The sequence below is a fragment of the Hydractinia symbiolongicarpus genome, chromosome 6, assembly GCF_029227915.1.
Source record: "Hydractinia symbiolongicarpus strain clone_291-10 chromosome 6, HSymV2.1, whole genome shotgun sequence".
Classification (NCBI taxonomy): Eukaryota; Metazoa; Cnidaria; class Hydrozoa; order Anthoathecata; family Hydractiniidae; genus Hydractinia; species Hydractinia symbiolongicarpus.
Window position 1 is genome coordinate 29,046,649 of NC_079880.1, and position 144,179 is coordinate 29,190,827.

Here is a 144,179-nt window from a genome sequence, read left to right on the forward strand (position 1 = left end):
TTTATTCAGCGTCTCATCAAAAATGAAAACATTTTTGAAAACTACAAGACTCATTCGTTCTAGTGGTGCAGAAATAATTTGAAAAATCGTCCGGGAAATCAGTTTACTCCCTGGGTACTTTCTTTATATACATTCAACTATACGGACCAAGCCCGGGATTTACGGGAAATCGCGGGTTTTTGTTTGCCCGCGATTAAACTTCTTTTATTCAGCTTCTCATCAAAAATGAAAACAAGTTTGCAGACTACAAGTCTCATGCGTTTTAGTGGTGAAAAAATAATTTGAAAAATCGTTTGGGAAATGAGTTTACTCCCTGGGTACTTTTTTGTATACTTTTCACTATACGGGCCAACCCGGGATTTACGGGAAATCGCGGGTTTTCGTTTGCCGGCGATTAAACTTCTTTTATTCAGCGTCTCATCAAAAATGAAAACATTTTTGAAAACTACAAGTCTCATGCGTTTTAGTGGTGAAAAAATAATTTGAAAAATCGTTTGGGAAATGAGTTTACTTCCTGGGTACTTTTTTGTATACTTTTGACTATACGGGCCAAGCCCGGGATTTACGGGAAATCGCGGGTTTTCATTTGCCGGCGATTAAACTTCTTTTATTCAGCGTCTCATCAAAAATGAAAACATTTGTAAAAACTACAAGTCTTATGCGTTTTAGTGATAAAAAAATAATTTAAGAAATCGTTCTGGAAATGAGTTTACTCACAGGGTACTTTCTTTGTATACATTCGACTATACGGGCCAAGCCCGGGATTTGCGGGAAATCGCGGGTTTTCGTTTGCCGGCGATTAAACCACTTTCATTAAACGTCTCATCAAAAATGAAAACATTTTTGAAAACTACAAGTCTCATGAGTTTTAGTGGTGAAAAAAAAATTTAAAAAGTCGTTCGGGAAGTGAGTTTACTTCCTGGGTTCTTTCTTTGTATACATTCCACTACACGGGCCAAGCCCGGGATTTAGGGGAAATCGCTGGTTTTCGTTTGCCGGCGATTAAACCTCTCTCATTAAGCGTCTCATCAAAAATGAAAACATTTTTGAAAACTACAAGTCTCATGCGTTTTAGTGGTGAAAAAATAACTTAAAAAATCGTTCGGGAAATGAGTTTACTCTCTGGGTACTTTCTTTGTATACTTTTGACTATACGGGCCGTGTCCGGGATTTACGGGAAATCGCAGGTTTTCGTTTGCCGGCGATTAACCTTCTTTTATTCAGCGTGCCATTAAAAATGAAAACATTTTTGAAAACTACAAGTCTCATGGGCTTTAGTGGTTAAATAATAATTTAAAAAATCGTTCGGGAAATGAGTTTACTCCCTGGGTACTTTTTTTGTATACTTTTGACTTTACAGGCCGAGTCCGGGATTTACGGGAAATCGCAGGTTTTCATTTGCCGACGATTAAACTTCTTTTATTCAGCGTCTTATCAAAAATGAAAACATTTTTGAAAACTACAAGTCTCATTCGTTCTAGTGGTGCAGAAATAATTTGAAAAATCGTCCGGGAAATCAGTTTACTCCCTAGGTACTTTCTTTATATACATTCAACTATACGGACCAAGCCCGGGATTTACGGGAAATCGCTGGTTTTCGTTTGCCCGCGATTAAACTTCTTTTATTCAGCGTCTCATCAAAAATGAAAACAAGTTTGAAGACTACAAGTCTCATGCGTTTTAGTGGTGAAAAAATAATTTGAAAAATCGTTTGGGAAATGAGTTTACTCCCTGGGTACTTTTTTGTATACTTTTAAATATACGGGCCAAGCCCGGGATTTACGGGAAATCGCGGGTTTTCGTTTGCCGGCGATTAAACTTCCTTTATTCAGCGTCTCATCAAAAATGAAAACATTTTTGAAAACTACAAGTCTCATGCGTTTTAGTGATCAAAAAATAATTTAAAAAATCGTTCTGGAAATGAGTTTACTCACAGGGTACTTTCTTTGTGTACATTCGACTATACGGGCCAAGCCCGGGATTTGCGGGAAATCGCGGGTTTTCGTTTGCCGGCGATTAAACCTCTTTCATTAAACGTCTCATCAAAAATGAAAACATTTTTGAAAACTACAAGTCTCATGAGTTTTAGTGATCAAAAAATAATTTAAAAAATCGTTCTGGAAATGAGTTTACTCACAGGGTACTTTCTTTGTGTACATTCGACTATACGGGCCAAGCCCGGGATTTGCGGGAAATCGCGGGTTTTCGTTTGCCGGCGATTAAACCTCTTTCATTAAACGTCTCATCAAAAATGAAAACATTTTTGAAAACTACAAGTCTCATGCGTTTTAGTGGTGAAAAAATAATTTAAAAAATCGTTCGGGAAATGAGTTTACTCTCTGGGTACTTTCTTTGTATACTTTTGACTATACGGGCCGTGTCCGGGATTTACGGGAAATCGCAGGTTTTCGTTTGCCGGCGATTAACCTTCTTTTATTCAGCGTGCCATTAAAAATGAAAACATTTTTGAAAACTACAAGTCTCATGCGTTTTAGTGGTGAAAAAATAATATAAAAAATCGTTCGGGAAATGAGTTTACTCCCTGAGTACTTTCTTTGTATACTTTTGACTATACGGGCCAAGCCCGGGAGTTACGGAAAATGGCGGGTTTTCGTTTGCCGGCATTAAACTTCTTTTAATCAGCGTCTCATCAAAAATGAAAACATTTTTGAAAACTACAAGTCTCATGGGCTTTAGTGGTTAAATAATAATTTAAAAACTCGCTCGGGAAATGAGTTTACTCCCTGGGTACTTTTTTTGTATACTTTTGACTTTACAGGCCGAGTCCGGGATTTACGGGAAATCGCAGGTTTTCGTTTGCCGACGATTAAACTTCTTTCATTCAGCGTCTCATCAAAAATGAAAACATTTTTGAAAACTACAAGTCTCATGCGTTTTAGTGGTGAAAAAATAATTTAGAAAATCGTGCGGGAAATGAGTTTACTCCCTGGGTACTTTCTTTGTATACTTTTGACTATACGGGCCGAGTCCGGGGTTTACGGGAAATGGCGGGTTTTCGTTTGCCGGCGATTAAACTCCTTTTATTCAGCGTCTTATCAAAAATGAAAACTTTTCTAAAAACTACAAGTCTCATGGGCTTTAGTGGTGAAATAATAATTTAAAAAATCGTTCGGGAAATGAGTTTACTCCCTGGGTATTTTCTTTGTATACTTTTGACTATACGGGCCGAGTCTGGTATTTACGGGAAATCGCAGGTTTTCGTTTGCCGGCGATTAAACTTCCTTTATTCAGCGTCTCATCAAAAATGAAAACATTTTTGAAAACTGCAAGTCTCATGAGATTTAGTGGTGAAAAGATAATTTAAAAAATCGTTCTGGAAATGAGTTTACTCACAGGGTACTTTCTTTGTATACATTCGACTATACAGGACAAGCCCGGGATTTACGGAAAATCGCGGGTTTTCGTTTGCCGGCGATTAAACCTCTTTCATTAAGCGACTCATCAAAAATCAAAACATTTTTGAAAACTACAAGTCTCATGCGTTTTAGTGGTGAAAAAATAATTTAAAAAATCGTTTGGGAAATGAGTTTACTCCCTGGGTACTTTCTTTGTATACTTTTGACTATACGGGCCGAGTCCGGGATTTACGGGAAATCGCAGGTTTTCGTTTGCCGGCGATTAAACTTCTTTTATTCAGCGTCTCATCAAAAATGAAAACATTTTTGAAGACTACAAGTCTCATGCGTTTTAGTGGTGAAAAAATAATTTGAAAAATCGTTTGGGAAATGAGTTTACTCCCTGGGTACTTTTTTGTATACTTTTGACTATAGGGGCCAAGCCCGGGATTTACGGGAAATCGCGGGTTTTCGTTTGCCGGCGATTAAACTTCTTTTATTCAGCGTGCCATCAAAAATGAAAATATTTGTGAAAACTACAAGTCTCATGCGTTTTAGTGGTGAAAAAATAATATAAAAAATCGCTCGGGAAATGAGTTTACTCCCTGAGTACTTTCTTTGTATACTTTTGATTATACGGGCCAAGCCCGGGAGTTACGGAAAATGGCGGGTTTTCGTTTGCCGGCGATTAAACTTCTTTTAATCAGCGTCTCATCAAAAATGAAAACATTTTTGAAAACTGCAAGTCTCATGAGATTTAGTGGTGAAAAGATAATTTAAAAAATCGTTCTGGAAATGAGTTTACTCACAGGGTACTTTCTTTGTATACATTCGACTATACAGGACAAGCCCGGGATTTACGGAAAATCGCGGGTTTTCGTTTGCCGGCGATTAAACCTCTTTCATTAAGCGACTCATCAAAAATCAAAACATTTTTGAAAACTACAAGTCTCATGCGTTTTAGTGGTGAAAAAATAATTTAAAAAATCGTTTGGGAAATGAGTTTACTCCCTGGGTACTTTCTTTGTATACTTTTGACTATACGGGCCGAGTCCGGGATTTACGGGAAATCGCAGGTTTTCGTTTGCCGGCGATTAAACTTCTTTTATTCAGCGTCTCATCAAAAATGAAAACATTTTTGAAGACTACAAGTCTCATGCGTTTTAGTGGTGAAAAAATAATTTGAAAAATCGTTTGGGAAATGAGTTTACTCCCTGGGTACTTTTTTGTATACTTTTGACTATAGGGGCCAAGCCCGGGATTTACGGGAAATCGCGGGTTTTCGTTTGCCGGCGATTAAACTTCTTTTATTCAGCGTGCCATCAAAAATGAAAATATTTGTGAAAACTACAAGTCTCATGCGTTTTAGTGGTGAAAAAATAATATAAAAAATCGTTCGGGAAATGAGTTTACTCCCTGAGTACTTTCTTTGTATACTTTTGATTATACGGGCCAAGCCCGGGAGTTACGGAAAATGGCGGGTTTTCGTTTGCCGGCGATTAAACTTCTTTTAATCAGCGTCTCATCAAAAATGAAAACATTTTTGAAAACTACAAGTCTCATGGGCTTTACTGGTTAAATAATAATTTAAAAAATCGTTCGGGAAATGAGTTTACTCCCTGGGTACTTTTTTTGTGTACTTTTGACTTTACAGGCCGAGTCCGGGATTTACGGGAAATCGCAGGTTTTCGTTTGCCGACGATTAAACTTCTTTTATTCAGCGTTTCATCAAAAATGAAAACATTTTTGAAAACTACAAGTATCATGCGTTTTAGTGGTGAAAAAATAATTTAGAAAATCGTGCGGGAAATGAGTTTACTCCCTGGGTACTTTCTTTGTATACTTTTGACTATACGGGCCGAGTCCGGGGTTTACGGGAAATGGCGGGTTTTCGTTTGCCGGCGATTAAACTCCTTTTATTCAGCGTCTCATCAAAAATGAAAACTTTTTTAAAAACTACAAGTCTCATGGGCTTTAGTGGTGAAATAATAATTTAAAAAATCGTTCGTGAAATGAGTTTACTCCCTGGGTATTTTCTTTGCATACTTTTGACTATACGGGCCGAGTCTGGGATTTACGGGAAATCGCAGGTTTTCGTTTGCCGGCGATTAAACTTCCTTTATTCAGCGTCTCATCAAAAATAAAAACATTTTTGAAAACTGCAAGTCTCATGAGATTTAGTGGTGAAAAGAAAATTTAAAAAATCGTTCTGGAAATGAGTTTACTCACAGGGTACTTTCCTTGTATACATTTGACTATACGGGACAAGCCCGGGATTTACGGGAAATCGCGGGTTTTCCTTTGCCGACGATTAAACTTCTTTTATTCAGCGTCTCATCAAAAATGAAAACATTTTTGAAAACTACAAGTATCATGCGTTTTAGTGGTGAAAAAATAATTTAGAAAATCGTGCGGGAAATGAGTTTACTCCCTGGGTACTTTCTTTGTATACTTTTGACTATACGGGCCGAGTCCGGGGTTTACGGAAAATGGCGGGTTTTCGTTTGCCGGCGATTAAACTCCTTTTATTCAGCGTCTCATCAAAAATGAAAACTTTTTTAAAAACTACAAGTCTCATGGGCTTTAGTGGTGAAATAATAATTTAAAAAATCGTTCGTGAAATGAGTTTACTCCCTGGGTATTTTCTTTGTATACTTTTGACTATACGGGCCGAGTCTGGGATTTACGGGAAATTGCAGGTTTTCGTTTGCCGGCGATTAAACTTCCTTTATTCAGCGTCTCATCAAAAATAAAAACATTTTTGAAAACTGCAAGTCTCATGAGATTTAGTGGTGAAAAGATAATTTAAAAAATCGTTCTGGAAATGAGTTTACTCACAGGGTACTTTCTTTGTACACATTCGACTATACGGGACAAGCCCGGGATTTACGGGAAATCGCGGGTTTTCGTTTGCCGACGATTAAACTTCTTTTATTCAGCGTCTCATCAAAAATGAAAACAAGTTTGAAAACTACAAGTCTCATGCGTTTTAGTGGTGAAAAAATAATTTAAAAAATCGTTCGGGAAATGAGTTTACTCCCTGAGTACTTTCTTTGTATACTTTTGATTATACGGGCCAAGCCCGGGAGTTACGGAAAATGGCAGGTTTTCGTTTGCCGGCGATTAAACTTCTTTTAATCAGCGTCTCATCAAAAATGAAAACATTTTTGAAAACTACAAGTCTCATGGGCTTTACTGGTTAAATAATAATTTAAAAAATCGTTCGGGAAATGAGTTTACTCCCTGGGTACTTTTTTTGTGTACTTTTGACTTTACAGGCCGAGTCCGGGATTTACGGGAAATCGCAGGTTTTCGTTTGCCGACGATTAAACTTCTTTTATTCAGCGTTTCATCAAAAATGAAAACATTTTTGAAAACTACAAGTATCATGCGTTTTAGTGGTGAAAAAATAATTTAGAAAATCGTGCGGGAAATGAGTTTACTCCCTGGGTACTTTCTTTGTATACTTTTGACTATACGGGCCGAGTCCGGGGTTTACGGGAAATGGCGGGTTTTCGTTTGCCGGCGATTAAACTCCTTTTATTCAGCGTCTCATCAAAAATGAAAACTTTTTTAAAAACTACAAGTCTCATGGGCTTTAGTGGTGAAATAATAATTTAAAAAATCGTTCGTGAAATGAGTTTACTCCCTGGGTATTTTCTTTGCATACTTTTGACTATACGGGCCGAGTCTGGGATTTACGGGAAATCGCAGGTTTTCGTTTGCCGGCGATTAAACTTCCTTTATTCAGCGTCTCATCAAAAATAAAAACATTTTTGAAAACTGCAAGTCTCATGAGATTTAGTGGTGAAAAGAAAATTTAAAAAATCGTTCTGGAAATGAGTTTACTCACAGGGTACTTTCCTTGTATACATTTGACTATACGGGACAAGCCCGGGATTTACGGGAAATCGCGGGTTTTCGTTTGCCGACGATTAAACTTCTTTTATTCAGCGTTTCATCAAAAATTAAAACATTTTTGAAAACTACAAGTATCATGCGTTTTAGTGGTGAAAAAATAATTTAGAAAATCGTGCGGGAAATGAGTTTACTCCCTGGGTACTTTCTTTGTATACTTTTGACTATACGGGCCGAGTCCGGGGTTTACGGGAAATGGCGGGTTTTCGTTTGCCGGCGATTAAACTCCTTTTATTCAGCGTCTCATCAAAAATGAAAACTTTTTTAAAAACTACAAGTCTCATGGGCTTTAGTGGTGAAATAATAATTTAAAAAATCGTTCGTGAAATGAGTTTACTCCCTGGGTATTTTCTTTGCATACTTTTGACTATACGGGCCGAGTCTGGGATTTACGGGAAATCGCAGGTTTTCGTTTGCCGGCGATTAAACTTCCTTTATTCAGCGTCTCATCAAAAATAAAAACATTTTTGAAAACTGCAAGTCTCATGAGATTTAGTGGTGAAAAGAAAATTTAAAAAATCGTTCTGGAAATGAGTTTACTCACAGGGTACTTTCCTTGTATACATTTGACTATACGGGACAAGCCCGGGATTTACGGGAAATCGCGGGTTTTTGTTTGCCGACGATTAAACTTCTTTTATTCAGCGTCTCATCAAAAATGAAAACATTTTTGAAAACTACAAGTATCATGCGTTTTAGTGGTGAAAAAATAATTTAGAAAATCGTGCGGGAAATGAGTTTACTCCCTGGGTACTTTCTTTGTATACTTTTGACTATACGGGCCGAGTCCGGGGTTTACGGAAAATGGCGGGTTTTCGTTTGCCGGCGATTAAACTCCTTTTATTCAGCGTCTCATCAAAAGTGAAAACTTTTTTAAAAACTACAAGTCTCATGGGCTTTAGTGGTGAAATAATAATTTAAAAAATCGTTCGTGAAATGAGTTTACTCCCTGGGTATTTTCTTTGTATACTTTTGACTATACGGGCCGAGTCTGGGATTTACGGGAAATTGCAGGTTTTCGTTTGCCGGCGATTAAACTTCCTTTATTCAGCGTCTCATCAAAAATAAAAACATTTTTGAAAACTGCAAGTCTCATGAGATTTAGTGGTGAAAAGATAATTTAAAAAATCGTTCTGGAAATGAGTTTACTCACAGGGTACTTTCTTTGTACACATTCGACTATACGGGACAAGCCCGGGATTTACGGGAAATCGCGGGTTTTCGTTTGCCGACGATTAAACTTCTTTTATTCAGCGTCTCATCAAAAATGAAAACAAGTTTGAAAACTACAAGTCTCATGCGTTTTAGTGGTGAAAAAATAATTTAAAAAATCGTTCGGGAAATGAGTTTACTCCCTGAGTACTTTCTTTGTATACTTTTGATTATACGGGCCAAGCCCGGGAGTTACGGAAAATGGCAGGTTTTCGTTTGCCGGCGATTAAACTTCTTTTAATCAGCGTCTCATCAAAAATGAAAACATTTTTGAAAACTACAAGTCTCATGGGCTTTACTGGTTAAATAATAATTTAAAAAATCGTTCGGGAAATGAGTTTACTCCCTGGGTACTTTTTTTGTGTACTTTTGACTTTACAGGCCGAGTCCGGGATTTACGGGAAATCGCAGGTTTTCGTTTGCCGACGATTAAACTTCTTTTATTCAGCGTTTCATCAAAAATGAAAACATTTTTGAAAACTACAAGTATCATGCGTTTTAGTGGTGAAAAAATAATTTAGAAAATCGTGCGGGAAATGAGTTTACTCCCTGGGTACTTTCTTTGTATACTTTTGACTATACGGGCCTAGTCCGGGGTTTACGGGAAATGGCGGGTTTTCGTTTGCCGGCGATTAAACTCCTTTTATTCAGCGTCTCATCAAAAATGAAAACTTTTTTAAAAACTACAAGTCTCATGGGCTTTAGTGGTGAAATAATAATTTAAAAAATCGTTCGTGAAATGAATTTACTCCCTGGGTATTTTCTTTGCATACTTTTGACTATACGGGCCGAGTCTGGGATTTACGGGAAATCGCAGGTTTTCGTTTGCCGGCGATTAAACTTCCTTTATTCAGCGTCTCATCAAAAATAAAAACATTTTTGAAAACTGCAAGTCTCATGAGATTTAGTGGTGAAAAGAAAATTTAAAAAATCGTTCTGGAAATGAGTTTACTCACAGGGTACTTTCCTTGTATACATTTGACTATACGGGACAAGCCCGGGATTTACGGGAAATCGCGGGTTTTCGTTTGCCGACGATTAAACTTCTTTTATTCAGCGTCTCATCAAAAATGAAAACATTTTTGAAAACTACAAGTATCATGCGTTTTAGTGGTGAAAAAATAATTTAGAAAATCGTGCGGGAAATGAGTTTACTCCCTGGGTACTTTCTTTGTATACTTTTGACTATACGGGCCGAGTCCGGGGTTTACGGAAAATGGCGGGTTTTCGTTTGCCGGCGATTAAACTCCTTTTATTCAGCGTCTCATCAAAAATGAAAACTTTTTTAAAAACTACAAGTCTCATGGGCTTTAGTGGTGAAATAATAATTTAAAAAATCGTTCGTGAAATGAGTTTACTCCCTGGGTATTTTCTTTGTATACTTTTGACTATACGATCCGAGTCTGGGATTTACGGAAATTGCAGGTTTTCGTTTGCCGGCGATTAAACTTCCTTTATTCAGCGTCTCATCAAAAATAAAAACATTTTTGAAAACTGCAAGTCTCATGAGATTTAGTGGTGAAAAGATAATTTAAAAAATCGTTCTGGAAATGAGTTTACTCACAGGGTACTTTCTTTGTACACATTCGACTATACGGGACAAGCCCGGGATTTACGGGAAATCGCGGGTTTTCGTTTGCCGACGATTAAACTTCTTTTATTCAGCGTCTCATCAAAAATGAAAACAAGTTTGAAAACTACAAGTCTCATGCGTTTTAGTGGTGAAAAAATAATTTAAAAAATCGTTCGGGAAATGAGTTTACTCCCTTGGTACTTTCTTTGTATGCATTCGACTACACGGGCCAAGCCCGAGATTTAGGGGAAATCGCTGGTTTTCGTTTGCCGGCGATTAAACCTCTTTTATTAAGCGACTCATCAAAAATCAAAACATTTTTGAAAACTACAAGTCTCATGGGCTTTAGTGGTGAAATAATAATTTAAAAAATCGTTTGGGAAATGAGTTTACTCCCTGGGTACTTTCTTTGTATACTTTCGACTATACGGGCCGAGTCAGGGATTTACGGAAAATCGCGGGTTTTCGTTTGCCGGCGATTAAACCTCTTTCATTAAGCGTCTCATCAAAAATGAAAAATTTTTTGAAAACTGCAAGTCTCATGGGCTTTAGTGGTGAAAAAATAATTTAAAAAATCGTTCTGGAAATGAGTTTACTCACAGGGTACTTTCTTTGTATACATTCAACTATGCGGGCCAAGCCCGGGATTTACGGGAAATCGCGGGTTTTCGTTTGCCGGCAATTACACCTCTTTCATTAAGCGTCTCATCAAAAATGAAAACATTTTTGAAAACTGCAAGTCTCATGGGCTTTAGTGGTGAAATAATAATATAAAAAATCGTTCGGGAAATGGGTTTACTCCCTGGGTACTTTCTTTGTATACTTTTGAATATACGGGCCAAGCCCGGGAGTTACGGAAAATGGCGGGTTTTCGTTTGCCGGCGATTAAACTTCTTTTAATCAGCGTCTCATCAAAAATGAAAACATTTTTGAAAACTACAAGTCTCATGGGCTTTACTGGTTAAATAATAATTTAAAAAATCGTTCGGGAAATGAATTTACTCCCTGGGTACTTTTTTGTGTACTTTTGACTTTCCAGGCCGAGTCCGGGATTTACGGGAAATCGCAGGTTTTCGTTTGCCGACGATTAAACCTCTTTCATTAAGCGTCTCATTAAAAATGAAAACATTTTTGAAAACTACAAGTCTCATGCGTTTTAGTGGTGAAAAAATAATTTAAAAAATCGTTCGGGAAATGAGTTTACTTCCTGGGTACTTTCTTTGTATACATTCGACTACACGGGCCAAGCCCGGGATTTAGGGGAAATTGCTGGTTTTCGTTTGCCGGCAATTAAACCTCTTTCATTAAGCGTCTCATCAAAAATGAAAACATTTTTGAAAACTGCAAGTCTCATGGGCTTTAGTGGTGAAATAATAATATAAAAAATCGTTCGGGAAATGGGTTTACTCCCTGGGTACTTTCTTTGTATACTTTTGACTATACGGGCCGAGCCCGGGATTTACGGAAAATCGCGGGTTTTCGTTTGCCGGCGATTAAACTTCTTTTATTTAGCGTCTCATCAAAAATGAAAACATTTTTGAAAACTACAAGTCTTATGCGTTTTAGTGGTGAAAAAATAATTTAAAAAATCGTTCTGGAAATGAGTTTACTCACAGGGTACTTTCTTTGTATACATTCGACTATGCGGGCCAAGCCCGGGATTTACGGGAAATCGCGGGTTTTCGTTTGCCGGCGATTAAACCTCTTTCATTAAGCGTCTCATCAAAAATGAAAACATTTTTGAAAACTACAAGTCTCATGCGTTTTAGTGGTGAAAACATAATTTAAAAAATCGTTCGGGAAATGAGTTTACTCCCTGGGTACTTTCTTTGTATACTTTTGACTATACGGGCCAAGCCCGGGATTTACGGAAAATCGCGGGTTTTCGTTTGCCGGCGATTAAACTTCTTTTATTCAGCGTCTCATCAAAAATGAAAACATTTTTAAAAACTACAAGTCTTATGCGTTTTAGTGGTGAAAAAATAATTTAAAAAACCGTTCTGGAAATGAGTTTACTCACAGGGTACTTTCTTTGTATACATTCGACTATGCGGGCCAAGCCCGGGATTTACGGGAAATCGCGGGTTTTCGTTTGCCGGCGATTAAACCTCTTTCATTAAGCGTCTCATCAAAAATGAAAACATTTTTGAAAACTACAAGTCTCATGCGTTTTAGTGGTGAAAACATAATTTAAAAAATCGTTCGGGAAATGAGTTTACTCCCTGGGCACTTTCTTTGTATACATTCGACTACACGGGCCAAGCCCGGGATTTAGGGGAAATCGCTGGTTTTCGTTTGCCGGCGATAAAACCTCTTTCAGTAAGCGTCTCATCAAAAATGAAAACATTTCTGAAAACTACAAGTCTCATGCGTTTTAGTGGTGAAATAATAATTTAAAAATCCTTTGGGAAATGAATTTACACCCTGGGTACTTTCTTTGTATACTTTTGACTATACGGGTTGAGTACCGGATTTACGGGAAATCGGAGGTTTTCGTTTGCCGGCGATTAAACTTCTTTTATTCAGCGTCTCATCAAAAATGAAAACATTTTTGAAAACTGCAAGTCTCATGGGCTTTAGTGGTGAAATAATAATATAAAAAATCGTTCGGGAAATGGGTTTACTCCCTGGGTACTTTTTTTGTATACTTTTGACTATACGGGCCAAGCCCGGGATTTACGGAAAATGGCGGGTTTTCGTTTGCCGGCGATTAAACTTCTTTTAATCAGCGTCTCATCGAAAATGAAAACATTTTTGAAAACTACAAGTCTTATGCGTTTTAGTGGTGAAAAAATAATTTAAAAAATCGTTCTGGAAATGAGTTTACTCACAGGGTACTTTCTTTGTATACATTTGACTATGCGGGCCAAGCCCGGGATTTACGGGAAATCGCGGTTTTTCGTTTGCCGGCGATTAAACCTCTTTCATTAGGCGTCTCATCAAAAATGAAAACATTTTTGAAAACTACAAGTCTCATGCGTTTTAGTGGTGAAAAGATAGTTTAAAAATCGTTCGGGAAATGAGTTTACACCCTGGGTACTTTCTTTGTATACTTTTGATTTTACGGGCTGAGACCGGGGTTTACGGGAAATGGCGGGTTTTCGTTTGCCGGCGATTAAACCTCTTTCATTAAGCGTCTCATCAAAAATGAAAAAATTTTTGAAAACTGCAAGTCTCATGGGCTTTAGTGGTGAAATAATAATATAAAAAATCGTTCGGGAAATGGGTTTACTCCCTGGGTACTTTCTTTGTATACTTTTGACTATACGGGCCAAGCCCGGGATTTACGGGAAATCGCGGGTTTTCGTTTGCCGGCGATTAAACTTCTTTTAATCAGCGTCTCATCAAAAATGAAAACATTTTTGAAAACTTCAAGACTTATGCGTTTTAGTGGTAAAAAAATAATTTAAAAAATCGTTCTGGAAATGAGTTTACTCACAGGGTACTTTCTTTGTATACATTCAACTATGCGGGCCAAGCCCGGGATTTACGGGAAATCGCGGGTTTTCGTTTGCCGGCAATTAAACCTCTTTCATTAAGCGTCTCATCAAAAATGAAAACATTTTTGAAAACTGCAAGTCTCATCGGCTTTAGTGGTGAAATAATAATATAAAAAATCGTTCGGGAAATGGGTTTACTCCCTGGGTACTTTCTTTGTATACTTTTAAATATACGGGCCAAGCCCGGGAGTTACGGAAAATGGCGGGTTTTCGTTTGCCGGCGATTAAACTTCTTTTAATCAGCGTCTCATCAAAAATGAAAACATTTTTGAAAACTACAAGTCTCATGGGCTTTACTGGTTAAATAATAATTTAAAAAATCGTTCGGGAAATGAATTTACTCCCTGGGTACTTTTTTTGTGTACTTTTGACTTTCCAGGCCGAGTCCGGGATTTACGGGAAATCGCAGGTTTTCGTTTGCCGACGATTAAACCTCTTTCATTAAGCGTCTCATTAAAAATGAAAACATTTTTGAAAACTACAAGTCTCATGCGTTTTAGTGGTGAAAAAATAATTTAAAAAATCGTTCGGGAAATGAGTTTACTTCCTGGGTACTTTCTTTGTATACATTCGACTACACGGGCCAAGCCCGGGATTTAGGGGAAATTGCTGGTTTTCGTTTGCCGGCAATTAAACCTCTTTCATTAAGCGTCTCATCAAAAATGAAAACATTTTTGAAAACTGCAAGTCTCATGGGCTTTAGTGGTGAAATAATAATATAAAAAATCGTTCGGGAAATGGGTTTACTCCCTGGGTACTTTCTTTGTATACTTTTGACTATACGGGCCAAGCCCGGGATTTACGGAAAATCGCGGGTTTTCGTTTGCCGGCGATTAAACTTCTTTTATTTAGCGTCTCATCAAAAATGAAAACATTTTTGAAAACTACAAGTCTTATGCGTTTTAGTGGTGAAAAAATAATTTAAAAAATCGTTCTGGAAATGAGTTTACTCAGAGGGTACTTTCTTTGTATACATTCGACTATGCGGGCCAAGCCCGGGATTTACGGGAAATCGCGGGTTTTCGTTTGCCGGCGATTAAACCTCTTTCATTAAGCGTCTCATCAAAAATGAAAACATTTTTGAAAACTACAAGCCTCATGCGTTTTAGTGGTGAAAACATAATTTAAAAAATCGTTCGGGAAATGAGTTTACTCCCTGGGTACTTTCTTTGTATACTTTTGACTATACGGGCCAAGCCCGGGATTTACGGAAAATCGCGGGTTTTCGTTTGCCGGCGATTAAACTTCTTTTATTCAGCGTCTCATCAAAAATGAAAACATTTTTGAAAACTGCAAGTCTCATGGGCTTTAGTGGTGAAATAATAATATAAAAAATCGTTCGGGAAATGGGTTTACTCCCTGGGTACTTTCTTTGTATACTTTTGACTATACGGGCCAAGCCCGGGATTTACGGGAAATCGCGGGTTTTCGTTTGCCGGCGATTAAACTTCTTTTAATCAGCGTCTCATCAAAAATGAAAACATTTTTGAAAACTTCAAGACTTATGCGTTTTAGTGGTAAAAAAATAATTTAAAAAATCGTTCTGGAAATGAGTTTACTCACAGGGTACTTTCTTTGTATACATTCAACTATGCGGGCCAAGCCCGGGATTTACGGGAAATCGCGGGTTTTCGTTTGCCGGCAATTAAACCTCTTTCAATAAGCGTCTCATCAAAAATGAAAACATTTTTGAAAACTGCAAGTCTCATGGGCTTTAGTGGTGAAATAATAATATAAAAAATCGTTCGGGAAATGGGTTTACTCCCTGGGTACTTTCTTTGTATACTTTTAAATATACGGGCCAAGCCCGGGAGTTACGGAAAATGGCGGGTTTTCGTTTGCCGGCGATTAAACTTCTTTTAATCAGCGTCTCATCAAAAATGAAAACATTTTTGAAAACTACAAGTCTCATGGGCTTTACTGGTTAAATAATAATTTAAAAAATCGTTCGGGAAATGAATTTACTCCCTGGGTACTTTTTTTGTGTACTTTTGACTTTCCAGGCCGAGTCCGGGATTTACGGGAAATTGCAGGTTTTCGTTTGCCGACGATTAAACCTCTTTCATTAAGCGTCTCATTAAAAACGAAAACATTTTTGAAAACTACAAGTCTCATGCGTTTTAGTGGTGAAAAAATAATTTAAAAAATCGTTCGGTAAATGAGTTTACTTCCTGGGTACTTTCTTTGTATACATTCGACTACACGGGCCAAGCCCGGGATTTAGGGGAAATTGCTGGTTTTCGTTTGCCGGCAATTAAACCTCTTTCATTAAGCGTCTCATCAAAAATGAAAACATTTTTGAAAACTGCAAGTCTCATGGGCTTTAGTGGTGAAATAATAATATAAAAAATCGTTCGGGAAATGGGTTTACTCCCTGGGTACTTTCTTTGTATACTTTTGACTATACGGGCCAAGCCCGGGATTTACGGAAAATCGCGGGTTTTCGTTTGCCGGCGATTAAACTTCTTTTATTTAGCGTCTCATCAAAAATGAAAACATTTTTGAAAACTACAAGTCTTATGCGTTTTAGTGGTGAAAAAATAATTTAAAAAATCGTTCTGGAAATGAGTTTACTCAGAGGGTACTTTCTTTGTATACATTCGACTATGCGGGCCAAGCCCGGGATTTACGGGAAATCGCGGGTTTTCGTTTGCCGGCGATTAAACCTCTTTCATTAAGCGTCTCATCAAAAATGAAAACATTTTTGAAAACTACAAGTCTCATGCGTTTTAGTGGTGAAAACATAATTTAAAAAATCGTTCGGGAAATGAGTTTACTCCCTGGGTACTTTCTTTGTATACTTTTGACTATACGGGCCAAGCCCGGGATTTACGGAAAATCGCGGGTTTTCGTTTGCCGGCGATTAAACTTCTTTTATTCAGCGTCTCATCAAAAATGAAAACATTTTTGAAAACTACAAGTCTTATGCGTTTTAGTGGTGAAAAAATAATTTAAAAAACCGTTCTGGAAATGAGTTTACTCACAGGGTACTTTCTTTGTATACATTCGACTATGCGGGCCAAGCCCGGGATTTACGGGAAATCGCGGGTTTTCGTTTGCCGGCGATTAAACCTCTTTCATTAAGCGTCTCATCAAAAATGAAAACATTTTTGAAAACTACAAGTCTCATGCGTTTTAGTGGTGAAAACATAATTTAAAAAATCGTTCGGGAAATGAGTTTACTCCCTGGGCACTTTCTTTGTATACATTCGACTACACGGGCCAAGCCCGGGATTTAGGGGAAATCGCTGGTTTTCGTTTGCCGGCGATAAAACCTCTTTCATTAAGCGTCTCATCAAAAATGAAAACATTTCTGAAAACTACAAGTCTCATGCGTTTTAGTGGTGAAATAATAATTTAAAAATCCTTTGGGAAATGAATTTACACCCTGGGTACTTTCTTTGTATACTTTTGACTATACGGGTTGAGTACCGGATTTACGGGAAATCGGAGGTTTTCGTTTGCCGGCGATTAAACTTCTTTTATTCAGCGTCTCATCAAAAATGAAAACATTTTTGAAAACTGCAAGTCTCATGGGCTTTAGTGGTGAAATAATAATATAAAAAATCGTTCGGGAAATGGGTTTACTCCCTGGGTACTTTCTTTGTATACTTTTGACTATACGGGCCAAGCCCGGGATTTACGGAAAATCGCGGGTTTTCGTTTGCCGGCGATTAAACTTCTTTTATTCAGCGTCTCATCGAAAATGAAAACATTTTTGAAAACTACAAGTCTTATGCGTTTTAGTGTTGAAAAAATAATTTAAAAAATCGTTCTGGAAATGAGTTTACTCACAGGGTACTTTCTTTGTATACATTTGACTATGCGGGCCAAGCCCGGGATTTACGGGAAATCGCGGGTTTTCGTTAGCCGGCGATTAAACCTCTTTCATTAGGCGTCTCATCAAAAATGAAAACATTTTTGAAAACTACAAGTCTCATGCGTTTTAGTGGTGAAAAGATAGTTTAAAAATCGTTCGGGAAATGAGTTTACACCCTGGGTACTTTCTTTGTATACTTTTGATTTTACGGGCTGAGACCGGGGTTTACGGGAAATGGCGGGTTTTCGTTTGCCGGCGATTAAACTTCTTTTATTTAACGTCTCATCAAGAATGAAAACATTTTTGAAAACTACAAGTCTCATGCGTTTTAGTGGTGAAAAAATAATTTAAAAAATAGTTGGGGAAATGAGTTTACTCCCTGGGTACTTTCTTTGTATAATTTTGACTTTACAGGCCGAGTCCGGGATTTACAGGAAATCGCGGGTTTTTGTTTGCCGGCGATTAAACTTCTTTTGTTTAGCGTCTCATCAAAAATGAAAACATTTTTGAAAACTACAAGTCTTATGCGTTTTAGTGGTGAAAAAATAATTTAAAAAATCGTTCTGGAAATGAGTTTACTCACAGGGTACTTTCTTTGTATACATTCGACTATACGGCCCAAGCCCGGGATTTACGGGAAATCGCGGGTTGTCGTTTGCCGGCGATTAAACCTCTTTCATTAGGCGTCTCATAAAAAATGAAAACATTTTTGAAAACTACAAGTCTTATGCGTTTTAGTGGTGAAAAAAATATTTAAAAAATCGTTCGGTAAATGAGTTTACTCCCTGGGTACTTTCTTTGTGTAAATTCGACTACAAGGGCCAGGCCCGGCAATTACGGGAAATGGCGGGTTTTCGTTTGCCGGCGATTAAACTTCTCTTATTCAGTGTCTCATCAAAAATGAAAACATTTTTGAAAACTACAATTCTCATGCGTTTTAGTGGTGAAAAGATAATTTAAAAAATCGTTTTGGAAATGAGTTTACACACAGGGTACTTTCTTTGTATACATTCGACTATACGGGCCAAGCCCGGGATTTACGGGAAATCGCGGGTTTTCGTTTGCTGGCGATTAAACTTCTTTTATTCAGCGTCTCATCAAAAATGAAAACATTTTGGAAAACTGCAAGTCTCATGGGCTTTAGTGGTGAAATAATAATATAAAAAATCGTTCGGTAAATGAGTTTACTCCCTGGGTACTTTCTTTATGTAAATTCGACTACAAGGGCCAGGCCCGGCAATTACGGGAAATGGCGGGTTTTCGTTTGCCGGCGATTAAACTTCTCTTATTCAGTGTCTCATCAAAATTGAAAACATTTTTGAAAACTACAATTCTCATGCGTTTTAGTGGTGAAAAGATAATTTAAAAAATCGTTTTGGAAATGAGTTTACTCACAAGGTACTTTCTTTGTATACATTCGACTATACGTTTGCCGGCGATTAAACTTCTTTTATTCAGCGTCTCATCAAAAATGAAAACATTTTTGAAAACTGCAAGTCTCATGGGCTTTAGTGGTGAAATAATAATATAAAAAATCGTTCGGGAAATGGGTTTACTCCCTGGGTACTTTCTTTGTATACTTTTGACTATACGGGCCAAGCCCGGATTTACGGAAAATCGCGGGTTTTCGTTTGCCGGCGATTAAACCTCTTTCATTAGGCGTCTCATGAAAAATGAAAACATTTTTGAAAACTACAAGTCTTATGCGTTTTAGTGGTGAAAAATGTATTTAAAAAATCGTTCGGTAAATGAGTTTACTCCCTGGGTACTTTCTTTGTGTAAATTCGACTACAAAGGCCAGGCCCGGCAATTACGGGAAATGGCGGGTTTTCGTTTGCCGGCGATTAAACTTCTTTTATTCAGTGTCTCATCAAAAATGAAAACATTTTTGAAAACTACAATTCTCATGCGTTTTAGTGGTGAAAAGATAATTTAAAAAATCGTTTTGGAAATGAGTTTACTCACAGGGTACTTTCTTTGTATACATTCGACTATACGGGCCAAGCCCGGGATTTACGGGAAATTGCGGGTTTTCGTTTGCCGGCGATTAAACCACTTTCATCAAGCGTCTCATCAAAAATGAAAACATTTCTGAAAACTACAAGTCTCATGCGTTTTAGTGGTGAAAAAATAATTTAAAAAATCGTTCAGGAAATGAGTTTACTTCCTGGGTACTTTCTTTGTATACTATTGACTATACGGCCGAGTCCGGGATTTACGGGAAGTTGCGGGTTTCCGTTTGCCGGCGATTAAACTTCTTTTATTCTGCGTCTCATCAAAAATGAAAACATTTTTAAAAACTACAAGTCTCATGGGCTTTAGAGGTGAAATAATAATTTAAAAAATCGTTCGGGTAATGAGTTTACACCCTTGGTACTTTCTTTGTATACTTTTGACTATACCGGCAAAGCCCGGGATTTACAGGAAATCGCGGGTTCTTGTTTGCCGGCGATTAAACTTCTTTTGTTCAGCGTCTCATCAAAAATGAAAACATTTTTGAAAACTACAAGTCTCATGCGTTTTAGTGGTGAAAAGATAATTTAAAAATCGTTCGGGAAATGAGTTTACACCCTGGATACTTTCTTTGTATACTTTTGATTATACGGGCCGAGGCCGGGGTTTACGGGAAATGGCGGGTTTTCGTTTGTGGGCGATTATACTTCTTTTATTCAACGTCTCATCAAAAATGAAAACATTTTTGAAAACTACAAGTCTCATGCGTTTTAGTGGTGAAAAGATAATTTAAAAATCGTTCGGGAAATGAGTTTACACCCTGGGTACTTTCTTTGTATACTTTTGACTTTACAGGCCGAGTCCGGGATTTACGGGAAATCGCAGGTTTTCGTTTGCCGGCGTTTAAACTGCTTTTATTCAGCGTCTCATCAAAAATGAAAACAAGTTTGAGGACTACAAGTCTCATGCGTTTTAGTGGTGAAAAAATAATTTAAAAAATCGTTCGGGAAATGAGTTTACTCCCTGGGTACTTTCTTTGTATACTTTTGACTATACGGGCCAGGCCCGGCAATTACGGGAAATGGCGGGTTTTCGTTTGCCGGCGATTAAACTTCTCTTATTCAGTGTCTCATCAAAAATGAAAACATTTTTGAAAACTACAATTCTCATGCGTTTTAGTGGTGAAAAGATAATTTAAAAAATCGTTTTGGAAATGAGTTTACTCACAAGGTACTTTCTTTGTATACATTCGACTATACGTTTGCCGGCGATTAAACTTCTTTTATTCAGCGTCTCATCAAAAATGAAAACATTTTTGAAAACTGCAAGTCTCATGGGCTTTAGTGGTGAAATAATAATATAAAAAATCGTTCGGGAAATGGGTTTACTCCCTGGGTACTTTCTTTGTATACTTTTGACTATACGGGCCAAGCCCGGATTTACGGAAAATCGCGGGTTTTCGTTTGCCGGCGATTAAACCTCTTTCATTAGGCGTCTCATGAAAAATGAAAACATTTTTGAAAACTACAAGTCTTATGCGTTTTAGTGGTGAAAAATGTATTTAAAAAATCGTTCGGTAAATGAGTTTACTCCCTGGGTACTTTCTTTGTGTAAATTCGACTACAAGGGCCAGGCCCGGCAATTACGGGAAATGGCGGGTTTTCGTTTGCCGGCGATTAAACTTCTTTTATTCAGTGTCTCATCAAAAATGAAAACATTTTTGAAAACTACAATTCTCATGCGTTTTAGTGGTGAAAAGATAATTTAAAAAATCGTTTTGGAAATGAGTTTACTCACAGGGTACTTTCTTTGTATACATTCGACTATACGGGCCAAGCCCGGGATTTACGGGAAATTGCGGGTTTTCGTTTGCCGGCGATTAAACCACTTTCATCAAGCGTCTCATCAAAAATGAAAACATTTCTGAAAACTACAAGTCTCATGCGTTTTAGTGGTGAAAAAATAATTTAAAAAATCGTTCAGGAAATGAGTTTACTTCCTGGGTACTTTCTTTGTATACTATTGACTATACGGCCGAGTCCGGGATTTACGGGAAGTCGCGGGTTTCCGTTTGCCGGCGATTAAACTTCTTTTATTCTGCGTCTCATCAAAAATGAAAACATTTTTAAAAACTACAAGTCTCATGCGTTTTAGTGGTGAAAAGATAATTTAAAAATCGTTCGGGAAAGGAGTTTACACCCTGGGTACTTTCTTTGTATACTTTTGACTTTACAGGCCGAGTCCGGGATTTACGGGAAATCGCAGGTTTTCGTTTGCCGGCGTTTAAACTGCTTTTATTCAGCGTCTCATCAAAAATGAAAACAAGTTTGAGGACTACAAGTCTCATGCGTTTTAGTGGTGAAAAAATAATTTAAAAAATCGTTCGGGAAATGAGTTTACTCCCTGGGTACTTTCTTTGTATACTTTTGACTATACGGGCCAGGCCCGGCAATTACGGGAAATGGCGGGTTTTCGTTTGCCGGCGATTAAACTTCTTTTATTCAGTGTCTCATCAAAAATGAAAACATTTTTGAAAACTACAAGTCTCATGCGTTTTAGTGGTGAAAAATATATTTAAAAAATCGTTCGGTAAATGAGTTTACTCCCTGGGTACTTTCTTTGTGTAAATTCGACTACAAGGGCCAGGCCCGGCAATTACAGGAAATGGCGGGTTTTCGTTTGCCGGCGATTAAACTTCTTTTATTCAGTGTCTCATCAAAAATGAAAACATTTTTGAAAACTACAATTCTCATGCGTTTTAGTGGTGAAAAGATAATTTAAAAAATCGTTTTGGAAATGAGTTTACTCACAGGGTACTTTCTTTGTATACATTCGACTATACGGGCCAAGCCCGGGATTTACGGGAAATTGCGGGTTTTCGTTTGCCGGCGATTAAACCACTTTCATTAAGCGTCTCATCAAAAATGAAAACATTTCTGAAAACTACAAGCCTCATGCGTTTTAGTGGTGAAAAAATAATTTAAAAAATCGTTTAGGAAATGAGTTTACTTCCTGGGTACTTTCTTTGTATACTATTGACTATACGGCCGAGTCCGGGATTTACGTGAAGTCGCGGGTTTCCGTTTGCCGGCGATTAAACTTCTTTTATTCTGCGTCTCATCAAAAATGAAAACATTTTTAAAAACTACAAGTCTCATGGGTTTTAGAGGTGAAATAAGAATTTAAAAAATCGTTCAGGTAATGAGTTTACACCCTTGGTACTTTCTTTGTATACTTTTGACTATACCGGCAAAGCCCGGGATTTACAGGAAATCGCGGGTTTTTGTTTGGCGGCGATTAAACTTCTTTTGTTCAGCGTCTCATCAAAAATGAAAACATTTTTGAAAACTACAAGTCTCATGCGTTTTAGTGGTGAAAAGATAATTTAAAAATCGTTCGGGAAATGAGTTTACACCCTGGGTACTTTCTTTGTATACTTTTGATTATACGGGCCGAGGCCGGGGTTTACGGGAAATGGCGGGTTTTCGTTTGTTGGCGATTAAACTTCTTTTATTCAACGTCTCATCAAAAATGAAAACATTTTTGAAAACTACAAGTCTCATGCGTTTTAGTGGTGAAAAGATAATTTAAAAATCGTTCGGGAAATGAGTTTACACCCTGGGTACTTTCTTTGTATACTTTTGACTTTACAGGCCGAGTCCGGGATTTACGGGAAATCGCAGGTTTTCGTTTGCCGGCGTTTAAACTGCTTTTATTCAGCGTCTCATCAAAAATGAAAACAAGTTTGAGGACTACAAGTCTCATGCGTTTTGTGGTGAAAAAATAATTTAAAAAATCGTTCGGGAAATGAGTTTACTCCCTGGGTACTTTCTTTGTATACTTTTGACTATACGGGCCAAGCCCGGGATTTACAGGAAATTGCAGGTTTTCGTTTGCCGGCGATTAAACTTCTTTCGTTCAGCGGCTCATCAAAAATGAAAACATTTCTGAAAACTACAAGTCTCATGCGTTTTAGTGGTGAAAAAATAATTTAAAAAATCGTTCAGGAAATGAGTTTACTCCCTGGGTACTTTCTTTGTATACTTTTGACTATACGGCCGAGTCCGGGATTTACGGGAAGTCGCGGGTTTCCGTTTGCCGGCGATTAAACTTCTTTTACTCTGCGTCTCATCAAAAATGAAAACATTTTTAAAAACTACAAGTCTCATGGGCTTTAGAGGTGAAATAATAATTTAAAAAATCGTTCGGGTAATGAGTTTACACCCTGGGTACTTTCTTTGTATACTTTTGACTATACGGGCTGAGTCTGGGATTTCCGGGAAATCGCAGGTTTTCGTTTGCCGGCAATTAAACTTCTTTTATTCAGCTTCTCATCAAAAATGAAAACATTTTTGAAAACTACAAGTCTGATGCGTTTTAGTGGTGAAAAAATAATTTAAAAAATCGTTCGTGAAATGAGTTTACTCCCTTGGTACTTTCTTTGTATACTTTTGACTATACGGGCCAAGCCCAGGATTTACAGGAAATCGCGGGTTTTCGTTTGCCGGCGATTAAACTTCTTTTGTTCAGCGTCTCAATAAAAATGAAAACATTTTTAAAAACTACAAGTCTCATGCGTTTTAGTGGTGAAAAAAATATTTAAAAAATCGTTCGGGAAATGAGTTTACTCCCTGGGTACTTTTTTTGTATACATTCAACTACACGGGCCAAGCCCGGCAATTACGGGAAATGGCGGGTTTTCGTTTGCCGGCGATTAAACTTCTTTTATTCAGTGTCTCATCAAAAATGAAAACATTTTTGAAAACTACAATTCTCATGCGTTTTAGTGGTGAAAAGATAATTTAAAAAATCGTTTTGGAAATGAGTTTACTCACAGGGTACTTTCTTTGTATACATTCGACTATACGGGCCAAGCCCGGGATTTACGGGAAATTGCGGGTTTTCGTTTGCCGGCGATTAAACCACTTTCATCAAGCGTCTCATCAAAAATGAAAACATTTCTGAAAACTACAAGTCTCATGCGTTTTAGTGGTGAAAAAATAATTTAAAAAATCGTTCAGGAAATGAGTTTACTTCCTGGGTACTTTCTTTGTATACTATTGACTATACGGCCGAGTCCGGGATTTACGGGAAGTCGCGGGTTTCCGTTTGCCGGCGATTAAACTTCTTTTATTCTGCGTCTCATCAAAAATGAAAACATTTTTAAAAACTACAAGTCTCATGGGTTTTAGAGGTGAAATAATAATTTAAAAAATCGTTCGGGTAATGAGTTTACACCCTTGGTACTTTCTTTGTATACTTTTGACTATACCGGCAAAGCCCGGGATTTACAGGAAATCGCGGGTTTTTGTTTGCCGGCGATTAAACTTCTTTTGTTCAGCGTCTCATCAAAAATGAAAACATTTTTGAAAAGTACAAGTCTCATGCGTTTTAGTGGTGAAAAGATAATTTAAAAATCGTTCGGGAAATGAGTTTACTCCCTGGGTACTTTCTTTGTATACTTTTGATTATACGGGCCGAGGCCGGGGTTTACGGGAAATGGCGGGTTTTCGTTTGTTGGCGATTAAACTTCTTTTATTCAACGTCTCATCAAAAATGAAAACATTTTTGAAAACTACAAGTCTCATGCGTTTTAGTGGTGAAAAGATAATTTAAAAATCGTTCGGGAAATGAGTTTACACCCTGGGTACTTTCTTTGTATACTTTTGACTTTACAGGCCGAGTCCGGGATTTACGGGAAATCGCAGGTTTTCGTTTGCCGGCGTTTAAACTGCTTTTATTCAGCGTCTCATCAAAAATGGAAACAAGTTTGAGGACTACAAGTCTCATGCGTTTTAGTGGTGAAAAAATATATTAAAAAATCGTTCGGGAAATGAGTTTACTCCCTGGGTACTTTCTTTGTATACTTTTGACTATACGGGCCAAGCCCGGGATTTACAGGAAATTGCAGGTTTTCGTTTGCCGGCGATTAAACTTCTTTCGTTCAGCGGCTCATCAAAAATGAAAACATTTCTGAAAACTACAAGTCTCATGCGTTTTAGTGGTGAAAAAATAATTTAAAAAATCGTTCAGGAAATGAGTTTACTCCCTGGGTACTTTCTTTGTATACTTTTGACTATACGGGCCAAGCCCGGGATTTACAGGAAATTGCAGGTTTCCGTTTGCCGGCGATTAAACTTCTTTTACTCTGCGTCTCATCAAAAATGAAAACATTTTTAAAAACTACAAGTCTCATGGGCTTTAGAGGTGAAATAATAATTTAAAAAATCGTTCGGGTAATGAGTTTACACCCTGGGTACTTTCTTTGTATACTTTTGACTATACGGGCTGAGTCTGGGATTTCCGGGAAATCGCAGGTTTTCGTTTGCCGGCGATTAAACTTCTTTTATTCAGCTTCTCATCAAAAATGAAAACATTTTTGAAAACTACAAGTCTGATGCGTTTTAGTGGTGAAAAAATAATTTAAAAAATCGTTCGTGAAATGAGTTTACTCCCTTGGTACTTTCTTCGTATACTTTTGACTATACGGGCCAAGCCCAGGATTTACAGGAAATCGCGGGTTTTCGTTTGCCGGCGATTAAACTTCTTTTGTTCAGCGTCTCAATAAAAATGAAAACATTTTTGAAAACTACAATTCTCATGCGTTTTAGTGGTGAAAAGATAATTTAAAAAATCGTTTTGGAAATGAGTTTACTCACAGGGTACTTTCTTTGTATACATTCGACTATACGTTTGCCGGCGATTAAACTTCTTTTATTCAGCGTCTCATCAAAAATGAAAACATTTTTGAAAACTGCAAGTCTCATGGGCTTTAGTGGTGAAATAATAATATAAAAAATCGTTCGGGAAATGGGTTTACTCCCTGGGTACTTTCTTTGTATACTTTTGACTATACGGGCCAAGCCCGGATTTACGGAAAATCGCGGGTTTTCGTTTGCCGGCGATTAAACCTCTTTCATTAGGCGTCTCATGAAAAATGAAAACATTTTTGAAAACTACAAGTCTCATGCGTTTTAGTGGTGAAAAAATAATTTAAAAAATCGTTCGTGAAATGAGTTTACTCCCTTGGTACTTTCTTTGTATACTTTTGACTATACGGGCCAAGCCCAGGATTTACAGGAAATCGCGGGTTTTCGTTTGCCGGCGATTAAACTTCTTTTGTTCAGCGTCTCACCAAAAATGAAAACATTTTTGAAAACTACAAGTCTCATGCGTTTTAGTGGTGAAAAAAATATTTAAAAAATCGTTCGGGAAATGAGTTTACTCCCTGGGTACTTTTTTTGTATACATTCAACTACACGGGCCAAGCCCGGCAATTACGGGAAATGGCGGGTTTTCGTTTGCCGGCGATTAAACTTCTTTTATTCAGTGTCTCATCAAAAATGAAAACATTTTTGAAAACTACAATTCTCATGCGTTTTAGTGGTGAAAAGATAATTTAAAAAATCGTTTTGGAAATGAGTTTACTCACAGGGTACTTTCTTTGTATACATTCGACTATACGTTTGCCGGCGATTAAACTTCTTTTATTCAGCGTCTCATCAAAAATGAAAACATTTTTGAAAACTGCAAGTCTCATGGGCTTTAGTGGTGAAATAATAATATAAAAAATCGTTCGGGAAATGGGTTTACTCCCTGGGTACTTTCTTTGTATACTTTTGATTATACGGGCCGAGGCCGGGGTTTACGGGAAATGGCGGGTTTTCGTTTGTTGGCGATTAAACTTCTTTTATTCAACGTCTCATCAAAAATGAAAACATTTTTGAAAACTACAAGTCTCATGCGTTTTAGTGGTGAAAAGATAATTTAAAAATCGTTCGGGAAATGAGTTTACACCCTGGGTACTTTTTTTGTATACTTTTGACTTTACAGGCCGAGTCCGGGATTTACGGGAAATCGCAGGTTTTCGTTTGCCGGCGCTTAAACTTCTTTTATTCAACGTCTCATCAAAAATGAAAACATTTTTGAAAACTACATGTCTCATGCGTTTTAGTGGTGAAATAATAATTTAAAAAATCGTTCGGGTAATGAGTTTACACCCTTGGTACTTTCTTTGTATACTTTTGACTATACCGGCAAAGCCCGGGATTTACAGGAAATCGCTGGTTTTTGTTTGCCGGCGATTAAACTTCTTTTGTTCAGCGTCTCATCAAAAATGAAAACATTTTTGAAAACTACAAGTCTCATGCGTTTTAGTGGTGAAAAGATAATTTAAAAATCGTTCGGGAAATGAGTTTACACCCTGGGTACTTTCTTTGTATACTTTTGATTATACGGGCCGAGGCCGGGGTTTACGGGAAATGGCGGGTTTTCGTTTGTTGGCGATTAAACTTCTTTTATTCAACGTCTCCTCAAAAATGAAAACATTTTTGAAAACTACAAGTCTCATGCGTTTTAGTGGTGAAAAGATAATTTAAAAATCGTTCGGGAAATGAGTTTACACCCTGGGTACTTTCTTTGTATACTTTTGACTTTACAGGCCGAGTCCGGGATTTACGGGAAATCGCAGGTTTTCGTTTGCCGGCGTTTAAACTGCTTTTATTCAGCGTCTCATCAAAAATGAAAACAAGTTTGAGGACTACAAGTCTCATGCGTTTTAGTGGTGAAAAAATAATTTAAAAAATCGTTCGGGAAATGAGTTTACACCCTGGGTACTTTCTTTGTATACTTTTGACTATACGGGCCAAGCCCGGGATTTACAGGAAATTGCAGGTTTTCGTTTGCCGGCGATTAAACTTCTTTCGTTCAGCGGCTCATCAAAAATGAAAACATTTCTGAAAACTACAAGTCTCATGCGTTTTAGTGGTGAAAAAAAAATTTAAAAAATCGTTTAGGAAATGAGTTTACTCCCTGGGTACTTTCTTTGTATACTTTTGACTATACGGCCGAGTCCGGGATTTACGGGAAGTCGCGGGTTTCCGTTTGCCGGCGATTAAACTTCTTTTACTCTGCGTCTCATCAAAAATGAAAACATTTTTAAAAACTACAAGTCTCATGGGCTTTAGAGGTGAAATAATAATTTAAAAAATCGTTCGGGTAATGAGTTTACACCCTGGGTACTTTCTTTGTATACTTTTGACTATACGGGCTGAGTCTGGGATTTCCGGGAAATCGCAGGTTTTTGTTTGCCGGCGATTAAACTTCTTTTATTCAGCTTCTCATCAAAAGTGAAAACATTTTTAAAAACTACAAGTCTCATGCGTTTTAGTGGTGAAAAAATAATTTAAAAAATCGTTCGTGAAATGAGTTTACTCCCTTGGTACTTTTTTTGTATACATTCAACTACACGGGCCAAGCCCGGCAATTACGGGAAATGGCGGGTTTTCGTTTGCCGGCGATTAAACTTCTTTTATTCAGTGTCTCATCAAAAATGAAAACACTTCTGAAAACTACAAGTCTCATGCGTTTTAGTGGTGAAAAAATAATTTAAAAAATCGTTCAGGAAATGAGTTCACTCCCTGGGTACTTTCTTTGTATACTTTTGACTATACGGCCGAGTCCGGGATTTACGGGAAGTCGCGGGTTTCCGTTTGCCGGCGATTAAGCTTCTTTTATTCAGCGTCTCATCAAAAATGAAAACATTTTTAAAAACTACAGGTCTCATGCGTTTTAGTGTAGAAAAGATAATTTAAAAATCGTTCGGGAAATGAGTTTACACCTTGGGTACTTTCTTTGTATACTTTTGACTTTACAGGCCGAGACCGGGATTTACGGGAAATCGCAGGTTTTTGTTTGCCGGTGTTTAAACTGCTTTTATTCAGCGTCTCATCAAAAATGAAAACAAGTTTAAAGACTACAAGTCTCATGCGTTTTAGTGGTGAAAAAATAATTTAAAAAATCGTTCGGGAAATGAGTTTACTCCCTGGGTACTTTCTTTGTAAACTTTTGACTATACGGGCCAAGCCCGGGATTTACAGGAAATCGCGGGTTTTCGTTTGCCGGCGATTAAACTTCTTTTGTTCAGTGTCTCATCAAAAATGAAAACATTTTTGAAAACTACAAGTCTCATGCGTTTTAGTGGTGAAAAGATAATTTAAAAATCGTTCGGGAAATGAGTTTACACCCTGGGTACTTTCTTTGTATACTTTCGACTTTACAGGCCGAGTCCGGGATTTACGGGAAATCGCAGGTTTTCGTTTGCCGGCGTTTAAACTGCTTTTATTCAGCGTCTCATCAAAAATGAAAACAAGTTTGAGGACTACAAGTCTCATGCGTTTTAGTGGTGAAAAAATAATTTAAAAAATCGTTCGGGAAATGAGTTTACTCCCTGGGTACTTTCTTTGTATACTTTTGACTATACGGGCCAAGCCCGGGATTTACAGGAAATTGCAGGTTTTCGTTTGCCGGCGATTAAACTTCTTTCGTTCAGCGTCTCATCAAAAATGAAAACATTTCTAAAAACTACAAGTCTCATGCATTTTAGTGGTGAAAAAATAATTTAAAAAATCGTTCAGGAAATGAGTTTACTCCCTGGGTACTTTCTTTGTATACTTTTGACTATACGGCCGAGTCCGGGATTTACGGGAAGTCGCGGGTTTCCGTTTGCCGGCGATTAAACTTCTTTTACTCTGCCTATCATCAAAAATGAAAACATTTTTAAAAACTACAAGTCTCATGGGCTTTAGAGGTGAAATAATAATTTAAAAAATCGTTCGGGTAATGAGTTTACACCCTGGGTACTTTCTTTGCATACTTTTGACTATACGGGCTGAGTCTAGGATTTCCGGGAAATCGCAGGTTTTTGTTTGCCGGCGATTAAACTTCTTTTATTCAGCTTCTCATCAAAAATGAAAACATTTTTGAAAACTACAAGTCTCATGCGTTTTAGTGGTGAAAAAATAATTTAAAAAATCCTTCGTGAAATGAGTTTACTCCCTTGGTACTTTCTTTGTATACTTTTGACTATACGGGCCAAGCCCAGGATTTACAGGAAATCGCGGGTTTTCGTTTGCCGGCGATTAAACTTCTTTTGTTCAGCGTCTCACCAAAAATGAAAACATTTTTGAAAACTACAAGTCTCATGCGTTTTAGTGGTGAAAAAAATATTTAAAAAATCGTTCGGGAAATGAGTTTACTCCCTGGGTACTTTTTTTGTATACATTCAACTACACGGGCCAAGCCCGGCAATTACGGGAAATGGCGGGTTTTCGTTTGCCGGCGATTAAACTTCTTTTATTCAGTGTCTCATCAAAAATGAAAACACTTCTGAAAAGTACAAGTCTCATGCGTTTTAGTGGTGAAAAAATAATTTAAAAAATCGTTCAGGAAATGAGTTCACTCCCTGGGTACTTTCTTTGTATACTTTTGACTATACGGGCCAAGCCCGGGATTTACAGGAAATCGCGGGTTTTCGTTTGCCGGCGATTAAACTTCTTTTGTTCAGTGTCTCATCAAAAATGAAAACATTTTTGAAAGCTACAAGTCTTATGCGTTTTAGCGGTGAAAAAATAATTTAAAAAATCGTTCTGGAAATGAGTTTACTCACAGGGTACTTTCTTTGTATACATTCGACTATACGGGCCAAGCCCGGGATTTACGGGAAATGGCGGGTTTTCGTTTGCCGGCGATTAAACCTCTTTCATTAGGCGTCTCATCAAAAATGAAAACATTTTTGAAAACTACAAGTCTCATGCGTTTTAGTGGTGAAAAAAATATTTAAAAAATCGTTCGGGAAATGAGTTTACTCCGTGGGTACTCTCTTTGTATACATTCGACTACACGGGCCAAGCGCGGCAATTACGGGAAATGGCGGGTTTTCGTTTGCCGGCGATTAAACTTCTGTTATTCAGTGTCTCATCAAAAATGAAAACATTTTTGAAAACTACAAGTCTCATGCGTTTTAGTAGTGAAAAGATAATTTAAAAAATCGTTTTGGAAATGAGTTTACTCACAGGGTACTTTCTTTGTATACATTCGACTATACGGGCCAAGCCCGGGATTTACGGGAAATCGCGGGTTTTCGTTTGCCGGCGATTAAACCACTTTCATTAAGCGTCTCATCAAAAATGAAAACATTTCTGAAAACTACAAGTCGCATGCGTTTTAGTGGTGAAAAAATAATTTAAAAAATCGTTTTTGAAATGAGTTTACTCCCTGGGTACTTTCTTTGTATACTTTTGATTATACGGGCCAAGCCCCGGATTTACAGGAAATCGCGGGTTTTCGTTTGCCGGCGATTAAACTTCTTTTGTTCAGCGTCTCATCAAAAATGAAAACATTTTTGAAAACTACAAGTCTTATGCGTTTTAGCGGTGAAAAAATAATTTAAAAAATCGTTCTGGAAATGAGTTTACTCACAGGGTACTTTCTTTGTGTACATTCGACTATACGGGCCAAGCCCGGGATTTACGGGAAATCGCGGGTTTTCGTTTGCCGGCGATTAAACCTCTTTCATTAGGCGTCTCATCAAAAATGAAAACATTTTTGAAAACTACAAGTCTCATGCGTTTTAGTGGTGAAAAAAATATTTAAAAAATCGTTCGGGAAATGAGTTTACTCCCTGGGTACTTTCTTTGTATACATTCGACTACACGGGCCAAGCCCGGCAATTACGGGAAATGGCGGGTTTTCGTTTGCCGGCGATTAAACTTCTTTTGTTAAGCGTCTCACCAAAAATGAAAACATTTTTGAAAACTACAAGTCTCATGCGTTTTAGTGGTGAAAAAAATATTTAAAAAATCGTTCGGGAAATGAGTTTACTCCCTGGGTACTTTTTTTGTATACATTCAACTACACGGGCCAAGCCCGGCAATTACGGGAAATGGCGGGTTTTCGTTTGCCGGCGATTAAACTTCTTTTATTCAGTGTCTCATCAAAAATGAAAACACTTCTGAAAACTACAAGTCTCATGCGTTTTAGTGGTGAAAAAATAATTTAAAAAATCGTTCAGGAAATGAGTTCACTCCCTGGGTACTTTCTTTGTATACTTTTGACTATACGGCCGAGTCCGGGATTTACGGGAAGTCGCGGGTTTCCGTTTGCCGGCGATTAAGCTTCTTTTATTCAGCGTCTCATCAAAAATGAAAACATTTTTAAAAACTACAAGTCTCATGCGTTTTAGTGATGAAAAGACAATTTAAAAATCGTTCGGGAAATGAGTTTACACCCTGGGTACTTTCTTTGTATACTTTTGACTTTACAGGCCGAGACCGGGATTTACGGGAAATCGCAGGTTTTTGTTTGCCGGTGTTTAAACTGCTTTTATTCAGCGTCTCATCAAAAATGAAAACAAGTTTGAAGACTACAAGTCTCATGCGTTTTAGTGGTGAAAAAATAATTTAAAAAATCGTTCGGGAAATGAGTTTACTCCCTGGGTACTTTCTTTGTATACTTTTGACTATACGGGCCAAGCCCGGGATTTACAGAAAATCGCGGGTTTTCGTTTGCCGGCGATTAAACTTCTTTTGTTCAGTGTCTCATCAAAAATGAAAACAATTTTGAAAACTACAAGTCTCATGCGTTTTAGTGGTGAAAAGATAATTTAAAAATCGTTCGGGAAATGAGTTTACACCCTGGGTACTTTCTTTGTATACTTTCGACTTTACAGGCCGAGTCCGGGATTTACGGGAAATCGCAGGTTTTCGTTTGCCGGCGTTTAAACTGCTTTTATTCAGCGTCTCATCAAAAATGAAAACAAGTTTGAGGACTACAAGTCTCATGCGTTTTAGTGGTGAAAAAATAATTTAAAAAATCGTTCAGGAAATGAGTTTACTCCCTGGATACTTTCTTTGTATACTTTTGACTATACGGCCGAGTCCGGGATTTACGGGAAGTCGCGGGTTTCCGTTTGCCGGCGATTAAACTTCTTTTACTCTGCCTATCATCAAAAATGAAAACATTTTTAAAAACTACAAGTCTCATGGGCTTTAGAGGTGAAATAATAATTTAAAAAATCGTTCGGGTAATGAGTTTACACCCTGGGTACTTTCTTTGTATACTTTTGACTATACGGGCTGAGTCTGGGATTTCCGGGAAATCGCAGGTTTTCGTTTGCCGGCGATTAAACTTCTTTTATTCAGCTTCTCATCAAAAATGAAAACATTTTTGAAAACTACAAGTCTCATGCGTTTTAGTGCTGAAAAAATAATTTAAAAAATCGTTCGTGAAATGAGTTTACTCCCTGGGTACTTTCTTTGTATACTTTTGACTATACGGGCCAAGCCCGGGATTTACAGGAAATCGCGGGTTTTCGTTTGCCGGCGATTAAACTTCTTTTGTTCAGTGTCTCATCAAAAATGAAAACATTTTTGAAAACTACAAGTCTTATGCGTTTTAGCGGTGAAAAAATAATTTAAAAAATCGTTCTGGAAATGAGTTTACTCACAGGGTACTTTCTTTGTATACATTCGACTATACGGGCCAAGCCCGGGATTTACGGGAAATGGCGGGTTTTCGTTTGCCGGCGATTAAACCTCTTTCATTAGGCGTCTCATCAAAAATGAAAACATTTTTGAAAACTACAAGTCTCATGCGTTTTAGTGGTGAAAAAAATATTTAAAAAATCGTTCAGGAAATGAGTTTACTTCCTGGGTACTCTCTTTGTATACATTCGACTACACGGGCCAAGCCCGGCAATTACGGGAAATGGCGGGTTTTCGTTTGCCGGCGATTAAACTTCTTTTATTCAGTGTCTCATCAAAAATGAAAACATTTTTGAAAACTACAAGTCTCATGCGTTTTAGTAGTGAAAAGATAATTTAAAAAATCGTTTTGGAAATGAGTTTACTCACAGAGTACTTTCTTTGTATACATTCGACTATACGGGCCAAGCCCGGAATTTACGGGAAATCGCGGGTTTTCGTTTGCCGGCGATTAAACCACTTTCATTAAGCGTCTCATCAAAAATGAAAACATTTCTGAAAACTACAAGTCGCATGCGTTTTAGTGGTGAAAAAATAATTTAAAAAATCGATTTTGAAATGAGTTTACTCCCTGGGTACTTTCTTTGTATACTTTTGACTATACGGGCCAAGCCCCGGATTTACAGGAAATCGCGGGTTTTCGTTTGCCGGCGATTAAACTTCTTTTGTTCAGCGTCTCATCCAAAATGAAAACATTTTTGAAAACTACAAGTCTTATGCGTTTTAGCGGTGAAAAAATAATTTAAAAAATCGTTCTGGAAATGAGTTTACTCACAGGGTACTTTCTTTGTGTGCATTCGACTATACGGGCCAAGCCCGGGATTTACGGGAAATCGCGGGTTTTCGTTTGCCGGCGATTAAACCTCTTTCATTAGGCGTCTCATCAAAAATGAAAACATTTTTGAAAACTACAAGTCTCATGCGTTTTAGTGGTGAAAAAAATATTTAAAAAATCGTTCGGGAAATGAGTTTACTCCCTGGGTACTTTCTTTGTATACATTCGACTACACGGGCCAAGCCCGGCAATTACGGGAAATGGCGGGTTTTCGTTTGCCGGCGATTAAACTTCTTTTATTCAGTGTCTCATCAAAAATGAAAACATTTTTGAAAACTACAAGTCTCATGCGTTTTAGTAGTGAAAATATAATTTAAAAAATCGTTTTGGAAATGAGTTTACTCACAGGGTACTTTCTTTGTATACATTCGACTATACGGGCCAAGCCCGGGATTTACGGGAAATCGCGGGTTTTCGTTTGCCGGCGATTAAACCACTTTCATTAAGCGTCTCATCGAAAATGAAAACATTTCTGAAAACTACAAGTCTCATGCGTTTTAGTGGTGAAAAAATAATTTAAAAAATCGTTAAGGAAATGAGTTCACTCCCTGGGTACTTTCTTTGTATACTTTTGACTATACGGGCCGAGTCCGGGATTTACGGGAAGTCGCGGGTTTCCGTTTGCTGGCGATTAAACTTCTTTTATTCAGCGTCTCATCAAAAATGAAAACATTTTTAAAAACTACAAGTCTCATGGGCTTTAGAGGTGAAATAATAATTTAAAAAATCGTTCGGGTAATGAGTTTACACCCTGGGTACTTTCTTTATATACTTTTGACTATACGGGCTGAGTCCGGGATTTACGGGAAATCGCAGGTTTTCGTTTGCCAGCGATTAAACTTCTTTTATTAAGCGTCTCATCAAAAATGAAAACATTTTTGAAAACTACAAGTCTTATGCGTTTTAGCGGTGAAAAAATAATTTAAAAAATCGTTCTGGAAATGAGTTTACTCACAGGGTACTTTCTTTGTATACATTCGACTATACGGGCCAAGCCCGGGATTTACGGGAAATGGCGGGTTTTCGTTTGCCGGCGATTAAACCTCTTTCATTAGGCGTCTCATCAAAAATGAAAACATTTTTGAAAACTACAAGTCTCATGCGTTTTAGTGGTGAAAAAAATATTTAAAAAATCGTTCGGGAAATGAGTTTACTCCCTGGGTACTTTCTTTGTATACATTCGACTACACGGGCCAAGCCCGGCAATTACGGGAAATGGCGGGTTTTCGTTTGCCGGCGATTAAACTTCTTTTATTAAGTGTCTCATCAAAAATGAAAACATTTTTGAAAACTACAAGTCTCATGCGTTTTAGTAGTGAAAAGATAATTTAAAAAATCGTTTTGGAAATGAGTTTACTCACAGGGTACTTTCTTTGTATACATTCGACTATACGGGCCAAGCCCGGGATTTACGGGAAATCGCGGGTTTTCGTTTGCCGGCGATTAAACCACTTTCATTAAGCGTCTCATCAAAAATGAAAACATTTCTGAAAACTACAAGTCGCATGCGTTTTAGTGGTGAAAAAATAATTTAAAAAATCGTTTAGGAAATGAGTTCACTTCCTGGGTACTTTCTTTGTATACATTTGACTACACGGGCCAAGCCCGGCAATTACGGGAAATGGCGGGTTTTCGTTTGCCGGCGATTAAACTTCTTTTATTCAGTGTCTCATCAAAAATGAAAACATTTTTGAAAACTACAAGTCTCATGCGTTTTAGTAGTGAAAAGATAATTTAAAAAATCGTTTTGGAAATGAGTTTACTCCCTGGGTACTTTCTTTGTATACTTTTGACTATACGGGCCAAGCCCCGGATTTACAGGAAATCGCGGGTTTTCGTTTGCCGGCGATTAAACTTCTTTTGTTCAGCGTCTCATCAAAAATGAAAACATTTTTGAAAACTACAAGTCTTATGCGTTTTAGCGGTGAAAAAATAATTTAAAAAATCGTTCTGGAAATGAGTTTACTCACAGGGTACTTTCTTTGTATACATTCGACTATACGGGCCAAGCCCGGGATTTACGGGAAATCGCGGGTTTTCGTTTGCCGGCGATTAAACCTCTTTCATTAGGCGTCTCATCAAAAATGAAAACATTTTTGAAAACTACAAGTCTCATGCGTTTTAGTGGTGAAAAAAATATTTAAAAAATCGTTCGGGAAATGAGTTTACTCCCTGGGTACTTTTTTTGTATACATTCGACTACACGGGCCAAGCCCGGCAATTACGGGAAATGGCGGGTTTTGGTTTGCCGGCGATTAAACTTCTTTTATTCAGTGTCTCATCAAAAATGAAAACATTTTTGAAAACTACAAGTCTCATGCGTTTTAGTAGTGAAAATATAATTTAAAAAATCGTTTTGGAAATGAGTTTACTCACAGGGTGCTTTCTTTGTATACATTCGACTATACGGGCCAAGCCCGGGATTTACGGGAAATCGCGGGTTTTCGTTTGCCGGCGATTAAACCACTTTCATTAAGCGTCTCATCAAAAATGAAAACATTTCTGAAAACTACAAGTCTCATGCGTTTTAGTGGTGAAAAAATAATTTAAAAAATCGTTAAGGAAATGAGTTCACTCCCTGGGTACTTTCTTTGTATACTTTTGACTATACTGGCCGAGTCCGGGATTTACGGGAAATCGCGGGTTTTCGTTTGCCGGCGATTAAACTTCTTTTATTCAGCGTCTCATCAAAAATGAAAACATTTTTGAAAACTACAAGTCTCATGCGTTTAAGATGTGAAAAAATAATATAAAAAATCGTTCGGGAAATGAGTTTACTCCCTGGGTACTTTTTTGTATACTTTTGACTATACGGGCCAAGCCCGGAATTTACGGGAAATGGCGGGTTTACGTTTGCCGGCGATTAACCTTCTTTTAATCAGCGTCTCATCAGAAATGAAAACATTTTTGAAAACTACAAGTCTCATGCGTTTTAGTGGTGAAAAAATAATTTAAAAAATCGTTTGGGAAATGTGTTTACTCCCTGGGTACTTTCTTTGTATACTTTTGACTATACGGGCCGAGTCCGGGGTTTACAGGAAATCGCGGGTTTTCGTTTGCCGGCGATTAAACTTCTTTTGTTCAGCGTCTCATCAAAAATGAAAACATTTTTGAAAACTACAAGTCTTATGCGTTTTAGCGGTGAACAAAATATTTAAAAAATCGTTCGGGAAATGAGTTTACTCCCTGGGTACTTTCTTTGTATACATTTGACTACACGGGCCAAGCCCGGCAATTACGGGAAATGGCGGGTTTTCGTTTGCCGGCGATTAAACTTCTTTTATTCAGTGTCTCATCAAAAATGAAAACATTTTTGAAAACTACAAGTCTCATGCGTTTTAGTAGTGAAAAGATAATTTAAAAAATCGTTTTGGAAATGAGTTTACTCCCTGGGTACTTTCTTTGTATACTTTTGACTATACGGGCCAAGCCCCGGATTTACAGAAAATCGCGGGTTTTCGTTTGCCGGCGATTAAACTTCTTTTGTTCAGCGTCTCATCAAAAATGAAAACATTTTTGAAAACTACAAGTCTTATGCGTTTTAGCGGTGAAAAAATAATTTAAAAAATCGTTCTGGAAATGAGTTTACTCACAGGGTACTTTCTTTGTATACATTCGACTATACGGGCCAAGCCCGGGATTTACGGGAAATCGCGGGTTTTCGTTTGCCGGCGATTAAACCTCTTTTATTAGGCGTCTCATCAAAAATGAAAACATTTTTGAAAACTACAAGTCTCATGCGTTTTAGTGGTGAAAAAAATATTTAAAAAATCGTTCGGGAAATGAGTTTACTCCCTGGGTACTTTTTTTGTATACATTCGACTACACGGGCCAAGCCCGGCAATTACGGGAAATGGCGGGTTTTGGTTTGCCGGCGATTAAACTTCTTTTATTCAGTGTCTCATCAAAAATGAAAACATTTTTGAAAACTACAAGTCTCATGCGTTTTAGTAGTGAAAATATAATTTAAAAAATCGTTTTGGAAATGAGTTTACTCACAGGGTGCTTTCTTTGTATACATTCGACTATACGGGCCAAGCCCGGGATTTACGGGAAATCGCGGGTTTTCGTTTGCCGGCGATTAAACCACTTTCATTAAGCGTCTCATCAAAAATGAAAACATTTTTAAAAACTACAAGTCTCATGGGCTTTAGAGGTGAAAAAATAATTTAAAAAATCGTTTGTGAAATGAGTATACTCCCTTGGTACTTTCTTTGTATACTTTTGATTATACGGGCCCCAGTCCGTGGTTTACGGGAAATGGCGGGTTTTCGTTTGCCGGCGATTAAACTTCTTTTATTCAGCGTCTCATCAAAAATGAAAACATTTTTGAAAACTACAAGTCTCATGCGTTTTAGTGGTGAAAAGATAATTTGAAAAATCGTTTGGGAAATGAGTTTACACCCTGGGTACTTTCTTTGTATACTTTTGACTTTACAGGCCGAGTCCGGGATTTACGGGAAATCGCAGGTTTTCGTTTGCCGGCGTTTAAACTGCTTTTATTCAGCGTCTCATCAAAAATGAAAACAAGTTTGAAGACTACAAGTCTCATGCGTTTTAGTGGTGAAAAAATAATTTAAAAAATCGTTCGGGAAATGAGTTTACTCCCTGGGTACTTTTTTTGTATACTTTTAACTATACGGGCCAAGCCCGGGATTTACAGGAAATCGCGGGTTTTCGTTTGCCGGCGATTAAACTTCTTTTGTTCAGCGTCTCATCAAAAATGAAAACATTTTTGAAAACTACAAGTCTTATGCGTTTTAGTGGTGAAAAAATAATTTAAAAAATCGTTCTGGAAATGAGTTTACTCACAGGGTACTTTCTTTGTATACATTCGACTATACGGGCCAAGCCCGGGATTTACGGAAAATCGCGGGTTTTCGTTTGCCGGCGATTAAACCTCTTTCATTAGGCGTCTCATCAAAAATGAAAACATTTTTGAAAACTAAAAGTCTCATGCGTTTTAGTGGTGAAAAAAATATTTAAAAAATCGTTCGGGAAATGAGTTTACTCCCTGGGTACTTTCTTTGTATACATTCGACTACACGGGCCAAGCCCGGCAATTACGGAAAATTGCGGGTTTTCGTTTGCCGGCGATTAAACTTCTTTTATTCAGTGTCTCATCAAAAATGAAAACATTTTTGAAAACTACAAGTCTCATGCGTTTTAGTAGTGAAAATATAATTTAAAAAATCGTTTTGGAAATGAGTTTACTCACAGGGTACTTTCCTTGTATACATTCGACTATACGGGCCTAGCCCGGGATTTACGAGAAATCGCGGGTTTTCGTTTGCCGGCGATTAAACCACTTTTATTAAGCGTCTCATCAAAAATGAAAACATTTCTGAAAACTACAAGTCTCATGCGTTTTAGTGGTGAAAAAATAATTTAAAAAATCGTTAAGGAAATGAGTTCACTCCCTGGGTACTTTCTTTGTATACTTTTGACTATACGGCCGAGTCCGGGATTTACGGGAAGTCGCGGGTTTCCGTTTGCTGGCGATTAAACTTCTTTTATTCAGTGTCTCATCAAAAATGAAAACATTTTTGAAAACTACAAGTCTCATGCGTTTTAGTAGTGAAAAGATAATTTAAAAAATCGTTTTGGAAATGAGTTTACTCCCTGGGTACTTTCTTTGTATACTTTTGACTATACGGGCCAAGCCCCGGATTTACAGGAAATCGCGGGTTTTCGTTTGCCGGCGATTAAACTTCTTTTGTTCAGCGTCTCATCAAAAATGAAAACATTTTTGAAAACTACAAGTCTTATGCGTTTTAGCGGTGAAAAAATAATTTAAAAAATCGTTCTGGAAATGAGTTTACTCACAGGGTACTTTCTTTGTATACATTCGACTATACGGGCCAAGCCCGGGATTTACGGGAAATCGCGGGTTTTCGTTTGCCGGCGATTAAACCTCTTTCATTAGGCGTCTCATCAAAAATGAAAACATTTTTGAAAACTACAAGTCTCATGCGTTTTAGTGGTGAAAAAAATATTTAAAAAATCGTTCGGGAAATGAGTTTACTCCCTGGGTACTTTTTTTGTATACATTCGACTACACGGGCCAAGCCCGGCAATTACGGGAAATGGCGGGTTTTGGTTTGCCGGCGATTAAACTTCTTTTATTCAGTGTCTCATCAAAAATGAAAACATTTTTGAAAACTACAAGTCTCATGCGTTTTAGTAGTGAAAATATAATTTAAAAAATCGTTTTGGAAATGAGTTTACTCACAGGGTGCTTTCTTTGTATACATTCGACTATACGGGCCAAGCCCGGGATTTACGGGAAATCGCGGGTTTTCGTTTGCCGGCGATTAAACCACTTTCATTAAACGTCTCATCAAAAATGAAAACATTTTTGTAAACTACAAGTCTCATGCGTTTTAGTGGTGAAAAAATAATTTAAAAAATCGTTAAGGAAATGAGTTCACTCCCTGGGTACTTTCTTTGTATACTTTTGACTATACGGCCGAGTCCGGGATTTACGGGAAGTCGCGGGTTTCCGTTTGCTGGCGATTAAACTTCTTTTATTCAGCGTCTCATCAAAAATGAAAACATTTTTAAAAACTACAAGTCTCATGGGCTTTAGAGGTGAAAAAATAATTTAAAAAATCGTTTGTGAAATGAGTATACTCCCTTGGTACTTTCTTTGTATACTTTTGATTATACGGGCCCCAGTCCGTGGTTTACGGGAAATGGCGGGTTTTCCTTTGCCGGCGATTAAACTTCTTTTATTCAGCGTCTCATCAAAAATGAAAACATTTTTGAAAACTACAAGTCTCATGCGTTTTAGTGGTGAAAAGATAATTTGAAAAATCGTTTGGGAAATGAGTTTACACCCTGGGTACTTTCTTTGTATACTTTTGACTTTACAGGCCTAGTCCGGGATTTACGGGAAATCGCAGGTTTTCGTTTGCCGGCGTTTAAACTGCTTTTATTCAGCGTCTCATCAAAAATGAAAACAAGTTTGAAGACTACAAGTCTCATGCGTTTTAGTGGTGAAAAAATAATTTAAAAAATCGTTCGGGAAATGAGTTTACTCCCTGGGTACTTTTTTTGTATACTTTTAACTATACGGGCCAAGCCCGGGATTTACAGGAAATCGCGGGTTTTCGTTTGCCGGCGATTAAACTTCTTTTGTTCAGCGTCTCATCAAAAATGAAAACATTTTTGAAAACTACAAGTCTTATGCGTTTTAGTGGTGAAAAAATAATTTAAAAAATCGTTCTGGAAATGAGTTTACTCACAGGGTACTTTCTTTGTATACATTCGACTATACGGGCCAAGCCCGGGATTTACGGAAAATCGCGGGTTTTCGTTTGCCGGCGATTAAACCTCTTTCATTAGGCGTCTCATCAAAAATGAAAACATTTTTGAAAACTAAAAGTCTCATGCGTTTTAGTGGTGAAAAAAATATTTAAAAAATCGTTCGGGAAATGAGTTTACTCCCTGGGTACTTTCTTTGTATACATTCGACTACACGGGCCAAGCCCGGCAATTACGGAAAATTGCGGGTTTTCGTTTGCCGGCGATTAAACCTCTTTCATTAGGCGTCTCATCAAAAATGAAAACATTTTTGAAAACTAAAAGTCTCATGCGTTTTAGTGGTGAAAAAAATATTTAAAAAATCGTTCGGGAAATGAGTTTACTCCCTGGGTACTTTCTTTGTATACATTCGACTACACGGGCCAAGCCCGGCAATTACGGAAAATTGCGGGTTTTCGTTTGCCGGCGATTAAACTTCTTTTATTCAGTGTCTCATCAAAAATGAAAACATTTTTGAAAACTACAAGTCTCATGCGTTTTAGTAGTGAAAATATAATTTAAAAAATCGTTTTGGAAATGAGTTTACTCACAGGGTACTTTCCTTGTATACATTCGACTATACGGGCCAAGCCCGGGATTTACGAGAAATCGCGGGTTTTCGTTTGCCGGCGATTAAACCACTTTTATTAAGCGTCTCATCAAAAATGAAAACATTTCTGAAAACTACAAGTCTCATGCGTTTTAGTGGTGAAAAAATAATTTAAAAAATCGTTAAGGAAATGAGTTCACTCCCTGGGTACTTTCTTTGTATACTTTTGACTATACGGCCGAGTCCGGGATTTACGGGAAGTCGCGGGTTTCCGTTTGCTGGCGATTAAACTTCTTTTATTCAGCGTCTCATCAAAAATGAAAACATTTTTAAAAACTACAAGTCTCATGGGCTTTAGAGGTGAAAAAATATTTTAAAAAATCGTTCGTGAAATGAGTTTACTCCCTTGGTACTTTCTTTGTATACTTTTGATTATACGGGCCCCAGTCCGTGGTTTACGGGAAATGGCGGGTTTTCGTTTGCCGGCGATTAAACCACTTTTATTCAGCGTCTCATCAAAAATGAAAACATTTTTGAAAACTACAAGTCTCATGCGTTTTAGTGGTGAAAAGATAATTTAAAAAATCGTTCGGGAAATGAGTTTACTCCCTGGGTACTTTCTTTGTATACTTTTAACTATACGGGCCAAGCCCGGGATTTACAGGAAATCGCGGGTTTTCGTTTGCCGGCGATTAAACTTCTTTTGTTCAGCGTCTCATCAAAAATGAAAACATTTTTGAAAACTACAAGTCTTATGCGTTTTAGTGGTGAAAAAATAATTTAAAAAATCGTTCTGGAAATGAATTTACTCACAGGGTACTTTCTTTGTATACATTCGACTATAAGGGCCAAGCCCGGGATTTACGGGAAATCGCGGGTTTTCGTTTGCCGGCGATTAAACCTCTTTCATTAGGCGTCTCATCAAAAATGAAAACATTTTTGAAAACTACAAGTCTCATGCGTTTTAGTGGTGAAAAAAATATTTAAAAAATCGTTCGGGAAATGAGTTTACTCCCTGGGTACTTTCTTTGTATACATTCGACTACACGGGCCAAGCCCGGCAATTACGGAAAATGGCGGGTTTTCGTTTGCCGGCGATTAAACTTCTTTTATTCAGCGTCTCATCAAAAATGAAAACATTTTTGAAAACTACAAGTCTCATGCGTTTTAGTGGTGAAAAGATAATTTGAAAAATCGTTCGGGAAATGAGTTTACACCCTGGGTACTTTCTTTGTATACTTTTAACTATACGGGCCAAGCCCGGGATTTACAGGAAATCGCGGGTTTTCGTTTGCCGGCGATTAAACTTCCTTTGTTCAGCGTCTCATCAAAAATGAAAACATTTTTGAAAACTACAAGTCTTATGCGTTTTAGTGGTGAAAAAATAATTTAAAAAATCGTTCTGGAAATGAGTTTACTCACAGGGTAGGGAGGAATAGTGGGAGGGAAATCGCGGGTTTTCGTTTGCCGGCGATTAAACCACTTTTATTAAGCGTCCCATCAAAAATGAAAACATTTCTGAAAACTACAAGTCTCATGCGTTTTAGTGGTGAAAAAATAATTTAAAAAATCGTTAAGGAAATGAGTTCACTCCCTGGGTACTTTCTTTGTATACTTTTGACTATACGGCCGAGTCCGGGATTTACGGGAAGTCGCGGGTTTCCGTTTGCTGGCGATTAAACTTCTTTTATTCAGCGTCTCATCAAAAATGAAAACATTTTTAAAAACTACAAGTCTCATGGGCTTTAGAGGTGAAAAAATAATTTAAAAAATCGTTCGTGAAATGAGTTTACTCCCTTGGTACTTTCTTTGTATACTTTTGATTATTTGGGCCCCAGTCCGTGGTTTACGGGAAATGGCGGGTTTTCGTTTGCCGGCGATTAAACTTCTTTTATTCAGCGTCTCATCAAAAATGAAAACATTTTTGAAAACTACAAGTCTCATGCGTTTTAGTGGTGAAAAGATAATTTGAAAAATCGTTCGGGAAATGAGTTTACACCCTGGGTACTTTCTTTGTATACTTTTGACTTTACAGGCCGAGTCCGGGATTTACGGGAAATCGCAGGTTTTCGTTTGCCGGCGTTTAAACTGCTTTTATTCAGCGTCTCATCAAAAATGAAAACAAGTTTGAAGACTACAAGTCTCATGCGTTTTAGTGGTGAAAAAATAATTTAAAAAATCGTTCGGGAAATGAGTTTACTCCCTGGGTACTTTCTTTGTATACTTTTAACTATACGGGCCAAGCCCGGGATTTACAGGAAATCGCGGGTTTTCGTTTGCCGGCGATTAAACTTCTTTTGTTCAGCGTCTCATCAAAAATGAAAACATTTTTGAAAACTACAAGTCTTATGCGTTTTAGTGGTGAAAAAATAATTTAAAAAATCGTTCTGGAAATGAGTTTACTCACAGGGTACTTTCTTTGTATACATTCGACTATACGGGCCAAGCCCGGGATTTACGGGAAATCGCGGGTTTTCGTTTGCCGGCGATTAAACCTCTTTCATTAGGCGTCTCATCAAAAATGAAAACATTTTTGAAAACAACAAGTCTCATGCGTTTTAGTGGTGAAAAAAATATTTAAAAAATCGTTCGGGAAATGAGTTTACTCCCTGGGTACTTTCTTTGTATACATTCGACTACACTGGCCAAGCCCGGCAATTACGGGAAATGGCGGGTTTTCGTTTGCCGGCGATTAAACTTCTTTTATTCAGTGTCTCATCAAAAATGAAAACATTTTTGAAAACTACAAGTCTCATGCGTTTTTGTAGTGAAAAGATAATTTAAAAAATCGTTTTGGAAATGAGTTTACTCACAGGGTACTTTCTTTGTATACACTCGACTATACGGGCCAAGCCCGGGATTTACGGGAAATCGCGGGTTTTCGTTTGCCGGCGATTAAACCACTTTCATTAAGCGTCTCATCAAAAATGAAAACATTTCTGAAAATTACAAGTCTCATGCGTTTCATTGGTGAAAAAATAATTTAAAAAATCGTTCAGGAAATGAGTTCACTCCCTGGGTACTTTCTTTGTATACTTTTGACTATACGGCCGAGTCTGGGATTTACGGGAAGTTGCGGGTTTCCGTTTGCCGGCAATTAAACTTCTTTTATTCAGCGTCTCATCAAAAATGAAAACATTTCTAAAAACAACAAGTCTCATGCGTTTTAGTTGTGAAAAAATAATTTAAAAAATCGTTCGTGAAATGAGTTTACTCCCTTGGTACTTTCTTTGTATACTTTTGATTATACGGGCCCCAGTCCGTGGTTTACGGGAAATGGCGGATTTTCGTTTGCCGGCGATTAAACTTCTTTTATTCAGCGTCTCATCAAAAATGAAAACATTTTTGAAAACTACAAGTCTCATGCGTTTTAGTGGTGAAAAAATAATTTAAAAAATCGTTCTGGAAATGAGTTTACTCACAGGGTACTTTCTTTGTATACATTCGACTATACGGGCCAAGCCCGGGATTTACGGGAAATCGCGGGTTTTCGTTTGCCGGCGATTAAACCTCTTTCATTAGGCGTCTCATCAAAAATGAAAACATTTTTGAAAACAACAAGTCTCATGCGTTTTTGTAGTGAAAAGATAATTTAAAAAATCGTTTTTGAAATGAGTTTACTCACAGGGTACTTTCTTTGTATACACTCGACTATACGGGCCAAGCCCGGGATTTACGGGAAATCGCGGGTTTTCGTTTGCCGGCGATTAAACCACTTTCATTAAGCGTCTCATCAAAAATGAAAACATTTCTGAAAATTACAAGTCTCATGCGTTTCAGTGGTGAAAAAATAATTTAAAAAATCGTTCAGGAAATGAGTTCACTCCCTGGGTACTTTCTTTGTATATTTTTGACTATACGGCCGAGTCCGGGATTTACGGGAAGTTGCGGGTTTCCGTTTGCCGGCGATTAAACTTCTTTTATTCAGCGTCTCATCAAAAATGAAAACATTTTTGAAAACTACAAGTCTCATGCGTTTTAGTGGTGAAAAGATAATTTGAAAAATCGTTCGGGAAATGAGTTTACTCCCTGGGTACTTTCTTTGTATACATTCGACTACACGGGCCAAGCCCGGCAATTACGGGAAATGGCGGGTTTTCGTTTGCCGGCGATTAAACTTCTTTTATTCAGCGTCTCATCAAAAATGAAAACATTTTTAAAAACTTCAAGTCTCATGGGCTTTAGAGGTGAAATAATAATTTAAAAAATCGTTCGGGTAATGAGTTTACACCCTGGGTACTTTCTTTGTATACTTTTGACTATACGGGCCGAGTCCGGCAGTTACGGGAAATCGCAGGTTTTCGTTTGCCGGCGATTAAATTTCTTTTATTCAGCGTCTCATCAAAAATGAAAACATTTTTGAAAACTACAAGTCTCATGCGTTTTAGTGGTGAAAAAATAATTTAAAAAATCGTTCGTGAAATGAGTTTACTCCCTTGGTACTTTCTTTGTATACTTTTGATTATACGGGCCCCAGTCCGGGGTTTACGGGAAATGGCGGGTTTTCGTTATCCGGCGATTAAACTTCTTTTATTCAGCGTCTCATCAAAAATGAAAACATTTTTGAAAACTACAAGTCTCAAGCGTTATAGTGGTGAAAAAATAATTTAAAAAATCGTTCGGGAAATGAGTTTACTCCCTGTGTACTTTCTTTGTATACTTTTGACTATACGGGCCAAGCCCGGGATTTACGGGAAATCGCGGGTTTTCGTTTGCCGGCGATTAAACTTCTTTTATTCAGCGTCTCATCAAAAATGAAAACATTTTTGAAAACTACAAGTCTTATGCGTTTTAGTGGTGAAAAAAAAAATTTAAAAAATCGTTCGGGAAATGAGTTTACTCCCTGGGTACTTTCTTTGTATACATTCGACTACACGGGCGAAGCCCGGGATTTATGGGAAATCGCTGGTTTTCGCTTGCCGGCAATAAAAACCTCTTTTATTCAGCGTCTCATCAAAAATAAAAACATTTTTGAAAACTACAAGTCTCATGCGTTTTAGTGGTGAAAAAATAATTTAAAAAATCGTTCGGGAAATGAGTTTACTCCCTGGGTACTTTCTTTGTATACTTTTGACTATACGGGCCGAGTCCGGGATTTTCGGAAAGTCGCGGGTTTTCGTTTGCCGGCGATTAAACTTCTTTTATTCAGCGTCTCATCAAAAATGAAAACATTTTTGAAAACTACAAGTCTTATGCGTTTTAGTGGTGAAAAAAAAATTTAAAAAATCGTTCAGGAAATGAGTTCACTCCCTGGGTACTTTCTTTGTATACTTTTGACTATACGGCCGAGTCCGGGATTTACAGGAAGTTGCGGGTTTCCGTTTGCCGGCGATTAAACTTCTTTTATTCAGCGTCTCATCAAAAATGAAAACATTTCTAAAAACTACAAGTCTCATGCGTTTTAGTGGTGAAAAAATAATTTAAAAAATCGTTCGTGAAATGAGTTTACTCCCTTGGTACTTTCTTTGTATACTTTTGATTATACGGGCCCCAGTCCGTGGTTTACGGGAAATGGCGGGTTTTCGGTTGCCGGCGATTAAACTTCTTTTATTCAGCGTCTCATCAAAAATGAAAACATTTTTGAAAACTACAAGTCTCATGCGTTTTAGTGGTGAAAAGATAATTTGAAAAATCGTTCAGGAAATGAGTTTACTCCCTGGGTACTTTCTTTGTATACATTCGACTACACGGGCCAAGCCCGGCAATTACGGGAAATGGCGGGTTTTCGTTTGCCGGCGATTAAACTTCTTTTATTCAGTGTCTCATCAAAAATGAAAACATTTTTGAAAACTACAAGTCTCATGCGTTTTTGTAGTGAAAAGATAATTTAAAAAATCGTTTTGGAAATGAGTTTACTCACAGGGTACTTTCTTTGTATACATTCGACTATACGGGCCAAGCCCGGGATTTACGGGAAATCGCGGGTTTTCGTTTGCCGGCGATTAAACCACCTTCATTAAGCGTCTCATCAAAAATGAAAACATTTCTGAAAATTACAAGTCTCATGCGTTTCAGTGGTGAAAAAATAATTTAAAAAATCGTTCAGGAAATGAGTTCACTCCCTGGGTACTTTCTTTGTATACTTTTGACTATACGGCCGAGTCCGGGATTTACGGGAAGTTGCGGGTTTCTGTTTGCCGGCGATTAAACTTCTTTTATTTAGCGTCTCATCAAAAATGAAAACATTTCTAAAAACTACAAGTCTCATGCGTTTTAGTGGTGAAAAAATAATTTAAAAAATCGTTCGTGAAATGAGTTTACTCCCTTGGTACTTTCTTTGTATACTTTTGATTATACGGGCCCCAGTCCGTGGTTTACGGGAAATGGCGGGTTTTCGTTTGCCGGCGATTAAACTTCTTTTATTCAGCGTCTCATCAAAAATGAAAACATTTTTGAAAACTACAAGTCTCATGCGTTTTAGTGGTGAAAAGATAATTTGAAAAATCGTTCGGGAAATGAGTTTACACCCTGGGTACTTTCTTTGTATACTTTTGACTTTACAGGCCGAGTCTGGAGTTTACGGGAAATCGCAGGTTTTCGTTTGCCGGCGTTTAAACTTCTTTTATTTAGCGTCTGAGCAAAAATGAAAACAAGTTTGAAGACTACAAGTCTCAAGCGTTATAGTGGTGAAAAAATAATTTAAAAAATCGTTCGGGAAATGAGTTTACTCCCTGTGTACTTTCTTTGTATACTTTTGACTATACGGGCCAAGCCCGGGATTTACGGGAAATCGCGGGTTTTCGTTTGCCGGCGATTAAACTTCTTTTATTCAGCGTCTCATCAAAAATGAAAACATTTCTAAAAACAACAAGTCTCATGCGTTTTAGTGGTGAAAAAATAATTTAAAAAATCGTTCGTGAAATGAGTTTACTCCCTTGGTACTTTCTTTGTATACTTTTGATTATACGGGCCCCAGTCCGTGGTTTACGGGAAATGGCGGGTTTTCGTTTGTCGGCGATTAAACTTCTTTTATTCAGCGTCTCATCAAAAATGAAAACATTTTTGAAAACTACAAGTCTCATGCGTTTTAGTGGTGAAAAAATAATTTAAAAAATCGTTCTGGAAATGAGTTTACTCACAGGGTACTTTCTTTGTATACATTCGACTATACGGGCCAAGCCCGGGATTTACGGGAAATCGCGGGTTTTCGTTTGCCGGCGATTAAACCTCTTTCATTAGGCGTCTCATCAAAAATGAAAACATTTTTGAAAACAACAAGTCTCATGCGTTTTTGTAGTGAAAAGATAATTTAAAAAATCGTTTTTGAAATGAGTTTACTCACAGGGTACTTTCTTTGTATACACTCGACTATACGGGCCAAGCCCGGGATTTACGGGAAATCGCGGGTTTTCGTTTGCCGGCGATTAAACCACTTTCATTAAGCGTCTCATCAAAAATGAAAACATTTTTGAAAACAACAAGTCTCATGCGTTTTTGTAGTGAAAAGATAATTTAAAAAATCGTTTTTGAAATGAGTTTACTCACAGGGTACTTTCTTTGTATACACTCGACTATACGGGCCGAGTCCGGGATTTACAGGAAGTTGCGGGTTTCCGTTTGCCGGCGATTAAACTTCTTTTATTCAGCGTCTCATCAAAAATGAAAACATTTCTAAAAACTACAAGTCTCATGCGTTTTAGTGGTGAAAAAATAATTTAAAAAATCGTTCGTGAAATGAGTTTACTCCCTTGGTACTTTCTTTGTATACTTTTGATTATACGGGCCCCAGTCCGTGGTTTACGGGAAATGGCGGGTTTTCGTTTGCCGGCGATTAAACTTCTTTTATTCAGCGTCTCATCAAAAATGAAAACATTTTTGAAAACTACAAGTCTCATGCGTTTTAGTGGTGAAAAGATAATTTGAAAAATCGTTCAGGAAATGAGTTTACTCCCTGGGTACTTTCTTTGTATACATTCGACTACACGGGCCAAGCCCGGCAATTACGGGAAATGGCGGGTTTTCGTTTGCCGGCGATTAAACTTCTTTTATTCAGTGTCTCATCAAAAATGAAAACATTTTTGAAAACTACAAGTCTCATGCGTTTTTGTAGTGAAAAGATAATTTAAAAAATCGTTTTGGAAATGAGTTTACTCACAGGGTACTTTCTTTGTATACATTCGACTATACGGGCCAAGCCCGGGATTTACGGGAAATCGCGGGTTTTCGTTTGCCGGCGATTAAACCACCTTCATTAAGCGTCTCATCAAAAATGAAAACATTTCTGAAAATTACAAGTCTCATGCGTTTCAGTGGTGAAAAAATAATTTAAAAAATCGTTCAGGAAATGAGTTCACTCCCTGGGTACTTTCTTTGTATACTTTTGACTATACGGCCGAGTCCGGGATTTACGGGAAGTTGCGGGTTTCTGTTTGCCGGCGATTAAACTTCTTTTATTCAGCGTCTCATCAAAAATGAAAACATTTTTGAAAACTACAAGTCTCATGCGTTTTAGTGGTGAAAAGATAATTTAAAAAGTCGTTCGGGAAATGAGTTTACTCCCTGGGTACTTTCTTTGTATACATTCGACTACACGGGCCAAGCCCGGCAATTACGGGAAATGGCGGGTTTTCGTTTGCCGGCGATTAAACTTCTTTTATTCAGTGTCTCATCAAAAATGAAAACATTTTTGAAAACTACAAGTCTCATGCGTTTTAGTGGTGAAAAAATAATTTAAAAAATCGTTCGGGAAATGAGTTTACTCCCTGGGTACTTTCTTTGTATACTTTTGACTATACGGGCCGAGTCCGGGATTTACGGGAAGTCGCGGGTTTTCGTTTGCCGGCGATTAAACTTCTTTTATTCAGCGTCTCATCAAAAATGAAAACATTTTTAAAAACTTCAAGTCTCATGGGCTTTAGAGGTGAAATAATAATTTAAAAAATCGTTCGGGTAATGAGTTTACACCCTGGGTACTTTCTTTGTATACTTTTGACTATACGGGCCGAGTCCGGCATTTACGGGAAATCGCAGGTTTTCGTTTGCCGGCGATTAAATTTCTTTTATTCAGCGTCTCATCAAAAATGAAAACATTTTTGAAAACTACAAGTCTCATGCGTTTTAGTGGTGAAAAAATAATTTAAAAAATCGTTCGTGAAATGAGTTTACTCCCTTGGTACTTTCTTTGTATACTTTTGATTACACGGGCCCCAGTCCGGGGTTTACGGGAAATGGCGGGTTTTCGTTATCCGGCGATTAAACTTCTTTTATTCAGCGTCTCATCAAAAATGAAAACATTTTTGAAAACTACAAGTCTCAAGCGTTATAGTGGTGAAAAAATAATTTAAAAAATCGTTCGGCAAATGAGTTTACTCCCTGTGTACTTTCTTTGTATACTTTTGACTATACGGGCCAAGCCCGGGATTTACGGGAAATCGCGGGTTTTCGTTTGCCGGCGATTAAACTTCTTTTATTCAGTGTCTCATCAAAAATGAAAACATTTTTGAAAACCACAAGTCTTATGCGTTTTAGTGGTGAAAAAAAAAATTTAAAAAATCGTTCGGGAAATGAGTTTACTCCCTGGGTACTTTCTTTGTATACATTCGACTACACGGGCCAAGCCCGGGATTTAGGGGAAATCGCTGGTTTTCGCTTGCCGGCAATAAAAACCTCTTTTATTCAGCGTCTCATCAAAAATAAAAACATTTTTGAAAACTACAAGTCTCATGCGTTTTAGTGGTGAAAAAATAATTTAAAAAATCGTTCGGGAAATGAGTTTACTCCCTGGGTACTTTCTTTGTATACTTTTGACTATACGGGCCGAGTCCGGGATTTTCGGAAAGTCGCGGGTTTTCGTTTGCCGGCGATTAAACTTCTTTTATTCAGCGTCTCATCAAAAATGAAAACATTTTTGAAAACTACAAGTCTTATGCGTTTTAGTGGTGAAAAAAAAATTTAAAAAATCGTTCGGGAAATGAGTTTACTCCCTGGGTACTTTCCTTGTATACATCCGACTACACGGGCCAGGCCGGGATTTAGGGGAAATCGCTGGTTTTCGCTTGCCGGCAATAAAAACATCTTTTATTCAGCGTCTCATCAAAAATGAAAACATTTCTGAAAATTACAAGTCTCATGCGTTTCAGTGGTGAAAAAATAATTTAAAAAATCGTTCAGGAAATGAGTTCACTCCCTGGGTACTTTCTTTGTATACTTTTGACTATACGGCCGAGTCCGGGATTTACAGGAAGTTGCGGGTTTCCGTTTGCCGGCGATTAAACTTCTTTTATTCAGCGTCTCATCAAAAATGAAAACATTTCTAAAAACTACAAGTCTCATGCGTTTTAGTGGTGAAAAAATAATTTAAAAAATCGTTCGTGTAATGAGTTTACTCCCTTGGTACTTTCTTTGTATACTTTTGATTATACGGGTCCAGTCCGTGGTTTACGGGAAATGGCGGGTTTTCGTTTGCCGGCGATTAAACTTCTTTTATTCAGCGTCTCATCAAAAATGAAAACATTTTTGAAAACTACAAGTCTTATGCGTTTTAGTGGTGAAAAAAAAAATTTAAAAAATCGTTCGGGAAATGAGTTTACTCCCTGGGTACTTTCTTTGTATACATTCGACTACACGGGCCAAGCCCGGCAATTACGGGAAATGGCGGGTTTTCGTTTGCCGGCGATTAAACTTCTTTTATTCAGTGTCTCATCAAAAATGAAAACATTTTTGAAAACTACAAGTCTCATGTGTTTTTGTAGTGAAAAGATAATTTAAAAAATCGTTTTGGAAATGAGTTTACTCCCTGGGTACTTTCTTTGTATACTTTTGACTATACGGGCCGAGTCCGGGATTTTCGGAAAGTCGCGGGTTTTCGTTTGCCGGCGATTAAACTTCTTTTATTCAGCGTCTCATCAAAAATGAAAACATTTTTGAAAACTACAAGTCTTATGCGTTTTAGTGGTGAAAAAAAAATTTAAAAAATCGTTCGGGAAATGAGTTTACTCCCTGGGTACTTTCCTTGTATACATCCGACTACACGGGCCAGGCCGGGATTTAGGGGAAATCGCTGGTTTTCGCTTGCCGGCAATAAAAACATCTTTTATTCAGCGTCTCATCAAAAATGAAAACATTTCTGAAAATTACAAGTCTCATGCGTTTCAGTGGTGAAAAAATAATTTAAAAAATCGGTCAGGAAATGAGTTCACTCCCTGGGTACTTTCTTTGTATACTTTTGACTATACGGCCGAGTCCGGGATTTACAGGAAGTTGCGGGTTTCCGTTTGCCGGCGATTAAACTTCTTTTATTCAGCGTCTCATCAAAAATGAAAACATTTCTAAAAACTACAAGTCTCATGCGTTTTAGTGGTGAAAAAATAATTTAAAAAATCGTTCGTGTAATGAGTTTACTCCCTTGGTACTTTCTTTGTATACTTTTGATTATACGGGCCCCAGTCCGTGGTTTACGGGAAATGGCGGGTTTTCGTTTGCCGGCGATTAAACTTCTTTTATTCAGCGTCTCATCAAAAATGAAAACATTTTTGAAAACTACAAGTCTCATGCGTTTTAGTGGTGAAAAGATAATTTGAAAAATCGTTCAGGAAATGAGTTTACTCCCTGGGTACTTTCTTTGTATACATTCGACTACACGGGCCAAGCCCGGCAATTACGGGAAATGGCGGGTTTTCGTTTGCCGGCGATTAAACTTCTTTTATTCAGTGTCTCATCAAAAATGAAAACATTTTTGAAAACTACAAGTCTCATGTGTTTTTGTAGTGAAAAGATAATTTAAAAAATCGTTTTGGAAATGAGTTTACTCACAGGGTACTTTCTTTGTATACATTCGACTATACGGGCCAAGCCCGGGATTTACGGGAAATCGCGGGTTTTCGTTTGCCGGCGATTAAACCACCTTCATTAAGCGTCTCATCAAAAATGAAAACATTTCTGAAAATTACAAGTCTCATGCGTTTCAGTGGTGAAAAAATAATTTAAAAAATCGTTCAGGAAATGAGTTCACTCCCTGGGTACTTTCTTTGTATACTTTTGACTATACGGCCGAGTCCGGGATTTACGGGAAGTTGCGGGTTTCTGTTTGCCGGCGATTAAACTTCTTTTATTTAGCGTCTCATCAAAAATGAAAACATTTCTAAAAACTACAAGTCTCATGCGTTTTAGTGGTGAAAAAATAATTTAAAAAATCGTTCGTGAAATGAGTTTACTCCCTTGGTACTTTCTTTGTATACTTTTGATTATACGGGCCCCAGTCCGTGGTTTACGGGAAATGGCGGGTTTTCGTTTGCCGGCGATTAAACTTCTTTTATTCAGCGTCTCATCAAAAATGAAAACATTTTTGAAAACTACAAGTCTCATGCGTTTTAGTGGTGAAAAGATAATTTGAAAAATCGTTCGGGAAATGAGTTTACACCCTGGGTACTTTCTTTGTATACTTTTGACTTTACAGGCCGAGTCTGGAGTTTACGGGAAATCGCAGGTTTTCGTTTGCCGGCGTTTAAACTTCTTTTATTTAGCGTCTGAGCAAAAATGAAAACAAGTTTGAAGACTACAAGTCTCAAGCGTTATAGTGGTGAAAAAATAATTTAAAAAATCGTTCGGGAAATGAGTTTACTCCCTGTGTACTTTCTTTGTATACATTCGACTACACGGGCCAAGCCCGGGATTTAGGGGAAATCGCTGGTTTTCGCTTGCCGGCAATAAAAACCTCTTTTATTCAGGGTCTCATCAAAAATGAAAACATTTTTGAAAACTACAAGTCTCATGCGTTTTAGTGGTGAAAAAATAATTTAAAAAATCGTTCGGGAAATGAGTTTACTCCCTGGGTACTTTCTTTGCATACTTTTGACTATACGGGCCGAGTCCGGGATTTACGGGAAGTCGCGGGTTTTCGTTTGCCGGCGATTAAACTTCTTTTATTCAGCGTCTCATCAAAAATGAAAACATTTTTAAAAACTACAAGTCTCATGGGCTTTAGAGGTGAAATAATAATTTAAAAAATCGTTCGGGTAATGAGTTTACACCCTGGGTACTTTCTTTGTATACTTTTGACTATACGGGCCGAGTCCGGCATTTACGGGAAATCGCAGGTTTTCGTTTGCCGGCGATTAAATTTCTTTTATTCAGCGTCTCATCAAAAATGAAAACATTTTTGAAAACTACAAGTCTCATGCGTTTTAGTGGTGAAAAAATAATTTAAAAAATCGTTCGTGAAATGAGTTTACTCCCTTGGTACTTTCTTTGTATACTTTTGATTATACGGGCCCCAGTCCGGGGTTTACGGGAAATGGCGGGTTTTCGTTATCCGGCGATTAAACTTCTTTTATTCAGCGTCTCATCAAAAATGAAAACATTTTTGAAAACTACAAGTCTCAAGCGTTATAGTGGTGAAAAAATAATTTAAAAAATCGTTCGGGAAATGAGTTTACTCCCTGTGTACTTTCTTTGTATACTTTTGACTATACGGGCCAAGCCCGGGATTTACGGGAAATCGCGGGTTTTCGTTTGCCGGCGATTAAACTTCTTTTATTCAGCGTCTCATCAAAAATGAAAACATTTTTGAAAACTACAAGTCTTATGCGTTTTAGTGGTGAAAAAAAATTTTAAAAAATCGTTCGGGAAATGAGTTTACTCCCTGGGTACTTTCTTTGTATACATTCGACTACACGGACCAAGCCCGGGATTTAGGGGAAATCGCTGGTTTTCGCTTGCCGGCAATAAAAACCTCTTTTATTCAGCGTCTCATCAAAAATGAAAACATTTTTGAAAACTACAAGTCTCATGCGTTTTAGTGGTGAAAAAATAATTTAAAAAATCGTTCGGGAAATGAGTTTACTCCCTGGGTACTTTCTTTGTATACTTTTGACTATACGGGCCGAGTCCGGGATTTACGGGAAGTCGCGGGTTTTCGTTTGCCGGCGATTAAACTTCTTTTATTCAGCGTCTCATCAAAAATGAAAACATTTTTGAAAACTACAAGTCTTATGCGTTTTAGTGGTGAAAAAAAAAATTAAAAAATCGTTCGGGAAATGAGTTTACTCCCTGGGTACATTCCTTGTATACATTCGACTACACGGGCCAAGCCCGGAATTTAGGGGAAATCGCTGGTTTTCGCTTGCCGGCAATAAAAACATCTTTTATTCAGCGTCTCATCAAAAATGAAAACATTTTTGAAAACTACAAGTCTCATGCGTTTTAGTGGTGAAAAAATAATTTAAAAAATCGTTCGGGAAATGAGTTTACTCCCTGGGTACTTTCTTTGTATACTTTTGACTATACGGGCCGAGTCCGGGATTTACGGGAAGTCGCCGGTTTTCGTTTGCCGGCGATTAAACTTCTTTTATTCAGCGTCTCATCAAAAATGAAAACATTTTTAAAAACTACAAGTCTCATGGGCTTTAGAGGTGAAATAATAATTTAAAAATCGTTCGGGTAATGAGTTTACACCCTGGGTACTTTCTTTGTATTCTTTTGACTATACGGGCCGAGTCCGGCGTTTACGGGAAATCGCAGGTTTTCGTTTGCCGGCGATTAAATTTCTTTTATTCAGCGTCTCATCAAAAATGAAAACATTTTTGAAAACTACAAGTCTCATGCGTTTTAGTGGTGAAAAAATAATTTAAAAAATCGTTCGTGAAATGAGTTTACTCCCTTGGTACTTTCTTTGTATACTTTTGATTATACGGGCCCCAGTCCGGGGTTTACGGGAAATGGCGGGTTTTCGTTATCCGGCGATTAAACTTCTTTTATTCAGCGTCTCATCAAAAATGAAAACATTTTTGAAAACTACAAGTCTCATGCGTTTTAGTGGTGAAAAGATAATTTGAAAAATCGTTCGGAAATGAGTTTACACCCTGGGTACTTTCTTTGTATACTTTTGACTATACGGACCGAGTCCGGGATTTACGGGAAGTCGCGGGTTTTCGTTTGCCGGCGATTAAACTTCTTTTATTCAGAGTCTCATCAAAAATGAAAACATTTTTAAAAACTACAAGTCTCATGGGCTTTAGAGGTGAAATAATAATTTAAAAAATCGTTCGGGTAATGAGTTTACTCCCTGGGTACTTTCTTTGTATACTTTTGACTATACGGGCCGAGTGCGGGATTTACGGGAAGTCGCGGGTTTTCGTTTGCCGGCGATTAAACTTCTTTTATTCAGCGTGTCATCAAAAATGAAAACATTTTTGAAAACTACAAGTCTCATGCGTTTTAGTGGTGAAAAGATAATTTGAAAAATCGTTCGGGAAATGAGTTTACACCCTGGGTACTTTCTTTGTATACTTTTGACTATACGGGCCGAGTCCGGGATTTACGGGAAATCGCAGGTTTTCGTTTGCCGGCGATTAAATTTCTTTTATTCAGCGTATCATCAAAAATGAAAACATTTTTGAAAACTACAAGTCTCATGCGTTTTAGTGGTGAAAAAATAATTTAAAAAGTCGTTTGTGAAATGAGTTTATTCCATTGGTACTTTCTTTGTATACTTTTGACTATACGGGCCAAGCCCGGGATTTACGGGAAATCGCGGGTTTTCGTTTGCCGGCGATTAAACTTCTTTTATTCAGCGTCTCATCAAAAATGAAAACATTTTTGAAACCTACAAGTCTTATGCCTTTTAGTGGTGAAAAAATAATTTAAAAAATCGTTCTGGAAATGAGTTTACTCACAGGGTACTTTCTTTGTATACATTGGACTATACGGGCCAATCCCGGGATTTACGGGAAATCGCGGGTTTTCGTTTGCCGGCGATTAAACCTCTTTCATTAAGCGTCTCATCAAAAAAGAAAACATTTTTGAAAACTACAAGTCTCATGCGTTTTAGTGGTGAAAAAAAAATTTAAAAAATCGTTCGGGAAATGAGTTTACTCCCTGGGTACTTTCTTTGTATACATTCGACTACACGGGCCAAGCCCGGGATTTAGGCGAAATCGCTGGTTTTCGTTTGCCGGCGATTAAACCTCTTTTATTAAGCGTCTCAACAAAAATGAAAACATTTTTGAAAACTACATGTCTCATGCGTTTTAGTGGTGAAAAAATAATTTAAAAAATCGTTCGGAAAATGAGTTTACTCCCTGGGTACTTTCTTTGCATACTTTTGACTTTACGGGCCGAGTCCGGGATTTACAGGAAATCGCGGGTTTTCGTTTCATTTAAAAAATCGTTTAAAAAAACGTTGGGAAAATGAGTTTACTCCCTGGGTACTTTCTTTGTATACTTTTGACTATACGAGCCGAGTCCGGGATTTACGAGAAATCGCGGTTTTTCGTTTGCCGGCGATTAAACTTCTTTTATTCAGCGTCCCATCAAAAATGAAAACATTTTTGAAAACTACAAGTCTCATGCGTTTTAGTGGTGAAAAAATAATATAAAAAATCGCTCGGGAAATGAGTTTACTTCCTGGGTACTTTCTTTGTATACTTTTAATTATACGGGCCAAGCCCGGGATTTACGGGGCATGCCGGGTTTTCGTTTGCCGGCGATTAACCTTCTTTTATTCGGTGTCTCATCAAAAATGAAAACATTTTTGAAAACTACAAGTCTCATGCGTTTTAATGGTCAAAAGATAATTTAAAAAATCGTTCGGGAAGTGAGTTTACTTCCTGGGTGCTTTCTTTGTATACATTGGACTATACGGGCCAATCCCGGGATTTACGGGAAATCGCGGGTTTTCGTTTGCCGGCGATTAAACCTCTTTCATTAAGCGTCTCATCAAAAATGAAAACATTTTTGAAAACTACAAGTCTCATGCGTTTTAGTGGTGAAAAAAAAATTTAAAAAATCGTTCGGGAAATGAGTTTACTCCCTGGGTACTTTCTTTGTATACATTCGACTACACGGGCCAAGCCCGGGATTTAGGGGAAATCGCTGGTTTTCGTTTGCCGGCGATTAAACCTCTTTTATTAAGCGTCTCATCAAAAATGAAAACATTTTTGAAAACTACATGTCTCATGCGTTTTAGTGGTGAAAAAATAATTTAAAAAATCGTTCGGAAAATGAGTTTACTCCCTGGGTACTTTCTTTGCATACTTTTGACTTTACGGGCCGAGTCCGGGATTTACAGGAAATCGCGGGTTTTCGTTTCATTTAAAAAATCGTTTAAAAAAACGTTGGGAAAATGAGTTTACTCCCTGGGTACTTTCTTTGTATACTTTTGACTATACGAGCCGAGTCCGGGATTTACGAGAAATCGCGGTTTTTCGTTTGCCGGCGATTAAACTTCTTTTATTCAGCGTCCCATCAAAAATGAAAACATTTTTGAAAACTACAAGTCTCATGCGTTTTAGTGGTGAAAAAATAATATAAAAAATCGCTCGGGAAATGAGTTTACTTCCTGGGTACTTTCTTTGTATACTTTTAATTATACGGGCCAAACCCGGGATTTACGGGGCATGCCGGGTTTTCGTTTGCCGGCGATTAAACTTCTTTTATTCGGTGTCTCATCAAAAATGAAAACATTTTTGAAAACTACAAGTCTCATGCGTTTTAATGGTCAAAAGATAATTTAAAAAATCGTTCGGGAAGTGAGTTTACTTCCTGGGTGCTTTCTTTGTATAATTTTGACTATACGGGTCGAGTCCGGGATTTACGGGAAGTCGCGGGTTTTCGTTTGTCGGCGATTAAACTTCTTTTATTCAGCGTCTCATCAAAAATGAAAACATTTTTGAAAACTACAAGTCTCATGCGTTTTAGTGGTGAAAAAATAATTTAAAAAATCGTTCGGAAAATGAGTTTACTCCCTGGGTACTTTCTTTGCATACTTTTGACTTTACGGCCGAGTCCGGGATTTACGGGAAATCGCGGGTTTTCGTTTGATTTAAAAAATCGTTTAAAAAAACGTTGGGAAAATGAGTTTACTCCCTGGGTACTTTCTTTGTATACTTTTGACTATACGGGCCGAGTCCGGGATTTACGGGAAATCGCGGGTTTTCGTTTGCCGGCGATTAAACTTCTTTTATTCAGCGTCCCATCAAAAATGAAAACATTTTTAAAAACTACAAGTCTCATGCGTTTTAGTGGTGAAAAAATAATATAAAAAATCGTTCGGGAAAAGAGTTTACTCCCTGGGTACTTTCTTTGTATACTTTTAATTATACGGGCCAAGCCCGGGATTTACGAGAAATGCCGGGTTTTCGTTTGCCGGCGATTAAACTTCTTTTATTCGGTGTCTCATCAAAAATGAAAACATTTTTGAAAACTACATGTCTCATGCGTTTTAATGGTGAAAAAATAATTTAAAAAATCGTTCGGGAAGTGAGTTTACTCCCTGGGTGTTTTCTTTGTATAATTTTGACTATACGGGCCGAGTCCGGGATTTACGGGAAGTCGCGGGTTTTCGTTTGCCGGCGATTAAACTTCTTTTATTCAGCGTCTCATCAAAAATGAAAACATTTTCAAAAACTGCAAGTCTCATGGGCTTTAGTGGTGAAATAATAATATAAAAAATCGTTCGGGAAATGGGTTTACTCCCTGGGTACTTTCTTTGTACACTTTTGACTATACGGGCCAAGCCCGGGATTTACGGGAAATCGCGGGTTTTCGTTTGCCGGCGATTAAACTTCTTTTATTCAGTGTCTCATCAAAAATGAAAACATTTTTGAAAACTACAAGTCTCATGCAATTTACTGGTGAAAAAATAATTTAAAAAATCGTTCGGGAAATGAGTTTACTCCCTAGGTACTTTCTTTGTATACATTCGACTACACGGGCCAAGCCCGGGATTTAGGTGAAATCGCTGGTTTTCGTTTGCCGGCGATTAAACCTCTTTCATTAAGCGTCTCATCAAAAATGAAAACATTTCTGAAAACTACAAGTCTCATGCGTTATAGTGGTGAAATAATAATTTAAAAAATCGTTCCGGAAATGAATTTACACCCTGGGTACTTTCTTTTTATACTTTTGACTATACGGGTTGAGTCCCGGATTTACGGGAAATCGCAGGTTTTCGTTTGCCGGCGATTAAACTTCTTTTATTCAGCGTCTCATCAAAAATGAAAACATTTTTGAAAACTACAAGTCTCATGCGTTTTAGTGGTGAAGAAATAATTTAAAAAATCGTTCGGGAAATGAATTTACACCCTGGGTACTTTCTTTTTATACTTTTGACTATACGGGTTGAGTCCCGGATTTACGGGAAATCGCAGGTTTTCGTTTGCCGGCGATTAAACTTTTTTTATTCAGCGTCTCATCAAAAATGAAAACATTTTTGGAAACTACAAGTCTCATGCGTTTTAGTGGTGAAAAAATAATTTAAAAAATCGTTGGGGAAATGAGTTTACTCCCTGGGTACTTTTTTTGTATACTTTTGATTATACGGGCCGAGACCGGGGTTTACGGGAAATGTCGGGTTTTCGTTCGCCGGCGATTAAACTTCTTTTATTCAACGTCTCATCAAAAATGAAAACATTTTTGAAAACTACAAGTCTCATGCGTTTTAGTGGTGAAAAGATAATTTAAAAATCGTTCGGGAAATGAGTTTACACCCTGGGTACTTTCTTTGTATACTTTTGACTTTATAGGCCGAGTCCGGGATTTACGGGAAATCGCAGGTTTTCGTTTGCCAGCGTTTAAACTGCTTTTATTCAGCGTCTCATCAAAAATGAAAACAAGTTTGAAGACTACAAGTCTCATGCAATTTACTGGTGAAAAAATAATTTAAAAAATCGTTCGGGAAATGAGTTTACTCCCTAGGTACTTTCTTTGTATACATTCGACTACACGGGCCAAGCCCGGGATTTAGGTGAAATCGCTGGTTTTCGTTTGCCGGCGATTAAACCTCTTTCATTAAGCGTCTCATCAAAAATGAAAACATTTCTGAAAACTACAAGTCTCATGCGTTATAGTGGTGAAATAATAATTTAAAAAATCGTTCCGGAAATGAATTTACACCCTGGGTACTTTCTTTTTATACTTTTGACTATACGGGTTGAGTCCCGGATTTACGGGAAATCGCAGGTTTTCGTTTGCCGGCGATTAAACTTCTTTTATTCAGCGTCTCATCAAAAATGAAAACATTTTTGAAAACTACAAGTCTCATGCGTTTTAGTGGTGAAGAAATAATTTAAAAAATCGTTCGGGAAATGAATTTACACCCTGGGTACTTTCTTTTTATACTTTTGACTATACGGGTTGAGTCCCGGATTTACGGGAAATCGCAGGTTTTCGTTTGCCGGCGATTAAACTTTTTTTATTCAGCGTCTCATCAAAAATGAAAACATTTTTGGAAACTACAAGTCTCATGCGTTTTAGTGGTGAAAAAATAATTTAAAAAATCGTTGGGGAAATGAGTTTACTCCCTGGGTACTTTTTTTGTATACTTTTGATTATACGGGCCGAGACCGGGGTTTACGGGAAATGTCGGGTTTTCGTTCGCCGGCGATTAAACTTCTTTTATTCAACGTCTCATCAAAAATGAAAACATTTTTGAAAACTACAAGTCTCATGCGTTTTAGTGGTGAAAAGATAATTTAAAAATCGTTCGGGAAATGAGTTTACACCCTGGGTACTTTCTTTGTATACTTTTGACTTTATAGGCCGAGTCCGGGATTTACGGGAAATCGCAGGTTTTCGTTTGCCAGCGTTTAAACTGCTTTTATTCAGCGTCTCATCAAAAATGAAAACAAGTTTGAAGACTACAAGTCTCATGCGTTTTAGTGGTGAAAAGATAATTTGAAAAATCGTTCGGGAAATGAGTTTACACCCTGGGTACTTTCTTTGTATACTTTTGACTATACGGGCCGAGTCCGGGATTTACGGGAAATCGCAGGTTTTCGTTTGCCGGCGATTAAATTTCTTTTATTCAGCGTCTCATCAAAAATGAAAACATTTTTGAAAACTACAAGTCTCATGCGTTTTAGTGGTGAAAAAATAATTTAAAAAGTCGTTCGTGAAATGAGTTTATTCCATTGGTACTTTCTTTGTTTACTTTTGACTATACGGGCCAAGCCTGGGATTTACGGGAAATCGCGGGTTTTCGTTTGCCGGCGATTAAACTTCTTTTATTCAGCGTCTCATCAAAAATGAAAACATTTTTGAAAACTACAAGTCCTATGCCTTTTAGTGGTGAAAAAATAATTTAAAAAATCGTTCTGGAAATGAGTTTACTCACAGGGTACTTTCTTTGTATACATTGGACTATACGGGTCAAGCCCGGGATTTACGGGAAATCGCTGGTTTTCGTTTGCCGGCGATTAAACCTCTTTCATTAAGCGTCTCATCAAAAATGAAAACATTTTTGAAAACTACAAGTCTCATGCGTTTTAGTGGTGAAAAAATAATTTAAAAAATCGTTCGGAAAATGAGTTTACTCCCTGGGTACTTTCTTTGCATACTTTTGACTTTACGGGCCGAGTCCGGGATTTACAGGAAATCGCGGGTATTCGTTTCATTTAAAAAATCGTTTAAAAAAACGTTGGGAAAATGAGTTTACTCCCTGGGTACTTTCTTTGTATATTTTTGACTATACGGGCCGAGTCCGGGATTTACGAGAAATCGCGGTTTTTCGTTTGCCGGCGATTAAACTTCTTTTATTCAGCGTCCCATCAAAAATGAAAACATTTTTGAAAACTTTAAGTCTCATGCGTTTTATTGGTGAAAAACTAATATAAAAAATCGCTCGGGAAATGAGTTTACTTCCTGGGTACTTTCTTTGTATACTTTTAATTATACGGGCCAAGCCCGGGATTTACGGGACATGCCGGGTTTTCGTTTGCCGGCGATTAAACTTCTTTTATTCGGTGTCTCATCAAAAATGAAAACATTTTTGAAAACTACAAGTCTCATGCGTTTTAATGGTCAAAAGATAATTTAAAAAATCGTTCGAGAAGTGAGTTTACTCCCTGGGTGCTTTCTTTGTATAATTTTGACTATACGGGCCGAGTCCGGGATTTACGGGAAGTCGCGGGTTTTCGTTTGCCGGCGATTAAACTTCTTTTATTCGGTGTCTCATCAAAAATGAAAACATTTTTGAAAACTACAAGTCTCATGCGTTTTAATGGTCAAAAGATAATTTAAAAAATCGTTCGGGAATTGAGTTTACTCCCTGGGTGCTTTCTTTGTATAATTTTGACTATTCGGGCCGAGTCCGGGATTTACGGGAAGTCGCGGGTTTTCGTTTGCCGGCGATTAAACTTCTTTTATTCAGCGTCTCATCAAAAATGAAAACATTTTTGAAAACTACAAGTCTCATGCGTTTTAGTGGTGAAAAAATAATTTAAAAAATCGTTTGGAAAATGAGTTTACTCCCTGGGTACTTTCTTTGCATACTTTTGACTTTACGGCCGAATCCGGGATTTACGGGAAATCGCGGGTTTTCGTTTGATTTAAAAAATCGTTTAAAAAAACGTTGGGAAAATGAGTTTACTCCCTGGGTACTTTCTTTGTATACTTTTGACTATACGGGCCGAGTCCGGGATTTACGGGAAATCGCGGGTTTTCGTTTGCCGGCGATTAAACTTCTTTTATTCAGCGTCCCATCAAAAATGAAAACATTTTTAAAAACTACAAGTCTCATGCGTTTTAGTGGTGAAAAAATAATATAAAAAATCGTTCGGGAAATGAGTTTACTCCCTGGGTACTTTCTTTGTATACTTTTAATTATACGGGCCAAGCCCGGGATTTACGGGAAGTCGCGGGTTTTCGTTTGCCGGCGATTAAACTTCTTTTATTCAGCGTCTCATCAAAAATGAAAACATTTTTGAAAACTACAAGTCTCATGCGTTTTAGTGGTGAAAAAATAATTTAAAAAATCGTTTGGAAAATGAGTTTACTCCCTGGGTACTTTCTTTGCATACTTTTGACTTTACGGCCGAATCCGGGATTTACGGGAAATCGCGGGTTTTCGTTTGATTTAAAAAATCGTTTAAAAAAACGTTGGGAAAATGAGTTTACTCCCTGGGTACTTTCTTTGTATACTTTTGACTATACGGGCCGAGTCCGGGATTTACGGGAAATCGCGGGTTTTCGTTTGCCGGCGATTAAACTTCTTTTATTCAGCGTCCCATCAAAAATGAAAACATTTTTAAAAACTACAAGTCTCATGCGTTTTAGTGGTGAAAAAATAATATAAAAAATCGTTCGGGAAATGAGTTTACTCCCTGGGTACTTTCTTTGTATACTTTTAATTATACGGGCCAAGCCCGGGATTTACGAGAAATGCCGGGTTTTCGTTTGCCGGCGATTAAACTTCTTTTATTCGGTGTCTCATCAAAAATGAAAACATTTTTGAAAACTACATGTCTCATGCGTTTTAATGGTGAAAAAATAATTTAAAAAATCGTTCGGGAAGTGAGTTTACTCCCTGGGTGCTTTCTTTGTATAATTTTGACTATACGGGCCGAGTCCGGGATTTACGGGAAGTCGCGGGTTTTCGTTTGCCGGCCATTAAACTTCTTTTATTCAGCGTCTCATCAAAAATGAAAACATTTTCAAAAACTGCAAGTCTCATGGGCTTTAGTGGTGAAATAATAATATAAAAAATCGTTCGGGAAATGGGTTTACTCCCTGGGTACTTTCTTTGTACACTTTTGACTATACGGGCCAAGCCCGGGATTTACGGGAAATCGCGGGTTTTCGTTTGCCGGCGATTAAACTTCTTTTATTCAGTGTCTCATCAAAAATGAAAACATTTTTGAAAACTACAAGTCTTATGCGTTTTAGTGGTGACAAAATAATTTAAAAAATTGTTCTGGAAATGAGTTTACTCACAGGGTACTTTCTTTGTATACATTCGACTATGCGGGCCAAGCGCGGGATTTACGGGAAATCGCGGGTTTTCGTTTGCCAGCCATTAAACCTCTTTCATTAAGCGTCTCATCAAAAATGAAAACATTTTTGAAAACTACAAGTCTCATGCAATTTACTGGTGAAAAAATAATTTACAAAATCGTTCGGGAAATGAATTTACTCCCTGGGTACTTTCTTTGTATACATTCGACTACACGGGCCAAGCCCGGGATTTAGGTGAAATCGCTGGTTTTCGTTTGCCGGCGATTAAACCTCTTTCATTAGGCGTCTCATCAAAAATGAAATCATTTCTGAAAACTACAAGTCTCATGCGTTATAGTGGTGAAATAATAATTTAAAAAATCGTTCCGGAAATGAATTTACACCCTGGCTACTTTCTTTTTATACTTTTGACTATACGGGTTGAGTCCCGGATTTACGGGAAATCGCAGGTTTTCGTTTGCCGGCGATTAAACTTCTTTTATTCAGCGTCTCATCAAAAATGAAAACATTTTTGAAAACTACAAGTCTCATGCGTTTTAGTGGTGAAGAAATAATTTAAAAAATCGTTCGGGAAATGAATTTACACCCTGGGTACTTTCTTTTTATACTTTTGACTATACGGGTTGAGTCCCGGATTTACGGGAAATCGCAGGTTTTAGTTTGCCGGCGATTAAACTTTTTTTATTCAGCGTCTCATCAAAAATGAAAACATTTTTGGAAACTACAAGTCTCATGCGTTTTAGTGGTGAAAAAATAGTTTAAAAAATCGTTGGGGAAATGAGTTTACTCCCTGGGTACTTTCTTTGTATACTTTTGATTATACGGGCCGAGACCGGGGTTTACGGGAAATGTCGGGTTTTCGTTCGCCGGCGATTAAACTTCTTTTTTTCAACGTCTCATCAAAAATGAAAACATTTTTGAAAACTAAAAGTCTCATGCGTTTTAGTGGTGAAAAGATAATTTAAAAATCGTTCGGGAAATGAGTTTACACCCTGGGTACTTTCTTTGTATACTTTTGACTTTACAGGCCGAGTCCGGGATTTACGGGAAATCGCAGGTTTTCGTTTGCCGGCGTTTAAACTGCTTTTATTCAGCGTCTCATCAAAAATGAAAACAAGTTTGAAGACTACAAGTCTCATGCGTTTTAGTGGTGAAAAGATAATTTGAAAAATCGTTCGGGAAATGAGTTTACACCCTGGGTACTTTCTTTGTATACTTTTGACTATACGGGCCGAGTCCGGGATTTACGGGAAATCGCAGGTTTTCGTTTGCCGGCGATTAAATTTCTTTTATTCAGCGTCTCATCAAAAATGAAAACATTTTTGAAAACTACAAGTCTCATGCGTTTTAGTGGTGAAAAAATAATTTAAAAAGTCGTTCGTGAAATGAGTTTATTCCATTGGTACTTTCTTTGTTTACTTTTGACTATACGGGCCAAGCCCGGGATTTACGGGAAATCGCGGGTTTTCGTTTGCCGGCGATTAAACTTCTTTTATTCAGCGTCTCATCAAAAATGAAAACATTTTTGAAAACTACAAGTCCTATGCCTTTTAGTGGTGAAAAAATAATTTAAAAAATCGTTCTGGAAATGAGTTTACTCACAGGGTACTTTCTTTGTATACATTGGACTATACGGGCCAAGCCCGGGATTTACGGGAAATCGCTGGTTTTCGTTTGCCGGCGATTAAACCTCTTTCATTAAGCGTCTCATCAAAAATGAAAACATTTTTGAAAACTACAAGTCTCATGCGTTTTAGTAGTGAAAAAAAATTTAAAAAATCGTTCGGGAAATGAGTTTACTCCCTGGGTACTTTCTTTGTATACATTCGACTACACGGGCCAAGCCCGGGATTTAGGGGAAATCGCTGGTTTTCGTTTGCCGGCGATTAAACCTCTTTTATTAAGCGTCTCATCAAAAATGAAAACATTTTTGAAAACTACAAGTCTCATGCGTTTTAGTGGTAAAAAAATAATTTAAAAAATCGTTCGGAAAATGAGTTTACTCCCTGGGTACTTTCTTTGCATACTTTTGACTTTACGGGCCGAGTCCGGGATTTACAGGAAATCGCGGGTTTTCGTTTCATTTAAAAAATCGTTTAAAAAAACGTTGGGAAAATGAGTTTACTCCCTGGGTACTTTCTTTGTATATTTTTGACTATACGAGCCGAGTCCGGGATTTACGAGAAATCGCGGTTTTTCGTTTGCCGGCGATTAAACTTCTTTTATTCAGCGTCCCATCAAAAATGAAAACATTTTTGAAAACTTTAAGTCTCATGCGTTTTATTGGTGAAAAACTAATATAAAAAATCGCTCGGGAAATGAGTTTACTTCCTGGGTACCTTCTTTGTATACTTTTAATTATACGGGCCAAGCCCGGGATTTACGGGACATGCCGGGTTTTCGTTTGCCGGCGATTAAACTTCTTTTATTCGGTGTCTCATCAAAAATGAAAACATTTTTGAAAACTACAAGTCTCATGCGTTTTAATGGTCAAAAGATAATTTAAAAAATCGTTCGGGAAGTGAGTTTACTCCCTGGGTGCTTTCTTTGTATAATTTTGACTATACGGGCCGAGTCCGGGATTTACGGGAAGTCGCGGGTTTTCGTTTGCCATCGATTTAACTTCTTTTATTCGGTGTCTCATCAAAAATGAAAACATTTTTGAAAACTACAAGTCTCATGCGTTTTAATGGTCAAAAGATAATTTAAAAAATCGTTCGGGAATTGAGTTTACTCCCTGGGTGCTTTTTTTGTATAATTTTGGCTATTCGGGCCGAGTCCGGGATTTACGGGAAGTTGCGGGTTTTCGTTTGCCGGCGATTAAACTTCTTTTATTCAGCGTCTCATCAAAAATGAAAACATTTTTGAAAACTACAAGTCTCATGCGTTTTAGTGGTGAAAAAATAATTTAAAAAATCGTTCGGAAAATGAGTTTACTCCCTGGGTACTTTCTTTGCATACTTTTGACTTTACGGCCGAGTCCGGGATTTACGGGAAATCGCGGGTTTTCGTTTGATTTAAAAAATCGTTTAAAAAAACGTGGGGAAAATGAGTTTACTCCCTGGGTACTTTCTTTGTATACTTTTGACTATACGGGCCGAGTCCGGGATTTACGGGAAATCGCGGGTTTTCGTTTGCCGGCGATTAAACTTCTTTTATTCAGCGTCCCATCAAAAATGAAAACATTTTTGAAAACTACAAGTCTCATGCGTTTTAGTGGTGAAAAAATAATATAAAAAATCGTTCGAGAAATGAGTTTACTCCCTGGGTACTTTCTTTGTATACTTTTAATTATACGGGCCAAGCCCGGGATTAACGAGAAATGCCGGGTTTTCGTTTGCCGGCGATTAAACTTCTTTTATTCGGTGTCTCATCAAAAATGAAAACATTTTTGAAAACTACATGTCTCATGCGTTTTAATGGTGAAAAAATAATTTAAAAAATCGTTCGGGAAGAGAGTTTACTCCCTGGGTGCTTTCTTTGTATAATTTTGACTATACGGGCCGAGTCCGGGATTTACGGGAAGTCGCGGGTTGTTGTTTGCCGGCGATTAAACTTCTTTTATTCAGCGTCTCATCAAAAATGAAAACATTTTCAAAAACTAAAAGTCTCATGGGCTTTAGTGGTGAATTAATAATATAAAAATCGTTCGGGAAATGGGTTTACTCCCTGGGTACTTTCTTTGTACACTTTTGACTATACGGGCCAAGCCCGGGATTTACGGGAAATCGCGGGTTTTCGTTTGCCGGCGATTAAACTTCTTTTATTCAGTGTCTCATCAAAAATGAAAACATTTTTGAAAACTACAAGTCTTATGCGTTTTAGTGGTGACAAAATAATTTAAAAAATCGTTCTGGAAATGAGTTTACTCACAGGGTACTTTCTTTGTATACATTCGACTATGCGGGCCAAGCCCGGGATTTACGGGAAATCGCGGGTTTTCGTTTGCCAGCGATTAAACCTCTTTCATTAAGCGTCTCATCAAAAATGAAAACATTTTTGAAAACTACAACTCTCATGCGTTTTACTGGTGAAAAAATAATTTAAAAAATCGTTCGGGAAATGAGTTTACTCCCTGGGTACTTTCTTTGTATACATTCGACTACACGGGCCAAGCCCGGGATTTAGGTGAAATCGCTGGGTTTTTTTTGCCGGCGATTAAACCTCTTTCATTAAGCGTCTCATCAAAAATGAAAACATTTCTGAAAACTACAAGTCTCATGCATTTTAGTGGTGAAATAATAATTTAAAAAATCGTTCCGGAAATGAATTTACACCCTGGGTACTTTTTTTTTATACTTTTGACTATACGGGTTGAGTCCCGGATTTACGGGAAATCGCAGGTTTTCGTTTGCCGGCGATTAAACTTCTTTTATTCAGCGTCTCATCAAAAATGAAAACATTTTTGAAAACTACAAGTCTCATGCGTTTTAGTGGTGAAAAAATAATTTAAAAAATCGTTCGGGAAATGAATTTACACCCTGGGTACTTTCTTTTTATACTTTTGACTATACGGGTTGAGTCCCGGATTTACGGGAAATCGCAGGTTTTCGTTTGCCGGCGATTAAACTTCTTTTATTCACCGTCTCATCAAAAATGAAAACATTTTTGGTAACTACAAGTCTCATGCGTTTTAGTGGTGAAAAAATAATTTAAAAAATCGTTCGGGAAATGAGTTTACTCCCTGGGTACTTTCTTTGTATACTTTTGATTATACGGGCCGAGACCGGGGTTTACGGGAAGTCGCGGGTTTTCGTTTGCCGGCGATTAAACTTCTTTTATTCAGCGTCTCATCAAAAATGAAAACATTTTTAAAAACTACAAGTCTCATGCGTTTTAGTGGTGAAAAAATAATTTAAAAAATCGTTCGGAAAATGAGTTTACTCCCTGGGTACTTTCTTTGCATACTTTTGACTTTACGGCCGAGTCCGGGATTTACGGGAAATCGCGGGTTTTCGTTTGATTTAAAAAATCGTTTAAAAAAACGTGGGGAAAATGAGTTTACTCCCTGGGTACTTTCTTTGTATACTTTTGACTATACGGGCCGAGTCCGGGATTTACGGGAAATCGCGGGTTTTCGTTTGCCGGCGATTAAACTTCTTTTATTCAGCGTCCCATCAAAAATGAAAACATTTTTGAAAACTACAAGTCTCATGCGTTTTAGTGGTGAAAAAATAATATAAAAAATCGTTCGAGAAATGAGTTTACTCCCTGGGTACTTTCTTTGTATACTTTTAATTATACGGGCCAAGCCCGGGATTAACGAGAAATGCCGGGTTTTCGTTTGCCGGCGATTAAACTTCTTTTATTCGGTGTCTCATCAAAAATGAAAACATTTTTGAAAACTACATGTCTCATGCGTTTTAATGGTGAAAAAATAATTTAAAAAATCGTTTTGGGAAGAGAGTTTACTCCCTGGGTGCTTTCTTTGTATAATTTTGACTATACGGGCCGAGTCGGGGATTTACGGGAAGTCGCGGGTTTTCGTTTGCCGGCGATTAAACTTCTTTTATTCAGCGTCTCATCAAAAATGAAAACATTTTTAAAAACTAAAAGTCTCATGGGCTTTAGTGGTGAATTAATAATATAAAAATCGTTCGGGAAATGTGTTTACTCCCTGGTTACTTTCTTTGTACACTTTTGACTATACGGGCCAAGCCCGGGATTTACGGGAAATCGCGGGTTTTCGTTTGCCGGCGATTAAACTTCTTTTATTCAGTGTCTCATCAAAAATGAAAACATTTTTAAAAACTACAAGTCTTATGCGTTTTAGTGGTGACAAAATAATTTAAAAAATCGTTCTGGAAATGAGTTTACTCACAGGGTACTTTCTTTGTATACATTCGACTACACGGGCCAAGCCCGGGATTTAGGTGAAATCGCTGGTTTTCTTTTGCCGGCGATTAAACCTCTTTCATTAAGCGTCTCATCAAAAATGAAAACATTTCTGAAAACTACAAGTCTCATGCATTTTAGTGGTGAAATAATAATTTAAAAAATCGTTCGGGAAATGAATTTACACCCTGGGTACTTTCTTTTTATACTTTTGACTATACGGGTTGAGTCCCGGATTTACGGGAAATCGCAGGTTTTCGTTTGCCGGCGATTAAACTTCTTTTATTCACCGTCTCATCAAAAATGGAAACATTTTTGGTAACTACAAGTCTCATGCGTTTTAGTGGTGAAAAAATAATTTAAAAAATCGTTCGGGAAATGAGTTTACTCCCTGGGTACTTTCTTTGTATACTTTTGATTATACGGGCCGAGACCGGGGTTTACGGGAAATGTCGGGTTTTCGTTCGCCGGCGATTAAACTTCTTTTATTCAACGTCTCATCAAAAATGAAAACAATTTTAAAAACTACAAGTCTCATGCGTTTTAGTGGTGAAAAGATAATTTAAAAATCGTTCGGGAAATGAGTTTACACCCTGGGTACTTTCTTTGTATTCTTTTGATTATACGGGCCGAGACCGGGGTTTACGGGAAATAACGGGTTTTCGTTTGGCGGCGATTAAACTTCTTTTATTCAACGTCTCATCAAAAATGAAAACATTTTTGAAAACTACAAGTCTCATGCGTTTTAGTGGTGAAAAGATAATTTCAAAATCGTTCGGGAAATCAGTTTACACCCTGGGTACTTTCTTTGTATACATTCGACTACACGGGCCAAGGCCGGGATTTAGGTGAAATCGCTGGTTTTCTTTTGCCGGCGATTAAACCTCTTTCATTAAGCGTCTCATCAAAAATGAAAACATTTCTGAAAACTACAAGTCTCATGCATTTTAGTGGTGAAATAATAATTTAAAAAATCGTTCCGGAAATGAATTTACACCCTGGGTACTTTCTTTTTATACTTTTGACTATACGGGTTGAGTCCCGGATTTACGGGAAATCGCAGGTTTTCGTTTGCCGGCGATTAAACTTCTTTTATTCACCGTCTCATCAAAAATGAAAACATTTTTGGAAACTACAAGTCTCATGCGTTTTAGTGGTGAAAAAATAATTTAAAAAATCGTTCGGGAAATGAGTTTACTCCCTGGGTACTTTCTTTGTATACTTTTGATTATACGGGCCGAGACCGGGGTTTACGGGAAATGTCGGGTTTTCGTTCGCCGGCGATTAAACTTCTTTTATTCAACGTCTCATCAAAAATGAAAACATTTTTAAAAACTACAAGTCTCATGCGTTTTAGTGGTGAAAAGATAATTTAAAAATCGTTCGGGAAATGAGTTTACACCCTGGGTACTTTCTTTGTATTCTTTTGATTATACGGGCCGAGACCGGGGTTTACGGGAAATAACGGGTTTTCGTTTGGCGGCGATTAAACTTCTTTTATTCAACGTCTCATCAAAAATGAAAACATTTCTGAAAACTACAAGTCTCATGCATTTTAGTGGTGAAATAATAATTTAAAAAATCGTTCGGGAAATGAATTTACACCCTGGGTACTTTCTTTTTATACTTTTGACTATACGGGTTGAGTCCCGGATTTACGGGAAATCGCAGGTTTTCGTTTGCCGGCGATTAAACTTCTTTTATTCACCGTCTCATCAAAAATGAAAACATTTTTGGTAACTACAAGTCTCATGCGTTTTAGTGGTGAAAAAATAATTTAAAAAATCGTTCGGGAAATGAGTTTACTCCCTGGGTACTTTCTTTGTATACTTTTGATTATACGGGCCGAGACCGGGGTTTACGGGAAATGTCGGGTTTTCGTTCGCCGGCGATTAAACTTCTTTTATTCAACGTCTCATCAAAAATGAAAACAATTTTAAAAACTACAAGTCTCATGCGTTTTAGTGGTGAAAAGATAATTTAAAAATCGTTCGGGAAATGAGTTTACACCCTGGGTACTTTCTTTGTATTCTTTTGATTATACGGGCCGAGACCGGGGTTTACGGGAAATAACGGGTTTTCGTTTGGCGGCGATTAAACTTCTTTTATTCAACGTCTCATCAAAAATGAAAACATTTTTGAAAACTACAAGTCTCATGCGTTTTAGTGGTGAAAAGATAATTTCAAAATCGTTCGGGAAATCAGTTTACACCCTGGGTACTTTCTTTGTATACATTCGACTACACGGGCCAAGCCCGGGATTTAGGTGAAATCGCTGGTTTTCTTTTGCCGGCGATTAAACCTCTTTCATTAAGCGTCTCATCAAAAATGAAAACATTTCTGAAAACTACAAGTCTCATGCATTTTAGTGGTGAAATAATAATTTAAAAAATCGTTCCGGAAATGAATTTACACCCTGGGTACTTTCTTTTTATACTTTTGACTATACGGGTTGAGTCCCGGATTTACGGGAAATCGCAGGTTTTCGTTTGCCGGCGATTAAACTTCTTTTATTCACCGTCTCATCAAAAATGAAAACATTTTTGGAAACTACAAGTCTCATGCGTTTTAGTGGTGAAAAAATAATTTAAAAAATCGTTCGGGAAATGAGTTTACTCCCTGGGTACTTTCTTTGTATACTTTTGATTATACGGGCCGAGACCGGGGTTTACGGGAAATGTCGGGTTTTCGTTCGCCGGCGATTAAACTTCTTTTATTCAACGTCTCATCAAAAATGAAAACATTTTTAAAAACTACAAGTCTCATGCGTTTTAGTGGTGAAAAGATAATTTAAAAATCGTTCGGGAAATGAGTTTACACCCTGGGTACTTTCTTTGTATTCTTTTGATTATACGGGCCGAGACCGGGGTTTACGGGAAATAACGGGTTTTCGTTTGGCGGCGATTAAACTTCTTTTATTCAACGTCTCATCAAAAATGAAAACATTTTTGAAAACTACAAGTCTCATGCGTTTTAGTGGTGAAAAGAGAATTTAAAAATCGTTCGGGAAATGAGTTTACACCCTGGGTACTCTCTTTGTATACTTTTGACTTTACAGGCCGAGTCCGGATTTACGGGAAATCGCAGGTTTTCGTTTGCCGGCGTTTAAACTGCTTTTATTCAGCGTCTAATCAAAAATGAAAACAAGTTTGAAGACTACAAGTCTCATGCGTTTTAGTGGTGAAAAGATAATTTGAAAAATCGTTCGGGAAATGAGTTTACACCCTGGGTACTTTCTTTGTATACTTTTGACTATACGGGCCGAGTCCGGGATTTACGGGAAATCGCAGGTTTTCGTTTGCCGGCGATTAAATTTCTTTTATTCAGCGTCTCATCAAAAATGAAAACATTTTTGAAAACTACAAGTCTCATGCGTTTTAGTGGTGAAAAAATAATTTAAAAAGTCGTTCGTAAAATGAGTTTATTCCATTGGTACTTTCTTTGTATACTTTTGACTATACGGGCCAAGCCCGGGACTTACGGGAAATCGCGGGTTTTCGTTTGCCGGCGATTAAACTTCTTTTATTCAGCGTCTCATCAAAAATGAAAACATTTTTGAAAACTACAAGTCTTATGCCTTTTAGTGGTGAAAAAATAATTTAAAAAATCGTTCTGGAAATGAGTTTACTCACAGGGTACTTTCTTTGTATACATTGGACTATACGGGCCAAGCCCGGGATTTACGGGAAATCGCGGGTTTTCGTTTGCCGGCGATTAAACCTCTTTCATTAAGCGTCTCATCAAAAATGAAAACATTTTTGAAAACTACAAGTCTCATGCGTTTAAGTGGTGAAAAAAAAATTTAAAAAATCGTTCGGGAAATGAGTTTACTCCCTGGGTACTTTCTTTGTATACATTCGACTACACGGGCCAAGCCCGGGATTTAGGGGAAATCGCTGGTTTTCGTTTGCCGGCGATTAAACCTCTTTTCTTAAGCGTCTCATCAAAAATGAAAACATTTTTGAAAACTACATGTCTCATGCGTTCTAGTGGTGAAAAAATAATTTAAAAAATCGTTCGGAAAATGAGTTTACTCCCTGGGTACTTTCTTTGCATACTTTTGACTTTACGGGCCGAGTCCGGGATTTACAGGAAATCGCGGGTTTTCGTTTCATTTAAAAAATCGTTTAAAAAAACGTTGGGAAAATGAGTTTACTCCCTGGGTACTTTCTTTGTATACTTTTGACTATACGGGCCGAGTCCGGGATTTACGGGAAATCGCAGGTTTTCGTTTGCCGGCGATTAAATTTCTTTTATTCAGCGTCTCATCAAAAATGAAAACATTTTTGAAAACTACAAGTCTCATGCGTTTTAGTGGTGAAAAAATAATTTAAAAAGTCGTTCGTAAAATGAGTTTATTCCATTGGTACTTTCTTTGTATACTTTTGACTATACGGGCCAAGCCCGGGACTTACGGGAAATCGCGGGTTTTCGTTTGCCGGCGATTAAACTTCTTTTATTCAGCGTCTCATCAAAAATGAAAACATTTTTGAAAACTACAAGTCTTATGCCTTTTAGTGGTGAAAAAAAAATTTAAAAAATCGTTCGGGAAATGAGTTTACTCCCTGGGTACTTTCTTTGTATACATTCGACTACACGGGCCAAGCCCGGGATTTAGGGGAAATCGCTGGTTTTCGTTTGCCGGCGATTAAACCTCTTTTCTTAAGCGTCTCATCAAAAATGAAAACATTTTTGAAAACTACATGTCTCATGCGTTTTAGTGGTGAAAAAATAATTTAAAAAATCGTTCGGAAAATGAGTTTACTCCCTGGGTACTTTCTTTGCACACTTTTGACTTTACGGGCCGAGTCCGGGATTTACAGGAAATCGCGGGTTTTCGTTTCATTTAAAAAATCGTTTAAAAAAACGTTGGGAAAATGAGTTTACTCCCTGGGTACTTTCTTTGTATACTTTTGACTATACGGGTCGAGTCCGGGATTTACGAGAAATCGCGGTTTTTCGTTTGCCGGCGATTAAACTTCTTTTATTCAGCGTCCCATCAAAAATGAAAACATTTTTGAAAACTACAAGTCTCATGCGTTTTAGTGGTGAAAAAATAATATAAAAAATCGCTCGGGAAATGAGTTTACTTCCTGGGTACTTTCTTTGTATACTTTTAATTATACGGGCCAAGCCCGGGATTTACGGGACATGCCGGGTTTTCGTTTGCCGGCGATTAAACTTCTTTTATTCGGTGTCTCATCAAAAATGAAAACATTTTTGAAAACTACAAGTCTCATGCGTTTTAATGGTCAAAAGATAATTTAAAAAATCGTTCGGGAAGTGAGTTTACTCCCTGGGTGCTTTCTTTGTATAATTTTGACTATACGGGCCGAGTCCGGGATTTACGGGAAGTCGCGGGTTTTTGTTTGCCGGCGATTAAGCTTCTTTTATTCAGCGTCTCATCAAAAGTGAAAACATTTTCAAAAACTGCAAGTCTCATGGGCTTTAGTGGTGAAATAATAATATAAAAAATCGTTCGGGAAATGGGTTTACTCCCTGGGTACTTTCTTTGTACACTTTTGACTATACGGGCCAAGCCCGGGATTTACGGGAAATCGCGGGTTTTTGTTTGCCGGCGATTAAACTTCTTTTATTCAGTGTCTCATCAAAAATGAAAACATTTTTGAAAACTACAAGTCTCATGCGTTTTAGTGGTGAGAAAATAATTTAAAAAATCGTTCTGGAAAATGAGTTTACTCCCTGGGTACTTTCTTTGTATACATTCGACTACACGGGCCAAGCCCGGGATTTAGGGGAAGTCGCTGGTTTTCGTTTGCCTGCGATTAAACCTCTTTTATTAAGCGTCTCATCAAAAATGAAAACATTTTTGAAAACTACAAGTCTCATGCGTTTTAGTGGTGAAAAAATAATTTAAAAAATCGTTCTGGAAAATGAGTTTACTCCCTGGGTACTTTCTTTGTATACATTCGACTACACGGGCCAAGCCCGGGATTTAGGGGAAGTCGCTGGTTTTCGTTTGCCGGCGATTAAACCTCTTTTATTAAGCGTCTCATCAAAAATGAAAACATTTTTGAAAACTACAAGTCTCATGCGTTTTAGTGGTGAGAAAATAATTTAAAAAATCGTTCTGGAAAATGAGTTTACTCCCTGGGTACTTTCTTTGCACACTTTTGACTTTACGGCCGAGTCCGGGATTTACGGGAAATCGCGGGCTTTCGTTTGATTTAAAAAATCGTTTAAAAAAACGTTGGGAAAATGAGTTTACTCCCTGGGTACTTTCTTTGTATACTTTTGACTATACGGGCCGAGTCCAGGATTTACGGGAAATCGCGGGTTTTCGTTTGCTGGCGATTAAACTTCTTTTATTCAGCGTCCCATCAAAAATGAAAACATTTTTGAAAAATACAAGTCTCATGCGTTTTAGTGGTGAAAAAATAATATAAAAAATCGTTCGGGAAATGAGTTTACTCCCTGGGTACTTTCTTTGTATACTTTTAATTTTACGGGCCAAGCCCGGGATTTACGAGAAATGCCGGGTTTTCGTTTGCCGGCGATTAAACTTCTTTTATTCGGTGTCTCATCAAAAATGAAAACATTTTTGAAAACTACATGTCTCATGCGTTTTAATGGTGAAAAAATACTTTAAAAAATCGTTCGGGAAGTGAGTTTGCTCCCTGGGTCCTTTCTTTGTATAATTTTGACTATACGGGCCGAGTCCGGGATTTACGGGAAGTCGCGGGTTTTCGTTTGCCGGCGATTAAGCTTCTTTTATTCAGCGTCTCATCAAAAATGAAAACATTTTCAAAAACTGCAAGTCTCATGGGCTTTAGTGGTGAAATAATAATATAAAAAATCGTTCGGGAAATGGGTTTACTCCCTGGGTACTTTCTTTGTACACTTTTGACTATACGGGCCAAGCCCGGGATTTACGAGAAATCGCGGGTTTTTGTTTGCCGGCGATTAAACTTCTTTTATTCAGTGTCTCATCAAAAATGAAAACATTTTTGAAAACTACAAGTCTTATGCGTTTTAGTGGTGACAAAATAATTTAAAAAATCGTTCTGGAAATGAGTTTACTCACAGGGTACTTTCTTTGTATACATTCGACTATGCGGGCCAAGCCCAGGATTTACGGGAAATCGCGGGTTTTCGTTTGCCAGCGATTAAACCTCTTTCATTAGGCGTCTCATCAAAAATTAAAACATTTTTGAAAACTACAAGTCTCATACGTTTTACTGGTGAAAAAATAATTTAAAAAATCGTTCGGGAAATGAGTTAACTCCCTGGGTACTTTCTTTGTATACATTCGACTACACGGGCCAAGCCCAGGATTTAGGTGAAATCGCTGGTTTTCGTTTGCCGGCGATTAAACCTCCTTCATTAAGCGTCTCATCAAAAATGAAAACATTTCTGAAAACTACAAGTCTCATGCGTTTTAGTGGTGAAATAATAATTTAAAAAATCGTTCCGGAAATGAATTTACACCCTGGGTACTTTCTTTTTATACTTTTGACTATACGGGTTGAGTCCCGGATTTACGGGAAATCGCAGGTTTTCGTTTGCCGGCGATTAAACTTCTTTTATTCAGCGTCTCATCAAAAATGAAAACATTTTTGAAAACTACAAGTCTCATGCGTTTTAGTGGTGAAAAAATAATATAAAAAATCGTTCGGGAAATGAATTTACACCCTGGGTACTTTCTTTTTATACTTTTGACTATACGGGTTGAGTCCCGGATTTACGGGAAATCGCAGGTTTTCGTTTGCCGGCGATTAAACTTCTTTTATTCAGCGTCTCATCAAAAATGAAAACATTTTTGGAAACTACAAGTCTCATGCGTTTTAGTGGTGAAAAAATAATTTAAAAAATCGTTCGGGAAATGAGTTTACTCCCTGGGTACTTTCTTTGCATACTTTTGATTATACGGGCCGAGACCGGGGTTTACGGGAAATGTCGGGTTTTCGTTCGCCGGCGATTAAACTTCTTTTATTCAACGTCTCATCAAAAATGAAAACATTTTTGAAAACTACAAGTCTCATGCGTTTTAGTGGTGAAAAAAATATTTAAAAAATCGTTCGGGAAATGAGTTTACTCACAGGGTACTTTCTTTGTATTCTTTTGATTATACGGGCCGAGACCGAGGTTTACGGGAAATAACGGGTTTTCGTTTGGCGGCGATTAAACTTCTTTTATTCAACGTCTCATCAAAAATGAAAACATTTTTGAAAACTACAAGTCTCATGCGTTTTAGTGGTGAGAAGATAATTTAAAAATCATTCGGGAAATGAGTTTACACCCTGGGTACTTTCTTTGTATACTTTTGACTTTACAGGCCGAGTCCGGGATTTACGGGAAATCGCAGGTTTTCGTTTGCCGGCGTTTAAACTGCTTTTATTCAGCGTCTCATCAAAAATGAAAACAAGTTTGAAGATTACAAGTCTCATGCGATTTAGTGGTGAAAAAATAATTTAAAAAATCGTTCGGGAAATGAGTTTACTCCCTGGGTACTTTCTTTGTATACTTTTGACTATACGGGCCAAGCCCGGGATTTACAGGAAATCGCGGGTTTTCGTTTGCCGGCGATTAAACTTCTTTTGTTCAGCGTCTCATCAAAAATGAAAACATTTTTGAAAACTACAAGTCTTATGCGTTTTAGTGGTGAAAAAATATATTAAAAAATCGTTCTGGAAATGAGTTTACTCACAGGGTACTTTCTTTGTATACATTCGACTATACGGGCCAAGCCCAGGATTTACGGGAAATAGCGGGTTTTCGTTTGCCGGCGATTAAACCTCTTTCACTAGGCGTCTCATCAAAAATGAAAACATTTTTGAAAACTACAAGTCTCATGCGTTTTAGTGGTGAAAAAAATATTTAAAAAATCGTTCGGGAAATGAGTTTACTCCCTGGGTACTTTCTTTGGATACATTCGACTATACGGGCCAAGCCCGGGATTTACGGGTAATCGCGGGTTTTCATTTGCCGGCAATTAAACATCTTTTATTCAGCGTCTCATCAAAAATGAAAACATTTTTGAAAACTGCAAGTCTCATGCGTTTTAGTGGTGAAAAAATAATTTAAAAAATCGTTCGGGAAATGAGTTTACTCCCTGGGTACTTTCTTTGTATACTTTTGATTATACGGGCCGAGACCGGGGTTTACGGGAAATGTCGGGTTTTCGTTCGCCGGCGATTAAACTTCTTTTATTCAACGTCTCATCAAAAATGAAAACATTTTTGAAAACTACAAGTCTCATGCGTTTTAGTGGTGACAAGATAATTTAAAAATCGTTTGGGAAATGAGTTTACACCCTGGGTACTTTCTTTGTATTCTTTTGATTATACGGGCCGAGACCGGGGTTTACGGGAAATAACGGGTTTTCGTTTGGCGGCGATTAAACTTCTTTTGTTCAGCGTCTCATCAAAAATGAAAACATTTTTGAAAACTACAAGTCTTATGCGTTTTAGTGGTGAAAAAATATATTAAAAAATCGTTCTGGAAATGAGTTTACTCACAGGGTACTTTCTTTGTATACATTCGACTATACGGGTCGAGTCCGGGATTTACGAGAAATCGCGGTTTTTCGTTTGCCGGCGATTAAACTTCTTTTATTCAGCGTCCCATCAAAAATGAAAACATTTTTGAAAACTACAAGTCCCATGCGTTTTAGTGGTGAAAAAATAATATAAAAAATCGCTCGGGAAATGAGTTTACTTCCTGGGTACTTTCTTTGTATACTTTTAATTATACGGGCCAAGCCCGGGATTTACGGGACATGCCGGGTTTTCGTTTGCCGGCGATTAAACTTCTTTTATTCGGTGTCTCATCAAAAATGAAAACATTTTTGAAAACTACAAGTCTCATGCGTTTTAATGGTCAAAAGATAATTTAAAAAATCGTTCGGGAAGTGAGTTTACTCCCTGGGTGCTTTCTTTGTATAATTTTAACTATACGGGCCGAGTCCGGGATTTACGGGAAGTCGCGGGTTTTTGTTTGCCGGCGATTAAGCTTCTTTTATTCAGCGTCTCATCAAAAGTGAAAACATTTTCAAAAACTGCAAGTCTCATGGGCTTTAGTGGTGAAATAATAATATAAAAAATCGTTCGGGAAATGGGTTTACTCCCTGGGTACTTTCTTTGTACACTTTTGACTATACGGGCCAAGCCCGGGATTTACGGGAAATCGCGGGTTTTTGTTTGCCGGCGATTAAACTTCTTTTATTCAGTGTCTCATCAAAAATGAAAACATTTTTGAAAACTACAAGTCTCATGCGTTTTAGTGGTGAGAAAATAATTTAAAAAATCGTTCTGGAAAATGAGTTTACTCCCTGGGTACTTTCTTTGTATACATTCGACTACACGGGCCAAGCCCGGGATTTAGGGGAAGTCGCTGGTTTTCGTTTGCCTGCGATTAAACCTCTTTTATTAAGCGTCTCATCAAAAATGAAAACATTTTTGAAAACTACAAGTCTCATGCGTTTTAGTGGTGAAAAAATAATTTAAAAAATCGTTCTGGAAAATGAGTTTACTCCCTGGGTACTTTCTTTGTATACATTCGACTACACGGGCCAAGCCCGGGATTTAGGGGAAGTCGCTGGTTTTCGTTTGCCGGCGATTAAACCTCTTTTATTAAGCGTCTCATCAAAAATGAAAACATTTTTGAAAACTACAAGTCTCATGCGTTTTAGTGGTGAGAAAATAATTTAAAAAATCGTTCTGGAAAATGAGTTTACTCCCTGGGTACTTTCTTTGCACACTTTTGACTTTACGGCCGAGTCCGGGATTTACGGGAAATCGCGGGCTTTCGTTTGATTTAAAAAATCGTTTAAAAAAACGTTGGGAAAATGAGTTTACTCCCTGGGTACTTTCTTTGTATACTTTTGACTATACGGGCCGAGTCCAGGATTTACGGGAAATCGCGGGTTTTCGTTTGCTGGCGATTAAACTTCTTTTATTCAGCGTCCCATCAAAAATGAAAACATTTTTGAAAAATACAAGTCTCATGCGTTTTAGTGGTGAAAAAATAATATAAAAAATCGTTCGGGAAATGAGTTTACTCCCTGGGTACTTTCTTTGTATACTTTTAATTTTACGGGCCAAGCCCGGGATTTACGAGAAATGCCGGGTTTTCGTTTGCCGGCGATTAAACTTCTTTTATTCGGTGTCTCATCAAAAATGAAAACATTTTTGAAAACTACATGTCTCATGCGTTTTAATGGTGAAAAAATACTTTAAAAAATCGTTCGGGAAGTGAGTTTGCTCCCTGGGTCCTTTCTTTGTATAATTTTGACTATACGGGCCGAGTCCGGGATTTACGGGAAGTCGCGGGTTTTCGTTTGCCGGCGATTAAGCTTCTTTTATTCAGCGTCTCATCAAAAATGAAAACATTTTCAAAAACTGCAAGTCTCATGGGCTTTAGTGGTGAAATAATAATATAAAAAATCGTTCGGGAAATGGGTTTACTCCCTGGGTACTTTCTTTGTACACTTTTGACTATACGGGCCAAGCCCGGGATTTACGAGAAATCGCGGGTTTTTGTTTGCCGGCGATTAAACTTCTTTTATTCAGTGTCTCATCAAAAATTAAAACATTTTTGAAAACTACAAGTCTCATACGTTTTACTGGTGAAAAAATAATTTAAAAAATCGTTCGGGAAATGAGTTAACTCCCTGGGTACTTTCTTTGTATACATTCGACTACACGGGCCAAGCCCAGGATTTAGGTGAAATCGCTGGTTTTCGTTTGCCGGCGATTAAACCTCCTTCATTAAGCGTCTCATCAAAAATGAAAACATTTCTGAAAACTACAAGACTCATGCGTTTTAGTGGTGAAATAATAATTTAAAAAATCGTTCCGGAAATGAATTTACACCCTGGGTACTTTCTTTTTATACTTTTGACTATACGGGTTGAGTCCCGGATTTACGGGAAATCGCAGGTTTTCGTTTGCCGGCGATTAAACTTCTTTTATTCAGCGTCTCATCAAAAATGAAAACATTTTTGAAAACTACAAGTCTCATGCGTTTTAGTGGTGAAAAAATAATATAAAAAATCGTTCGGGAAATGAATTTACACCCTGGGTACTTTCTTTTTATACTTTTGACTATACGGGTTGAGTCCCGGATTTACGGGAAATCGCAGGTTTTCGTTTGCCGGCGATTAAACTTCTTTTATTCAGCGTCTCATCAAAAATGAAAACATTTTTGGAAACTACAAGTCTCATGCGTTTTAGTGGTGAAAAAATAATTTAAAAAATCGTTCGGGAAATGAGTTTACTCCCTGGGTACTTTCTTTGTATACTTTTGATTATACGGGCCGAGACCGGGGTTTACGGGAAATGTCGGGTTTTCGTTCGCCGGCGATTAAACTTCTTTTATTCAACGTCTCATCAAAAATGAAAACATTTTTGAAAACTACAAGTCTCATGCGTTTTAGTGGTGAAAAAAATATTTAAAAAATCGTTCGGGAAATGAGTTTACTCACAGGGTACTTTCTTTGTATTCTTTTGATTATACGGGCCGAGACCGAGGTTTACGGGAAATAACGGGTTTTCGTTTGGCGGGGATTAAACTTCTTTTATTCAACGTCTCATCAAAAATGAAAACATTTTTGAAAACTACAAGTCTCATGCGTTTTAGTGGTGAGAAGATAATTTAAAAATCATTCGGGAAATGAGTTTACACCCTGGGTACTTTCTTTGTATACTTTTGACTTTACAGGCCGAGTCCGGGATTTACGGGAAATCGCAGGTTTTCGTTTGCCGGCGTTTAAACTGCTTTTATTCAGCGTCTCATCAAAAATGAAAACAAGTTTGAAGATTACAAGTCTCATGCGATTTAGTGGTGAAAAAATAATTTAAAAAATCGTTCGGGAAATGAGTTTACTCCCTGGGTACTTTCTTTGTATACTTTTGACTATACGGGCCAAGCCCGGGATTTACAGGAAATCGCGGGTTTTCGTTTGCCGGCGATTAAACTTCTTTTGTTCAGCGTCTCATCAAAAATGAAAACATTTTTGAAAACTACAAGTCTTATGCGTTTTAGTGGTGAAAAAATATATTAAAAAATCGTTCTGGAAATGAGTTTACTCACAGGGTACTTTCTTTGTATACATTCGACTATACGGGCCAAGCCCAGGATTTACGGGAAATAGCGGGTTTTCGTTTGCCGGCGATTAAACCTCTTTCACTAGGCGTCTCATCAAAAATGAAAACATTTTTGAAAACTACAAGTCTCATGCGTTTTAGTGGTGAAAAAAATATTTAAAAAATCGTTCGGGAAATGAGTTTACTCCCTGGGTACTTTCTTTGGATACATTCGACTATACGGGCCAAGCCCGGGATTTACGGGGAATCGCGGGTTTTCATTTGCCGGCAATTAAACCTCTTTTATTCAGCGTCTCATCAAAAATGAAAACATTTTTGAAAACTGCAAGTCTCATGCGTTTTAGTGGTGAAAAAATAATTTAAAAAATCGTTCGGGAAATGAGTTTACTCCCTGGGTACTTTCTTTGTATACTTTTGATTATACGGGCCGAGACCGGGGTTTACGGGAAATGTCGGGTTTTCGTTCGCCGGCGATTAAACTTCTTTTATTCAACGTCTCATCAAAAATGAAAACATTTTTGAAAACTACAAGTCTCATGCGTTTTAGTGGTGACAAGATAATTTAAAAATCGTTTGGGAAATGAGTTTACACCCTGGGTACTTTCTTTGTATTCTTTTGATTATACGGGCCGAGACCGGGGTTTACGGGAAATAACGGGTTTTCGTTTGGCGGCGATTAAACTTCTTTTGTTCAGCGTCTCATCAAAAATGAAAACATTTTTGAAAACTACAAGTCTTATGCGTTTTAGTGGTGAAAAAATATATTAAAAAATCGTTCTGGAAATGAGTTTACTCACAGGGTACTTTCTTTGTATACATTCGACTATACGGGCCAAGCCCGGGATTTACGGGAAATAGCGGGTTTTCGTTTGCCGGCGATTAAACCTCTTTCATTAGGCGTCTCATCAAAAATGAAAACATTTTTGAAAACTACAAGTCTCATGCGTTTTAGTGGTGAAAAAAATATTTAAAAAATCGTTCGGGAAATGAGTTTACTCCCTGGGTACTTTCTTTGGATACATTCGACTATACGGGCCAAGCCCGGGATTTACGGGAAATCGCGGGTTTTCATTTGCCGGCAATTAAACCTCTTTTATTCAGCGTCTCATCAAAAATGAAAACATTTTTGAAAACTGCAAGTCTCATGCGTTTTAGTGGTGAAAAAATAATTTAAAAAATCGTTCGGGAAATGAGTTTACTCCCTGGGTACTTTCTTTGTATACTTTTGATTATACGGGCCGAGACCGGGGTTTACGGGAAATGTCGGGTTTTCGTTCGCCGGCGATTAAACTTCTTTTATTCAACGTCTCATCAAAAATGAAAACATTTTTAAAAACTACAAGTCTCATGCGTTTTAGTGGTGACAAGATAATTTAAAAATCGTTTGGGAAATGAGTTTACACCCTGGGTACTTTCTTTGTATTCTTTTGATTATACGGGCCGAGACCGGGGTTTACGGGAAATAACGGGTTTTCGTTTGGCGGCGATTAAACTTCTTTTGTTCAGCGTCTCATCAAAAATGAAAACATTTTTGAAAACTACAAGTCTTATGCGTTTTAGTGGTGAAAAAAATATATTAAAAAATCGTTCTGGAAATGAGTTTACTCACAGGGTACTTTCTTTGTATACATTCGACTATACGGGCCAAGCCCGGGATTTACGGGAAATAGCGGGTTTTCGTTTGCCGGCGATTAAACCTCTTTCATTAGGCGTCTCATCAAAAATGAAAACATTTTTGAAAACTACAAGTCTCATGCGTTTTAGTGGTGAAAAAAATATTTAAAAAATCGTTCGGGAAATGAGTTTACTCCCTGGGTACTTTCTTTGGATACATTCGACTATACGGGCCAAGCCCGGGATTTACGGGAAATCGCGGGTTTTCATTTGCCGGCAATTAAACCTCTTTTATTCAGCGTCTCATCAAAAATGAAAACATTTTTGAAAACTGCAAGTCTCATGCGTTTTAGTGGTGAAAAAATAATTTAAAAAATCGTTCGGGAAATGAGTTTACTCCCTGGGTACCTTCTTTGTATACTTTTGACTATACAGGCCGAGTCCGGGATTTACGGGAAGTCGCGGGTTTTCGTTTGACGGCGATTAAACTTCTTTTATTCAGCGTCTCATCAAAATGAAAACATTTTTAAAAACCACAAGTCTCATGCGTTTTAGTGGTGAAAAGATAATTTGAAAAATCGTTCGGGAAATGAGTTTACACCCTGGGTACTTTCTTTGTATACTTTTGACTATACGGGCCGAGTCCGGGATTTACGGGAAGTCGCGGGTTTTCGTTTGCCGGTGATTAAACTTCTTTTATTCAGCGTCTCATCAAAAATGAAAACATTTTTAAAAACTACAAGTTTCATGGGCTTTAGAGGTGAAATAATAATTTAAAAAATCGTTCGGGTAATGAGTTTACACCCTGGGTACTTTCTTTGTATACTTTTGACTATACGGGCCGAGTCCGGGATTTACGGGAAATCGCAGGTTTTCGTTTGCCGGCGATTAAATTTCTTTTATTAAGCGTCTCATCAAAAATGAAAACATTTTTGAAAACTACATGTCTCATGCGTTTTAGTGGTGAAAAAATAATTTAAAAAATTGTTCGTGAAATGAGTTTACTCCCTTGGTACTTTCTTTGTATACTTTTGATTATACGGGCGCCAGTCCGGGGTTTACAGGAAATGGCGGGTTTTCGTTTGCCGGCGATTAAACTTCTTTTATTCAGCGTGTCATCAAAAATGAAAACATTTTTAAAAACTACAAGTCTTATGCCTTTTAGTGGTGAAAAAATAATTTAAAAAATCGTTCTGGAAATGAGTTTACTCACAGGGTACTTTCTTTGTATACATTGGACTATACGGGCCAAGCCCGGGATTTACGGGAAATCGCGGGTTTTCGTTTGCCGGCGATTAAACCTCTTTCATTAAGCGTCTCATCAAAAATGAAAACATTTTTGAAAACTACAAGTCTCATGCGTTTTAGTGGTGAAAAAAAAATTTAAAAAATCGTTCGGGAAATGAGTTTACTCCCTGGGTACTTTCTTTGTATACATTCGACTACACGGGCCAAGCCCGGGATTTAGGGGAAATCGCTGGTTTTCGTTTGCCGGCGATTAAACCTCTTTTCTTAAGCGTCTCATCAAAAATGAAAACATTTTTGAAAACTACATGTCTCATGCGTTTTAGTGGTGAAAAAATAATTTAAAAAATCGTTCGGAAAATGAGTTTACTCCCTGGGTACTTTCTTTGCATACTTTTGACTTTACGGGCCGAGTCCGGGATTTACAGGAAATCGCGGGTTTTCGTTTCATTTAAAAAATCGTTTAAAAAAACGTTGGGAAAATGAGTTTACTCCCTGGGTACTTTCTTTGTATACTTTTGACTATACGGGCCGAGTCCGGGATTTACGGGAAATCGCAGGTTTTCGTTTGCCGGCGATTAAATTTCTTTTATTCAGCGTCTCATCAAAAATGAAAACATTTTTGAAAACTACAAGTCTCATGCGTTTTAGTGGTGAAAAAATAATTTAAAAAATTGTTCGTGAAATGAGTTTACTCCCTTGGTACTTTCTTTGTATACTTTTGATTATACGGGCCCCAGTCCGGGGTTTACAGGAAATGGCGGGTTTTCGTTTGCCGGCGATTAAACCTCTTTCATTAAGCGTCTCATCAAAAATGAAAACATTTTTGAAAACTACAAGTCTCATGCGTTTTAGTGGTGAAAAAAAAATTTAAAAAATCGTTCGGGAAATGAGTTTACTCCCTGGGTACTTTCTTTGTATACATTCGACTACACGGGCCAAGCCCGGGATTTAGGGAAAATCGCTGGTTTTCGTTTGCCGGCGATTAAACCTCTTTTCTTAAGCGTCTCATCAAAAATGAAAACATTTTTGAAAACTACATGTCTCATGCGTTTTAGTGGTGAAAAAATAATTTAAAAAATCGTTCGGAAAATGAGTTTACTCCCTGGGTACTTTCTTTGCATACTTTTGACTTTACGGGCCGAGTCCGGGATTTACAGGAAATCGCGGGTTTTCGTTTCATTTAAAAAATCGTTTAAAAAAACGTTGGGAAAATGAGTTTACTCCCTGGGTACTTTCTTTGTATACTTTTGACTATACGGGCCGAGTCCGGGATTTACGAGAAATCGCGGTTTTTCGTTTGCCGGCGATTAAACTTCTTTTATTCAGCGTCCCATCAAAAATGAAAACATTTTTGAAAACTACAAGTCTCATGCGTTTTAGTGGTGAAAAAATAATATAAAAAATCGCACGGGAAATGAGTTTACTTCCTGGGTACTTTCTTTGTATACTTTTAATTATACGGGCCAAGCCCGGGATTTACGGGACATGCCGGGTTTTCGTTTGCCGGCGATTAAACTTCTTTTATTCGGTGTCTCATCAAAAATGAAAACATTTTTGAAAACTACAAGTCTCATGCGTTTTAATGGTCAAAAGATAATTTAAAAAATCGTTCGGGAAGTGAGTTTACTCCCTGGGTGCTTTCTTTGTATAATTTTGACTATACGGGCCGAGTCCGGGATTTACGGGAAGTCGCGGGTTTTCGTTTGTCGGCAATTAAACTTCTTTTATTCAGCGTCTCATCAAAAATGAAAACATTTTTGAAAAATACAAGTCTTATGCGTTTTAGTGGTGAAAAAATAATTTAAAAAATCGTTCTGGAAATGAGTTTACTCACAGGGTACTTTCTTTGTATACATTCGACTATACGGGCCAAGCCCGGGATTTACGGGAAATCGCGGGTTTTCGTTTGCCGGCGATTAAACCTCTTTCATTAAGCGTCTCATCAAAAATGAAAACATTTTTGAAAACTACAAGTCTCATGCGTTTTAGTGGTGAAAAAAAAATTTAAAAAATCGTTCGGGAAATGAGTTTACTCCCTGGGTACTTTCTTTGTATACATTCGACTACACGGGCCAAGCCCGGGATTTAGGGGAAGTCGCTGGTTTTCGTTTGCCGGCGATTAAACCTCTTTTATTAAGCGTCTCATCAAAAATGAAAACATTTTTGAAAACTACAAGTCTCATGCGTTTTAGTGGTGAAAAAATAATTTAAAAAATCGTTCTGGAAAATGAGTTTACTCCCTGGGTACTTTCTTTGTATACATTCGACTACACGGGCCAAGCCCGGGATTTAGGGGAAGTCGCTGGTTTTCGTTTGCCGGCGATTAAACCTCTTTTATTAAGCGTCTCATCAAAAATGAAAACATTTTTGAAAACTACAAGTCTCATGCGTTTTAGTGGTGAGAAAATAATTTAAAAAATCGTTCTGGAAAATGAGTTTACTCCCTGGGTACTTTCTTTGCACACTTTTGACTTTACGGCCGAGTTCGGGATTTACGGGAAATCGCGGGCTTTCGTTTGATTTAAAAAATCGTTTAAAAAAACGTTGGGAAAATGAGTTTACTCCCTGGGTACTTTCTTTGTATACTTTTGACTATACGGGCCGAGTCCGGGATTTACGGGAAATCGCGGGTTTTCGTTTGCCGGCGATTAAACTTCTTTTATTCAGCGTCCCATCAAAAATGAAAACATTTTTGAAAAATACAAGTCTCATGCGTTTTAGTGGTGAAAAAATAATATAAAAAATCGTTCGGGAAATGAGTTTACTCCCTGGGTACTTTCTTTGTATACTTTTAATTTTACGGGCCAAGCCCGGGATTTACGAGAAATGCCGGGTTTTCGTTTGCCGGCGATTAAACTTCTTTTATTCGGTGTCTCATCAAAAATGAAAACATTTTTGAAAACTACAAGTCTCATGCGTTTTAGTGGTGAAAAAAAAATTTAAAAAATCGTTCGGGAAATGAGTTTACTCCCTGGGTACTTTCTTTGTATACATTCGACTACACGGGCCAAGCCCGGGATTTAGGGGAAATCGCTGGTTTTCGTTTGCCGGCGATTAAACCTCTTTTCTTAAGCGTCTCATCAAAAATGAAAACATTTTTGAAAACTACATGTCTCATGCGTTTTAGTGGTGAAAAAATAATTTAAAAAATCGTTCGGAAAATGAGTTTACTCCCTGGGTACTTTCTTTGCATACTTTTGACTTTACGGGCCGAGTCCGGGATTTACAGGAAATCGCGGGTTTTCGTTTCATTTAAAAAATCGTTTAAAAAAACGTTGGGAAAATGAGTTTACTCCCTGGGTACTTTCTTTGTATACTTTTGACTACACGGGCCAAGCCCGGGATTTAGGGGAAATCGCTGGTTTTCGTTTGCCGGCGATTAAACTTCTTTTATTCAGCGTCCCATCAAAAATGAAAACATTTTTGAAAACTACAAGTCTCATGCGTTTTAGTGGTGAAAAAATAATATAAAAAATCGCACGGGAAATGAGTTTACTTCCTGGGTACTTTCTTTGTATACTTTTAATTATACGGGCCAAGCCCGGGATTTACGGGACATGCCGGGTTTTCGTTTGCCGGCGATTAAACTTCTTTTATTCGGTGTCTCATCAAAAATGAAAACATTTTTGAAAACTACAAGTCTCATGCGTTTTAATGGTCAAAAGATAATTTAAAAAATCGTTCGGGAAGTGAGTTTACTCCCTGGGTGCTTTCTTTGTATAATTTTGACTATACGGGCCGAGTCCGGGATTTACGGGAAGTCGCGGGTTTTCGTTTGTCGGCAATTAAACTTCTTTTATTCAGCGTTTCATCAAAAATGAAAACATTTTTGAAAAATACAAGTCTTATGCGTTTTAGTGGTGAAAAAATAATTTAAAAAATCGTTCTGGAAATGAGTTTACTCACAGGGTACTTTCTTTGTATACATTCGACTATACGGGCCAAGCCCGGGATTTACGGGAAATCGCGGGTTTTCGTTTGCCGGCGATTAAACCTCTTTCATTAAGCGTCTCATCAAAAATGAAAACATTTTTGAAAACTACAAGTCTCATGCGTTTTAGTGGTGAAAAAAAAATTTAAAAAATCGTTCGGGAAATGAGTTTACTCCCTGGGTACTTTCTTTGTATACATTCGACTACACGGGCCAAGCCCGGGATTTAGGGGAAGTCGCTGGTTTTCCTTTGCCGGCGATTAAACCTCTTTTATTAAGCGTCTCATCAAAAATGAAAACATTTTTGAAAACTACAAGTCTCATGCGTTTTAGTGGTGAAAAAATAATTTAAAAAATCGTTCTGGAAAATGAGTTTACTCCCTGGGTACTTTCTTTGTATACATTCGACTACACGGGCCAAGCCCGGGATTTAGGGGAAGTCGCTGGTTTTGGTTTGCCGGCGATTAAACCTCTTTTATTAAGCGTCTCATCAAAAATGAAAACATTTTTGAAAACTACAAGTCTCATGCGTTTTAGTGGTGAGAAAATAATTTAAAAAATCGTTCTGGAAAATGAGTTTACTCCCTGGGTACTTTCTTTGCACACTTTTGACTTTACGGCCGAGTTCGGGATTTACGGGAAATCGCGGGCTTTCGTTTGATTTAAAAAATCGTTTAAAAAAACGTTGGGAAAAGGAGTTTACTCCCTGGGTACTTTCTTTGTATACTTTTGACTATACGGGCCGAGTCCGGGATTTACGGGAAATCGCGGGTTTTCGTTTGCCGGCGATTAAACTTCTTTTATTCAGCGTCCCATCAAAAATGAAAACATTTTTGAAAAATACAAGTCTCATGCGTTTTAGTGGTGAAAAAATAATATAAAAAATCGTTCGGGAAATGAGTTTACTCCCTGGGTACTTTCTTTGTATACTTTTAATTTTACGGGCCAAGCCCGGGATTTACGAGAAATGCCGGGTTTTCGTTTGCCGGCGATTAAACTTCTTTTATTCGGTGTCTCATCAAAAATGAAAACATTTTTGAAAACTACATGTCTCATGCGTTTTAATGGTGAAAAAATACTTTAAAAAATCGTTCGGGAAGTGAGTTTGCTCCCTGGGTCCTTTCTTTGTATAATTTTGACTATTCGGGCCGAGTCCGGGATTTACGGGAAGTTGCGGGTTTTCGTTTGCCGGCGATTAAACTTCTTTTATTCAGCGTCTCATCAAAAATGAAAACATTTTTGAAAACTACAAGTCTCATGCGTTTTAGTGGTGAAAAAATAATTTAAAAAATCGTTCGGAAAATGAGTTTACTCCCTGGGTACTTTCTTTGCATACTTTTGACTTTACGGCCGAGTCCGGGATTTACGGGAAATCGCGGGTTTTCGTTTGATTTAAAAAATCGTTTAAAAAAACGTGGGGAAAATGAGTTTACTCCCTGGGTACTTTCTTTGTATACTTTTGACTATACGGGCCGAGTCCGGGATTTACGGGAAATCGCGGGTTTTCGTTTGCCGGCGATTAAACTTCTTTTATTCAGCGTCCCATTAAAAATGAAAACATTTTTGAAAACTACAAGTCTCATGCGTTTTAGTGGTGAAAAAATAATATAAAAAATCGTTCGAGAAATGAGTTTACTCCCTGGGTACTTTCTTTGTATACTTTTAATTATACGGGCCAAGCCCGGGATTAACGAGAAATGCCGGGTTTTCGTTTGCCGGCGATTAAACTTCTTTTATTCGGTGTCTCATCAAAAATGAAAACATTTTTGAAAACTACATGTCTCATGCGTTTTAATGGTGAAAAAATAATTTAAAAAATCGTTCGGGAAGAGAGTTTACTCCCTGGGTGCTTTCTTTGTATAATTTTGACTATACGGGCCGAGTCCGGGATTTACGGGAAATCGCGGGTTTTCGTTTGCCGGCGATTAAACTTCTTTTATTCAGCGTCCCATCAAAAATGAAAACATTTTTGAAAAATACAAGTCTCATGCGTTTTAGTGGTGAAAAAATAATATAAAAAATCGTTCGGGAAATGAGTTTACTCCCTGGGTACTTTCTTTGTATACTTTTAATTTTACGGGCCAAGCCCGGGATTTACGAGAAATGCCGGGTTTTCGTTTGCCGGCGATTAAACTTCTTTTATTCGGTGTCTCATCAAAAATGAAAACATTTTTGAAAACTACATGTCTCATGCGTTTTAATGGTGAAAAAATACTTTAAAAAATCGTTCGGGAAGTGAGTTTGCTCCCTGGGTCCTTTCTTTGTATAATTTTGACTATTCGGGCCGAGTCCGGGATTTACGGGAAGTTGCGGGTTTTCGTTTGCCGGCGATTAAACTTCTTTTATTCAGCGTCTCATCAAAAATGAAAACATTTTTGAAAACTACAAGTCTCATGCGTTTTAGTGGTGAAAAAATAATTTAAAAAATCGTTCGGAAAATGAGTTTACTCCCTGGGTACTTTCTTTGCATACTTTTGACTTTACGGCCGAGTCCGGGATTTACGGGAAATCGCGGGTTTTCGTTTGATTTAAAAAATCGTTTAAAAAAACGTGGGGAAAATGAGTTTACTCCCTGGGTACTTTCTTTGTATACTTTTGACTATACGGGCCGAGTCCGGGATTTACGGGAAATCGCGGGTTTTCGTTTGCCGGCGATTAAACTTCTTTTATTCAGCGTCCCATTAAAAATGAAAACATTTTTGAAAACTACAAGTCTCATGCGTTTTAGTGGTGAAAAAATAATATAAAAAATCGTTCGAGAAATGAGTTTACTCCCTGGGTACTTTCTTTGTATACTTTTAATTATACGGGCCAAGCCCGGGATTAACGAGAAATGCCGGGTTTTCGTTTGCCGGCGATTAAACTTCTTTTATTCGGTGTCTCATCAAAAATGAAAACATTTTTGAAAACTACATGTCTCATGCGTTTTAATGGTGAAAAAATAATTTAAAAAATCGTTCGGGAAGAGAGTTTACTCCCTGGGTGCTTTCTTTGTATAATTTTGACTATACGGGCCGAGTCCGGGATTTACGGGAAGTCGCGGGTTGTTGTTTGCCGGCGATTAAACTTCTTTTATTCAGCGTCTCATCAAAAATGAAAACATTTTCAAAAACTAAAAGTCTCATGGGCTTTAGTGGTGAATTAATAATATAAAAATCGTTCGGGAAATGGGTTTACTCCCTGGGTACTTTCTTTGTACACTTTTGACTATACGGGCCAAGCCCGGGATTTACGGGAAATCGCGGGTTTTCGTTTGCCGGCGATTAAACTTCTTTTATTCAGTGTCTCATCAAAAATGAAAACATTTTTGAAAACTACAAGTCTTATGCGTTTTAGTGGTGACAAAATAATTTAAAAAATCGTTCTGGAAATGAGTTTACTCACAGGGTACTTTCTTTGTATACATTCGACTATGCGGGCCAAGCCCGGGATTTACGGGAAATCGCGGGTTTTCGTTTGCCAGCGATTAAACCTCTTTCATTAAGCGTCTCATCAAAAATGAAAACATTTTTGAAAACTACAACTCTCATGCGTTTTACTGGTGAAAAAATAATTTAAAAAATCGTTCGGGAAATTAGTTTACTCCCTGGGTACTTTCTTTGTATACATTCGACTACACGGGCCAAGCCCGGGATTTAGGTGAAATCGCTGGGTTTTTTTTGCCGGCGATTAAACCTCTTTCATTAAGCGTCTCATCAAAAATGAAAACATTTCTGAAAACTACAAGTCTCATGCATTTTAGTGGTGAAATAATAATTTAAAAAATCGTTCCGGAAATGAATTTACACCCTGGGTACTTTCTTTTTATACTTTTGACTATACGGGTTGAGTCCCGGATTTACGGGAAATCGCAGGTTTTCGTTTGCCGGCGATTAAACTTCTTTTATTCAGCGTCTCATCAAAAATGAAAACATTTTTGAAAACTACAAGTCTCATGCGTTTTAGTGGTGAAAAAATAATTTAAAAAATCGTTCGGGAAATGAATTTACACCCTGGGTACTTTCTTTTTATACTTTTGACTATACGGGTTGAGTCCCGGATTTACGGGAAATCGCAGGTTTTCGTTTGCCGGCGATTAAACTTCTTTTATTCACCGTCTCATCAAAAATGAAAACATTTTTGGTAACTACAAGTCTCATGCGTTTTAGTGGTGAAAAAATAATTTAAAAAATCGTTCGGGAAATGAGTTTACTCCCTGGGTACTTTCTTTGTATACTTTTGATTATACGGGCCGAGACCGGGGTTTACGGGAAGTCGCGGGTTTTCGTTTGCCGGCGATTAAACTTCTTTTATTCAGCGTCTCATCAAAAATGAAAACATTTTTAAAAACTACAAGTCTCATGCGTTTTAGTGGTGAAAAAATAATTTAAAAAATCGTTCGGAAAATGAGTTTACTCCCTGGGTACTTTCTTTGCATACTTTTGACTTTACGGCCGAGTCCGGGATTTACGGGAAATCGCAGGTTTTCGTTTGATTTAAAAAATCGTTTAAAAAAACGTGGGGAAAATGAGTTTACTCCCTGGGTACTTTCTTTGTATACTTTTGACTATACGGGCCGAGTCCGGCATTTACGGGAAATCGCGGGTTTTCGTTTGCCGGCGATTAAACTTCTTTTATTCAGCGTCCCATCAAAAATGAAAACATTTTTGAAAACTACAAGTCTCATGCGTTTTAGTGGTGAAAAAATAATATAAAAAATCGTTCGAGAAATGAGTTTACTCCCTGGGTACTTTCTTTGTATACTTTTAATTATACGGGCCAAGCCCGGGATTAACGAGAAATGCCGGGTTTTCGTTTGCCGGCGATTAAACTTCTTTTATTCAGTGTCTCATCAAAAATGAAAACATTTTTGAAAACTACATGTCTCATGCGTTTTAATGGTGAAAAAATAATTTAAAAAATCGTTCGGGAAAGGAGTTTACTCCCTGGGTGCTTTCTTTGTATAATTTTGACTATACGGGCCGAGTCGGGGATTTACGGGAAGTCGCGGGTTTTCGTTTGCCGGCGATTAAACTTCTTTTATTCAGCGTCTCATCAAAAATGAAAACATTTTTAAAAACTAAAAGTCTCATGGGCTTTAGTGGTGAATTAATAATATAAAAATCGTTCGGGAAATGGGTTTACTCCCTGGGTACTTTCTTTGTACACTTTTGACTATACGGGCCAAGCCCGGGATTTACGGGAAATCGCGGGTTTTCGTTTGCCGGCGATTAAACTTCTTTTATTCAGTGTCTCATCAAAAATGAAAACATTTTTAAAAACTACAAGTCTCATGCATTTTAGTGGTGAAATAATAATTTAAAAAATCGTTCCGGAAATGAATTTACACCCTGGGTACTTTCTTTTTATACTTTTGACTATACGGGTTGAGTCCCGGATTTACAGGAAATCGCAGGTTTTCGTTTGCCGGCGATTAAACTTCTTTTATTCAGCGTCTCATCAAAAATGAAAACATTTTTGAAAACTACAAGTCTCATGCGTTTTAGTGGTGAAAAAATAATTTAAAAAATCGTTCGGGAAATGAATTTACACCCTGGGTACTTTCTTTTTATACTTTTGACTATACGGGTTGAGTCCCGGATTTACGGGAAATCGCAGGTTTTCGTTTGCCGGCGATTAAACTTCTTTTATTCACCGTCTCATCAAAAATGAAAACATTTTTGGTAACTACAAGTCTCATGCGTTTTAGTGGTGAAAAAATAATTTAAAAAATCGTTCGGGAAATGAGTTTACTCCCTGGGTACTTTCTTTGTATACTTTTGATTGTACGGGCCGAGACCGGGGTTTACGGGAAATGTCGGGTTTTCGTTCGCCGGCGATTAAACTTCTTTTATTCAACGTCTCATCAAAAATGAAAACATTTCTGAAAACTACAAGTCTCATGCATTTTAGTGGTGAAATAATAATTTAAAAAATCGTTCCGGAAATGAATTTACACCCTGGGTACTTTCTTTGTATACTTTTGATTATACGGGCCGAGACCGGGGTTTACGGGAAGTCGCGGGTTTTCGTTTGCCGGCGATTAAACTTCTTTTATTCAGCGTCTCATCAAAAATGAAAACATTTTTAAAAACTACAAGTCTCATGCGTTTTAGTGGTGAAAAAATAATTTAAAAAATCGTTCGGAAAATGAGTTTACTCCCTGGGTACTTTCTTTGCATACTTTTGACTTTACGGCCGAGTCCGGGATTTACGGGAAATCGCAGGTTTTCGTTTGATTTAAAAAATCGTTTAAAAAAACGTGGGGAAAATGAGTTTACTCCCTGGGTACTTTCTTTGTATACTTTTGACTATACGGGCCGAGTCCGGGATTTACGGGAAATCGCGGGTTTTCGTTTGCCGGCGATTAAACTTCTTTTATTCAGCGTCCCATCAAAAATGAAAACATTTTTGAAAACTACAAGTCTCATGCGTTTTAGTGGTGAAAAAATAATATAAAAAATCGTTCGAGAAATGAGTTTACTCCCTGGGTACTTTCTTTGTATACTTTTAATTATACGGGCCAAGCCCGGGATTAACGAGAAATGCCGGGTTTTCGTTTGCCGGCGATTAAACTTCTTTTATTCAGTGTCTCATCAAAAATGAAAACATTTTTGAAAACTACATGTCTCATGCGTTTTAATGGTGAAAAAATAATTTAAAAAATCGTTCGGGAAAGGAGTTTACTCCCTGGGTGCTTTCTTTGTATAATTTTGACTATACGGGCCGAGTCGGGGATTTACGGGAAGTCGCGGGTTTTCGTTTGCCGGCGATTAAACTTCTTTTATTCAGCGTCTCATCAAAAATGAAAACATTTTTAAAAACTAAAAGTCTCATGGGCTTTAGTGGTGAATTAATAATATAAAAATCGTTCGGGAAATGGGTTTACTCCCTGGGTACTTTCTTTGTACACTTTTGACTATACGGGCCAAGCCCGGGATTTACGGGAAATCGCGGGTTTTCGTTTGCCGGCGATTAAACTTCTTTTATTCAGTGTCTCATCAAAAATGAAAACATTTTTAAAAACTACAAGTCTTATGCGTTTTAGTGGTGACAAAATAATTTAAAAAATCGTTCTGGAAATGAGTTTACTCACAGGGTACTTTCTTTGTATACATTCGACTACACGGGCCAAGCCCGGGATTTAGGTGAAATCGCTGGTTTTCTTTTGCCGGCGATTAAACCTCTTTCATTAAGCGTCTCATCAAAAATGAAAACATTTCTGAAAACTACAAGTCTCATGCATTTTAGTGGTGAAATAATAATTTAAAAAATCGTTCCGGAAATGAATTTACACCCTGGGTACTTTCTTTTTATACTTTTGACTATACGGGTTGAGTCCCGGATTTACAGGAAATCGCAGGTTTTCGTTTGCCGGCGATTAAACTTCTTTTATTCAGCGTCTCATCAAAAATGAAAACATTTTTGAAAACTACAAGTCTCATGCGTTTTAGTGGTGAAAAAATAATTTAAAAAATCGTTCGGGAAATGAATTTACACCCTGGGTACTTTCTTTTTATACTTTTGACTATACGGGTTGAGTCCCGGATTTACGGGAAATCGCAGGTTTTCGTTTGCCGGCGATTAAACTTCTTTTATTCACCGTCTCATCAAAAATGAAAACATTTTTGGTAACTACAAGTCTCATGCGTTTTAGTGGTGAAAAAATAATTTAAAAAATCGTTCGGGAAATGAGTTTACTCCCTGGGTACTTTCTTTGTATACTTTTGATTATACGGGCCGAGACCGGGGTTTACGGGAAATGTCGGGTTTTCGTTCGCCGGCGATTAAACTTCTTTTATTCAACGTCTCATCAAAAATGAAAACAATTTTAAAAACTACAAGTCTCATGCGTTTTAGTGGTGAAAAGATAATTTAAAAATCGTTCGGGAAATGAGTTTACACCCTGGGTACTTTCTTTGTATTCTTTTGATTATACGGGCCGAGACCGGGGTTTACGGGAAATAACGGGTTTTCGTTTGGCGGCGATTAAACTTCTTTTATTCAACGTCTCATCAAAAATGAAAACATTTTTGAAAACTACAAGTCTCATGCGTTTTAGTGGTGAAAAGATAATTTCAAAATCGTTCGGGAAATGAGTTTACACCCTGGGTACTTTCTTTGTATACATTCGACTACACGGGCCAAGCCCGGGATTTAGGTGAAATCGCTGGTTTTCTTTTGCCGGCGATTAAACCTCTTTCATTAAGCGTCTCATCAAAAATGAAAACATTTCTGAAAACTACAAGTCTCATGCATTTTAGTGGTGAAATAATAATTTAAAAAATCGTTCCGGAAATGAATTTACACCCTGGGTACTTTCTTTTTATACTTTTGACTATACGGGTTGAGTCCCGGATTTACAGGAAATCGCAGGTTTTCGTTTGCCGGCGATTAAACTTCTTTTATTCAGCGTCTCATCAAAAATGAAAACATTTTTGAAAACTACAAGTCTCATGCGTTTTAGTGGTGAAAAAATAATTTAAAAAATCGTTCGGGAAATGAATTTACACCCTGGGTACTTTCTTTTTATACTTTTGACTATACGGGTTGAGTCCCGGATTTACGGGAAATCGCAGGTTTTCGTTTGCCGGCGATTAAACTTCTTTTATTCACCGTCTCATCAAAAATGAAAACATTTTTGGTAACTACAAGTCTCATGCGTTTTAGTGGTGAAAAAATAATTTAAAAAATCGTTCGGGAAATGAGTTTACTCCCTGGGTACTTTCTTTTTATACTTTTGATTATACGGGCCGAGACCGGGGTTTACGGGAAATGTCGGGTTTTCGTTCGCCGGCGATTAAACTTCTTTTATTCAACGTCTCATCAAAAATGAAAACAATTTTAAAAACTACAAGTCTCATGCGTTTTAGTGGTGAAAAGATAATTTAAAAATCGTTCGGGAAATGAGTTTACACCCTGGGTACTTTCTTTGTATTCTTTTGATTATACGGGCCGAGACCGGGGTTTACGGGAAATAACGGGTTTTCGTTTGGCGGCGATTAAACTTCTTTTATTCAACGTCTCATCAAAAATGAAAACATTTTTGAAAACTACAAGTCTCATGCGTTTTAGTGGTGAAAAGATAATTTCAAAATCGTTCGGGAAATGAGTTTACACCCTGGGTACTTTCTTTGTATACATTCGACTACACGGGCCAAGCCCGGGATTTAGGTGAAATCGCTGGTTTTCTTTTGCCGGCGATTAAACCTCTTTCATTAAGCGTCTCATCAAAAATGAAAACATTTCTGAAAACTACAAGTCTCATGCATTTTAGTGGTGAAATAATAATTTAAAAAATCGTTCCGGAAATGAATTTACACCCTGGGTACTTTCTTTTTATACTTTTGACTATACGGGTTGAGTCCCGGATTTACGGGAAATCGCAGGTTTTCGTTTGCCGGCGATTAAACTTCTTTTATTCACCGTCTCATCAAAAATGAAAACATTTTTGGAAACTACAAGTCTCATGCGTTTTAGTGGTGAAAAAATAATTTAAAAAATCGTTCGGGAAATGAGTTTACTCCCTGGGTACTTTCTTTGTATACTTTTGATTATACGGGCCGAGACCGGGGTTTACGGGAAATGTAGGGTTTTCGTTCGCCGGCGATTAAACTTCTTTTATTCAACGTCTCATCAAAAATGAAAACATTTTTAAAAACTACAAGTCTCATGCGTTTTAGTGGTGAAAAGATAATTTAAAAATCGTTCGGGAAATGAGTTTACACCCTGGGTACTTTCTTTGTATTCTTTTGATTATACGGGCCGAGACCGGGGTTTACGGGAAATAACGGGTTTTCGTTTGGCGGCGATTAAACTTCTTTTATTCAACGTCTCATCAAAAATGAAAACATTTTTGAAAACTACAAGTCTCATGCGTTTTAGTGGTGAAAAGAGAATTTAAAAATCGTTCGGGAAATGAGTTTACACCCTGGGTACTCTCTTTGTATACTTTTGACTTTACAGGCCGAGTCCGGATTTACGGGAAATCGCAGGTTTTCGTTTGCCGGCGTTTAAACTGCTTTTATTCAGCGTCTAATCAAAAATGAAAACAAGTTTGAAGACTACAAGTCTCATGCGTTTTAGTGGTGAAAAGATAATTTGAAAAATCGTTCGGGAAATGAGTTTACTCACAGGGTACTTTCTTTGTATACATTGGACTATACGGGCCAAGCCCGGGATTTACGGGAAATCGCGGGTTTTCGTTTGCCGGCGATTAAACCTCTTTTCTTAAGCGTCTCATCAAAAATGAAAACATTTTTGAAAACTACATGTCTCATGCGTTTTAGTGGTGAAAAAATAATTTAAAAAATCGTTCGGAAAATGAGTTTACTCCCTGGGTACTTTCTTTGCATACTTTTGACTTTACGGGCCGAGTCCGGGATTTACAGGAAATCGCGGGTTTTCGTTTCATTTAAAAAATTGTTTAAAAAAACGTTGGGAAAATGAGTTTACTCCCTGGGTACTTTCTTTGTATACTTTTGACTATACGGGTCGAGTCCGGGATTTACGAGAAATCGCGGTTTTTCGTTTGCCGGCGATTAAACTTCTTTTATTCAGCGTCCCATCAAAAATGAAAACATTTTTGAAAACTACAAGTCTCATGCGTTTTAGTGGTGAAAAAATAATATAAAAAATCGCTCGGGAAATGAGTTTACTTCCTGGGTACTTTCTTTGTATACTTTTAATTATACGGGCCAAGCCCGGGATTTACGGGACATGCCGGGTTTTTGTTTGCCGGCGATTAAACTTCTTTTATTCGGTGTCTCATCAAAAATGAAAACATTTTTGAAAACTACAAGTCTCATGCGTTTTAATGGTCAAAAGATAATTTAAAAAATCGTTAGGGAAGTGAGTTTACTCCCTGGGTGCTTTCTTTGTATAATTTTGACTATACGGGCCGAGTCCGGGATTTACGGGAAGTCGCCGGTTTTTGTTTGCCGGCGATTAAGCTTCTTTTATTCAGCGTCTCATCAAAAGTGAAAACATTTTCAAAAACTGCAAGTCTCATGGGCTTTAGTGGTGAAATAATAATATAAAAAATCGTTCGGGAAATGGGTTTACTCCCTGGGTACTTTCTTTGTACACTTTTGACTATACGGGCCAAGCCCGGGATTTACGGGAAATCGCGGGTTTTTGTTTGCCGGCGATTAAACTTCTTTTATTCAGTGTCTCATCAAAAATGAAAACATTTTTGAAAACTACAAGTCTCATGCGTTTTAGTGGTGAGAAAATAATTTAAAAAATCGTTCTGGAAAATGAGTTTACTCCCTGGGTACTTTCTTTGTATACATTCGAGTACACGGGCCAAGCCCGGGATTTAGGGGAAGTCGCTGGTTTTCGTTTGCCGGCGATTAAACCTCTTTTATTAAGCGTCTCATCAAAAATTAAAACATTTTTGAAAACTACAAGTCTCATGCGTTTTAGTGGTGAAAAAATAATTTAAAAAATCGTTCTGGAAAATGAGTTTACTCCCTGGGTACTTTCTTTGTATACATTCGACTACACGGGCCAAGCCCGGGATTTAGGGGAAGTCGCTGGTTTTCGTTTGCCGGCGATTAAACCTCTTTTATTAAGCGTCTCATCAAAAATGAAAACATTTTTGAAAACTACAAGTCTCATGCGTTTTAGTGGTGAGAAAATAATTTAAAAAATCGTTCTGGAAAATGAGTTTACTCCCTGGGTACTTTCTTTGCACACTTTTGACTTTACGGCCGAGTCCGGGATTTACGGGAAATCGCGGGCTTTCGTTTGATTTAAAAAATCGTTTAAAAAGACGTTGGGAAAATGAGTTTACTCCCTGGGTACTTTCTTTGTATACTTTTGAATATACGGGCCGAGTCCGGGATTTACGGGAAATCGCGGGTTTTCGTTTGCTGGCGATTAAACTTCTTTTATTCAGCGTCCCATCAAAAATGAAAACATTTTTGAAAAATACAAGTCTCATGCGTTTTAGTGGTGAAAAAATAATATAAAAAATCGTTCGGGAAATGAGTTTACTCCCTGGGTACTTTCTTTGTATACTTTTAATTTTACGGGCCAAGCCCGGGATTTACGAGAAATGCCGGGTTTTCGTTTGCCGGCGATTAAACTTCTTTTATTCGGTGTCTCATCAAAAATGAAAACATTTTTGAAAACTACATGTCTCATGCGTTTTAATGGTGCAAAAATACTTTAAAAAATCGTTCGGGAAGTGAGTTTGCTCCCTGGGTCCTTTCTTTGTATAATTTTGACTATACAGGCCGAGTCCGGGATTTACGGGAAGTCGCGGGTTTTCGTTTGCCGGCGATTAAGCTTCTTTTATTCAGCGTCTCATCAAAAATGAAAACATTTTCAAAAACTGCAAGTCTCATGGGCTTTAGTGGTGAAATAATAATATAAAAAATCGTTCGGGAAATGGGTTTGCTCCCTGGGTACTTTCTTTGTACACTTTTGACTATACGGGCCAAGCCCGGGATTTACGGGAAATCGCGGGTTTTTGTTTGCCGGCGATTAAACTTCTTTTATTCAGTGTCTCATCAAAAATGAAAACATTTTTGAAAACTACAAGTCTTATGCGTTTTAGTGGTGACAAAATAATTTAAAAAATCGTTCTGGAAATGAGTTTACTCACAGGGTACTTTCTTTGTATACATTCGACTATGCGGGCCAAGCCCAGGATTTACGGGAAATCGCGGGTTTTCGTTTGCCAGCGATTAAACCTCTTTCATTAGGCGTCTCATCAAAAATTAAAACATTTTTGAAAACTACAAGTCTTATACGTTTTACTGGTGAAAAAATAATTTAAAAAATCGTTCGGGAAATGAGTTAACTCCCTGGGTACTTTCTTTGTATACATTCGACTACACGGGCCAAGCCCAGGATTTAGGTGAAATCGCTGGTTTTCGTTTGCCGGCGATTAAACCTCCTTCATTAAGCGTCTCATCAAAAATGAAAACATTTCTGAAAACTACAAGTCTCATGCGTTTTAGTGGTGAAATAATAATATAAAAAATCGTTCGGGAAATGAATTTACACCCTGGGTACTTTCTTTTTATACTTTTGACTATACGGGTTGAGTCCCGGATTTACGGGAAATCGCAGGTTTTCGTTTGCCGGCGATTAAACTTCTTTTATTCAGCGTCTCATCAAAAATGAAAACATTTTTGGAAACTACAAGTCTCATGCGTTTTAGTGGTGAAAAAATAAATTAAAAAATCGTTCGGGAAATGAGTTTACTCCCTGGGTACTTTCTTTGTATACTTTTGATTATACGGGCCGAGACCGGGGTTTACGGGAAATGTCGGGTTTTCGTTCGCCGGCGATTAAACTTCTTTTATTCAACGTCTCATCAAAAATGAAAACATTTTTGAAAACTACAAGTTTCATGCGTTTTAGTGGTGAAAAAAATATTTAAAAAATCGTTCGGGAAATGAGTTTACTCACAGGGTACTTTCTTTGTATTCTTTTGATTATACGGGCCGAGACCGGGGTTTACGGGAAATAACGGGTTTTCGTTTGGCGGCGATTAAACTTCTTTTATTCAACGTCTCATCAAAAATGAAAACATTTTTGAAAACTACAAGTCTCATGCGTTTTAGTGGTGAGAAGATAATTTAAAAATCGTTCGGGAAATGAGTTTACTCCCTGGGTACTTTCTTTGTATACTTTTGATTATACGGGCCGAGACCGGGGTTTACGGGAAATGTCGGGTTTTCGTTCGCCGGCGATTAAACTTCTTTTATTCAACGTCTCATCAAAAATGAAAACATTTTTGAAAACTACAAGTCTCATGCGTTTTAGTGGTGAAAAAATAATTTAAAAAATCGTTCGGGAAATGAGTTTACTCCCTGGGTACTTTCTTTGTATACTTTTGACTATACGGGCCAAGCCCGGGATTTACAGGAAATCGCGGGTTTTCGTTTGCCGGCGATTAAACTTCTTTTGTTCAGCGTCTCATCAAAAATGAAAACATTTTTGAAAACTACAAGTCTTATGCGTTTTAGTGGTGAAAAAATATATTAAAAAATCGTTCTGGAAATGAGTTTACTCACAGGGTACTTTCTTTGTATACATTCGACTATACGGGCCAAGCCCAGGATTTACGGGAAATAGCGGGTTTTCGTTTGCCGGCGATTAAACCTCTTTCATTAGGCGTCTCATCAAAAATGAAAACATTTTTGAAAACTACAAGTCTCATGCGTTTTAGTGGTGAAAAAAATATTTAAAAAATCGTTCGGGAAATGAGTTTACTCCCTGGGTACTTTCTTTGGATACATTCGACTATACGGGCCAAGCCCGGGATTTACGGGAAATCGCGGGTTTTCATTTGCCGGCAATTAAACCTCTTTTATTCAGCGTCTCATCAAAAATGAAAACATTTTTGAAAACTGCAAGTCTCATGCGTTTTAGTGGTGAAAAAATAATTTAAAAAATCGTTCGGGAAATGAGTTTACTCCCTGGGTACCTTCTTTGTATACTTTTGACTATACAGGCCGAGTCCGGGATTTACGGGAAGTCGCGGGTTTTCGTTTGACGGCGATTAAACTTCTTTTATTCAGCGTCTCATCAAAATGAAAACATTTTTAAAAATCACAAGTCTCATGCGTTTTAGTGGTGAAAAGATAATTTGAAAAATCGTTCGGGAAATGAGTTTACACCCTGGGTACTTTCTTTGTATACTTTTGACTATACGGGCCGAGTCCGGGATTTACGGGAAGTCGCGGGTTTTCGTTTGCCGGTGATTAAACTTCTTTTATTCAGCGTCTCATCAAAAATGAAAACATTTTTAAAAACTACAAGTTTCATGGGCTTTAGAGGTGAAATAATAATTTAAAAAATCGTTCGGGTAATGAGTTTACACCCTGGGTACTTTCTTTGTATACTTTTGACTATACGGGCCGAGTCCGGGATTTACGGGAAATCGCAGGTTTTCGTTTGCCGGCGATTAAATTTCTTTTATTCAGCGTCTCATCAAAAATGAAAACATTTTTGAAAACTACAAGTCTCATGCGTTTTAGTGGTGAAAAAATAATTTAAAAAATTGTTCGTGAAATGAGTTTACTCCCTTGGTACTTTCTTTGTATACTTTTGATTATACGGGCCCCAGTCCGGGATTTACGGGAAATCGCGGGTTTTCGTTTGCCGGCGATTAAACCTCTTTCATTAAGCGTCTCATCAAAAATGAAAACATTTTTGAAAACTACAAGTCTCATGCGTTTTAGTGGTGAAAAAAAAATTTAAAAAATCGTTCGGGAAATGAGTTTACTCCCTGGGTACTTTCTTTGTATACATTCGACTACACGGGCCAAGCCCGGGATTTAGGGGAAATCGCTGGTTTTCGTTTGCCGGCGATTAAACCTCTTTTCTTAAGCGTCTCATCAAAAATGAAAACATTTTTGAAAACTACATGTCTTATGCGTTTTAGTGGTGAAAAAATAATTTAAAAAATCGTTCGGAAAATGAGTTTACTCCCTGGGTACTTTCTTTGCATACTTTTGACTTTACGGGCCGAGTCCGGGATTTACAGGAAATCGCGGGTTTTCGTTTCATTTAAAAAATCGTTTAAAAAAACGTTGGGAAAATGAGTTTACTCCCTGGGTACTTTCTTTGTATACTTTTGACTATACGGGCCGAGTCCGGGATTTACGGGAAATCGCAGGTTTTCGTTTGCCGGCGATTAAACTTCTTTTATTCAGCGTGTCATCAAAAATGAAAACATTTTTAAAAACTACAAGTCTTATGCCTTTTAGTGGTGAAAAAATAATTTAAAAAATCGTTCTGGAAATGAGTTTACTCACAGGGTACTTTCTTTGTATACATTGGACTATACGGGCCAAGCCCGGGATTTACGGGAAATCGCGGGTTTTCGCTTGCCGGCGATTAAACCTCTTTCATTAAGCGTCTCATCAAAAATGAAAACATTTTTGAAAACTACAAGTCTCATGCGTTTTAGTGGTGAAAAAAAAATTTAAAAAATCGTTCGGGAAATGAGTTTACTCCCTGGGTACTTTCTTTGTATACATTCGACTACACGGGCCAAGCCCGGGATTTAGGGGAAATCGCTGGTTTTCGTTTGCCGGCGATTAAACCTCTTTTCTTAAGCGTCTCATCAAAAATGAAAACATTTTTGAAAACTACATGTCTCATGCGTTTTAGTGGTGAAAAAATAATTTAAAAAATCGTTCGGAAAATGAGTTTACTCCCTGGGTACTTTCTTTGCATACTTTTGACTTTACGGGCCGAGTCCGGGATTTACAGGAAATCGCGGGTTTTCGTTTCATTTAAAAAATGGTTTAAAAAAACGTTGGGAAAATGAGTTTACTCCCTGGGTACTTTCTTTGTATACTTTTGACTATACGGGCCGAGTCCGGGATTTACGAGAAATCGCGGTTTTTCGTTTGCCGGCGATTAAACTTCTTTTATTCAGCGTCCCATCAAAAATGAAAACATTTTTGAAAACTACAAGTCTCATGCGTTTTAGTGGTGAAAAAATAATATAAAAAATCGCACGGGAAATGAGTTTACTTCCTGGGTACTTTCTTTGTATACTTTTAATTATACGGGCCAAGCCCGGGATTTACGGGACATGCCGGGTTTTCGTTTGCCGGCGATTAAACTTCTTTTATTCGGTGTCTCATCAAAAATGAAAACATTTTTGAAAACTACAAGTCTCATGCGTTTTAATGGTCAAAAGATAATTTAAAAAATCGCTCGGGAAGTGAGTTTACTCTCTGGGTGCTTTCTTTGTATAATTTTGACTATACGGGCCGAGTCCGGGATTTACGGGAAGTCGCGGGTTTTCGTTTGTCGGCAATTAAACTTCTTTTATTCAGCGTCTCGTCAAAAATGAAAACATTTTTGAAAAATACAAGTCTTATGCGTTTTAGTGGTGAAAAAATAATTTAAAAAATCGTTCTGGAAATGAGTTTACTCACAGGGTACTTTCTTTGTATACTTTTAATTATACGGGCCAAGCCCGGGATTTACGGGACATGCCGGGTTTTCGTTTGCCGGCGATTAAACTTCTTTTATTCGGTGTCTCATCAAAAATGAAAACATTTTTGAAAACTACAAGTCTCATGCGTTTTAATGGTCAAAAGATAATTTAAAAAATCGTTCGGGAAGTGAGTTTACTCCCTGGGTGCTTTCTTTGTATAATTTTGACTATACGGGCCGAGTCTGGGATTTACGGGAAATCGCTGGTTTTCGTTTGCCGGCGATTAAACCTCTTTTCTTAAGCGTCTCATCAAAAATGAAAACATTTTTGAAAACTACATGTCTCATGCGTTTTAGTGGTGAAAAAATAATTTAAAAAATCGTTCGGAAAATGAGTTTACTCCCTGGGTACTTTCTTTGCATACTTTTGACTTTACGGGCCGAGTCCGGGATTTACAGGAAATCGCGGGTTTTCGTTTCATTTAAAAAATCGTTTAAAAAAACGTTGGGAAAATGAGTTTACTCCCTGGGTACTTTCTTTGTATACTTTTGACTATACGGGCCGAGTCCGGGATTTACGAGAAATCGCGGTTTTTCGTTTGCCGGCGATTAAACTTCTTTTATTCAGCGTCCCATCAAAAATGAAAACATTTTTGAAAACTACAAGTCTCATGCGTTTTAGTGGTGAAAAAATAATATAAAAAATCGCACGGGAAATGAGTTTACTCCCTGGGTACTTTCTTTGTATACTTTTAATTATGCGGGCCAAGCCCAGGATTTACAGGACATGCCGGGTTTTCGTTTGCCGGCGATTAAACTTCTTTTATTCGGTGTCTCATCAAAAATGAAAACATTTTTGAAAACTACAAGTCTCATGCGTTTTAATGGTCAAAAGATAATTTAAAAATCGTTCGGGAAAATGAGTTTACTCCCTGGGTACTTTCTTTGTATACTTTTGACTATACGGGCCGAGTCCGGGATTTACGAGAAATCGCGGTTTTTCGTTTGCCGGCGATTAAACTTCTTTTATTCAGCGTCCCATCAAAAATGAAAACATTTTTGAAAACTACAAGTCTCATGCGTTTTAGTGGTGAAAAAATAATATAAAAAATCGCACGGGAAATGAGTTTACTTCCTGGGTACTTTCTTTGTATACTTTTAATTATACGGGCCAAGCCCAGGATTTACAGGACATGCCGGGTTTTCGTTTGCCGGCGATTAAACTTCTTTTATTCGGTGTCTCATCAAAAATGAAAACATTTTTGAAAACTACAAGTCTCATGCGTTTTAATGGTCAAAAGATAATTTAAAAAATCGTTCGGGAAGTGAGTTTACTCCCTGGGTGCTTTCTTTGTATAATTTTGACTATACGGGCCGAGTCCGGGATTTACGGGAAGTCGCGGGTTTTCGTTTGTCGGCAATTAAACTTCTTTTATTCAGCGTCTCATCAAAAATGAAAACATTTTTGAAAAATACAAGTCTTATGCGTTTTAGTGGTGAAAAAATAATTTAAAAAATCGTTCTGGAAATGAGTTTACTCGCAGGGTACTTTCTTTGTATACATTCAACTATACGGGCCAAGCCCGGGATTTACGGGAAATCGCGGGTTTTCGTTTGCCGGCGATTAAACCTCTTTCATTAAGCGTCTCATCAAAAATGAAAACATTTTTGAAAACTACAAGTCTCATGCGTTTTAGTGGTGAAAAAAAAATTTAAAAAATCGTTCGGGAAATGAGTTTACTCCCTGGGTACTTTCTTTGTATACATTCGACTACACGGGCCAAGCCCGGGATTTAGGGGAAGTCGCTGGTTTTCGTTTGCCGGCGATTAAACCTCTTTTATTAAGCGTCTCATCAAAAATGAAAACATTTTTGAAAACTACAAGTCTCATGCGTTTTAGTGGTGAGAAAATAATTTAAAAAATCGTTCTGGAAAATGAGTTTACTCCCTGGGTACTTTCTTTGCACACTTTTGACTTTACGGCCGAGTTCGGGATTTACGGGAAATCGCAGGCTTTCGTTTGATTTAAAAAATCGTTTAAAAAAACGTTGGGAAAATGAGTTTACTCCCTGGCTACTTTCTTTGTATACTTTTGACTATACGGGCCGAGTCCGGGATTTACGGGAAATCGCGGGTTTTCGTTTGCCGGCGATTAAACTTCTTTTATTCAGCGTCCCATCAAAAATGAAAACATTTTTGAAAAATACAAGTCTCATGCGTTTTAGTGGTGAAAAAATAATATAAAAAATCGTTCGGAAAATGAGTTTACTCCCTGGGTACTTTCTTTGTATACTTTTAATTTTACGGGCCAAGCCCGGGATTTACGAGAAATGCCGGGTTTTCGTTTGCCGGCGATTAAACTTCTTTTATTCGGTGTCTCATCAAAAATGAAAACATTTTTGAAAACTACAAGTCATATGCGTTTTAATGGTCAAAAGATATATTAAAAAATCGTTCGGGAAGTGAGTTTACTCCCTGGGTGCTTTCTTTGTATAATTTTGACTATACGGGCCGAGTCTGGGATTTACGGGAAGTCGCGGGTTTTCGTTTGTCGGCAATTAAACTTCTTTTATTCAGCGTCTCATCAAAAATGAAAACATTTTTGAAAAATACAAGTCTTATGCGTTTTAGTGGTGAAAAAATAATTTAAAAAATCGTTCTGGAAATGAGTTTACTCACAGGGTACTTTCTTTGTATACATTCGACTATACGGGCCAAGCCCGGGATTTACGGGAAATCGCGGGTTTTCGTTTGCCGGCGATTAAACCTCTTTCATTAAGCGTCTCATCAAAAATGAAAACATTTTTGAAAACTACAAGTCTCATGCGTTTTAGTGGTGAAAAAAAAATTTAAAAAATCGTTCGGGAAATGAGTTTACTCCCTGGGTACTTTCTTTGTATACATTCGACTACACGGGCCAAGCCCGGGATTTAGGGGAAGTCGCTGGTTTTCGTTTGCCGGCGATTAAACCTCTTTTATTAAGCGTCTCATCAAAAATGAAAACATTTTTGAAAACTACAAGTCTCATGCGTTTTAGTGGTGAAAAAATAATTTAAAAAATCGTTCTGGAAAATGAGTTTACTCCCTGGGTACTTTCTTTGTATACATTCGACTACACGGGCCAAGCCCGGGATTTAGGGGAAGTCGCTGGTTTTCGTTTGCCGGCGATTAAACCTCTTTTATTAAGCGTCTCATCAAAAATGAAAACATTTTTGAAAACTACAAGTCTCATGCGTTTTAGTGGTGAGAAAATAATTTAAAAAATCGTTCTGGAAAATGAGTTTACTCCCTGGGTACTTTCTTTGCACACTTTTGACTTTACGGCCGAGTTCGGGATTTACGGGAAATCGCGGGCTTTCGTTTGATTTAAAAAATCGTTTAAAAAAACGTTGGGAAAATGAGTTTACTCCCTGGGTACTTTCTTTGTATACTTTTGACTATACGGGCCGAGTCCGGGATTTACGGGAAATCGCGGGTTTTCGTTTGCCGGCGATTAAACTTCTTTTATTCAGCGTCCCATCAAAAATGAAAACATTTTTGAAAAATACAAGTCTCATGCGTTTTAGTGGTGAAAAAATAATATAAAAAATCGTTCGGGAAATGGGTTTACTCCCTGGGTACTTTCTTTGTACACTTTTGACTATACGGGCCAAGCCCGGGATTTACGGGAAATCGCGCGTTTTTGTTTGCCGGCGATTAAACTTCTTTTATTCAGTGTCTCATCAAAAATGAAAACATTTTTGAAAACTACAAGTCTTATGCGTTTTAGTGGTGAAAAAATAATTTAAAAAATCGTTCTGGAAATGAGTTTACTCACAGGGTACTTTCTTTGTATACATTCGACTATACGGGCCAAGCCCGGGATTTACGGGAAATCGCGGGTTTTCGTTTGCCGGCGATTAAACCTCTTTCATTAAGCGTCTCATCAAAAATGAAAACATTTTTGAAAACTACAAGTCTCATGCGTTTTAGTGGTGAAAAAAAAATTTAAAAAATCGTTCGGGAAATGAGTTTACTCCCTGGGTACTTTCTTTGCACACTTTTGACTTTACGGCCGAGTTCGGGATTTCCGGGAAATCGCGGGCTTTCGTTTGATTTAAAAAATCGTTTAAAAAAACGTTGGGAAAATGAGTTTACTCCCTGGGTACTTTCTTTGTATACTTTTGACTATACGGGCCGAGTCCGGGATTTACGGGAAATCGCGGGTTTTCGTTTGCCGGCGATTAAACTTCTTTTATTCAGCGTCCCATCAAAAATGAAAACATTTTTGAAAAATACAAGTCTCATGCGTTTTAGTGGTGAAAAAATAATATAAAAAATCGTTCGGGAAATGAGTTTACTCCCTGGGTACTTTCTTTGTATACTTTTAATTTTACGGGCCAAGCCCGGGATTTACGAGAAATGCCGGGTTTTCGTTTGCCGGCGATTAAACTTCTTTTATTCGGTGTCTCATCAAAAATGAAAACATTTTTGAAAACTACATGTCTCATGCGTTTTAATGGTGAAAAAATACTTTAAAAAATCGTTCGGGAAGTGAGTTTGCTCCCTGGGTCCTTTCTTTGTATAATTTTGACTATACGGGCCGAGTCCGGGATTTACGGGAAGTTGCGGGTTTTCGTTTGCCGGCGATTAAGCTTCTTTTATTCAGCGTCTCATCAAAAATGAAAACATTTTCAAAAACTGCAAGTCTCATGGGCTTTAGTGGTGAAATAATAATATAAAAAATCGTTCGGGAAATGGGTTTACTCCCTGGGTACTTTCTTTGTACACTTTTGACTATACGGGCCAAGCCCGGGATTTACGGGAAATCGCGCGTTTTTGTTTGCCGGCGATTAAACTTCTTTTATTCAGTGTCTCATCAAAAATGAAAACATTTTTGAAAACTACAAGTCTTATGCGTTTTAGTGGTGACAAAATAATTTAAAAAATCGTTCTGGAAATGAGTTTACTCACAGGGTACTTTCTTTGTATACATTCGACTATGCGGGCCAAGCCCGGGATTTACGGGAAATCGCGGGTTTTCGTTTGCCAGCGATTAAACCTCTTTCATTAGGCGTCTCATCAAAAATTAAAACATTTTTGAAAACTACAAGTCTCATACGTTTTACTGGTGAAAAAATAATTTAAAAAATCGTTCGGGAAATGAGTTTACTCCCTGGGTACTTTCTTTGTATACATTCGACTACACGGGCCAAGCCCAGGATTTAGGTGAAATCGCTGGTTTTCGTTTGCCGGCGATTAAACCTCCTTCATTAAGCGTCTCATCAAAAATGAAAACATTTCTGAAAACTGCAAGTCTCATGCGTTTTAGTGGTGAAAAAATAATTTAAAAAATCGTTCTGGAAAATGAGTTTACTCCCTGGGTACTTTCTTTGTATACATTCGACTACACGGGCCAAGCCCGGGATTTAGGGGAAGTCGCTGGTTTTCGTTTGCCGGCGATTAAACCTCTTTTATTAAGCGTCTCATCAAAAATGAAAACATTTTTGAAAACTACAAGTCTCATGCGTTTTAGTGGTGAGAAAATAATTTAAAAAATCGTTCTGGAAAATGAGTTTACTCCCTGGGTACTTTCTTTGCACACTTTTGACTTTACGGCCGAGTTCGGGATTTCCGGGAAATCGCGGGCTTTCGTTTGATTTAAAAAATCGTTTAAAAAAACGTTGGGAAAATGAGTTTACTCCCTGGGTACTTTCTTTGTATACTTTTGACTATACGGGCCGAGTCCGGGATTTACGGGAAATCGCGGGTTTTCGTTTGCCGGCGATTAAACTTCTTTTATTCAGCGTCCCATCAAAAATGAAAACATTTTTGAAAAATACAAGTCTCATGCGTTTTAGTGGTGAAAAAATAATATAAAAAATCGTTCGGGAAATGAGTTTACTCCCTGGGTACTTTCTTTGTATACTTTTAATTTTACGGGCCAAGCCCGGGATTTACGAGAAATGCCGGGTTTTCGTTTGCCGGCGATTAAACTTCTTTTATTCGGTGTCTCATCAAAAATGAAAACATTTTTGAAAACTACATGTCTCATGCGTTTTAATGGTGAAAAAATACTTTAAAAAATCGTTCGGGAAGTGAGTTTGCTCCCTGGGTCCTTTCTTTGTATAATTTTGACTATACGGGCCGAGTCCGGGATTTACGGGAAGTCGCGGGTTTTCGTTTGCCGGCGATTAAGCTTCTTTTATTCAGCGTCTCATCAAAAATGAAAACATTTTCAAAAACTGCAAGTCTCATGGGCTTTAGTGGTGAAATAATAATATAAAAAATCGTTCGGGAAATGGGTTTACTCCCTGGGTACTTTCTTTGTACACTTTTGACTATACGGGCCAAGCCCGGGATTTACGGGAAATCGCGCGTTTTTGTTTGCCGGCGATTAAACTTCTTTTATTCAGTGTCTCATCAAAAATGAAAACATTTTTGAAAACTACAAGTCTTATGCGTTTTAGTGGTGAAAAAATAATTTAAAAAATCGTTCTGGAAATGAGTTTACTCACAGGGTACTTTCTTTGTATACATTCGACTATACGGGCCAAGCCCGGGATTTACGGGAAATCGCGGGTTTTCGTTTGCCGGCGATTAAACCTCTTTCATTAAGCGTCTCATCAAAAATGAAAACATTTTTGAAAACTACAAGTCTCATGCGTTTTAGTGGTGAAAAAAAAATTTAAAAAATCGTTCGGGAAATGAGTTTACTCCCTGGGTACTTTCTTTGCACACTTTTGACTTTACGGCCGAGTTCGGGATTTCCGGGAAATCGCGGGCTTTCGTTTGATTTAAAAAATCGTTTAAAAAAACGCTGGGAAAATGAGTTTACTCCCTGGGTACTTTCTTTGTATACTTTTGACTATACGGGCCGAGTCCGGGATTTACGGGAAATCGCGGGTTTTCGTTTGCCGGCGATTAAACTTCTTTTATTCAGCGTCCCATCAAAAATGAAAACATTTTTGAAAAATACAAGTCTCATGCGTTTTAGTGGTGAAAAAATAATATAAAAAATCGTTCGGGAAATGAGTTTACTCCCTGGGTACTTTCTTTGTATACTTTTAATTTTACGGGCCAAGCCCGGGATTTACGAGAAATGCCGGGTTTTCGTTTGCCGGCGATTAAACTTCTTTTATTCGGTGTCTCATCAAAAATGAAAACATTTTTGAAAACTACATGTCTCATGCGTTTTAATGGTGAAAAAATACTTTAAAAAATCGTTCGGGAAGTGAGTTTGCTCCCTGGGTCCTTTCTTTGTATAATTTTGACTATACGGGCCGAGTCCGGGATTTACGGGAAGTCGCGGGTTTTCGTTTGCCGGCGATTAAGCTTCTTTTATTCAGCGTCTCATCAAAAATGAAAACATTTTCAAAAACTGCAAGTCTCATGGGCTTTAGTGGTGAAATAATAATATAAAAAATCGTTCGGGAAATGGGTTTACTCCCTGGGTACTTTCTTTGTACACTTTTGACTATACGGGCCAAGCCCGGGATTTACGGGAAATCGCGCGTTTTTGTTTGCCGGCGATTAAACTTCTTTTATTCAGTGTCTCATCAAAAATGAAAACATTTTTGAAAACTACAAGTCTTATGCGTTTTAGTGGTGACAAAATAATTTAAAAAATCGTTCTGGAAATGAGTTTACTCACAGGGTACTTTCTTTGTATACATTCGACTATGCGGGCCAAGCCCGGGATTTACGGGAAATCGCGGGTTTTCGTTTGCCAGCGATTAAACCTCTTTCATTAGGCGTCTCATCAAAAATTAAAACATTTTTGAAAACTACAAGTCTCATACGTTTTACTGGTGAAAAAATAATTTAAAAAATCGTTCGGGAAATGAGTTTACTTCCTGGGTACTTTCTTTGTATACATTCGACTACACGGGCCAAGCCCAGGATTTAGGTGAAATCGCTGGTTTTCGTTTGCCGGCGATTAAACCTCCTTCATTAAGCGTCTCATCAAAAATGAAAACATTTCTGAAAACTGCAAGTCTCATGCGTTTTAGTGGTGAAAAAATAATTTAAAAAATCGTTCTGGAAAATGAGTTTACTCCCTGGGTACTTTCTTTGTATACATTCGACTACACGGGCCAAGCCCGGGATTTAGGGGAAGTCGCTGGTTTTCGTTTGCCGGCGATTAAACCTCTTTTATTAAGCGTCTCATCAAAAATGAAAACATTTTTGAAAACTACAAGTCTCATGCGTTTTAGTGGTGAGAAAATAATTTAAAAAATCGTTCTGGAAAATGAGTTTACTCCCTGGGTACTTTCTTTGCACACTTTTGACTTTACGGCCGAGTTCGGGATTTCCGGGAAATCGCGGGCTTTCGTTTGATTTAAAAAATCGTTTAAAAAAACGTTGGGAAAATGAGTTTACTCCCTGGGTACTTTCTTTGTATACTTTTGACTATACGGGCCGAGTCCGGGATTTACGGGAAATCGCGGGTTTTCGTTTGCCGGCGATTAAACTTCTTTTATTCAGCGTCCCATCAAAAATGAAAACATTTTTGAAAAATACAAGTCTCATGCGTTTTAGTGGTGAAAAAATAATATAAAAAATCGTTCGGGAAATGAGTTTACTCCCTGGGTACTTTCTTTGTATACTTTTAATTTTACGGGCCAAGCCCGGGATTTACGAGAAATGCCGGGTTTTCGTTTGCCGGCGATTAAACTTCTTTTATTCGGTGTCTCATCAAAAATGAAAACATTTTTGAAAACTACATGTCTCATGCGTTTTAATGGTGAAAAAATACTTTAAAAAATCGTTCGGGAAGTGAGTTTGCTCCCTGGGTCCTTTCTTTGTATAATTTTGACTATACGGGCCGAGTCCGGGATTTACGGGAAGTCGCGGGTTTTCGTTTGCCGGCGATTAAGCTTCTTTTATTCAGCGTCTCATCAAAAATGAAAACATTTTCAAAAACTGCAAGTCTCATGGGCTTTAGTGGTGAAATAATAATATAAAAAATCGTTCGGGAAATGGGTTTACTCCCTGGGTACTTTCTTTGTACACTTTTGACTATACGGGCCAAGCCCGGGATTTACGGGAAATCGCGCGTTTTTGTTTGCCGGCGATTAAACTTCTTTTATTCAGTGTCTCATCAAAAATGAAAACATTTTTGAAAACTACAAGTCTTATGCGTTTTAGTGGTGACAAAATAATTTAAAAAATCGTTCTGGAAATGAGTTTACTCACAGGGTACTTTCTTTGTATACATTCGACTATGCGGGCCAAGCCCGGGATTTACGGGAAATCGCGGGTTTTCGTTTGCCAGCGATTAAACCTCTTTCATTAGGCGTCTCATCAAAAATTAAAACATTTTTGAAAACTACAAGTCTCATACGTTTTACTGGTGAAAAAATAATTTAAAAAATCGTTCGGGAAATGAGTTTACTCCCTGGGTACTTTCTTTGTATACATTCGACTACACCGGCCAAGCCCAGGATTTAGGTGAAATCGCTGGTTTTCGTTTGCCGGCGATTAAACCTCCTTCATTAAGCGTCTCATCAAAAATGAAAACATTTCTGAAAACTGCAAGTCTCATGCGTTTTAGTGGTGAAATAATAATTTAAAAAATCGTTCCGGAAATGAATTTACACCCTGGGTACTTTTTTTTTATACTTTTGACTATACGGGTTGAGTCCCGGATTTACGGGAAATCGCAGGTTTTCGTTTGCCGGCGATTAAACTTCTTTTATTCAGCGTCTCATCAAAAATGAAAACATTTTTGAAAACTACAAGTCTCATGCGTTTTAGTGGTGAAAAAATAATATAAAAAATCGTTCGGGAAATGAATTTACACCCTGGGTACTTTCTTTTTATACTTTTGACTATACGGGTTGAGTCCCGGATTTACGGGAAATCGCTGGTTTTCGTTTGCCGGCGATTAAACTTCTTTTATTCAGCGTCTCATCAAAAATGAAAACATTTTTGGAAACTACAAGTCTCATGCGTTTTAGTGGTGAAAAAATAATTTAAAAAATCGTTCGGGAAATGAGTTTACTCCCTGGACACTTTCTTTGTATACTTTTGATTATACGGGCCGAGACCGGGGTTTACGGGAAATGTCGGGTTTTCGTTCGCCGGCGATTAAACTTCTTTTATTCAACGTCTTATCAAAAATGAAAACATTTTTGAAAACTACAAGTCTCATGCGTTTTAGTGGTGACAAGATAATTTAAAAATCGTTTGGGAAATGAGTTTACACCCTGGGTACTTTCTTTGTATTCTTTTGATTATACGGGCCGACACCGGGGTTTACGGGAAATAACGGGTTTTCGTTTGGCGGCGATTAAACTTCTTTTATTCAACGTCTCATCAAAAATGAAAACATTTTTGAAAACTACAAGTCTCATGCGTTTTAGTGGTGAGAAGATAATTTAAAAATCGTACGGGAAATGAGTTTACACCCTGGGTACTTTCTTTGTATACTTTTGACTTTACAGGCCGAGTCCGGGATTTACGGGAAATCGCAGGTTTTCGTTTGCCGGCGTTTAAACTGCTTTTATTCAGCGTCTCATCAAAAATGAAAACAAGTTTGAAGATTACAAGTCTCATGCGATTTAGTGGTGAAAAAATAATTTAAAAAATCGTTTGGGAAATGAGTTTACTCCCTGGGTACTTTCTTTGTATACTTTTGACTATACGGGCCAAGCCCGGGATTTACAGGAAATCGCGGGTTTTCGTTTGCCGGCGATTAAACTTCTTTTGTTCAGCGTCTCATCAAAAATGAAAACATTTTTGAAAACTACAAGTCTTATGCGTTTTAGTGGTGAAAAAATATATTAAAAAATCGTTCTGGAAATGAGTTTACTCACAGGGTACTTTCTTTGTATACATTCGACTATACGGGCCAAGCCCGGGATTTACGGGAAATAGCGGGTTTTCGTTTGCCGGCGATTAAACCTCTTTCATTAGGCGTCTCATCAAAAATGAAAACATTTTTGAAAACTACAAGTCTCATGCGTTTTAGTGGTGAAAAAAATATTTAAAAAATCGTTCGGGAAATGAGTTTACTCCCTGGGTACTTTCTTTGGATACATTCGACTATACGGGCCAAGCCCGGGATTTACGGGAAATCGCGGGTTTTCATTTGCCGGCAATTAAACCTCTTTTATTCAGCGTCTCATCAAAAATGAAAACGATTTTGAAAACTGCAAGTCTCATGCGTTTTAGTGGTGAAAAAATAATTTAAAAAATCGTTCGGGAAATGAGTTTACTCCCAGGGTACCTTATTTGTATACTTTTGACTATACAGGCCGAGTCCGGGATTTACGGGAAGTCGCGGGTTTTCGTTTGACGGCGATTAAACTTCTTTTATTCAGCGTCTCATCAAAATAAAAACATTTTTAAAAACCACAAGTCTCATGCGTTTTAGTGGTGAAAAGATAATTTGAAAAATCGTTCGGGAAATGAGTTTACACCCTGGGTACTTTCTTTGTATACTTTTGACTATACGGGCCGAGTCCTGGATTTACGGGAAGTCGCGGGTTTTCGTTTGCCTGTGATTAAACTTCTTTTATTCAGCGTCTCATCAAAAATGAAAACATTTTTAAAAACTACAAGTTTCATGGGCTTTAGAGGTGAAATAATAATTTAAAAAATCGTTCGGGTAATGAGTTTACACCCTGGGTATTTTCTTTGTATACTTTTGACTATACGGGCCGAGTCCGGGATTTACGGGAAATCGCAGGTTTTCGTTTGCCGGCGATTAAATTTCTTTTATTCAGCGTCTCATCAAAAATGAAAACATTTTTGAAAACTACAAGTCTCATGCGTTTTAGTGGTGAAAAAATAATTTAAAAAATTGTTCGTGAAATGAGTTTACTCCCTTGGTACTTTCTTTGTATACTTTTGATTATACGGGCCCCAGTCCGGGGTTTACAGGAAATGGCGGGTTTTCGTTTGCCGGAGATTAAACTTCTTTTATTCAGCGTGTCATCAAAAATGAAAACATTTTTGAAAACTACAAGTCTCATGCGTTTTAGTGGTGAAAAAATAATTTAAAAAGTCGTTCGTGAAATGAGTTTATTCCCTTGGTACTTTCTTTGTATACTTTTGACTATACGGACCAAGCTCGGGATTTACGGGAAATCGCGGGTTCGTTTGCCGGCGATTCAACTTCCTTTATTCAGCGTCTCATCAAAAATGAAAACATTTTTGAAAACTACAAGTCTTATGCGTTTTAGTGGTGAAAAAATAATTTAAAAAATCGTTCTGGAAATGAGTTTACTCACAGGGTACTTTCTTTGTATACATTCGACTATACGGGCCAAGCCCGGGATTTATGGGAAATCGCGGGTTTTCGTTTGCCGGCGATTAAACCTCTTTCATTAAGCGTCTCATCAAAAATGAAAACACTTTTGAAAACTACAAGTCTCATGCGTTTTTGTGGTAAAAAAAAAATTTAAAAAATCGTTCGGGAAATGAGTTTACTCCCTGGGTACTTTCTTTGTATACATTCGACTACACGGGCCAAGCCCGGGATTTAGAGGGAAATCGCTGGTTTTCGTTTGCCGGCGATTAAACCTCTTTTATTAAGCGTCTCATCAAAAATGAAAACATTTTTGAAAACTACAAGTCTCATGCGTTTTAGTGGTGAAAAAATAATTTAAAAAATCGTTGAGAAAATGAGTTTACTCCCTGGGTACTTTCTTTGCATACTTTTGACTTTACGGGCCGAGTCCGGGATTTACGGGAAATCGAGGGTTTTCGTTTGATTTAAAAAATCGTTTAAAAAAACGTTCGGAAAATTAGTTTACTCCCTGGGTACTTTCTTTGTATACTTTTAACTATACGGGCCGAGTCCGGGATTTACGGGAATTCGCGGGTTTTCGTTTGCCGGCGATTAAACTTCTTTTATTCGGTGTCTCATCAAAAATGAAAACATTTTTGAAAACTACAAGTCTCATGCGTTTTAATGGTGAAAAGATAATTTAAAAAATCGTTCATGAAATGAGTTTACTCCCTGGGTACTTTCTTTGTATACATTCGACTATACGGACCAAGCTCGGGATTTACGGGAAATCGCGGGTTTTCGTTTGCCGGCGATTCAACTTCTTTTATTCAGCGTCTCATCAAAAATGAAAACATTTTTGAAAACTACAAGTCTTATGCGTTTTAGTGGTGAAAAAATAATTTAAAAAATCGTTCTGGAAATGAGTTTAATCACAGAGTACTTTCTTTGTATACATTCGACTATACGGGCCAAGCCCGGGATTTATGGGAAATCGCGGGTTTTCGTTTGCCGGCGATTAAACCTCTTTCATTAAGCGTCTCATCAAAAATGAAAACACTTTTGAAAACTACAAGTCTCATGCGTTTTTGTGGTAAAAAAAAAATTTAAAAAATCGTTCGGGAAATGAGTTTACTCCCTGGGTACTTTCTTTGTATACATTCGACTACACGGGCCAAGCCCGGGATTTAGGGGAAATCGCTGGTTTTCGTTTGCCGGCGATTAAACCTCTTTTATTAAGCGTCTCATCAAAAATGAAAACATTTTTAAAAACTACAAGTCTCATGCGTTTTAGTGGTGAAAAAATAATTTAAAAAATCGTTCGGAAAATGAGTTTACTCCCTGGGTACTTTCTTTGCATACTTTTGACTTTACGGGCCGAGTCCGGGATTTACGGGAAATCGAGGGTTTTCGTTTGATTTAAAAAATCGTTTAAAAAAACGTTCGGAAAATTAGTTTACTCCCTGGGTACTTTCTTTGTATACTTTTAACTATACGGGCCGAGTCCGGGATTTACGGGAATTCGCGGGTTTTCGTTTGCCGGCGATTAAACTTCTTTTATTCGGTGTCTCGTCAAAAATGAAAACATTTTTGAAAACTACAAGTCTCATGCGTTTTAATGGTGAACAGATAATTTAAAAAATCGTTCGGGAAATGAGTTTACTCCCTGGGTAGTTTCTTTGTATACTTTTAATTACACGGGCCAAGTCCGGGATTTACGGGAAATGCCGGGTTTTCGTTTGCCGGCGATTAAACTTCTTTTATTCGGTGTCTCATCAAAAATGAAAACATTTTTGAAAACTACAAGTCTTATGCGTTTTAATGGTAAAAAGATAATTTAAAAAATCGTTCGGGAAGTGAGTTTACTCCCTGGATGCTTTCTTTGTATACTTTTGACTATACGGGCCGAGTCCGGGATTTACTGGAAGTCGCGGGTTTTCGTTTGCCGGCGATTAAACTTCTTTTATTCAGCGTCTCATCAAAAATGTAAACATTTTCAAAAACTACAAGTCTCATGGGCTTTAGTGGTGAAATAATAATTTAAAAAATCGTTCCGGAAATGAGTTTACACCCTGGGTACTTTCTTTGTATACTTTTGACTATACGGGCCGAGTCCGGGATTTTCGGTAAATCGCAGGTTTTCGTTTGCGGGCGATTAAACCTCTTTTATTCAGCGTCTCATCAAAATTGAAAACATTTTTGAAAACTACAAGTCTCATGCGTTTTGTGGTGAAAAAATAATTTAAAAAATCGTTCGGGAAATGAGTTTACTCCCTGGGTACTTTCTTTGTATACTTTTGATTATACGGGCCGAGTCCGGAGTTTACGGGAAATGGCGGGTTTTCGTTTGCCGGCGATTAAACTTCTGTTATTCAGCGTCTCATCAAAAATGAAAACATTTTTGAAAACTACAAGTCTCATGCGTTTTAGTGGTGAAAAGATAATTTGAAAAATCGTTCGGGAAATGAGTTTACACCCTGGGTACTTCCTTTGTATACTTTTGACTATACGGGCCGAGTCCGGGATTTACGGGAAATCGCAGGTTTTCGTTTGTCGGCGATTAAATTTCTTTTATTCAGCGTCTCAGCAAAAATGAAAACATATTTGAAAACTACAAGTCTCATGCGTTTTAGTGGTGAAAAAATAATTTAAAAAGTCGTTCGTGAAATGAGTTTATTCCCTTGGTACTTTCTTTGTATACTTTTGACTATACGGACCAAGCTCGGGATTTACGGGAAATCGCGGGTTTTCGTTTGCCGGCGATTCAACTTCTTTTATTCAGCGTCTCATCAAAAATGAAAACATTTTTGAAAACTACAAGTCTTATGCGTTTTAGTGGTGAAAAAATAATTTAAAAAATCGTTCTGGAAATGAGTTTACTCACAGGGTACTTTCTTTGTATACATTCGACTATACGGGCCAAGCCCGGGATTTATGGGAAATCGCGGGTTTTCGTTTGCCGGCGATTAAACTTCTTTCATTAAGCGTCTCATCAAAAATGAAAACACTTTTGAAAACTACAAGTCTCATGCGTTTTAGTGGTAAAAAAAAAATTTAAAAAATCGTTCGGGAAATGAGTTTACTCCCTGGGTACTCTCTTTGTATACATTCGACTACACGGGCCAAGCCCGGGATTTAGGGGAAATCGCTGGTTTTCGTTTGCCGGCGATTAAACCTCTTTTATTAAGCGTCTCATCAAAAATGAAAACATTTTTGAAAACTACAAGTCTCATGCGTTTTAGTGGTGAAAAAATAATTTAAAAAATCGTTCGGAAAATGAGTTTACTCCCTGGGTACTTTCTTTGCATACTTTTGACTTTACGGGCCGAGTCCGGGATTTACGGGAAATCGAGGGTTTTCGTTTGATTTAAAAAATCGTTTAAAAAAACGTTCGGAAAATGATTTTACTCCCTGGGTACTTTCTTTGTATACTTTTAACTATACGGGCCGCGTCTGGGATTTACGGGAATTTGCGGGTTTTCGTTTGCCGGCGATTAAACTTCTTTTATTCGGTGTCTCATCAAAAATGAAAACATTTTTGAAAACTACAAGTCTCATGCGTTTTAATGGTGAAAAGATAATTTAAAAAATCGTTCGGGAAATGAGTTTACTCCCTGGGTACTTTCTTTGTATACTTTTAATTATACGGGCCAAGTCCGGGATTTACGGGAAATGCCGGGTTTTCGTTTGCCGGCGATTAAACTTCTTTAATTCGGTGTCTCATCAAAAATGAAAACATTTTTGAAAACTACAAGTCTCATGCGTTTCAGTGGTGAAAAAAAAATTTAAAAAATCGTTCGGGAAATGAGTTTACTCCCTGGGTACTTTCTTTGTATACATTCGACTACACGGGCCAAGCCCAGGATTTAGGGGAAATCGCTGGTTTTCGTTTGCCGGCGATTAAACCTCTTTTATTAAGCGTCTCATCAAAAATGAAAACATTTTTAAAAACTACAAGTCTCATGCGTTTTAGTGGTGAAAAAATAATTTAAAAAGTCGTTCGTGAAATGAGTTTATTCCCTTGGTACTTTCTTTGTATACTTTTGACTATACGGACCAAGCTCGGGATTTACGGGAAATCGCGGGTTTTCGTTTGCCGGCGATTCAACTTCTTTTATTCAGCGTCTCATCAAAAATGAAAACATTTTTGAAAACTACAAGTCTTATGCGTTTTAGTGGTGAAAAAATAATTTAAAAAATCGTTCTGGAAATGAGTTTACTCACAGGGTACTTTCTTTGTATACATTCGACTATACGGGCCAAGCCCGGGATTTATGGGAAATCGCGGGTTTTCGTTTGCCGGCGATTAAACTTCTTTCATTAAGCGTCTCATCAAAAATGAAAACACTTTTGAAAACTACAAGTCTCATGCGTTTTAGTGGTAAAAAAAAAATTTAAAAAATCGTTCGGGAAATGAGTTTACTCCCTGGGTACTCTCTTTGTATACATTCGACTACACGGGCCAAGCCCGGGATTTAGGGGAAATCGCTGGTTTTCGTTTGCCGGCGATTAAACCTCTTTTATTAAGCGTCTCATCAAAAATGAAAACATTTTTGAAAACTACAAGTCTCATGCGTTTTAGTGGTGAAAAAATAATTTAAAAAATCGTTCGGAAAATGAGTTTACTCCCTGGGTACTTTCTTTGCATACTTTTGACTTTACGGGCCGAGTCCGGGATTTACGGGAAATCGAGGGTTTTCGTTTGATTTAAAAAATCGTTTAAAAAAACGTTCGGAAAATGATTTTACTCCCTGGGTACTTTCTTTGTATACTTTTAACTATACGGGCCGCGTCTGGGATTTACGGGAATTTGCGGGTTTTCGTTTGCCGGCGATTAAACTTCTTTTATTCGGTGTCTCATCAAAAATGAAAACATTTTTGAAAACTACAAGTCTCATGCGTTTTAATGGTGAAAAGATAATTTAAAAAATCGTTCGGGAAATGAGTTTACTCCCTGGGTACTTTCTTTGTATACTTTTAATTATACGGGCCAAGTCCGGGATTTACGGGAAATGCCGGGTTTTCGTTTGCCGGCGATTAAACTTCTTTAATTCGGTGTCTCATCAAAAATGAAAACATTTTTGAAAACTACAAGTCTCATGCGTTTCAGTGGTGAAAAAAAAATTTAAAAAATCGTTCGGGAAATGAGTTTACTCCCTGGGTACTTTCTTTGTATACATTCGACTACACGGGCCAAGCCCGGGATTTAGGGGAAATCGCTGGTTTTCGTTTGCCGGCGATTAAACCTCTTTTATTAAGCGTCTCATCAAAAATGAAAACATTTTTAAAAACTACAAGTCTCATGCGTTTTAGTGGTGAAAAAATAATTTAAAAAATCGTTCGGAAAATGAGTTTACTCCCTGGGTACTTTCTTTGCATACTTTTGACTTTACGGGCCGAGTCCGGGATTTACGGGAAATCGAGGGTTTTCGTTTGATTTAAAAAATCGTTTAAAAAAACGTTCGGAAAATGAGTTTACTCCCTGGGTACTTTCTTTGTATACTTTTAACTATACGGGCCGAGTCCGGGATTTACGGGAATTCGCGGGTTTTCGTTTGCCGGCGATTAAACTTCTTTTATTCGGTGTCTCATCAAAAATGAAAACATTTTTGAAAACTACAAGTCTCATGCGTTTTAATGGTGAACAGATAATTTAAAAAATCGTTCGGGAAATGAGTTTACTCCCTGGGTAGTTTCTTTGTATACTTTTAATTATACGGGCCAAGTCCGGGATTTACGGGAAATGCCGGGTTTTCGTTTGCCGGCGATTAAACTTCTTTTATTCGGTGTCTCATCAAAAATGAAAACATTTTTGAAAACTACAAGTCTTATGCGTTTTAATGGTAAAAAGATAATTTAAAAAATCGTTCGGGAAGTGAGTTTACTCCCTGGGTGCTTTCTTTGTATACTTTTGACTATACGGGCCGAGTCCGGGATTTACTGGAAGTCGCGGGTTTTCGTTTGCCGGCGATTAAACTTCTTTTATTCAGCGTCTCATCAAAAATGTAAACATTTTCAAAAACTACAAGTCTCATGGGCTTTAGTGGTGAAATAATAATTTAAAAAATCGTTCCGGAAATGAGTTTACACCCTGGGTACTTTCTTTGTATACTTTTGACTATACGGGCCGAGTCCGGGATTTTCGGTAAATCGCAGGTTTTCGTTTGCGGGCGATTAAACTTCTTTTATTCAGCGTCTCATCAAAATTGAAAACATTTTTGAAAACTACAAGTCTCATGCGTTTTGTGGTGAAAAAATAATTTAAAAAATCGTTCGGGAAATGAGTTTACTCCCTGGGTACTTTCTTTGTATACTTTTGATTATACGGGCCGAGTCCGGAGTTTACGGGAAATGGCGGGTTTTCGTTTGCCGGCGATTAAACTTCTGTTATTCAGCGTCTCATCAAAAATGAAAACATTTTTGAAAACTACAAGTCTCATGCGTTTTAGTGGTGAAAAGATAATTTGAAAAATCGTTCGGGAAATGAGTTTACACCCTGGGTACTTCCTTTGTATACTTTTGACTATACGGGCCGAGTCCGGGATTTACGGGAAATCGCAGGTTTTCGTTTGCCGGCGATTAAATTTCTTTTATTCAGCGTCTCAGCAAAAATGAAAACATATTTGAAAACTACAAGTCTCATGCGTTTTAGTGGTGAAAAAATAATTTAAAAAGTCGTTCGTGAAATGAGTTTATTCCCTTGGTACTTTCTTTGTATACTTTTGACTATACGGACCAAGCTCGGGATTTACGGGAAATCGCGGGTTTTCGTTTGCCGGCGATTCAACTTCTTTTATTCAGCGTCTAATCAAAAATGAAAACATTTTTGAAAACTACAAGTCTTATGCGTTTTAGTGGTGAAAAAATAATTTAAAAAATCGTTCTGGAAATGAGTTTACTCACAGGGTACTTTCTTTGTATACATTCGACTATACGGGTCAAGCCCGGGATTTATGGGAAATCGCGGGTTTTCGTTTGCCGGCGATTAAACTTCTTTCATTAAGCGTCTCATCAAAAATGAAAACACTTTTAAAAACTACAAGTCTCATGCGTTTTAGTGGTAAAAAAAAAATTTAAAAAATCGTTCGGGAAATGAGTTTACTCCCTGGGTACTTTCTTTGTATACATTCGACTACACGGGCCAAGCCCGGGATTTAGGGGAAATCGCTGGTTTTCGTTTGCCGGCGATTAAACCTCTTTTATTAAGCGTCTCATCAAAAATGAAAACATTTTTGAAAACTACAAGTCTCATGCGTTTTAGTGGTGAAAAAATAATTTAAAAAATCGTTCGGAAAATGAGTTTACTCCCTGGGTACTTTCTTTGCATACTTTTGACTTTACGGGCCGAGTCCGGGATTTACGGGAAATCGAGGGTTTTCGTTTGATTTAAAAAATCGTTTAAAAAAACGTTCGGAAATTGATTTTACTCCCTGGGTACTTTCTTTGTATACTTTTAACTATACGGGCCGCGTCCGGGATTTACGGGAATTTGCGGGTTTTCGTTTGCCGGCGATTAAACTTCTTTTATTCGGTGTCTCATCAAAAATGAAAACATTTTTGAAAACTACAAGTCTCATGCGTTTTAATGGTGAAAAGATAATTTAAAAAATCGTTCGGGAAATGAGTTTACTCCCTGGGTACTTTCTTTGTATACTTTTAATTATACGGGCCAAGTCCGGGATTTACGGGAAATGCCGGGTTTTTGTTTGCCGGCGATTAAACTTCTTTAATTCGGTGTCTCATCAAAAATGAAAACATTTTTGAAAACTACAAGTCTCATGCGTTTTAATGGTAAAAAGATAATTTAAAAAATCGTTCGGGAAGTGAGTTTACTCCCTGGGTGCTTTCTTTGTATACTTTTGACTATACGGGCCGAGTCCGGGATTTACTGGAAGTCGCGGGTTTTCGTTTGCCGGCGATTAAACTTCTTTTATTCAGCGTCTCATCAAAAATGTAAACATTTTCAAAAACTACAAGTCTCATGGGCTTTAGTGGTGAAATAATAATTTAAAAAATCGTTCCGGAAATGAGTTTACACCCTGGGTACTTTCTTTGTAAACTTTTGACTATACGGGCCGAGTCCGGGATTTTCGGTAAATCGCAGGTTTTCGTTTGCGGGCGATTAAACTTCTTTTATTCAGCGTCTCATCAAAAATGAAAACATTTTTGAAAACTACAAGTCTCATGCGTTTTAGTGGTGAAAAAATAATTTAAAAAATCGTTCGGGAAATGAGTTTACTCCCTGGGTACTTTCTTTGTATACTTTTGATTATACGGGCCGAGTCCGGAGTTTACGGGAAATGGCGGGTTTTCGTTTGCCGGCGATTAAACTTCTGTTATTCAGCGTCTCATCAAAAATGAAAACATTTTTGAAAACTACAAGTCTCATGCGTTTTAATGGTAAAAAGATAATTTAAAAAATCGTTCGGGAAGTGAGTTTACTCCCTGGGTGCTTTCTTTGTATACTTTTGACTATACGGGCCGAGTCCGGGATTTACTGGAAGTCGCGGGTTTTCGTTTGCCGGCGATTAAACTTCTTTTATTCAGCGTCTCATCAAAAATGTAAACATTTTCAAAAACTACAAGTCTCATGGGCTTTAGTGGTGAAATAATAATTAAAAAAATCGTTCCGGAAATGAGTATACACCCTGGGTACTTTCTTTGTATACTTTTGACTATACGGGCCGAGTCCGGGATTTTCGGTAAATCGCAGGTTTTCGTTTGCGGGCGATTAAACTTCTTTTATTCAGCGTCTCATCAGAAATGAAAACATTTTTGAAAACTACAAGTCTCATGCGTTTTAGTGGTGAAAAAATAATTTAAAAAATCGTTCGGGAAATGAGTTTACTCCCTGGGTACTTTCTTTGTATTATACGGGCCGAGTCCGGAGTTTACGGGAAATGGCGGGTTTTCGTTTGCCGGCGATTAAACTTCTGTTATTCAGCGTCTCATCAAAAATGAAAACATTTTTGAAAACTACAAGTCTCATGCGTTTTAGTGGTGAAAAGATAATTTGAAAAATCGTTCGGGAAATGAGTTTACACCCTGGGTACTTCCTTTGTATACTTTTGACTATACGGGCCGAGTCCGGGATTTACGGGAAATCGCAGGTTTTCGTTTGCCAGCGATTAAATTTCTTTTATTCAGCGTCTCATCAAAAATGAAAACATTTTTGAAAACTACAAGTCTCATGCGTTTTAGTGGTGAAAAAATAATTTAAAAAGTCGTTCGTGAAATGAGTTTATTCCCTTGGTACTTTCTTTGTATACTTTTGACTATACGGACCAAGCTCGGGATTTACGGGAAATCGCGGGTTTTCGTTTGCCGGCGATTCAACTTCTTTTATTCAGCGTCTCATCAAAAATGAAAACATTTTTGAAAACTACAAGTCTTATGCGTTTTAGTGGTGAAAAAATAATTTAAAAAATCGTTCTGGAAATGAGTTTACTCACAGGGTACTTTCTTTGTATACTTTTGACTATACGGGCCGAGTCCGGGATTTACGGGAAATCGCGGGTTTTCGTTTGCCGGCGATTAAACGTCTTTTATTCGGTGTCTCATCAAAAATGAAAACATTTTTGAAAACTACAAGTCTCATGCGTTTTAGTGGTGAAAAAATAATTTAAAAAATCGTTCGGGAAATGAGTTTACTCCCTGGGTACTTTCTTTGTATACTTTTGATTATACGGGCCGAGTCCGGAGTTTACGGGAAATGGCGGGTTTTCGTTTGCCGGCGATTAAACTTCTGTTATTCAGCGTCTCATCAAAAATGAAAACATTTTTGAAAACTACAAGTCTCATGCGTTTTAATGGTAAAAAGATAATTTAAAAAATCGTTCGGGAAGTGAGTTTACTCCCTGGGTGCTTTCTTTGTATACTTTTGACTATACGGGCCGAGTCCGGGATTTACTGGAAGTCGCGGGTTTTCGTTTGCCGGCGATTAAACTTCTGTTATTCAGCGTCTCATCAAAAATGAAAACATTTTTGAAAACTACAAGTCTCATGCGTTTTAGTGGTGAAAAGATAATTTGAAAAATCGTTCGGGAAATGAGTTTACACCCTGGGTACTTCCTTTGTATACTTTTGACTATACGGGCCGAGTCCGGGATTTACGGGAAATCGCAGGTTTTCGTTTGCCAGCGATTAAATTTCTTTTATTCAGCGTCTCATCAAAAATGAAAACATTTTTGAAAACTACAAGTCTCATGCGTTTTAGTGGTGAAAAAATAATTTAAAAAGTCGTTCGTGAAATGAGTTTATTCCCTTGGTACTTTCTTTGTATACTTTTGACTATACGGACCAAGCTCGGGATTTACGGGAAATCGCGGGTTTTCGTTTGCCGGCGATTCAACTTCTTTTATTCAGCGTCTCATCAAAAATGAAAACATTTTTGAAAACTACAAGTCTTATGCGTTTTAGTGGTGAAAAAATAATTTAAAAAATCGTTCTGGAAATGAGTTTACTCACAGGGTACTTTCTTTGTATACTTTTGACTATACGGGCCGAGTCCGGGATTTACGGGAAATCGCGGGTTTTCGTTTGCCGGCGATTAAACGTCTTTTATTCGGTGTCTCATCAAAAATGAAAACATTTTTGAAAACTACAAGTCTCATGCGTTTTAGTGGTGAAAAAATAATTTAAAAAATCGTTCGGGAAATGAGTTTACTCCCTGGGTACTTTCTTTGTATACTTTTGATTATACGGGCCGAGTCCGGAGTTTACGGGAAATGGCGGGTTTTCGTTTGCCGGCGATTAAACTTCTTTTATTCAGCGTCTCATCAAAAATGTAAACATTTTCAAAAACTACAAGTCTCATGGGCTTTAGTGGTGAAATAATAATTAAAAAAATCGTTCGGGAAATGAGTTTACACCCTGGGTACTTCCTTTGTATACTTTTGACTATACGGGCCGAGTCCGGGATTTACGGGAAATCGCAGGTTTTCGTTTGCCAGCGATTAAATTTCTTTTATTCAGCGTCTCATCAAAAATGTAAACATTTTCAAAAACTACAAGTCTCATGGGCTTTAGTGGTGAAATAATAATTAAAAAAATCGTTCCGGAAATGAGTTTACACCCTGGGTACTTTCTTTGTATACTTTTGACTATACGGGCCGAGTCCGGGATTTTCGGTAAATCGCAGGTTTTCGTTTGCGGGCGATTAAACTTCTTTTATTCAGCGTCTCATCAGAAATGAAAACATTTTTGAAAACTACAAGTCTCATGCGTTTTAGTGGTGAAAAAATAATTTAAAAAATCGTTCGGGAAATGAGTTTACTCCCTGGGTACTTTCTTTGTATACTTTTGATTATACGGGCCGAGTCCGGAGTTTACGGGAAATGGCGGGTTTTCGTTTGCCGGCGATTAAACTTCTGTTATTCAGCGTCTCATCAAAAATGAAAACATTTTTGAAAACTACAAGTCTCATGCGTTTTAGTGGTGAAAAGATAATTTGAAAAATCGTTCGGGAAATGAGTTTACACCCTGGGTACTTCCTTTGTATACTTTTGACTATACGGGCCGAGTCCGGGATTTACGGGAAATCGCAGGTTTTCGTTTGCCGGCGATTAAATTTCTTTTATTCAGCGTCTCATCAAAAATGAAAACATTTTTGAAAACTACAAGTCTCATGCGTTTTAGTGGTGAAAAAATAATTTAAAAAGTCGTTCGTGAAATGAGTTTATTCCCTTGGTACTTTCTTTGTATACTTTTGACTATACGGAACAAGCTCGGGATTTACGGGAAATCGCGGGTTTTCGTTTGCCGGCGATTCAACTTCTTTTATTCAGCGTCTCATCAAAAATGAAAACATTTTTGAAAACTACAAGTCTTATGCGTTTTAGTGGTAAAAAAATAATTTAAAAAATCGTTCTGGAAATGAGTTTACTCACAGGGTACTTTCTTTGTATACATTCGACTATACGGGCCAAGCCCGGGATTTATGGGAAATCGCGGGTTTTCGTTTGCCGGCGATTAAACCTCTTTTATTAAGCGTCTCATCAAAAATGAAAACATTTTTGAAAACTACAAGTCTCATGCGTTTTAGTGGTGAAAAAATAATTTAAAAAATCGTTCGGAAAATGAGTTTACTCCCTGGGTACTTTCTTTGCATACTTTTGACTTTACGGGCCGAGTCCGGGATTTACGGGAAATCGAGGGTTTTCGTTTGATTTAAAAAATCGTTTAAAAAAACGTTCGGAAAATGAGTTTACTCCCTGGGTACTTTCTTTGTATACTTTTAACTATACGGGCCGAGTCCGGGATTTACGGGAATTTGCGGGTTTTCGATTGCCGGCGATTAAACTTCTTTTATTCGGTGTCTCATCAAAAATGAAAACATTTTTGAAAACTACAAGTCTCATGCGTTTTAATGGTGAAAAGATAATTTAAAAAATCGTTCGGGAAATGAGTTTACTCCCTGGTTACTTTCTTTGTATACTTTTAATTATACGGGCCAAGTCCGGGATTTACGGGAAATGCCGGGTTTTCGTTTGCCGGCGATTAAACTTCTTTTATTCGGTGTCTCATCAAAAATGAAAACATTTTTGAAAACTACAAGTCTCATGCGTTTTAATGGTAAAAAGATAATTTAAAAAATCGTTCGGGAAGTGAGTTTACTCCCTGGGTGATTTCTTTGTATACTTTTGACTATACGGGCCGAGTCCGGGATTTACTGGAAGTCGCGGGTTTTCGTTTGCCGGCGATTAAACTTCTTTTATTCAGTGTCTCATCAAAAATGTAAACATTTTCACAAACTACAAGTCTCATGGGTTTAGTGGTGAAATAATAATTTAAAAAATCGTTCCGGAAATGAGTTTACACCCTGGGTACTTTCTTTGTATACTTTTGACTATACGGGCCGAGTCCGGGATTTTCGGTAAATCGCAGGTTTTCGTTTGCGGGCGATTAAACTTCTTTTATTCAGCGTCTCATCAAAAATGAAAACATTTTTGAAAACTACAAGTCTCATGCGTTTTAGTGGTGAAAAAATAATTTAAAAATTCGTTCGGAAAATGAGTTTACTCCCTGGGTACTTTCTTTGTATACTTTTGATTATACGGGCCGAGTCCGGAGTTTACGGGAAATGGCGGGTTTTCGTTTGCCGGCGATTAAACTTCTGTTATTCAGCGTCTCATCAAAAATGAAAACATTTTTGAAAACTACAAGTCTCATGCGTTTTAGTGGTGAAAGGATAATTTAAAAAATCGTTTTGGAAATGAGTTTACTCACAGGGTACTTTCTTTGTATACATTCGACTATACGGGCCAAGCCCGGGATGTACGGGAAATTGCGGGTTTTCCTTTGCCGGCGATTAAACCACTTTTATTAAGCGTCTCAAAATGAAAACATTTCTGAAAACTACAAGTCTCATGCGTTTTAGTGATGAAAAAATAATTTAAAAAATCGTTCGGGAAATGAGTTTACTCCCTGGGTACTTTCTTTGTATACTTTTGACTATACGGGCCGAGTCCGGGATGTACGGGAAATCGCCGGTTTTCGTTTGCCGGCGATTAAACTTCTTTTATTCAGGGTCTTATCAAAAATGAAAACATTTTTAAAAACTACAAGTCTCATGGGCTTTAGTGGTGAAATAATAATTTAAAAAATCGTTCGGGAAATGAGTTTACTCTCTGGGTACTTTCTTTGTATACATTCGACTATACGGGCCACAGCCCGGGATTTAGGGGAAATCGCTGGTTTTCGTTTGCCGGCGACTAAACTTCTTTTATTCAGCGTCTCATCAAAAATGAAAACATTTTTGAAAACTACAAGTCTCATGCGTTTTAGTTGTGAAATAATAATTTAAAAAATCGTTTGGGAAATGAGTTTACTCCCTGGGTACTTTCTTTGTATACTTTTGACTATACGGGCCGAGTCCAGGATTCATGATAAATCGCAGGTTTTCGTTTGCCGGCGATTAAACTTCTTTTATTCAGCGTCTCATCAAAAATGAAAACATTTTTGAAAACTACAAGTCTCATGCGTTTTAGTGGTGAAAAAATAATTTAAAAAATCGTTCTGGAAGTGAGTTTACTCACAGGGTACTTTCTTTGTATACATTCGACTATACGGGCCAAGCCCGGGATTTAGGGGAAATCGCTGGTTTTCGTTTGCCGGCGATTAAACCTCTTTCATTAAGCGTCTCATCAAAAATGAAAACATTTTTGAAAACTACAAGTCTCATGCGTTTTCGTGGTGAAATAATAATTTAAAAAATCGTTTGGGAAATGAGTTTACTCCCTGGGTACTTTCTTTTTATACATTCGACTATACGGGCCAAGCCCGGGATTTACGGAAAATCGCGGGTTTTCGTTTGCCGGCGATTAAACCTCTTTCATTAAGCGTCTCATCAAAAATGAAAACATTTTTAAAAACTACAAGTCTCATGGGTTTTAGTGGTGAAAAAAAAAATTAAAAAATCGTTCGGGAAATGAGTTTACTCCCTGGGTACTTTCTTTGTATACATTCGACTATACTGGCCGAGTCCGGGATTTACGGGAAATCGCAGGTTTTCGTTTGCCGGCGATTAAACTTCTTTTATTCAGCGTCTCATCAAAAATAAAACATTTTTGAAAACTACAAGTCTCATGCGTTTTAGTGGTGAAAAAATAATTTAAAAAATCGTTTGTGAAATGAGTTTACTCCCTTGGTAATTTCTTTGTATACATTCGACTATACGGGCCAAGCCCGGGATTTATGGGAAATCGCGGGTTTTCGTTTGCCGGCGATTAAACCTCTTTCATTAAGCGTCTCATCAAAAATGAAAACATTTTTGAAAACTACAAGTCTCATGCGTTTTAGTGGTGAAAAAAAAATTTAAAATATCGTTCGGGAAATGAGTTTACTCCCTGGGTACTTTCTTTGTATACTTTTAATTATACGGGCCAAGTCCGGGATTTACGGGAAATGCCGGGTTTTCGTTTGCCGGCGATTAAACTTCTTTTATTCGGTGTCTCATCAAAAATGAAAACATTTTTGAAAACTACAAGACTCATGCGTTATAATGGTGAAAAGATAATTTAAAAAATCTTTCGGGAAGTGAGTTTACTCCCTGGGTGCTTTCTTTGTATACTTTTGACTATACGGGCCAAGCCCGGGATGTACGGGAAATTGCTGGTTTTCCTTTGCCGGCGATTAAACCACTTTTATTCAGGGTCTCAACAAAAATAAAAACATTTTTAAAAACTACAAGTCTCATGGGCTTTAGTGGTGAAATAATACTTTAAAAAATCGTTTGGGAAATGAGTTTACTCCCTGGGTACTTTCTTTGTATACTTTTGACTATACGGGCCGAGTCCGGGATTCACGGGAAATTGCAGGTTTTCGTTTGCCGGCGATTAAACTTCTTTTATTCAGCGTCTCATCAAAAATGAAAACATTTTTGAAAACTACAAGTTTTATGCGTTTTAGTGGTGAAAAAATAATTTAAAAAATCGTTCTGGAAGTGAGTTTACTCACAGGGCACTTTCCTTGTATACATTCGACTATACGGGTCCAGCCCGGGATTTAGGGGAAATCGCTGGTTTTCGTTTGCCGGCGATTAAACCTCTTTCATTAAGCGTCTCATCAAAAATGAAAACATTTTTGGAAACTACAAGTCTCATGCGTTTTAGTTGTGAAATAATAATTTAAAAAATCGTTTGGGAAATGAGTTTACTCCCTGGGTACTTTCTTTGTATACTTTTGACTATACGGGCCGAGTCCGGGATTCATGATAAATCGCAGGTTTTCGTTTGCCGGCGATTAAACTTCTTTTATTCAGCGTCTCATCAAAAATGAAAACATTTTTGAAAACTACAAGTCTCATGCGTTTTAGTGGTGAAAAAATAATTTAAAAAATCGTTCTGGAAGTGAGTTTACTCACAGGGTACTTTCTTTGTATACATTCGACTATACGGGCAAAGCCCGGGATTTAGGAGAAATCGCTGGTTTTCGTTTGCCGGCGATTAAACCTCTTTCATTAAGTGTCTCATCAAAAATGAAAACATTTTTGAAAACTACAAGTCTCATGCGTTAAAGTGGTGAAATAATAATTTAAAAAATCGTTTGGGAAATGAGTTTACTCCCTGGGTACTTTCTTTGTATACTTTTGACTATACGGGCCGAGTCCGGGATTCATGGGAAATCGCAGGTTTTCGTTTGCCGGCGATTAAACTTCTTTTATTCAGCGTCTCATCAAAAATAAAACATTTTTGAAAACTACAAGTCTCATGCGTTTTAGTGGTGAAATAATAATTTAAAAAATCGTTTGGGAAATGAGTTTACTCCCTGGGTACTTTCTTTGTATACATTCGACTATACGGGCCGAGTCCGGGATTTACGGGAAATCGCAGGTTTTCGTTTCCGGCGATTAAACTTCTTTTATTCAGCGTCTCATCAAAAATAAAACATTTTTGAAAACTACAAGTCTCATGCGTTTTAATGGTGAAAAGGTAATTTAAAAAATCGTTCGGGAAATGAGTTTACTCCCTGGGTACTTTCTTTGTATACTTTTGACTATGCGGGCCGAGTCTGGGATTTACGGGAAATCGCGGGTTTTCGTTTGCCGGCGATTAAACTTATTTTATTCAGGGTCTCATCAAAAATGAAAACATTTTTAAAAACTACAAGTCTCATGGGCTTTAGTGGTGAAATAATAATTTAAAAAATCGTTTGGGAAATGAGTTTACTCCCTGGGTACTTTCTTTGTATACTTTTGACTATACGGGCCGAGTCCGGGATTGACGGGAAATTGCAGGTTTTCGTTTGCCGGCGATTAAACTTCTTTTATTCAGCGTCTCATCAAAAATGAAAACATTTTTGAAAACTACAAGTTTTATGCGTTTTAGTGGTGAAAAAATAATTTAAAAAATCGTTCTGGAAGTGAGTTTACTCACAGGGCACTTTCCTTGTATACATTCGACTATACGGGTCCAGCCCGGGATTTAGGGGAAATCGCTGGTTTTCGTTTGCCGGCGATTAAACCTCTTTCATTAAGCGTCTCATCAAAAATGAAAACATTTTTGGAAACTACAAGTCTCATGCGTTTTAGTTGTGAAATAATAATTTAAAAAATCGTTTGGGAAATGAGTTTACTCCCTGGGTACTTTCTTTGTATACTTTTGACTATACGGGCCGAGTCCGGGATTCATGATAAATCGCAGGTTTTCGTTTGCCGGCGATTAAACTTCTTTTATTCAGCGTCTCATCAAAAATGAAAACATTTTTGAAAACTACAAGTCTCATGCATTTTAGTGGTGAAAAAATAATTTAAAAAATCGTTCTGGAAGTGAGTTTACTCACAGGGTACTTTCTTTGTATACATTCGACTATACGGGCAAAGCCCGGGATTTAGGAGAAATCGCTGGTTTTCGTTTGCCGGCGATTAAACCTCTTTCATTAAGTGTCTCATCAAAAATGAAAACATTTTTGAAAACTACAAGTCTCATGCGTTAAAGTGGTGAAATAATAATTTAAAAAATCGTTTGGGAAATGAGTTTACTCCCTGGGTACTTTCTTTGTATACTTTTGACTATACGGGCCGAGTCCGGGATTCATGGGAAATCGCAGGTTTTCGTTTGCCGGCGATTAAACTTCTTTCATTCAGCGTCTCATCAAAAATAAAACATTTTTGAAAACTACAAGTCTCATGCGTTTTAGTGGTGAAATAATAATTTAAAAAATCGTTTGGGAAATGAGTTTACTCCCTGGGTACTTTCTTTGTATACATTCGACTATACGGGCCGAGTCCGGGATTTACGGGAAATCGCAGGTTTTCGTTTCCGGCGATTAAACTTCTTTTATTCAGCGTCTCATCAAAAATAAAACATTTTTGAAAACTACAAGTCTCATGCGTTTTAATGGTGAAAAGGTAATTTAAAAAATCGTTCGCGAAATGAGTTTACTCCCTGGGTACTTTCTTTGTATACTTTTGACTATGCGGGCCGAGTCTGGGATTTACGGGAAATCGCGGGTTTTCGTTTGCCGGCGATTAAACTTATTTTATTCAGGGTCTCATCAAAAATGAAAACATTTTTAAAAACTACAAGTCTCATGGGCTTTAGTGGTGAAATAATAATTTAAAAAATCGTTTGGGAAATGAGTTTACTCCCTGGGTACTTTCTTTGTATACTTTTGACTATACGGGCCGAGTCCGGGATTCACGGGAAATTGCAGGTTTTCGTTTGCCGGCGATTAAACTTCTTTTATTCGGCGTCTCATCAAAAATGAAAACATTTTTGAAAACTACAAGTTTTATGCGTTTTAGTGGTGAAAAAATAATTTAAAAAATCGTTCTGGAATTGAGTTTACTCACAGGGTACTTTCCTTGTATACATTCGACTATACGGGCCGAGTCCGGGATTCACGGGAAATTGCAGGTTTTCGTTTGCCGGCGATTAAACTTCTTTTATTCGGCGTCTCATCAAAAATGAAAACATTTTTGAAAACTACAAGTTTTATGCGTTTTAGTGGTGAAAAAATAATTTAAAAAATCGTTCTGGAATTGAGTTTACTCACAGGGTACTTTCCTTGTATACATTCGACTATACGGGCCGAGTCCGGGATTTACGGGAAATCGCAGGTTTTCGTTTCCGGCGATTAAACTTCTTTTATTCAGCGTCTCATCAAAAATAAAACATTTTTGAAAACTACAAGTCTCATGCGTTTTAATGGTGAAAAGGTAATTTAAAAAATCGTTCGCGAAATGAGTTTACTCCCTGGGTACTTTCTTTGTATACTTTTGACTATGCGGGCCGAGTCTGGGATTTACGGGAAATCGCGGGTTTTCGTTTGCCGGCGATTAAACTTATTTTATTCAGGGTCTCATCAAAAATGAAAACATTTTTAAAAACTACAAGTCTCATGGGCTTTAGTGGTGAAATAATAATTTAAAAAATCGTTTGGGAAATGAGTTTACTCCCTGGGTACTTTCTTTGTATACTTTTGACTATACGGGCCGAGTCCGGGATTCACGGGAAATTGCAGGTTTTCGTTTGCCGGCGATTAAACTTCTTTTATTCGGCGTCTCATCAAAAATGAAAACATTTTTGAAAACTACAAGTTTTATGCGTTTTAGTGGTGAAAAAATAATTTAAAAAATCGTTCTGGAATTGAGTTTACTCACAGGGTACTTTCCTTGTATACATTCGACTATACGGGCCAAGCCCGGGATTTAGGGGAAATCGCTGGTTTTCGTTTGCCGGCGATTAAACCTCTTTCATTAAGCGTCTCATCAAAAATGAAAACATTTTTGAAAACTACAAGTCTCATGCGTTTTAGTTGTGAAATAATAATTTAAAAAATCGTTTGGGAAATGAGTTTACTCCCTGGGTACTTTCTTTGTATACTTTTGACTATACGGGCCGAGTCCGGGATTCATGATAAATCGCAGGTTTTCGTTTGTGGGCGATTAAACTTCTTTTATTCAGCGTCTCATCAAAAATGAAAACATTTTTGAAAACTACAAGTCTCATGCGTTTTAGTGGTGAAAAAATAATTTAAAAAATCGTTCTGGAAGTGAGTTTACTCACAGGGTACTTTCTTTGTATACATTCGACTATACGGGCCAAGCCCGGGATTTAGGGGAAATCGCTGGTTTTCGTTTGCCGGCGATTAAACCTCTTTCATTAAGCGTCTCATCAAAAATGAAAACATTTTTGAAAACTACAAGTCTCATGCGTTTTAGTGGTGAAATAATAATTTAAAAAATCGTTTGGGAAATGAGTTTACTCCCTGGGTACTTTCTTTGTATACTTTTGACTATACGGGCCGAGTCCGGGATTCATGGGAAATCGCAGGTTTTCGTTTGCCGGCGATTAAACTTCTTTTATTCAGCGTCTCATCAAAAATAAAACATTTTTTAAAAAATACAAGTCTCATGCGTTTTAGTGGTGAAATAATAATTTAAAAAATTGTTTGGGAAATGAATTTACTCCCTGGGTACTTTCTTTGTATACATTCGACTATACGGGCCGAGTCCGGGATTCATGGGAAATCGCAGGTTTTCGTTTGCCGGCGATTAAACTTCTTTTATTAAGCGTCTCATCAAAAATAAAACATTTTTGAAAACTACAAGTCTCATGCGTTTTAGTGGTGAAAAAATAATTTAAAAAATTGTTCGTGAAATGAGTTTACTCCCTTGGTACTTTCTTTGTATACTTTTGATTATACGGGCCCCAGTCCGGGGTTTACGGGAAATGGCGGGTTTTCGTTTGCCGGCGATTAAACTTCTTTTATTCAGCGTCTCATCAAAAATGAAAACATTTTTGATAACTACAAGTCTCATGCGTTTTAGTGGTGAAAAGATAATTTGAAAAATCGTTCGGGAAATGAGTTTACACCCTGGGTACTTTCTTTGTATACTTTTGACTATACGGGCCAAGCCCGGGATTTACGGGAAATCGCCTGTTTTCGTTTGCTGGCAATTAAACTTCTTTTATTTAGCGTCTTATCAAAAATGAAAACATTTTTGAAAACTACAAGTCTTATGCGTTTTAGTGGTGCAAAAATAATTTAAAAAATCGTTCTGGAAATGAGTTTACTCCCTTGGTACTTTCTTTGTATACTTTTGATTATACGGGCCCCAGTCCGGGGTTTACGGGAAATGGCGGGTTTTCGTTTGCCGGCGATTAAACTTCTTTTATTCAGCGTCTCATCAAAAATGAAAACATTTTTGAAAACTACAAGTCTCATGCGTTTTAGTGGTGAAAAGATAATTTGAAAAATCATTCAGGAAATGAGTTTACACCCTGGGTACTTTCTTTGTATACTTTTGACTATACGGGCCAAGCCCGGATTTACGGGAAATCGCGGGTTTTCGTTTGCCGGCGATTAAACTTCTTTTATTCAGCGTCTCATCAAAAATGAAAACATTTTTGAAAACTACAAGTCTCATGCGTTTTAGTGGTGAGAAGATAATTTGAAAAATCGTTCGGGAAATGAGTTTACACCCTGGGTACTTTCTTTGTATACTTTTGACTATACGGGCCAAGCCCGGGATTTACGGGAAATCGCGGGTTTTCGTTTGCTGGCGATTAAACTTCTTTTATTCAGCGTCTCATTAAAAATGAAAACATTTTTGAAAACTACAAGTCTTATGCGTTTTAGTGGTGCAAAAATAATTTAAAAAATCGTTCTGGAAATAAGTTTACTCCCTTGGTACTTTCTTTGTATACTTTTTATTATACGGGCCCCAGTCCGGGGTTTACGGGAAATGGCGGGTTTTCGTTTGCCGGCGATTAAACTTCTTTTATTCAGCGTCTCATCAAAAATGAAAACATTTTTGAAAACTACAAGTCTCATGCGTTTTAGTGGTGAAAAAATAATTTAAAAAATCGTTCTGGAAATGAGTTTACTCACAGGGTACTTTCTTTGTATACATTCGACTATACGGGCCAAGCCCGGGATTTATGGAAAATCGCGGTTTTTCGTTTGCCGGCGATTAAACCTCTTTCATTAAGCGTCTCATCAAAAATGAAAACATTTTTGAAAACTACAAGTCTCATGCGTTTTAGTTGTGAAATAATAATTTAAAAAATCGTTTGGGAAATGAGTTTACTCCCTGGGTACTTTCTTTGTATACTTTTGACTATACGGGCCGAGTCCGGGATTCATGATAAATCGCAGGTTTTCGTTTGCCGGCGATTAAACTTCTTTTATTCAGCGTCTCATCAAAAATGAAAACATTTTTGAAAACTACAAGTCTCATGCGTTTTAGTGGTGAAAAAATAATTTAAAAAATCGTTCTGGAAATGAGTTTACTCACAGGGTACTTTTTTTGTATACATTCGACTATACGGGCCAACCCCGGGATTTATGGAAAATCGCGGGTTTTCGTTTGCCGGCGATTAAACCTCTTTCATTAAGCGTCTCATCAAAAATGAAAACATTTTTGAAAACTACAAGTCTCATGCGTTTTAGTTGTGAGAAGATAATTTGAAAAATCGTTCGGGAAATGAGTTTACACCCTGGGTACTTTCTTTGTATACTTTTGACTATACGGGCCGAGTCCGGGATTCATGGGAAATCGCAGGTTTTCGTTTGCCGGCGATTAAACTTCTTTTATTAAGCGTCTCATCAAAAATAAAACATTTTTGAAAACTACAAGTCTCATGCGTTTTAGTGGTGAAAAAATAATTTAAAAAATTGTTCGTGAAATGAGTTTACTCCCTTGGTACTTTCTTTGTATACTTTTGATTATACGGGCCCCAGTCCGGGGTTTACGGGAAATGGCGGGTTTTCGTTTGCCGGCGATTAAACTTCTTTTATTCAGCGTCTCATCAAAAATGAAAACATTTTTGATAACTACAAGTCTCATGCGTTTTAGTGGTGAAAAGATAATTTGAAAAATCGTTCGGGAAATGAGTTTACACCCTGGGTACTTTCTTTGTATACTTTTGACTATACGGGCCAAGCCCGGGATTTACGGGAAATCGCCTGTTTTCGTTTGCTGGCAATTAAACTTCTTTTATTTAGCGTCTTATCAAAAATGAAAACATTTTTGAAAACTACAAGTCTTATGCGTTTTAGTGGTGCAAAAATAATTTAAAAAATCGTTCTGGAAATGAGTTTACTCCCTTGGTACTTTCTTTGTATACTTTTGATTATACGGGCCCCAGTCCGGGGTTTACGGGAAATGGCGGGTTTTCGTTTGCCGGCGATTAAACTTCTTTTATTCAGCGTCTCATCAAAAATGAAAACATTTTTGAAAACTACAAGTCTCATGCGTTTTAGTGGTGAAAAGATAATTTGAAAAATCGTTCAGGAAATGAGTTTACACCCTGGGTACTTTCTTTGTATACTTTTGACTATACGGGCCAAGCCCGGATTTACGGGAAATCGCGGGTTTTCGTTTGCCGGCGATTAAACTTCTTTTATTCAGCGTCTCATCAAAAATGAAAACATTTTTGAAAACTACAAGTCTCATGCGTTTTAGTGGTGAGAAGATAATTTGAAAAATCGTTCGGGAAATGAGTTTACACCCTGGGTACTTTCTTTGTATACTTTTGACTATACGGGCCAAGCCCGGGATTTACGGGAAATCGCGGGTTTTCGTTTGCTGGCGATTAAACTTCTTTTATTCAGCGTCTCATCAAAAATGAAAACATTTTTAAAAACTACAAGTCTTATGCGTTTTAGTGGTGCAAAAATAATTTAAAAAATCGTTCTGGAAATAAGTTTACTCCCTTGGTACTTTCTTTGTATACTTTTTATTATACGGGCCCCAGTCCGGGGTTTACGGGAAATGGCGGGTTTTCGTTTGCCGGCGATTAAACTTCTTTTATTCAGCGTCTCATCAAAAATGAAAACATTTTTGAAAACTACAAGTCTCATGCGTTTTAGTGGTGAAAAAATAATTTAAAAAATCGTTCTGGAAATGAGTTT